Genomic DNA, 105,173 nt, shown 5'->3' on the forward strand with positions numbered 1-105,173 from the left:
ACCAGACATGAGGAATCCCCTCCCCTGGGGAGGGCTGTAGGCATTCCCGTGCCAGCCTGAATGTCTATGACCCAACTTTGTGTTTCATGGGTTCCCACTCCCAGTGAATCCAGACTGTGGCCATTACTCTGACTGTGGACATCAAAATTGCAATGATTGGATTCATTGGATCCACTATCTAGTCTTGCCCTTTCCTTCTCTTTCTTTCTTCTCTTCATATATTTTCCTCACTATATTTTTAAACTTTTGTGGAAAAGAACAAAAATAGCTGCCTTCCTCCTTTCCTCTGCAATCAAATTGTTTTAAAATAAATTTGCCTAACATATACACCAGTCATTCAGTCTTATTTCACTCCAATTAACCCCAAGGGGACAAAATTGCCTCAGAGGTGGGTCATAACAAGCTCCTGGCCTGACCCAGACCTCGAATTTCTGCACTGGGGCTGAGCCCACCCAAGCAGGGTCAGCCCAGTCCCACAGCCCCACACACCTCCCTCCAGCTTCACCAGATCCCCCGACCACTGGGCTGTCCTTACGGAGAGAGACCCTGCCTGGACAGAGAGCTGAAATGATGACAAAGGAGATTTAATCAAAAAACCAAAGGGGACAGCTGGGCACCCTGCTGGGAGAGGGAAATCCAAGATGTGGAGCAGAGTTTTCTCATCACAGCTTGCAAGTGGCCATCAGGAGCACAGGGCTGCAGGTCCCAGGCAGGACAGGATGGGCTTCAGCCTTTGGCTTCACACTCCACAAGGGAAAGGAAGGACATAGCCCACCCCTGCCCAGCCCTGCTCAGCCCTGCTTACTGACAGTGCTTACAGAACCACAGGATCACAGACTGGTTTGGGTGGAGAGGGACCTTGAAGATCACTTAGTGCAAGCCCCTGCCATGGGCAGGGACACCTTCCACCAGCCCAGGTTGCTCCAGCCCCGTCCAACCTGGCCTTGGACACTTCCAGGGATCCAGGGGCAGCCACAGCTGCTCTAGGCAACCTGTGCCAGGGCCTCACCATCCTCACGGAGAAGATTCTTTCCAACATTCCATCTCACCCTGCCCTCTGGCAGTGGGAAACCATTCCCCTTGTCCTGTCCCTCCGTCCCTTGTCCCCAGTCCCTCTCCAGCTCTCTTGGAGCCCCTTTAGGCACTGGAAGGGGTTCTCAGGTCTCTGTGGAACCTCCAGGTGAACCCCCCCAGCTCTCCCAGCCTGGCTCCAGAGCAGAGGGGCTCCAGCCCTTGGGGCATCTCTGTGAGTTCCTCTGGACTCGCTCCAGTAGCTCCAGATCTTTCTTGTGTTGGGATCTCTAGAGCTGGATCCAGCCCTGCAGGTGTGGCCTCACCTGAGCAGAGTAGAGAGGGAGGATCCCTCCCTTCTGCCCAGGCTATTGGGGACACAGCCCAGGATGTGGTTGGTTTTCTGGAATGCTAGACTGGGGTACCAGTGGACACTGCCTGCCAGCAGCCATTTTCCCTTGGGAATACCAGAGCTCTCCTGCCTTAAATCTCATATTCACCACAGGGATGACTCATGCTGCTGTTTCTGATAATTCCAGAATAATTCCAGCCTGGTTTGCCTTGGGGATGGAATCAGTTATTTGATCCAGAGCCACCATGCACGTCCATCCTCTGCATGATCCTTGCAAGTCTGGGGACACTGGGCACACAGGGACTGCCCAGAGTGGCTGTTTGCAACCCACGGACCCATCTCCATTCTGCAGGAACTTGTTGCAGCAAAGCCGTGCTGAGCTGTGTCCCGATGCTGGCAGGAGCCCAGCCTGGCAGAACCAATCTTTGCCAGGGAGGATAATGCCATCTTCACATCAGACCAGACCCGCCACCACCGCAAAAACACGTCTGTAATTGTCTGGAATTAAGTAGCAATTCCATCCCTAAGCAGCTTTTGGCCGGTGGGATACTAAGTGACATTTTTGGCCGATGACTCTCACGAGAGGGGAGCAGGGGCGCAGCCCGGGGCTCCTCCGAGGCTGGGACGGGGAAGGGGCAGCCGGGCTGGGGGATGGCTGGTGCCAGGACACGGGGTGTGACAGCGGTGGGTGCTGCGTGTCCCGGGGGCACCCGCTGACAGCCCAGGGACAGCTCCGCGCTGACAGCCCAGGCACAGCCCCTGCCCCGCGGGCGGATCTGGGGATGCCGCGCGTTCCCAGTCCAGCCCTGAGAGGGCACCAGTGCCAAGGCCAAGGCTACGGGCGGTGCCGGTCGGGGAGCCCCAGCCTGGCAGGCCAGCAGGGGAAGGACTTGCCGTGTTTTTATTTGACTTTATCCGTGACCTTTTAACTGGAGCAAAATCTGGGAGGGCAGCGGGAGGGGCAGCCCAAGGAGCTGTGCCACACTGCGGGCTGCACCACAGCCCATCCTCCTCATCCTGTGCTGACAGAACACCTGGAACAGAGGAGGGAAATGGGGAGACAACACGGGAGGCCATGAGCTGCATCCCTGCTCCAGCGCCCCACAGTATGTGGTGGTGAGGAGCACCCTAATTACTGCCTCTAATTAGGACAGCAAGCAACTCCACGAGGGCTGTGCAGCCCCCTCTGCCTCGGAGCAGGGACCCCCTGGCACGGCCCCAAGCAGGATGAGGTGCCATGGTGGGGGATCACTGCCACTGCCAGGCACCCCTGGACACAGATTCATTTTCACTGAAGTACTTTTAGGATGCTCAGCTTCAAGATTCAAGACTTCCATCTCTGAACCCCAAACTGCAGTGTTACCAGTGTGGGGAGGCAGCAGTGGCCCAAGCAGCCTCTGTGTTGGTAGGAATGAGGTGTTGGAGCAGAGGACACCCTGGAGGGGTTGGTCCAGGCTGAACCCTGGGCACCTGAAGGTCTCCCTGGGGTGCCACAGAGGTGCAGAAATTCACCCCAGGCTTAGCAGAGATCAGCTGGCCACCTGATGCAGGTACCTGTGCTCCCAGCTCTGGTCTCTCTCCACTCCAGGGACACAGACAGGGAACATGGGTGATGAGGGAACCACTGTGCTGATGTGTTCCAAACCAAGGGCTTCCCACAGCCCTGCAGTGGGAGAGCAGAGGTGCTGCCAGTCCAGCCTGGCACAGGGCTCCTTGTGGCAGCTCTGAGGGCAGTGACAGCTGCCAGGGCATGTGGCCACCTCAGCCATGGCCACACAAGGATGGTGGACACAGGGGTGGTGCTGCCAGGGATGGAGCACACAGGGGTGGTGGGGATGGGGCACATGGGGATTGTGGGGATGGGGCACATGGGGATGGTGGGGATGGGGCACATGGGGATATGCTCATGGAGAGAGAGCATACGGGGATGGAGAAGATACAGGGGTGGTGCTGACAAGGGTGGAACATACAGGGATGGAGCACAGGGACATGATGCAGATGGGGATGGTGGACCCACAGGGGTGGTACAGGGGGAGCAGTGGCTGCTGAGATGGCCCAGCAGACTGGCTTTCACAGCTGCATGAGCCCCAGCCTGCAGCCAGGCATTGGCTGCAAAAGCCACCAGTGTTTGGGGGCAGGGGAGCAGCAGCTGATGAGCTAATTTTGGCTCACAGGGTGCCACACACCACTCCTTCCTGCACAGCCACAAGAGCCAGGGCCACCCAGGATCAGGGAGACAGGGAACATGGGACACCTCTGATGAGTGACAGCTGGGGACAATGCAGAGAGTCACCTCCCACATGCTGTTGCACAGTGTCCTCCTGCATGTGCTGCAACCTTGGGCTGAGGTTGTAGACCTCCTTCAGGGTCCCCCAGCCTGAAAGGACACCAGGGGCTTCCCACAGCACATTCACACCCTCCAACCCTCCCTCTCACTCCTCTGGAGCTTGACCTTGCTGGAAGTGGCTGCTTCTTATGCCCCTATTCCTTCCCACCTGCCTGACCGGTCCTGCAGGAAACCCGTACTTTTGCCCCAAAAATATGTGCCTGAAGTATTTCTTGTTTGCTTCTGCTTTACCCTGTCCCTGTTTTCTTCCTTCCCCACAACTTACTTGCTTTGGGTCTGATGAAATCCTGTCCTGCTGCCCTGGCACAGCATCACTGTCCTCTGTGAGAAGCCCCCCAACAGAGACAAATCAGGGTGAGAGGGCCCTTCCTGCACGGCAGCACCAGCCCAGTAATGAACTGACTGACCCCCTGCTGGCTCTGGCTTGTGCTGCTTTCCCATCAGTGTTTCAGGAACAGCAGCCCCAGCCATCGCCGTGGTGGGTGTAAAATTCAGGGAAGGCCCAGCTGCTGCCTGACTCAGTTTCCCCACCAGTAACACTCAGCTGATGGGGGCCACATCACACACCTGCCAGGGCTGCAGGGTGCCAGGGAGCTGGGGGTGCCCAAGGAGTCCTGTGGGGCTGTTCCAGGGCGCTGTATGAGGTGGGACACACGAGGTCCCACACCAGACTGGGCACTGGTGGCCACGGGCACCAAACCAGCCACTCAGCTGTGGTGGGGACAGGCAGGTCCCTGACAGGTTGCTGGAGGCTGGTGAGGGACACACAGAGGGGATCTACAACCCACTCCTCTGCCCACCTAGGGAACTGGAAATATTCAGCACTGTTGATTCCCACTAAATAACTGTGCTGGTTCACCAGAGTTTGTAACAAGACTATAAGGAATCAAATTGCTTTGGTTCCCTAGGAATTGCTGTGAGATTTCCAAAGGGAATAAATTAGCTCATTGCATCAAGGAAAATGAAAATGAATTCTGCTTTCAGAAAGGAAACTTCCCTATCCCAGGGCACTCAGCTCCAGCACAGACCTTAAAAAGTTCCCTTGTTTTCTTCTGTGTTCATCTTCAGTGGAGACCTTGGCTCGGTGGCTGGCAGGGTGACTCATGGGATGCTGGAAGTTTTCAGCCCCAGCCTGAGCTTTGCTTGTCCCTTGTCTGCCCCTTGTCCCTTGTTCCCCCACTGCAGAGCAAAGAACCTGGCTCTGCTCTGCTCCTGCAGCCCTGGGTGCTCCTGGTCCCCTGTGGCCAGGCCTGGAGGTGCTGGCAGGGCCAGGGGCAGCTCCCACACCTGGAATTCAGCCCCATCCCTTGCCCTGGCCTGCTCTAGAAAAGCAGCTCCCAAAAACTGCCCCGCTCACCCTGGCCAGTCCAGGGCTGTCCAGCACCCACATGGGCAGCCCAGCAAGTGTGTCCTCCTGCTGTCACCCTGGGGGCTGGGCTTGGCCACATCCAGCCAAGACCTACGGACCAGCAGGAGGACTCGAGGCTCCTCTCATTGAGCTGATGGCTGTTTAATGAGCTAATTTTCCTTCACACTCTTGATTTCCCTTAGGCTGTGCTGCAAGTTGGTTTGCCTCTGGGAAGCAAGGACGTGGCACCTCTGAGCAGGGCCCTGCCTTAAATCCACGGGACGTGCTGGAGTGGCACGGGCAGGGAGCGTCCTGCTGCTTGAGGCTGCTCCAGGCACCACTGAGCAGGCTTGTTTATCCAAGCTGATGTTGATGACAAAGCACAACACTTTAGGAGAGGGTTCACACCCTTGGGAAGTGTGTCCACATCTTGGATTTACACCAGATACTGAAAATGTCCAATAACTCAAACATGGCTTTTCCTGGCTCTGGTGCTCTGCTGCTGCCCACAGTGAACACACATGCACACAGACACACTATCACTGACGCTGCAGCCAGCACAGAGGGGCCCAGAAGTCTTGTATCTGCCACCAGGCCTTTGTCTTCATGGTTGTGGTGGGAACAGGCCATGCCCAGGCAGTGCCACCCCTGCCCAAAGCTGCCTCCAGCAGTGCTGGGGGCTGCTGCACAGAGTCAGGTACAGTTCAGAGCCTAACTCCCCCTTGTCCTCTTTCCTCTCTGGCCACCCTCACTCCCCTCCTGGCACCAGGGAGGAAGGAGAAGGGGTGCCAGCCCTGCCAGCCCCACGCTGCCATCTCCCCCGGCACACAGAGGGATGTGCAGCCCGTAACTCCCAGGAGGGACCAGGAGGGAGGTGGCATTTCCAGTGCAGCCCTTGGGCATGGAGGAGAACAGGGCTCAGCCCATTGCATGCCCACCCTGCTGGGGCACTCCAGAGGGATAAACAAAAGGAGCTGGAAGTCTAAACGTGCGATCAAGATTATGATTTAATTGGCATAACAAAGGCTTGGTGGGCTCAGGCACATGACTGGAATATTAATGTGGAAAGATGAAGCTTGTTCTGGAAAGACAGGCAGGGGATTAAGGGAAATGCACTGTTTTGTATAGGAAGGCTAGATGCATTTGGTTTGTTACTCAGGGAGAACCTGGCTACCATTCTGCTGAGCTGAGAGGCTTTCCATGAGCAATTGCCAGGCTCACCCAAAACCCAGGACATCAGGGTGATGGAGAACATCCCTACCTGAGCAGCTGGTGTGGCACTAGAACAGTGAGCACAGACTGTCCAGTAAACACTCATAAGGCTTTAAAGGTGATTTTGGGGAAGAGGTAAGCAGAAGAGAAAAGCTCTACCGCCAGGGCATGGATGTGGAATGTGGGGGGAAGTCACTGGGGTGAATGCTACCCAGACAGGAAAGACTTCTTTGCCTTGCAGAGGGAAAGAGCTGGAGCTTGGAGCCAAGAATGGGGAGCAGGGTGCTCAGGGTTTTGTTCAGCTACAGTTCAAATAGCTCCACAAATGTCCAACCCAAAGCTCTGTAAGCCCAGGCCAGGGTCTGGCCACCTTCCTGGGGAAAGTTTTGTCCTTAGAGCAACTTCCCTGAGCCCACTGAGTGCTGCCCTGTCCCTGTGCACCCCAAGCATCTCCTATTCCCTGTTATTGGCCACGTCTGCTGTTCACAGTTTACCAGTCTGGCTGGAAAGAGGCTGTGGAAGACACAAAAACAGCCATGCCAAGGGCAGTGTCAGTAAGGGGAACATCCCATGCTGTCTCCAAACTCCCAGAGCAACCACAAAACAGGCAGGCAGGTTTGAATATAAGTGCATCCACTTGGAATGCAACGTCCAGAAGACCAGAGGGAAAAGAAAAAGGATTTGGTGACAAGGCAGTGAGAGCACGTGGGGAGGAAGGGGACAGGCAAAGCCAGGGCTGATGCTGGATGGATACTGCCGTGCCAGGGGCATTCACTGCCTCTGCCTCAGCCTGGACCAGCCAGGGTGTGCAGTCAGCACTGGTGAGAGACAACAATCCTCCCAGGAACTGGGCTGGGGAGCTTGGAGAGACAGAGCAGTGCAGGCAGGCCAGGTCTGGCAGCCCTTTGTGGATGCAGGCAAAGCAGGCAGAGGGAGAGCCTGGAGCAGGAAGAGTGCAGCCAAAACTGGGGGGCTGGGTCAGCAGAAGGGCAATGCTGTGTGAATCTTCACAAAGGAGAGAAAACCGAGGGCTCATTGCTGCTTTAGACCCCTGGGAAACACCAGGACAAGCAGCAAAGCAGCCCAAGACCCTGCAGGGCGGCACACGGGGGAGCAGTCACCGACACCAGCTTCCTGAGGAATACCGTGACAAACCCAGTCTGGTTCTCTCCTCCAACAAAGGAACAGGAAACACAGTGTCTACAGCTTGATCTTCATAAGGCTTTGACACAGGTCCATAAAAAAATCTCAGCAGCAAGCTGTAGATCATATCCAGCCTAACCTTGGTGTGAAGTGAGTGCTGGTCTCAGCTCAGATAATCACCTCCAGGCTGCCGCTGTCAGCAGGTGAGATCGTGGGACACAGGACTGCAGGCACAGTACGAAGATAGGAAGTGTGCGAATTATATTGGAAGGCAGATTCCTAATCCTGAGCTCCCCCTCCGTGCCACCCTCACTGAGAAATGAGGAAAACAGGCTCGGGGAGCAGGACATCACAGAGCACAGCCCCATGCTGGCAGCATCCCAGCACAACCAGCATGCCTTATAAACAAGGAATTGCATAAACAAAGAAATTACTCGCTTGCAAGAAGCAATTTTCGGGGGAAGGACTTGACATGCTAATAAATAACTGCAGAGCGAGGGGCTAACAGCAAAAAAGAGGAGCAAACACAATGCTAGGGGGTGTAGTCGTGAGAGGGCTTCAGAGGTGCTGGAGGCAGCTCTTGCCATTCCCCACCACAGCAGGGAGTGGGGCTGGAGAAGGCAGCTACGTCTGGACACTGCCCTTTGGGCTGGTTGGAGAGGATCCAGAGAAGGATGTCGGAGACCTGGAAAACATGACCAGCAAGGAAAACCAGCAAATGTGGGACTGCTTATTTGTAGGAGGGAGTGGAAGGGTCTGCGGCAGCATCTGCAGGAATGTAAATGATTCCTGCAACGAGGAATCTGCCCATGCCAAATAACACAAATAGAGGTCAGCTTAGATTATGGCAGGGAAAATCAAGACAGGTTAATAATCTTCCCGCTGATGAGAGGGAGGGACTGGAGTCTCCATTGCTGAGGTTTCTCAGGAAAGGAGGGTTTAGCCTTAAGCTGTGCCAGCGGAGGTTTAGGTTGGATATTAGGGAAAATTTTTTACAGAGAGAGTAATCAGACATTGGAATGGGCTCCCAGGGAGGGGGTGGATTCACTGTCCCTGGAGGTTTTTAAGATGAGGCTGGATGTGGGGAAGGAAGTTCCCAAGTCCTCACTGCATGACCCATCACAAGCTGACACCTGTTCCACGAGCAGGGTCCAGTGCTGGGCAGACCCCAGGTCTACAGCACCGACAAAGCAGAGGGCTCAGGCAGGTGCAGGGTGAGTGATGCCCCTGTGCACAGCACCCCATCTACCCTGACATCAATGATGTGCAGCAGCAAAGCCAAGGAAACCACTTAATAATCCCAAATCATTCCACAGAAAAATTTACAACAGCAATCATATAATTTATCTGATAGAAACTCCTGAGGGCAGAAGAATTTCCTCAAATAACCACATTCAAGGAAACCTCGGTCCCTGACTGCGGAGCTTCCAGTTGAAGCCTGTCTTGCAGGCTTCCTAGACCAAGGCCAAGGAAGGACCAGTCTGTTGGATCCCTGGGGTGTCCTGTGTAGGCCAGAGGTTGACTGCTCCTGCTGCAGCAGGGCAGGGCAGGCAGGATAACCCCGCAGGCAACAAGCAAAGCCAGGGCTGAGAGGCATCTGGGCTGGGGGATCTCCAATCCCACACACAGTTCAGCCACCCCTTCAGCTGCCCACGGAGGAGCCACCAGGTCCTCGCTGTCGGCTCCAGTGAAGGGCACCTGACATTGGAAGTGCACACGGGTAAGCCCACGGTGGCCCCTGGAACTGGGGAGTCCTGCAGTGCCCCAGATGTGTCCAAGCATCTCACCTAGGTACAGAGCTGCTCCTCAGACCTTGCCCCAGGAGTCAGTCTGCCTTAATCTACTGTGCCACACCAGTCTATGAGATGCTGAATTCTGCCTTGATGACACGGTTATTTACTCACGGCTGCTCACAAGCTTTGCAGGGACTTCAAAATCTTCTCCCTCCCCTCTGGCTGCCTGCAGACTCCATGTTTCACAGGGGCATAGGTGTGTTCCAACTGTCAGGAAGTGAAAGACAAGTGCTATGGCATCAGAGGAATTCCCTCTCCTTCCTGCTGAATTGGATCTGGCTGGGACCATGGCCATAGCCAGTGGAAAAGGGGTGCCCTGCCCACAGTCAGCAGCTTGCCAGAGTAGCTCCATCCTCTTTCTGGCTTGTGCCTCACCAGAGGCACTCAGCTGTTGAGCTCTGCCTCTCTCCCATTTTGCGTGGCAGGGGCTGGGCTGGCATCCCTGTCCCCAGCAGGACCTGCTGACTGGACCTGCATGTCACCCTTACTCAGGCAGCTTGGGGGTCACTGCCCACCATCAGGAGCTCCCAAGAAAATGGGACATTTCTCTATCAGCTTAAGGGGTTTGTTCTAGGAGAAAACCAGACATATTAAGTTTTGCTTTAAAAGACATAATTTTATGTGAATATTGGTAATTACTGCTCATCCCCACCTTTGAGCCCCAGGCCATGGGTATCTCCAGCCCCTGAGATGGTTCTGCACAGTGTCTGGTTCCCAGACACAGGACTCCTGTATGTGCACAAACCCCTGGCCAGCACTGAGCCTTTGTCAGCATCTGCACCGTGGAGGCAGCAGAAGAGCAGAGACTGAGCAGCTCAACAGCCCTGTCAGACTCAAACTCCAGTCTGAAGTGACAGATCGGCACTTCCAGGTCGAGCCTGTGCCCTGCATGGGCAGAGGATGCTTGAGCTGACCTGACTGCCAGGTGAAGCACACCCAGGCTGGCTGGGACCCCACACTGTGGCCAGGACGTGGTCTGTTCATGCTGATGACTCCAGCACAATAACCTCAGTTGTTTTGCCCAGGGTTGCATCAGCATGAGGAATCTGTCTTGAAATTTGTGTCTAGAGAAGAAGGGTGCAGTCAACCCAGCACTCCTAGTGGTGTGTATATTTATGTAGCTCGGTCTACAGTCCAGACTTGGAAACTATATTGTGTGTCCACTACAAAATCCACAGGACAGCTTCTGTACAGCTTCTGGACAAATGCACCCCTCTGCCTTGCTTTGCAAATGGATCATCAAGGAGGGATGGAGAATTAAGGCTCCTGGTCCTCAGTTCCTGCCAACCTCCATTCAGGGAGCCAGGATGGAGGTCAGAGAGAGCAAGCTGGCAATGAGAGCCAAGCTTCCCCTCCAGCCTGGGCCTGGTGCTGTGTGGCAACTCCTCGGCATGAGAGGATGCCTGGTAGAAGGGAGCTGAGGGATCCTTCACTCACCTTGTGCTGGGACAAATGGGGCAGCCCAGGGAGACTTTTCAGTGTGTAAAAGCTCCAGAGCCCCAACAAAGCCACTGGCTTGTGAGGACACTGCAGGTAACCACAACAACCTCCCCAGAACCTGGCAAGTCAAGGACCCTCTGAAAAGTGCAAACATACAGAAGGCCACAACAGGGGCTGCTACATCAGCAGCTGAGACTTATTTACTGAGGTGAAAAAAGCCCTGCATCCCTTTCCCCCAAGAAATCTAACGCTAACGTCAACTAATTGCTCCTTTAATTGTCTCTTCAGCATGCTTCCAGAACCTGTGGAATAGCTGCCCTAGGCTGAGGCTGTCCCAGGTAAGGACTGCCACCAGAGAAAAATCTTTGTGTCCCTGGGCTTGTGTGTCGGGGTGAGAGATCAGCCCGAGGGAACCCCACTTGCTCTGCCTGTCCCTGCAGAAACCCAGCACATTTCTTACAGGCAGCTCTGGAGCATCCCTCTCTGTAAGGGGACAAGATTAGGATGGAAACACTTGGCATTTCTTCAGCCTCAAGAGATTCTGTCCTTTCTTCTGCCAGGGCTGTTCCTGTGTCCGCCAGGGCCTGTCCCTGCAGTGGCAGCATGCCCAGCACTGTGCCTGTGGATGCCCGAGGGTTGCCCAGACCTGCCATGTGCCAGCTGGACACATGCACCCGGCTGGACAAAGTGCTGCAGCCCCGAGGTGTGCCTGGGTGATCCGTACTGCCCCTGCATCTTAAGCAGGCACTGGGAGTCTCTGGGGCTCCCAGCCAGGAGATGCAGTGCCACTGGCACTCTCCTGCAGGCATGGCACAGTGCTGCAGTGCCACTCAGCCCAGCGCTCCTGCACAGGGAGGCTGCGCCTTCTGCTGCAAAACCTGGTCTTGGATAAATCAGCGACACTTGTGAGTGGCATGAGATGTTGGAGGTCCCCCGTCCCTGGTGGCAGCTCAGCCCCTGCTGCCCTTCACGCCTGGCACAGAGCTGCACACAAGGGCTGCTAGAGCAGAGTCACTGCCCCAGTCACACAGGGAACAAGCACTCACCTGGGCTCCCAGCCTGGGACCTTGTGCCCCACTCACTACAAACCCTGGGACTCCTCAGGACCTCTCCAAAAGGAGGAGCACATTCTGGGCGCCACTAGGCCCCAAATGGTGCTGCTTCCTCCTGCTTCAGGGACACTGGCCAGGAGAGAGGCACAGGCACCCCAAGAATTGATGTCCCAGCAGGAGAGCAGGCTGAAGGTCTTCCTCTGCCTTTGCCACTGATGGTCTGTGAAAGCCAACAAAGTGTGTTATTGCCTTTAATTTTAACTGCTTTCTTTGCATTTCTTGCTGTTGCCTGGCTGAGTAACCACCTTCATTTGCATTTTGCTTTTCATGATTCCAGGTGACATTGGTTTCAAGGGAAGTACATAATAGTAATGTGTTTCTCTTTCAGGATGAGGGATACCTGTAAATCAAGGCCACAGGGGATGTTTGTGCATGTGCTGGGCAGTAACCTCCACATAGCCCGTTGCAGGGAAGGATGCAGGTAAGGATGCATCCTGGTGCAGAGCTGGCCGTGCCCCCTGGGAGGAGGCAGGTCCCATGTGGGCAGTGGGGTCTGGGGGTGTTCTGAGCCCAGAGGAGTTTTTCTGGGAGGACTACCTATTTATAGATGCCAAACCAACATAATTTTATTATTATTATTATTATTATTGGAGCCCCTGGTGGTCTAGTGGTAAAGGCGCTGCGCTATCACCGCCGAGACCCGGGTTCGATTCCCAGTCAGGGCCACTCCCGGGCAGGTGGGGCTCGTTAGCCCTTAAAGGCAACCCACCTAACGTCCTAAGGACCTCGCTGCCACCGTCCAAGCTCGCTTGGCCACTGCAGATGAACCTTAGGATTAAAGGGTGGGCTCAGTTCCGCGCACACTGTGTCTCACCTAAAAAATCCAATGCGCAGGCTGGAAGGTGTAAAGACCTTCCCCGGATCTTCGCTCGCGAAGACTGGCCATTATTATTATTATTATTAGTAGTAGTAGTAGTAGTAGTAGTATTTAAAATCAGATCAGAAGACAGTGATCACGAAGACTGTGCACAACAATGGTTGCTGGTAGCAAGGCTGTGCTCCACGAGGTGCCTGACCTCTGTTCAGCTCAGCATCCTGCACTCACAGGACGAGTGCCCTGCGCCCAGGGGGATTTGGGAATAGCCAAACTCAGGATTTAATCCTGCTTTCCAGAGAGGCTGAGGGAAGTTCCACTACTGGTATGAAAGGATGTTGAGGTTACTCAAAAGTAGAGCTCATGATGCCCTTGTGAGGGGAGCAGGTGGAAAAGGTCCCAGTCTGGTGCCTGCCTGGGTGTCGCTAGCACAGTGAACTACCAACTCTGGGAGAGTTCTCTAAATCACCTTGTCCAAAACACAGCAATCCCACTCTAAATAATAAGCAGACACGGCCTGGATTAAGACTGAATTGGTAGATGAGTTTCTGTTATAAAATCATGCATTCTTTGTTGTGTCTAGTCTAGGGGCCTAGAAAATTGAGGAGCCCAGAGAGGCATCAGTGTTGGATGACCAAGGTGGGCACAGGGCCCTTGAATACAGGTGGAGGAGCTGGGTTGGTTTCTCCTGGTGAAAAGGTGCCAGGAGCTGATCCAACAGCAGTACTGGAAAGGCAGTTTCAAGGATGATGGACTCAAATCCTTCTTGGCAGCAGGAACCCCAAAATAAGTCCTGAAAGGTTAAGGTGGGATGTTGGAATGGTGCAGCCTAGACAGGTCACCAGAAGGATGTGGGAATGGGTGCTATGGCTCAGGTAGGCAGAGCCATGGCTGATCTCATCTTGTGCTGATCACCGAGGTGGTGTTGGGAAGGGATCTCTGGAAATCCCTTACACAGCCTTGTGGGAACAAGTTGAGCCAGTAGCACCTGCATTCAGTTAATTAGGATCAAAAAGGAGTGTTTTTGCCTTCACTGGTGTTTTTGATAGAGTGCTGTGTTCCCAAATGGGACACTGCTTAATGGTCTGCACGGTCTGCATGGTTTTGTCTCGTGGCTGAACACAGCCACCACGTGATGAGAGGTGAACCTGGGGGATCAAGATTTAGGACAATCCTGGGAATTTCGGTTAACTAAAAGACAAACAGCAGGTGTTGTTTACAAAGGAACCCTAAAAAAAGGGGAACGCCGGAAAGATGGGTGGTCAAATCCCAAATGGAACTCTGTGTGGTGGCAGCCTCATTTCCTTCAGCACCCACGTCCTCCATACAGCCTCCATGGGCCCATCCCGCCAGCACTTCTGACATTCTGTAACAAAGTTGTTACAAGGTCTTCTCAAATGAGATTTGCCAGATGAATCCTCATCTGGTAGGGGATTTGTTTTTGCTTTGTTTTATTGTTCCCTAATCACTGACCAGACCGTTTTACCTGCACAGCAATGACTCACTTCTTTTGAGACCACCTGAGCAAAAGTGGTTAATCTGCAAATAAGGTGCTTTGGGTTCCTGGTCATAAAGTACTAATTAATCCCCTTTTACAGCCATTCTTCACACTGAGGCCAAGGTGCTGCTCGGGAGAAGAAAGAAAGAAAGAAGAAAAAGAATCTGAAGCTGGGGACAGGAGAAAACACACACATGAGATTTCAGCAGTGTCCACAAGTGCCATCCACAGGCAAGGAGCCAGACTGAGGGAAGAGAAGGGCTGATAGGTGGAGATGTGGGTTGGAGCAGGTGAGAAATAATAAAGGGGAATGCTGTGGAGAAGGAAGTTCTGCTTCACTGGGAAGAGCACAGTGGTGATATTGGTCTGTGTGGGAGACGTGGAGGAGGCATGGAATGGAGATGATGGATCTGTGTCCCTTGGTTAATCTACAAGTGTGCAGTGACAGGTACCTGCAGAGACACCAGCACTGCCCAGTGGGGCTGCCCAGCACACCCCCATGACTAGTGGAAGAGCTGTATAGCTCAGGGGAGAGCATCTGGGGAAAGCCAGGAGACATAAAGGGAATTTGCCAGCTGGACAGCAGAGAACATCAGCACCAGCTGCTGCTGGACAGGCCAGGACTTCAGTGGGTGCAGTGCAGGGCTGTGCCAGCTTCCCGTGGGGCCTGGCAGGCGGGATGGCTGCGTGGGGACTGCCCTGCCCTCGCTTAATCAGCCCGAGTCTCAGCAGAGCTAATTAGCTCCAGCAGAGTTTCTTTTGGTGCCAGAGCATCCCTGCATCAGCTGAGAGGATGGAGTGACTCCACACTGCCAACCCTGCTCCTCCTCCCCAGCAGCCTGGGCGCTGCTGGTGTGGCTGCGGGTGCTCAGCTGGAGGAGGGACCGCATCAGCTGAGCGAAGCCCTCAGCGTTGCGTGAGCAGGAACAGGCATTCCAACGGGGTCTGGCTGTGAGGAATTCCAGTGGAAAGCCCACCTCCGCAGGCTTGGCTCACCGTTTGCCGGTGCTGGAGCCGAACCTTGCCGGTTGCTCCCTGCCAAGTGTCTCCCTGGACAGGTGGCTCACCCAGCCCATGTCCTAAACTTCATCCCAGCGCCTCTCCGGGAACACCCCTCCGGGAGCGACATTCCGTGGCGCTGCATTCCCTGCACATCCCACCGGGCAGCGACATTCCTTCCTCCCGGGCCAGCGGCCTCCCGACGCCTCTCCCGCACTTCGCTCCCACGCGGGGCTGCGGCGCGTTCTCAGCTCGACACCCGCACCGGCCCGGGGCGGCAGCGCCTGCGGGGACAGCGGGGCCGGGCCGGGGACAACCCCCCGGCAGGGCCGGGAGGGGCGGGCCGGGCTGTGCGGGGGTGTGCGGTGTCCCTGTGCAGTGTCCCTGTGCAGTGTCCCTGTGCACTGTCCCTGTGCAGTGTCCCTGTGCAGTGTCTCTGTCCCTGTCTCTGTCCGCTGTCCCTGTGCCGTTCCTGTCGCCGTGCGGGCTCCGTGTGTGCCGAGGCCCCGCGCACATCCGGGCCCCTGGCGGACGTGGAGCGCGCGGGCGGGGCGGGGCGGGGCGGCGCGCGCGGGGGCGGCGGCGCAGCCAATGAGCGGCGGCGCCGGCGGCGCAAACAGGAGCACAATGGAGCGGGCGGCGGGCGCGCCGCAGACAAGCTTGGCGCGAGCGCCGCGCGCCTGACGGGCCGGCCCGCCAATGGGCGGCGGCGCGCGGGGCCCGGCAGCCAATGGGCTGGGCGCGGGGGCGGGCCCGGGCGAGGTTAGGGTGTCCTTGCAGGGTGCTGGGCTAAACTTCACCAAATAAAAGCTGTTTGTGTTGGGGCGGCCGCGGAGCCATTTTGGGTAAGTTCTGCTCTCAACTTTGTCCCCTGCCCGGCGAGGCCGGGCCCGGGGCGGCGGCCGGGTAATGCAGGCCGCGCCGGGGCGGCGCTATGAATGAACGCGGCGGCGGCGGCGCGGGCCGCGGGGCGGGCGGGGGCCGGGGCGGCCGCCGGCCCTGTCATGGCTCCGGCCGCGGGGAGGGGCGGCGGCGCCTCCGGGCCCTCCGCGCCGCTCTCCCCGCCCCCGACCTCGCGGGGCGCGGGCACCGCCGGCTCCGGGCCGGCCAAGCGGCGCTCCCGGGGCGTGCGGAGCCGGAGCCGGGGGCGGGGCGGGCTCCCCGCGGCGCTGCGCGGAGGCTCCTCCCGGCCCGCAGGGGGGAGCGAGCCCCCGGCGCGGGGGCGCGGGTGCGGAGCCCGCGGGGCGCAGCTCCCTGCCGGCATCCCGGCCGCGGGGCTCCAGGAAAGCCGTAGCTGAGGCTTTAAACTTGGCGGGCGGGGGCAGCGCGGCCCTGTGCGGGCTGGGGGCGCGGGGGCGGCGCGGGGGTTTGCGGGGGAAGGGCCGCTCCCCCCTCCCGGGTAACGCGGGTCGGTCCCGCTGCGCGGAGCAGCCGCGGGCTGCGGTGTCACCGCAGCCATGTCACAGCACACATCGCAGCCCGTCTCGCCGCAGTCATCGCGCCCGCTGCGCGTCGGTGTCCGCGCCGGGGGCTTCCCCTGTGCCCGCCAGCGGCGTGCGCTGGCGATGGAGGTGGATTTTAGCCCTGAGCACTGAGGTCTGTAGGGTGCACGCTGTGAGAGACACGCACACGAGCAATACGGGAAGAGGAAGCGAAATCCTCAGCGCGGTTGCTGCTGCGGGGGTGCAACACCCGCCTGGGAGCAGCGGCCCCTCTGTTTATCGATTCGCCTCCTGCCAACTGCACTGAACTCGCGATGGAGTCGGGGACCGCGGGGGCCAGCCCGGTGCCCCCGACACACAACAGAGCTGGTGCTGCCTGCTCTGCTGCTGGCCTTGGATGTGGTAGTTTTCCAGTAATTTTGCTATGAAAGGTGCTTGGTTTGTTTCTTCAGTGAGTTGGGATGCTTTTAGCCAAAAGCTCAGGCTTTTTTGTTGTTTACCTCCTGCTTGGGAAATACAGCAAATGCTGTTGGGGCTGGAGAATGAGAGGGGTGGAGATGGTTCGCGGTGGTTGTGCAGTGTCCTGTGGGTCTGGGCAGGAGCCTCCAGCACCCCTCAGGCAGCCCTAGCCTTCCTGGCAGAGGGCTCCCAGGGGGCAGGTGGATGTGTTGCAGTCGTTAGGTGTTTATCCCTGACCCCTTCATTCGCAGGGTATCTCTTTAACTGGTGTGGGGTCAGTTGGATTAGGGTGTCACCGCAGGAGAGGAAAAACGGAGCCCTAAGTATTTTTCTTGCTGTGAAGTGTTGCTGTTGCTTTTGGGCCCCATTCAGATAGCACAGGAATAGGCGCTGTCTTAACTCCACTCGCCCTTTGTTTACCTTGTTCACGCAGTAGCTTTGCTGTGCTGCTTTGCAGAGAAATTGTTGTTTTGGTCCAGCTGTTGAAGTATGAAGCAATAACAGCATATTTTGCTCTGGGAGTAAATTCTTCCTGGAGTAAATAGATTGTTTCTCTCAAGGTTTTTGGCCTCCAGCTGAGTTGGTTTTGGTTTAGGGCTGTCCCTGGGTTCCCTTCCCGAAAATGGATTCATCCTCCACTACAAAGTGTAACATTGTCGGTTTGCCTTTGGGAACGCTAATTCAGCCCGTGTTTCTGAATTGGTACAGCTGTCTGAACTTGCAGGTCCTTCAGGAGCACTGGACACACTGCTGCGTGGGCTTTGCTGCAGAGATTGGCAGCACTGGCAGCAGTGGGGTGAAGCTGGTTGAATGTTGCCCCTCAAGTGCTTCAGGCTGTAAAATGTGATAACCAGGAGAGCTGGATCCTATCAGAACGTCTGCATGTGCCTCGTGCACAGAACTGAAAGTACGTGTTGTTATTCTTCAAACAAAAAACGAAGTCAAGGAGAGGACTTGGAGGATGACCATTCGTTTACACTTCCATGAAAGCCCATCCTGCAGCCATGGGTGTTTATTCCTGCCTATTCCTGCCCCATTGCTCCCAGCAGAAACATCACCTGCCCTGTCCCTGAGAAGGCAGTTGCAGCCCCTTGCTGTGGGCTGCTGGGGGTCCCTTGTGTGAACGTGTGAGACTGAGGCAGCTTTGTACAGTTTCTCATGCTTGCAGCTGTGAGTAACGGGCATCTCTTGTGCAAGGTGCTATCACAAGGACCCTCATTATCTTGTTCTGAGCACTGCTGTCTGGTTTGTTAGTGTATGCCTGTTTAATGGCTTCAGTTTACCTCTCCCTCCATTGCCTTGCATGGTGGCCTTGGGGGACAGTGGCTCTGTCTATGCTGCTGGTCTTTAAGCAGCTGGCCCTGGGTGTGTCAGTGCTAGATCCACAGTTCAGCGCTGTGGGTCTTTTTGGGGTCTGTTGATCTCTAGAGATTTAATGGAGAAGACTCTCAGAGGAGTATCTCATTTTCCTGACTGCTTTTTACTGTACTTCTTCAACAGGAAACAAATCTTCCTCCTCCCCCCCAAATGTGATCTTAATAATTTTTAAGATTTAGTCTTCTTGAGTGATCTCTAATATTTTCTCACCAGTTTCTCCAAAGGCAAACTTTTACAGGTGGCTAATATGAAGGATTTCATTGTAATGGATTGTGTTGTTTCAAGAGGGCTTTGCAAAAATGCGTGAACTTGTTTTTGTGAGATGGCTCGGCTGCCAGAGCGGGGCTTTGTGTTTTGCTGTGGTGTCCTGGCCTGTCTGGGCTGTGCAGAGATAAGAGCTGGTGTGGTGCTCATCAGCGTGCAGGACAAGATTCCCCTCGCAGAGAGGGGAGAGCTGATCAGCCTTGTGCTGAGAGCCAGCCCTTGGTGCAGGAACGTGGACTCCTGTGCTGCATCTGGAGAGCAGGCATGTGTGGGGAGGCTGCTCTGAGATTGTCTTAAAGAGACATTGGCAACCTCAGTGGTTGGACGTCTCCCTGGGTAAGACTTTGGAGGAGCTGAGAGGGCTTGTTTCATTGCTCCTGCGAGCAGCACTGAGCGCATCTTCCTCTTTCATCCCCAATTTCCTGCTTGGGACAGTGGAATCAACCTCTGGTGTTGGTGATTCCAGCCAAGCAGAGGCAGAGTGATTGTTGGGGGCCAACAAGTGCTGTCAAAGGTTAAGATAATCAGGGTGAGTGGTCTATATGCAATCAAGCAGCAGTGTTTGCTGTGGGCAAGGTGTTGGTGCCAGTGCGGGCAGGGTTTGTGTGGTGGGTTCTCAGCACCTTAAAACCCCGTGAAAGCAGAGTTACCCTTCACTGTGGGATTTGTGTCAGTGCCTGCAATGCCTGGTGTGGTGGTGGTGGGACCAAAATCCTGTAGGGAAGTGCAGGGCCCTGCAGGGCAGCGAGCTGCGAGTGCTGTTCTGGGCAGCACCTGTCCCAGCCAGCCTCCAGCCATCATCGGGCACAGCCTGCTGGAATAACAGAGCTGGGAAAGCTGACCAAACCCCCAGCAAAAGGGGAAAACCGTGGTGCTGTGAGTGTCAGCTGGTGACACGAGGAGACTCTGATTTTGCTTTCTAATATCTCAGGCTGGTGCAATATGTTTTCCGTGTGATAGGACAATGCCTTCAACTTTCCCTTATATGGGAAAATCTGGGATGCAGCCTAGCAATCCGCCAATATGTGGCTAATAATTTTTAGCATTGTTATGTTGGATGTGTCAAGTCATCCTGAGAATTAGGTTATACCTGGGACACTGTGGCTGGGCTTTAATGTTTGAGGCAGGTCCCTGGCAGATAACCGGAGAAGGGTTGTGGCTGTGCTCTAGGGAATGCCTGAGCACAGGCGGCTCTTCGGGAAGTCAGCTAAAAGCTGGGAGAGTTTGTGCCTGGGTGTAGGGCTCCTGCCCTGCGCTGCACTGGGGCCCAGTACTCAGAGAGGTGCTGGGGGGTGAGTCAGGGCAGCTCTTGACCCAAGCTTTGTACGAGAACCTCCTCCCTGCAGAGGAAGTGCTGCCTTGAGGTTAAGGGGTGCAGGCTGCTTCTGTGCTTGTCTCCAAGACATTCCCAGCCTGTAGAGAGTATAAATCCTGCTCTAACAGGAGCAAAACAGTTCAGAAAAGAAAATGAGAAGCGTGGGAACTGAGTCCCAGTCCCTCTTTGTTTTTCATGTGGGCGCTGGAAATGTGCTTGCAGAGGTGCATTGGGCATGGTTCAAGGAGTGTGGGTGTTACTGTGATGGTGAGATTTTGGCTTGGCCATGGGTGCCCATCACATTTTCCATCTCTGGTTTCCCTATGAGGAATGCTACTCCATGATATTATGTCTGTCCTCAGAGGTACATCATGCCTTCTGCAGGCCTGCCTTTTACCCTCGCTTTATGTGGCACTTCTGTTGCACTGGGATAGGTATTGTTATCTGGTTGGTTGTTTTGGGGTGATTGGTTTTACTGTGGTGTTTTGGAGTTCTTTTGTGTTTTTCCTGATGAGATTAAGTTTAGATCTCTTCTGGTGAAGGTTTCTGATGCTTGTCTGTCTCTCTCTGCCATTTATTTGGCTCAGTTGTTACGGGAAGTCTGGGTTGAAATGCAGGTAACTCGTTGCTTCCTTTTGGGGTGACTGTGCCGAAAGCAGGGAAAAGTTATGATCATCAATGTCAATTTGCAGGGTATTTGTTTTCTAGTGTTTCCATGAAAGCCTGGGACCTGTGGAACCCTGCTTTGCAGTAGAATAGAAGGAGGCAGTGTGGGAGTCAGGCTGGTGATGCCCCAGTCCCGTGAGCTGGCTGCATGTCCCTGCTAACGTGCCCGTTATTGCAAGGGAGGGACAGGTGGGCAAGGTTGTCTCATTCGCTGTCTGATGTGGTCCTAAAGCATGTGTTGGAATTACATCGTGGGAGCTCTGGCACAGGAACATGGGTGGAAGGGCATGAGCATGTGTGGGACCCCAGGCCAGAAGCCTATGGGAAGGCCTTGAGAGGGAAGAGCAGCCTGTGGCTTTCTCTCTTTTGGGAGAGAAAGCACTCACTGCCCGTAGTGCTAAAGCCCCCAGGGAGGGGGCCCCACCCCGGGAAGTGTCTCATTTGCACTGCCTTGAACGCAGAAGCAGGACTTAAACTAACTCAGGGACTTCAACTACCAGGCCCTCCTTGTCAGCAGCCACTAACTATAAGGGTTGTGCTTCCTCTGTATTGCACTGGAAATAGGTATTTGTTTTATGGACATAGTTTCATTTTGCACTTCAGCTTTACGCTCTGTGGCTGCCTTGGAAGGTGAATTCCAGTGTTAGCAATTAGCTACATGCAGGAACGAGGGTGCTGCAAAGTTATGGGGGACTTCTGCTTCTTTGACATATAGGTAGGTGAAGTATTGGTTCTTTAAGAAACATTAATGTCTTGTTATATATGTGCATCGAGGCAGAATTAAAGTTAGTCCTAGATCCAAGAATAAACATTAGTCTTTGCTATATACATGCTGTGAAAGCTGCTATTTTTGTGTGAGCTACTGCCTTGAGTCTCTAGGTCTTGTGCACGGAGCACTTTTAACCCTCTATCTTTCATCTGCTTTGGTTGAACTTAAAATATACTTTAGATAAAATGAAGTTTAAGTGTTCGGTGTCTGTTAATTGAGGATCAGAGAAGAACCGTTCTCTCTTGAGGACTTCCCTAAGTGCCTGGTGCATCCTTGCTGTACCCTGTGCTTGCTTAGCCCGGGAAGGAGCATGGTGGGGTGTGGGAATGCACAGCCCATTGCTCTTATTTGTATGCTTCTCTGCTTGTTGCTTTAGGGCAAGCAAAGCCCTGTTTCTCAGTGATCTTTCTCAGTCCCCGTAGGGTGCCCCTCACCAGAGTATCTGAGCCTTTCCCGGCATGCACTTTGGTGCATACATAAAAGCAGGTTTCTCTCCTCCACTGCTGACAACAGAGACTGTGCTCGATTTGTTTGCTGCGTGGTGATGTTGTGGGGAGGCTGGCTGAAGCGAGGCTTGTGCTTTACTGTGAAGGTACTGAGGTTTGTGGTTACCCTGATTTCTTCAGAGAGGTGGTTGCAGATTTGTGGGCCAGTCACAGTGGCTGCTCCACCTCCTTGTTCTGGAGGGTGAGTTTCTGTCTGAGAATAATGTCACTGGTTTGGAGTTGAGCCAGTCCCACACTGTGCTTTGAGTGTGAGGACCAGGGTCCTGAATCCAGAAGGCAAAGGAGGGAGTTGGGTCACTGTGGGCACAGGCTCTTTGAAGCTTCAGTAGTTGTAATTTCAAGGAGAGTGCCCTCTCCAGGGGCCCTGTAAGTGAGGTGCGACTGCAGCTTGCAGGCCCTGTGTGTTTGAGCAGGTACAGCTGTGGCTGCATCTGACAGGGCACAGTGTTGCTGGGTGTGGAGACGTGGTTATCTGCAGATGCTGCTCTCTGGTTTCTAGGCAGGCTCTCCACTGGCTGCTCTGAGTGGAGCATGACATTAGAGCTGAGGACAGTGCTCTTAAACCCTTTCCTGGATCCAGTTCTACCTCCTGTGCTTTCTGTTCCCCTGAACTGGAAGAGGGAGATGTCTGACAGAGCAGAAGTGGATTTCTGGACCTTGTTGCATGATTGCTACTCCAGAGATGCCTGCTGAAGGAAGGGTTCAGAAAACAAGTGGCTTGTCCAGGTACAGAGGGAGAGGAGATGTGGAAGCTGTGTTGGCATGGACTTCTGATATGTATGTGCAGTGAGATGGGCTAGGACATGGATCTGTGGGAGCTGTGGTTTCCTGCTGTGTCCAGAGTTTGCTCACCTGGCCTCCACGTTCCTGCATGTCAAAGGAGACTGATGTTTATAGACCTGCCAGGCAAGCAGGGACAAGAGTCTCTCAGTGGCGTGGCTCAGCTGGTGCTGTGTGCTTGCCTGCTGGCTGGGTGACCCCATGGCACTGGTGCTGGTTGGCCAGGAGCGTCCTGGACATCGTCTCTCTGTGCCCTGAAGGAATGCAGCTCAAGTCCAGGAGAGACCCGCAGGAGCTCTGCCTGTGTGCTGTTAGAAGAGGCTTGGTGTGCTCTGAGGTTCCAGCTCTGTTTGGAAAAAGGGACCCTGCAAAGATGGGGCTCTGCAACCTACATTAGTGACGGTGGCTTGGTGTGCTCTGGCATTAGGGCTGTGCTCCCTGCCCCTGTGGCTCTCCAGTCTGACAAGGCTGATGCTCTCTCCACTGCTCCCTGAGCTTGCCTCTGACCACAGGGCATTATGAGCTGGGGCAAGAAGGGGCTACCTCTCCATATGTGCTTTCCATTGCATCTTACTTACAGCCTGTCTGGGCAGGCCCTTGGGTGCTTGCTGTTTAAAAAGGCTACCCAAGTGTATGAAAGCATTGCCTATAGCTGAGGAGCTGGCATCGCTGGACCCCAAGCATTTGCATATGAGGAATCAAGGAATTTCTCTTTGGTGCCCTCTCTGCCTCCCATACTTCAGTCTTTCTGGGACTGTGTAAAAGATACAAATGCAAGGAAGCATTGAGATGATAGAGAGGAAGGTCTTGTTACAGATGGCATCTGAACTCTGGAGACCGTTCTCCAAAGGAACTTCAGCTGGGATTGTGTAGAACTTGTATCCCAGAGGGTTAAATTCGAAACAAACTGCAAGGCCTTGGAGGTGAATGTCAGGGATTTACAGTCCTTGCTGGGCAGTGGAAGTGAAGGTGTGTGCAAGGATGTGAACCTGGGGACTGTGGGGTAGTGATGCTGCTTGTGAGGAGTGCTGCATCAGGGAAGTTCACTAAAATTTCCTTTCTTTCCCTATTTTTTAGATCCTTGGGAAACAGGTCTGATGCTTCAGTTTGCAAGTTCTCAGGCCTGGAGAACAGCAGACTTTGTTGCTATTTTGGAGCGAGGTTTTCTAGGTTCTGCTAGGATGTACAAGCAGAACAGATGCCACGAGCCATGGGACCTCCCCACAGCATACAGTGAACTCTCAGATTGTGGTTATCTGGGATGTTGTCTTCCTGGGTGATGAGGAACAGCTTGTCTACCCCAGTACCTGGCCCTGCTGCAGGCCAACCAATCTTTCTGCCCTGTCCTGGCGAGGGTGACCGGGGTTTGTGGCACTGGCAGGGCAGGTGCAGCCCATGCACGTACAGGAGCTCCTCTCCAGCAGGGCAGCATCCGTCAAGTGGTGTGAGCTGGTGGTGAAGCTGTTCTGGGCTTGGACAGTGAGCAGAGTAGCAAAGTGTCCTCTTGCTCCTGGAGGTCCCTTCTATGCCCGCTCCCCCTTCACTGTGTGTGAGAGCACAGACCAAGCTGAGCTTCCTTTATCACCTGGTTTCTGAGACCTGTAGGACCAGGATGCAGGGCTGCCTGGCCCAGAGAAGAGCTGCTCACTCCTCACGAGCTCAGACTACCTTGAGATCAGCCTTCAGTGCCTGTGCTCACAAGCTGTGGTGTGAGATGTGGGCAGAGCACTAGCAAGGCTGGCCCTGAGCTCATTTCATGCACCGTACACCCCTCCCCTCCTTGCCACCCGTGCACGGACGAGGCGTTTGGCAAAGCAGTGGGGTCCCATCCTGATTGCAAGGCCCTGGAAATGTTTAAAATGCTCACTCTGTTCCTGTGGCCCAGCTGCTGGTGACTTGGCCATGTTTCATTCAGCTCCTGGCTTGGATGTGTTTCTTCGGGCACATTCCAGTGGGCTATTCGCTACACGAAGCAGGAGGTTGGCAGGAGGACACCAACTTTTTCTTTCACCCTTTTCCTTTACTGTGGTTTTAGGAGGACAATGGAGAATAACTTACGGTCAGCAGGTAACAGGAGCAATTGGGGGACATGAGGTGGATGACTGACAGGGATAAGAGTGATCCACCATGAAGGTCTGTCAGGAGGCAGGGAGTTTCAACTGGAGAAGACTGACAAAAATGCCTGAAGGAATGATTTTTCAGCAGGACTGGACTCTGCAGTGGGGTGTCCATTACCATATGGAGCTGTGGCCAGAATTGCTGTGCCTTCTCAGCAGGAAATCTGTTCTTCATGTGTGTCTACAGCCAAGCCTTGAGGTGCACTGCAAGCATTTGTTCACCTTCTCAGTAGCCCTGCTATGAAGATTGATTTTTTTTTTTCTTTTTTTTTTCTTTTTGTCCCTATTCTACCATTGGAAAGCAGAGGCACAAAGGGCTCGATTACCTTTGAGGAGCTGTTGCAGCTTGAGTTTGCTCAAGGATATTAGTTTGCAGTAAGAGGGGAAGATCTGTGCTTTCAGGAATGCCATTTGATTTTTTGGCCATCTGCCTTGGGGTAGCATGAGTTTGGTGTCAAGCAGTAACCTTATAGAAGGGCCTTTGAGTTGTCCAGCTGTCAAGGTCTGCTGGTTGAGCTGGCTTTTGTACACTTTTTGTGTTAATAAAGGTGTTGTGGGCTAAATTATGTGCCTGGTGGCATCTTTACAGGAACAGTGACCTTGAGGATGGACTTGGACAGCTAAGTGAAGCTCCGAGTGCTTGTGCTTGAGGAATAAAAGGCAGCAGGAAAATGTGCAGAGTACGCAGGGTGCCGGTTTCTGCTGAAACCTCAATATCTCTCCTGGTAGCTGGAGAGCAGCTGGATGGTTTTCTCTGAAGCAGCTGACAATAACCCCTGTGCTCCTGTGAGCCCAGTAATTCATCAGAGGCTTTTCTTACTCTGCTGGGAAGTCTGGTTCCTCATGACCACAGGTCCAGGAAGCCAGCAGGAGCTGAGCCTGCCATCTTCTCTTTGCCCAGGCGTAACAGGCAGGCATTTCAGGGAAGAAAGCCTGCTTCCAGCACCAAGAGTGTGTCCTCAGAGCTTTTGCCCATTTCCATCTAAAATGTAGCTGGGGTTGTGTTGTCACTCTGACCTGAGGCTTTCCACAACCTCCTTGGCACTTGAGGCTCCGTGCCTTGTGGAGGAGCAGACGGCGTGCACTGTCCTGGGCTGGGCAACACGAGTTGCCCACCAGGCATCTTTCTGGTTGCCAGCAAGCTGGTCCTGCTGCTGTGTTGAGCTGCCATTAGGAGTGTGCTCCTGGCTCCCCCATCCAAGGCTGCCTCTGGCCACAGCAGGTACCAGAGGGGCTGGAGAGCTGTCAGGACACAGCGGAGGGGGCAGTTGGCTGTAGGCTCTACTGGCTTGCACAGCTTGGGACTCTGCTGGAGCATGTGGATACAGATACTGTATTTTCCCTTATTTTAAAGTAGGAAATAAAGTGCTGGGAGTGTGATGGGAGAAGTGGGAAGGCTTTATGGCCGCTGGCACAGTCTGTTCCCTGGACACTCCATTCATGCCCTTCTTGTTGGCTTGCTGACCAACATGCTGGGGTTAGTGAATAAAATGGAAGGAAGATTTGGCACTGGTGGTGGAGAAATGGCTTTTTAAGATTTGGCAGATGGGGCAGTTAATTTGGCCTGGGTGGTGGCCTGGGTTGAGTGCCACACCAGAGGGTGTTTGTGTTTAATGGGGAGCAGAGGTCTGGAAAGTGCCATGTCAGTGATGTGCAACGGGCCTTACTGATGTGACAGGAGCTTGAGCTGGGGTTACTCTTGACAGAGCATGCAAATTGTGCTGGTGGGATGCTGCCCTGCAGGGAGGTGCTGCAGACCCCTTGCATGTACAGAAGTGCTGTACCTGTTTGTGCACACCAATGCACCCATGAAATCGTGGCCCTCAGCACTGCTGAGGGTGGTCATGTGCCTGCCCCTGTGGGAGCCCAGCCTGCTGGGTGCCAGCTATGAGCCTGGGCAGGCATGGCTTGCCTCCATTCTCTCTTCCTTGGCTGCATAAGTACTGAATTGTAGAGGTTTGGTTTGTTTTTCTTCTGTTTTTCGCCTTGCTGATGTTGAGGATTAAAATCTACTGCTTGGGGCTCATGAGCAACTGTTTGGAGTGAGGCTCTTGGCCTGCAGATCAGAAGGCAACAGATGTAGTAGGCTTGAGAAACCTCTCGCTTCTGGAAGCTCCTGCACACCAGGGTAGCAGGGGGATGATGTGGGACGGGGCATACAGCTGATGCTAGGTGCATCTCCATAGCAGGGAAAGGGGTGCAGTGACACTAGGTGCATCCCCACTCTGCAGACAGCCACCTCTCAATTCCCAGTGCCACCTGGGAGTGGTGTGTCCCCTTGTTTTGGGCTGTCCATGAAGGTGATGAGGGAAATACATTTTAGGGTGAGCTCAGACCTGGTTTTCTTCTCTTCAGCAGCAAGCTGGAGTGCATTTCTTTGTGCACGCTGACTGGCCAGGCATGGCTTTGCATTCATGACGTGCCTTTGTTGAACAAAACCAAAGGGGTTTCAGCCATTCTGCTGCTTTTTCTTCCCTTGTGCTGTTGGTCCTTGCTTGTTGCTGCGCTTGCTGGAGTCTGAGCAAGGCCTTGGTTCTCAGCCCCCTGGCACCGTGCAGCTTTGAAATAGCTGCTGAAGGTCATTGTGGTTACGGTCTTGGGTTAGGAGCTGCATTTGAAAACCCTTCAGAAAGGAGCTATTGCTGGTTTTGCCACGTGAGCTTGTCATGAGAGTCATGAAGCGCAGCTGACTGAAGCTGCATTACCGGGGGCTGTATCCAGCCTGCGTGTGCTCTCTTGCTTGTTGGGTGCCAACAGAGCATCCTCTGTGCACAGGCAGTGGCACAGGCCCAAGTGTCTCCCCAGGGTCTCTGACGTGGCTGTCGCTGCAGGGCTGAGAGCTTGGGATCAGTGTTGGTGCTGAGCAGGCTTTTTGGAGGGCAACGCTGTGCAGCATCAGTGTATTCCTTATCCCAGGGAGCAAGCAACGAGGAGGTTGTGGTGAATTATTGTCTGCCCGTCAAAGTCTTGTTGCCTGTTCTCCTGTGAGGTGGTGGAGTTGGGTGTCCTGGGAAGGTGGTGCAGGATTGCTGTGTGCATTGGGTGGCTTTATCAGTAGATCTCTTGGCTTCCCTGGCCCCAAAGAGAACACAGTTCATTCTCCTCCTCCTTTTTTTTTTTTTTTTTAAAAGATAAAGAACAGAAAATTGTTTGGAGCATGGCTGTGGCTTTCTTGGGGCTGGCTGTTGGTGTGATGCTCTGCCTGTCCTGGACACGTGCACCTGCCTGAGGCATGTTTGCTCCCTTACTTTGGGTTATTTGGACCTCTGTTCCTCCCTCCCCTTGCTTCCCTTCTCCTGCCGTGTGTCCTGCTGTCCCATCGGCACCAGGGAGCAGTGAGGGAGTGTCAGGGCAGCTCTCAATGAAGACCACTTGGCTGCTCAGCGAAGCCTCTGCTGATGGGATGCTGAGGGAATCTCGCTTTCGGTAGCGGTGTGAACAGAGCTGGGAAGCTGCTTCTCCCTAGCCTCTGCTCGGGAAGGAAAATGTACACAGTGCTGTCTTGCAGCGAGCTCGCAGGCTCCCCAGCCCCCCGCGTCGCTGCTGCTGCTGCTTCTTCTCTTACTAAACTACCGGGTTATTTTTAACTTGGAAAAATTACAACCCGAGATTGGCATTCTCTACCCCCAGCGGAGGGCTGGAGGCAGGATGTGGGGGAGGCACTGCGGAGGGCTGGGAATGCGGCTCGCCGCTCGGGCAGGCCCGGCTCCGGGCCGTGCCCCCGGCCCTGCCGCACAGCCGGCCCGGGAGGCCGGAGCTGCAGCCTGGATTCCCATGGCGAAGGCACGGAGCAGCTGCAGACACATAAACAAATCCTGCTGCAGCAGGCTGTGGGGAGAGAGCCGGGCTCTGCCTGCCAGGCTTGCTTGCGTGACAGCCTGCAGACGGGTAGCTGCTGACGGGGGCTGGGTACCCCCTTCAAAGACTATCCCGCAGAGATGCTCCCGGGTGAGGGAGTGTGCTGTGGAGGAGCAGCCAGCCAGGTTGCTGTTTTGCCCAGCAGAGGAGGCTTTGCTGGACCACGCAGCCCTAATTCAGCTTGCAGAGAGCTGGTGGGGAGGAGTCAGGGAGAGGTGTCACTCTTGTGCCGTGTTTTTCTTTCCCCCTCCCCTCGCTCTGCCTCTACAGTGTTTTGCAGGCAGTTGTGTTGCCAGCGGATCTCCTCGAGTGAGCAGGAGCACCTTTCTAAATCCAGTGAGTGGCAGGGAGATGTTTCTGCCGAGTCCCTTCTCCACGCAGCCCACAGGAGTGTAGTTCCCTCAGTCCCTCTGGATTGCACCAGGCACTCCAGCTTCCAGCTCTGGCAGCTCTGCTGCTGAGACGTGTCTGTGCAGCCCTGCCTGGGAACAGGGATTGATAAGGTAGCAAGACTCAAATACCACCAGAGGACTGCAGATATGTTTCTCTCTCTGCTGTTTGTCTCACAGAAATGGTGTAGGTTGAGCCAAGCAGATATAGAAGAGTACAGGCTCCAAGTTCTTGTCTTGGTCTGTCCCAGCCACACCTGTGGGTCCTTTGCTGCTGCTCACCTGCAGTATGGATGCATCAGGTAGGGAGGGTGGCTGATGCCTGGACCATGCTTATTTGTCCTGGGGTTTGCTGTCTTCCTTGCCAGCAGCAAAGCTATTGATGGTGGAGAGTGTTCTGGAGGCTCCTCTGATGGGCAGGTGCTGCCAGGGCCTGGGGCCCTGTGCTCCAGGTTGTCTGTGCTTCCAGAGCCCATCAGTGCTGACCTGTGATCTGCTACTCTGTAGCTCTCCTAGTGATGGGGGCAGGAGTAGCAGTGTAACGCAGCAAACCTCTTGACAAGCAAGGGCCAATACTTATTTTCCTCAGGTGTCTTCAGGCAGATGCAGGCACCCTTGCTCCTTTGGGAGTAATTTGTGTTTGCCTGTCAAGCTGGTCCCTTATCCCCAGCACACTGATCCCATTTGGCCTCATTTTGGGCAGTGAACTGGTGTGAGGCTCTCCAGGCTGTGGGATGGGACACACCATGAGATACTGATGCTGTTCCTCTGCCTCTGACGTCAAGCCAGGGCTCCATGAGTTCCTGCGGGAGCAGCAGTACTGATGCCTCAGCTCTGCGAAGACCTGACGTGATACCTGACCCTGTTACAGAAATTACATGGCTGGGTGTCATCCCTGTGTGGTAGGAAATGGCTTCTGGCTACTCTCTTCTCTCCTCAAGAGTTGTAAGATTTGTTGTCAGGCATGAGACACTGTTCTGTGGTTGAGCCAAGGGCTGCTGCCACGATGATGGCAGTGGAGGGCAGAGCAGCTCTTGTACAACCAAGGCTGGACCAGCACCTCTTCCCCCCAGTGAGCTACTCTGCAGCTTATGTGAGGCAGTGGGGTGTCCCCACCACCCCAGAGTGGTGTGTACACACAAGGACAGCTGCTGACACTGGATTGGGGTTGGTGTGTGGGGTGAAAGACCAGGACCCTTTGCTTGTGAGACAGGCTTCTGAAAGCTCTTGGTTGCCCCATTGCCTGGTGCTCTTTGTTGCTGCCATGTGTCTGGCAGGGCTGAGCAGGGCCCTTGTGCTCTGGCTGTGGGAGCTGCCTGCAGTTATTTCTGAGACTGCTCATCAGTCTGTACTGTGACCCTGCCAGTGTTTCTCAGGGCAGCTTATCACATCCTCAGGTACCAGAGCAGCAAGGCTGTGCTGAGCCACCCGACTCCGCCTGGGCCAGCTGCTGTCCCTGAGCCTGGCTTGCTGCTGGCCTGCAGGCCTGAGGAGTGCTTTGGATTTGGCACTCCTGACTGATCTCTTTTCCTTCAAGCTGTACCTGAGCACTGGGGAGATGCAGCACTCCCTGAGGTGCTTCAGCAGAACAGACCTGCTTGGCTGAAAATCACTGATTTCGTGGCATGGCTGTGCAATTCTCATCTCTTCTTTATCTCCCTGCCTTCCTTCTTGGCCTTTGGGGCTGCATGCAAAGTGCTGTGCCTGTTTGGGATCTGTATTTTCAAGGGATCCTTCTTGTAATCAAAACCACAGGGGGGAGGAGAGAAAGGCCACGTGATGTTGAGGAGGTAAACAGGGAAGGAAGCATCACCAGAAGTCTGCTGACATACAGAGGTTGGGTATTTTTTGCTGCTTGCTGTGAGACCTTGTCCTTGGCACCTCCCCGGACCCTGAACCTGCTATGCTGCTCCTGCATCTGGGAAGGGGACCCTCAGGCTGCAGGGAGCTGGAAGATGGGTCAGCCAGGTATACTGTACTAGAGCACTTCTCTGGTCTGTAATAAGCCTGAAGTGTGGGGCTCCTGTTCCCCTTGAATGTCTTTGATGAGCCACCGGAAGAGTTCATCTTCCAGTCTGCCTGGTAGGAAAAGCAGCTGATCTCTAAATCCAAGAATCATAGAATGGAATGGGTTGGAAGGGACCAACAGTTGCTGTGCTTCAGCAGGTCAGGGGCTCTCACTTCTGGCCTGGGACTTGTGTATCCAAGAGACCTGCTGAGAAGCAAATATGTTCCCTTTGCTGGATTTTTATCCCTTCGCTGGGATGTGGCATGGATGTGCAGGGTGCAGAGTGGCTTGGTTGTGTAAGTGAATGTTTGCCGTGCGTGTGGGCTGGAAATCAGAATTGAAATGTATTGTGTGCAGTCTCCTCCGGAGATATTCCAAACCTGCCTGGACATGATCCTGTACAACCTGCTTGGGGTAAACCTGCTTTAGCAGGGGGCTTGGTGAGATGATCTCAAGAGGTCCCTTCAGATTCCAGCCATCCTGGGACTGTGTGGTAGCACAGGTCAGCTTACAAGTTTACAATGCCCAAGGCTGCTTCAAGCTTCTGCTCTTTGCTGCAGCAGTTTTGGAGGGACTTTGGTGCAGAATTCCTATTTAGAAAGGGAAAAGGAAGAGTGCAGATTTTCCAGGTGGGTTGTCACCAGTGTTTCTGACACGTAAGTGGATGTGCCCACAAGGACCTGTGCGTACCCCTTGTCCTTCAGGAGGTGGCTTGTGAGCATTGCTTGCTCCTTGAATCCCATCTCCTCTTGGGCTTGGAGAAAGCCACATGCCCCTTTTATTTATCCTTCTGAAGAGCATCACTAAGGACCTGGTGGGGGGGTGTTGATTTTTGTTTTAACTGCAGTCATTGTTTCCTGGCTGCAGTTTATTTCTACAGATAAAATCTGAGCTTTTTCTCCTTTGAAGAAGGCAGCCACCTGCTTCAGACAGGCAGCTGAACATGGCACTGTGCTGCAGGGATGTGCTCTAATAAAGTAAATGTGCTGCTGCACTGGATAAGGAGTGTTCTTGGGCAAATGCCATTAGTTTCTGCAGATACTGAGGCCTCTGCTTTGTCTGGGTTTGTGACCCTTTTGACTGTTGTGACAAACCTATGGACATGACCTGGGGCAGCAGGCAGGGCTGTGCTCATGCCTGCCCTGGGGCAGCTCTGGGGCTGAGTTGGCCTTGGGGGAGGTTCTGAGCTGCAGCTGAGGCAGGTACAGAGGGGTTAGGGGGCCTGGGGACATCTGAGCTGTCAGAGAAGAGAGAGGAGGACAGGGCTTGAAGATAATACAGAGCCTGGAATACAGGACTGTATTCAGAGCTGCTGACTCCCACCTTCCTCACCGTGCTGCAGATGAGATTTCCTGTCAGGAAATGAAAGTTACTCTTTGGATAAAGGCTATGAATAAAACTTTCTTTCTGAAGTGCCTTGTTGTGTCCGTGACTGAGGAGCTGTTGAAGCATCTGTTCCTGTTGGGACACAGAATGCTTGAAGGGATATTGGTGGAAGTCTTTAATGGGACAATGCCAAATATTGTGCTCAGAGACTGAACTTCCTGTGTCTGAAGTCATCTGTGGGCCTGGTCCTTGGTGGTGGTTTTGGGGGTATCTTAGGAGCACGTGCAGGTGTTAAGGAGAGGGAAGGGCTGAGACAAGTCTGGATGTGTCCCCGTGGGAAAGATGGGGTAGCCTGACTGCCATCTGCCTTACTGGATTTGGAGGCTGTTTCCCAGGTTATTGTGAACCACAGAATCATAGTAGTTTGGAAAAGGTCTTTAAGATCATTAAGCCCAATTATAAACATAACACTGCCAAAGTCACCGCTCAACCATGTCCCTAAGTGGTACACCCACACATCTTTTAAATTCCTCCAGGGATAGTGACTCCACCGCTGCCCTGGGCAGCCTGTGCCAGGGCTGGACAACTCTTTTGGCAGAGAAATTTTCCCTGATGTCCAATGTAAACCTCCCCTGGTGCAGCTTGAGGCCCTTTCTTATTATGAGGTAGAAGAACCTACCTGGCTCCACCCTTCTGTCAGGGAGTTGTACAGAGTGAAAAGGTCCTCCCTGAGCCTCCTTTTCTCCAGGCTGGGCCCCTCCAGCATCCTCAGCTGCTTCTCACCAGACTTGTGCTCCAGACCCTTCCCCAGCTCCGTTCCCCTCTCTGGATATGCTCCAGTCCTTCAATCTCATGAGGGTCCCAGCACTAAACCAAAGCTCCATCCCCCTGCATCATTTCCCCCAGAGTGCTTGTTCTGTTGGGACCCTGAGAACTGGTCCTGTTTGACCTGTGTATGTGTTATGTTAAAGGGAGGACATCTTCTTGTTGGGTGTTTTGGTGATCAATGAATTTACATTAACCCAGCCTGTTTTGGGGATGCAAAGAACCAATGGGAGTTTGAGATGTGAGAGCCCACCAGCTGAGTCTCCTGAAAGACGAGTGGGACATCAGCTGAGAGCAACTTGGATGGTGCAGATGCATCCCATTGCTTGCTCTTGGAATACATAACCTGTGGGTATAGTCCTTTTCTGCTTGTTAACACGTGCTTTGCTTTCAGCTCTCTGGCTGTAGAGACCGTGGGTTTTGTGGGCCAGTCTAATTACAGCTCATTCCTGCAAGATATGTTTTAATGTAATTCAATCTTAGGTGGTGTTGGTGCTCTCTGTGATGAAGCTTCTCTGTGCAGCTGGAATAATCCTTGTCTAGCTCTCACTGTTTTGCAGTGCAAATCTGTGCAGTGCCTCAGGCTGGCTCTTTTTAAGGTTTCAACAAGAACGGGTGTTGTTTTTAAGGAAGAGGTTACAGAAAAAGGCAAAATTTGATCTTTTACCTGTCCTTGTAAAAATGCAGTGAGCCTCAGCATCAGCCTTTGAAAACAAACATTTGATTTTTAAAAGTTCTGTTTGTTGCTGTGCTCTATTCCCTTTGCCCCTCAATGAAGGAGCACAGGAGCCTGACCCCATCACAGGCTTTGTAGTGCCTTAAATGGAGAAGTGTCTTTCTCTGAAATCTCGTCCTCATTCTCCTCCTGAGCCTGAGACATGGTACTGCACAGGTAAAAATTTCTCCCATCCCAAGTGTCTTGGCCACCTTCCAGCCCCACTCCCCTGGCAGCTCTCATCTTCAGTCCTGTCCCTAGCCTGCTGTTTCTTGGGAAGGGGTGGACATGGCCCTGAACCACGTGGCAGACCTGAGGCTTTTGGTGTGGGTGTCCAAATGTTTCCTTCTGGCAGCCTCTTTGCCACCCTGCTCTGCCTGCAGCTCCAGGATGTTTCTCAACCCTAGCTCTCTTTTTTGGGGAAGCTCTAGGACAGGCTGCTGAGCCATTTTCCAGACCAAAGGTTTCTCTGAGCCCCAGTGTCTATGGAGGCCCCCACTTGGCCTTGGCAGCCCCTTGCCATCCATGTTCCAGTTACATCTCAAGACTTCCTCTGTCCATGGATGTTACCCTGACCCTAATTTTATAGCTGAACCTCTTGACAGTCCAAGTGCAGCTCTAGGCTTTGTCCCTCTCTCAACCCTAACCCTGGCTCTAGCTCTCATATTCCACAGAACAATTGGAAAGGCTCCACAGCCGTTGCCTGGATGAAAACTGACGCAGCCCAGCTGTCCTGCCAGCCCCTGTTTGGATGCTGAAGTCCCAGCTCAGCTGTAAGCTGTCTTTCCCTCAACCCTTTTATTTTTTGTGAAGAACTAGAGAGAAGACCCTTAAACTGTGGCTCACACCAAAGCTTTTGCTCAGCCCGGGCCTCTGAGCTGTTCTCACTCACCTTTGGCAGCCCTTTCCCAGTTTTGCTCCAGCAGATGGGTCAGGCATTCTGCTTTGGAACCTGACCCATCGTTTGCCTGTGGGCTGTAAGGGAGAGCCCCCCACCATTTCTTGGCAAAAGGTGTCTCCCACATGGGTCTCTTGGCAGCTCCTCTCCCCAGGTGTGGTGTAACCTTTCCTTTCAGTCCAGACCCTAGCCTTGGGAGCTGTTTTCCAGCTGAGCTCTAGGAGAAGCCTCTGAGCCGTTTCCCAGCCCACCCACCCCCTTTACCTTTTGGCAGTCCCTTTCTAGCTCCATGTGAGCTCTAGGCTTTCTCTGACCTTGACCCTGGTTTTCCAGCTGAGCCTTAGCCAAGTCCCCCAGCCTCTTTCCTGATGAAATTCTCCCAGGTGAGGCCTTGTGCAGCCCTTGCTTTGCTTGGGTGAGCCCTGCCTTGCCGTGCTTCCTCTGCACCTCTGGGTTTTCTTTTTCTTAGCCATAGCCCTGATTTTCCTGAGAAACCATAGAGGAGTCTCCTACCAGTTACCAGGACCAGTGTTTTCCCCCAGCCCAGCACTCTTGGAAGCTGCCAGGTACTTTGCAGCCCCACTCCAGCTGCTGCTCTGGACTTTGTCTCAGCATTATCCCAACCCTAATCTCATGGCCAAGGTCATTCTTGAGGAAGGTGTCTGCAAGCCCAGGTCTTTTAGCAGCCCCCCCGTTCTTCTTGTGAGCCCTTTCTGGCCCTTCTCAAGCTATGGGTTTTGGCTTTCCTTCAGCCCTAATCTTAATTTCGCATCTGGAGCCCAGCCATGAGGCTTCTCCCAAGCCAGGTGTTGTGGCAGTTCCCACTGTGTTCCAGCCCCACTCTCCTGGCTGGCCTGTACCTGGGGAGGACCCGTTCCGCAGGCTTGCCTGTGATGCAGAACAGAGCTGTGGTTGGCTGTGGTTCCTTTACATGTTATGTGCAAATTTCTGGTTTCTTTTTATTTTATTTTTTAAAGTCAGAAACCTGCTATTTCACAGTCAAACAGTGAGACAGGGATTGTGCAGTATGAACTCGTCTCCCTTTTCCCCTTCCTTCTTGTCTGCTCCCCGGGGATACCTAGCTGATGAAGGATGTGGATGCTAGCACACACAGGCTGCTCCTCTCCCAGTTTTGCATCCAGGCTTTGGATTTGGAGTCTGGTGTTGCTGCTAGCATGCAGCATTGGTGGGCAGTATTTTTCTTGTGGAACAGCTGCCCACAGAAGTTCAGTTAATAGTGCTTGTGCAACCTTCACTGAAGGTTTTTGAGTGTTTCCTTTAAATATCCTCTTGAGCTGTGGGGTGGTGAGGTTGAAATGCAGCCAAGGCCATGAACACCCCAGACCTCGGGCTCCTGGGGAGGGGGAGAGGTGCTGCTCCGAGAGGTGGGCAGCAGATGCTCCTGCTGCTGCCCGGGGGTGGAGGCACTACTGCCCTGGAGCTGCTGCAAAGGACTTCTTTATGGGCACAATCAGTTTTTCGGCCTGTAAAACAGTTTGGGGGCTCTTGTGTGGCTCTTAAAGGTAACCTGCAAAGATTTGAAGGAAAAGGAGCCAACGGCAAGTTTCCAAGTGCCTGTGAGGAGGGGTGTGAGTTCTGCTCCAGGCTGCCCCTGGGAGTGGTGGGCAGCAGAGCCGTGTGCCCCTTGCACCGGGGCTGGTCTGCGCCCTGCTGCTCTGTGAGGAGGGGTGGGAGATGTCAGGATTGGGCCTCTGGTGGAAAATATGTATCTTTTGTATTTTCCTGGTGTGAAACTGCAGCCTCTGAATCTGGAAGATTGTTTCAAAAAAGCAAGTCTGAGGTTTAAACCCCCTTGGAAACCTTTTCTTTTTTTTTGGGATAAGCAACATCTTGAAAGAGAGTAACAAATTGTGAGCTCTTCCTCCCACTGGGTGGGGTTGCCAGCACCCTGCCTCTCCTGACCCAACAGCGCTCCCAGAAAACTGAAAATAGTCGGTACTTCCCATCCATAGGGCAATTATTTGATCCTCTGCAGCTGATCTGAGCTATTCTCAGAGCTAACAGCTGGCCCGGGCAGGGTTCTGTTGGGGGCTGTGCATCCCCGGGACCCAGGCTGGGTTCTGTAGCCCTCTCTGGTGAGCAGGGTCGTGGTCCTGTCAGGAGTTCCAAGTGCAGGGCTGCCCGTGGGGGTCCATCCCTGCAGCCCATGTCCCCACCTGTGCAGGATCACCCGTGCTGCAGTTCCCAACTGGACTGCATCTGTGAGCGAACTGCACGCAGAGCTGGCCCTCGTTGTCACACGAGGTGGGGAGATGAGGATTTGAAATTATTTATTCTACTGCAGTAGTTTTACACTGACAGTTTTGAGTGCAGTGTTAGTGTCTCTCTGGGAGCTTTCTGCAGCCGGAGTGGATCCATCAGGATTTCCTTCTGGAAGCTCTTAGCCTGCAGGTGAGGAGGTGTGTGTTGCAGCAAGCATCTGCCCAGTCAGACCGAAGCAGCAAAACAATGGATGCTGCTTGCTGTGGTTACAGACCGCTAGCTATGCCCCGTGTTAATTAAATTAACATTAGAGAATATTGTTTGAAACTTTATTGTCTTCAAAGTTTCAAAACCTGGCCAAAAAAATACATATCTCATTAAATCAGGGGCTTTGAGAGTGCTGAGGGATATGTCTGAGGTTATCTGAGATCTGTTTGGTGGGCCAAGGGGGACCTCGAAGAGCTGCTGTTTTCACACCGTGCACAAGCTGCAGGCACACCAGCAGTGTAACTACTTCTGCAAACCACATAGTAAGAATTCTTTGGTGTGCTGTGGCAGGTTGTCTTTGAGATTACACTCAGTGCTTCCAGCACTGTGACTTACAGTGCTTGGGAGAGCCTTGTGCTCCCAGCGGGGTTGTGGGGTCTTTCTGTGGGCCTCACTGCAAAGGCTGTGTGGGAGACACTGCGGGTGGGTGCCCATGGGGACGCGGGGTGTGCTCGGAGGGTGCTGCACACGTGCCTGTCACCCAGCCTGCCATGGCCTGAGGGCTTCTCAAACCTGGTGGTAACAGTGATATTTCAGATATGTTCAGCTCTTCAGCCGAGTGTGGGCCTGAGAACAAAGTCTGCTGGGTCAGCATGATGCTGGGTAGTCAGACTCCCAGAGGGGCTGTGGAATGTTTCCCAGGCTGACCCTTGCTCTGAGAAGGCAGTGTGGCCAGGGATGTGCTTTCAGAGGCTTGGTAAAAAGCCGGGGATACTTTCTCCCTTGGGGGACAGCTCAGCATGAGGGAGAAAAAAGGCTGGAAGTTGTTCTTGATAGGACTGGGGACCTCCTCTGGGCAGTGTACTCCAAAGTGAGGTATGGTGGATCCCAGTTGGACAAACAGATCTGGAGAGGAGCTTTTCCTTAGGGACTGGCACAGACTCCTCTGAACCTTCCCCAGCCTCCTGACTTTGCCCCATTTGCTCAGTCATGCCAGCCCCTGCAAGCATTGGGTTTACTGAACTGCTGATCACTCCAAGCAGAGTTTTGTCTTGGATTTTCCTGGGGATTGAGTGCAGAAAGAGAGAGTACCGTGTTATCTCCAGCTTCAGTCCTCTCTGACTTCAGGCTGGCGTTCCCTGAAGTGCAGCCACTGGCATGCGGAGCAGCACTGGAGCTGGGGTGCAGCACGTGAGGCATTCCTGCTGCTTTTGCACTGTGGGGCTGCCTGTCTGCTCTTTTAATCCCCTATATGGTATATAAATATAGATATAATTTGAAATAATAGGAAGACAGAAGCAAGGTAGGTGCAGAAAAACAGGCTTCCTGTTCCAGCACTGGCCCTCACGGGAGCTTGGGGCAGAGCTGCGAGAGGAGGGTCTCCAAAGCACAGAGGAGCAGGGACGTGCTGTGTGACATATGGACAGCCCCAACAGGAGCTTCGGTGTTGAATGGTGCCATAGCTTGGCTGTTGAAAGATATCTGGGCAGAGGGAATGTGCACTCAGGCTGGAATGTCAGCCGGGCAGTGAATTTCAAGGGAAAATGGTGGTTTAGAGCAATGGAGGAAAGTGCAAGGAGAATATGCAGTCCATTTGGACTTGCCTCTCTGAGATGGCTTAATCCTGTCAGGATATTGTCTGAGCACCTACTGCTTCATTTCCGTGCTTCAGAGCTTTTTATGAGTCAGGAAGGATATGTTGCTTGTGTAGCTGTAAAATCCTTGCCTGGCATGTGTGAGACTGCGTTCGGGAGACTCGCTGTTTTGTTTGCAGAAGTGCACTCAGCTGTGGGGTGCTGAAAGGATCTGTGGGGCACCCAGTGATTGGAAGGTGCTGCAGGGCAGACTGGGACCCTGAGCTGGTGGGGCTACCTCTCTTGAGCAAGCAAGTCCTACGAGCCATGAGTCCTGCAGGAATTGTGCCCTTGGGGTGTGTTGTTGTGCTTGGAGTTGAATCTAACTAGCTACCTGGTACTTGGGTGCTGGATGCTTGGTACCTGCTCCTGCAATGTGCAGAAGGGTATGCCAGCTGCTCCAGAATATCCCCTAGCTCAGCTTCACATTCTCCTGGGTGGCTCTCTGCAGGCCAGGTGCTGGAGGCCGATGGTGGTGTAGCAGCTGCATATACAAATGGAGTCTTTGGTGCTCTGTTTATGTTGCCCAGCACACGCATCAGTCTCATGGGTTGGACTAGAGGGTGAGTGCACAAGTGTGCATTTTGTTTGCTCAGAGCTAGATTTCAGCAGATGGTGTTGAGCAAGCAAGAAATTGGATGCTTTGGGGTGGAGACATGTTGTTTGGTGGAAGGTCTGGAAAGGCGCTTTGGCTTTTTTGCCAGCATCCACCTCTCCTTCTGACATGCAGCGGGACGTAGGCAATGGCAGTCTGTCTTTCCATCAGGTATCATCTTGAAAAGTGGGGCCTATCTGTGATGTCTTTGTCCCTGGGGCTGCTCATGGCTGTCCTGAAAGGCAGTGCTACCTCCGAGTGCCGTGGGCTCAAAATGTTGTGTTCCTGTGTCTCTGCTCACATGGATGAGTTAATGTGGTATGTGGGTGCTGGGTGGCACACTCCATCCAAGACTCTGCACTCCTGAGACTCCAGCTCAGATGCCACTGTGGCTAGGCCAGGCCAAGAGGACTGGCTCACACATGCTTTGGGTATATCCCTGTTACCATTCTAGGACTCTATTCCTTTTCCTTCATGTTGACCTCCTCCCACAAACTAGGCACGTGTGTTTCTGCAATGCCTGTTAAAAGTTCTTCTCAAACCCTGAAGATCTTTCTCTTTACAGGCTGATTAGTCAGAGCCACTGTGGCTTCTCCGTGCCCTTGCTCTCAGCTCATTTTCAGCACCCCTTTTTCTCCTCCACCTGAAGATCATGTTGAGAAGATCTCCCATTTCTGAGGGAAAACAGAGGTGAACCACTCTGCAGGACGTGTGCTGATGGAGCTGCATGTACAGATGAGATCAGAGCTCCCTCCTCCCAGTGAGCTGTGGCTGCTGTCACAGAGTGCTCAAGGACTGGTGGTGGGGCTGCGTGGCTGGAGCGCCGTGTGTGTCCGCAGGATACTGGGAGCACATGACCCACATGTTAGCAAGCCTCAGCCTCTGAACTGGGAAAATCAGAAGAGCCACTCTTGTGGGAATGCTGGTAGAAGAGGGAGAACACATGATGGTTGCTTGTTCTTGGGCTGGTGTTGGCTCAGTTGTGGAATTTCTGGTAATGTTTTTGGCTTCTGCACAGATGCTGCAACTCCTGGAGGAGCCCAGGCTGGAGTGACAGGAAATACTGGCATGATCTGGACTTGGTCTGGTGTAGCGATGGCTTGTGCTTTCAGAACAAAAGAAATTAATCCAAGGGAGCAGGATAGTAACCTGACGTGCCTCAAACTGTGTAAGGGCAGGCGTCACTGCTAGCAGCAGATGCTGGGCAGAGGCTGTGCCATAGCAAGTTGGGCTGATCACAGAGAGGGACAAAACACAGCGTTCAGCACTGCTCTGCTGCTCTCTTGAGATGCAACAGTGCAGTTCCCAGTGCATGGTCAGCCTGCCAGCACGTGCCATGGTGGTGTGCTCGTCATGTGTGCAGTGCCCAGCACTGGGGGCTTGCCAAGGAGGCCGTACCACCACCTCATGAAGGAGGGCTTGCCCTGGGCTGCTGACAGTGCTGGTACCTGCCTGCTGCAGGGGTGTTGCAGGCTGGTAGCGCAGGGGTGGGATATGCGTCAATTAAAAGGCATAAAAAGGCGTAAAAACTTGAGCGTGGAGAATGAAAACTCCCCACTTGTAACAGTGGCAATAAAGCTGAATCGAGCAGCCTGGAGCGCTTGCGTGATGTGCTAGTGAGAACATGTTGATCTCCATATGAAAACCATAAGCTTATTTAGAAAATTGGGCTGTCTCATTTGAGATTAGAGTTTCTCTTATAATCTGCAAATATTTAATTAGCATGGAAATGGCTAGTTAAGTGGGGTTCTCAGTGCACATAAAGCCACATTCCAGTGTGGTGGTGCTCCCTAGCAGGTGGTGTGCTTCCCTTCAGGATGCTGGACAAGTTCCTGGCTCTCAGACCAGGCACAATGCTCTGGACGCAGCAGGCAAAAGCAGACCACAGCACTGGGCAGACATGAATGTGTCCCTTTCCTCCTGTCCAGCTTGTCCCCTAAGAGATGATGGCAAGAGATGTTTGCTCCACAGGATTATGACCAGTACAGTGTGTTAAATGCCCCCAGTTCCCTGGTGTCTGGAGTCACAGCTGGCCACAGTGACTCTGGCCCCTGCCAGCACAGAGCTTACTGGAGCCTTCCACAGGCCAGAATGGGAGCTGGAGCAGGGCCCTGCCAGGCCCTGGGTGCTGCCATCCTCTCAGGGGCCCTCTCTGCAGCCAGCTCTGAGTGCAGCATCACCCCTGAGACAGGGGCTCTCTCCTGACACCTACGGGGATTTTGCAGGGCCTCTCCTTGGACTTCAATGACTTTGCACGTGGTTGGAGTGGGTATCTCAGTTAGAATCATCGAATCACTAAGATTGGAAGAGACCTTTAACATCAACTGTCCACCCAGCACTGCCACTGTAACCACTAAACCACATCACCCAGCGCCAGATCCAGACGGTTCTTAAGCACCTCGAGGGATGGTGACTCCACCACCTCCCTGGGCAACCTCTTCCAATGCCTGACCACCTGTACAGTGAAAAATCTTTTTCTAATACCTAATCTGAATCTCCCCCGTCTCAGCCTATGGCCATTCCCTCTGATCCTCTCCCTGCAGCACCAGAGAAGAGAGCGGCCCCCACCTCATACAACCTCTTATCTGAGAGGGGCAGAGAGCACTGAGGTCTCTCTGAGCTTCCTCTTCTCAAGACTAAATAAACCCAACTCCCTCAGCCGTTCCTCAAAAGACATGTTCTCTAGATCCTTCATGATCCTTCATGCCCTGGCCCTTTGCTGGACATGCTCCAGCACCTCAATGTCCTTTTTAAAGTGAGGGGGCCACAACTGAACACAGTACTCAAGGTGCAGGGGGATGATCACTTCCCTGGTCCTGCTGGGTACACTGTTACTGATGCAGGCCAAGATGCCACTGACCTTCTTGGCCACCTGGGCACGCTGCTGGCTCATATTGAGCTGGCTGTCATCCAGCATCCCCAAGTCCCTTTCTGCCCAACTGTTCTCGAGCCACTCCTCCCCCAGCCTGTAGCGCTGCATGGAGTTGCTGTGACCTGGCGCTTTGCCTTGCTGAACCCCGTGCAGTTGTCCTTAGCCCACCGATCGAGTGGGCTCTCTGTAGACCTTTCCAGGTCACTCTGTAGAGCCTTCCTACCCTCAAGCAGATCTTGAGGTTAAATTGTCTTCTCTGCATCTAACTGGTATCCCAGCCTTGTTTTATCGAAACATGCATATGCTGGCTTCAGTGCTATGGAAAGACACGGGTGTAGGGTGGGTGGGATACTGTTGTGTGCCTATAATGAGAGGATGGAGCATGCAGAAGACCTGTCTGCTGCTTTGGGCCTGCTGCTGAGCATGGGACTGCTCTGCATGGGGCTGGCCTGGCCCTGTCCTGGCTTGTTGTGCCAAGCAGCTGAGCTCTGACAGCGATGAGATATGACTGCCTGTAGTGCCTGGGTAGAGCATGGTATGTTCAGGGTGGAGTATGTGGAGACAGGCAGAAGAAGGAAGATAGAGATGTTTCCTCTTGGCTCTGAGAGAGAGGAGAATCTGCCTGCTCTGTTTCTGTCTATAATGCCGACTGTGGCCTGAGCCAAGTGCTTTTGGGGCAGAGTCTGTCCTGGGCTGTGGCCAGTGGTGAGGACTGCTTGACACTTCACTTCCAAGGGCCAGAGTGGCTCTTTTTGAAGCTCTGGGCAACCCTTGCTGCTGAGAGGAGGAGGCATGTGGCCTGGTAGCTGCCTCCTGCTGGTGTTGGAGGGGGCACTGTGCAGGGCACCCTCTGGGTTCACTTGTGTCTCCCACAGCTCATTCCTGGGTGTGAATCTGAGTAGTAACAAAGGTGTGTGCTGAGAAGTGACCACTCCGCTTTGGTCATGGAGAAACCTCCTCCTGTGCTCTGTTCTCCCATGTCCTTTCTTGAACCCGTGCCCTTGTCCCCTCTGGTCCGGATGTTCATTCAGAGTGTGCCAGAGGGCTGGCCAAGAGCTCCTTCTCCTTTGCCTGTGCCAGTGCTACCAGCTGTGCTTGGCTCACCCAGTGCCTGGGCTTCTGCCCTGCCTCTTCTAAACCCCTAAAGCTGGGGGAGATTGCTGCACTCAGGGAACTGCCAAAGGCCTTCCCTGATTCTGACTTTAACCTGGGAAAAGTTGTTCGAGGGTCATGTTGCACTCTGGGGGAAAACAGATACTAGGAATGGGCAGGTAGGTTACCCTGCCCCAGCCTGGCCCAGAGCTGCCCTGGGAAGGAGAACAGCAGGATGCAGGCAGAGGGCAGCTTTGGCAGTGGGGTCCTGGATCTCCTTCCTGGGCTGCAGAGCCCAGGAACATCCCTGCCCCTCACAGCCATTCCTGGGAGTGCTGGACCTGCAGCATCACCCAGTGCCTGCTCGCTGTCCCGCTGAAGAACCTGTGCCTGGCCTCCTGCTGCTGGCCATGAGGCTCATGAAGCAAGGCTAAAGCTCAGCCCTTGAGCAGCTGGCTCACAGTGCTGACTGCCCGTCCTGCCTGCAGCCACTGTCCTGCTGGCCCAGTGTCCCTGCTCCAGGTCCTGCCCTAGCCTGAGTCCTGGGGCCCTGGGAACGGGTGGGGTGGTGCTGGAACAGCGGCTGATGGGAGCAGAGGCCAGGGCTGTGGGACAGCCACCAGGGCTGATGGCAGCAGGACCCTGCAGCTCTTTCTGGGCTCTGGAGGTAGCAGAGTTGGGTTTCTTGCTCACTGCAGCACCAAGTGTCTTGGCATCCTCCAGCCCTCTTTCAGCAGCTGCAGCTGCCTGTGCTAACACCACACAGAAGGTGGTGAGCACGCTGGGACCTGGGCCACTGAATGTGTGTGATCCACAATATATGAGTTTTTATTTGACTTTTTTTTTTTTTTTTTTAATAAAAGCTCTGAAACCCCAGAGCAGAGAGATAGGCCACAATGAGAGACTTCCAGCCTGGGCTAGCCCCATGCTGAGGAACTTGTAGCAAGATATTTATCTTGCCTTTTGCTTGCTGGAAGTTTTGCTGCCATACAGACAATGTATGAGCCTTTCTCCTTCCCTGCTGTTTCATGGGTCTCGGTGAAACCTCCTGTGTGGTCCATGTGGAGCCCTCACTCTGCTGGGATGGGAGCAGAGGGGCTACAGGTGCCCCCTCTGGGCTCACTTTGGCCTTGCCCCGGGCACTGGAGGTGGCCAGAGCTGCACTGGTGAGATGCAGCAGTTCCTGGAGGGGTGTGGTTGGATGTACCAATGTCCTGCTCTACTGCCTTGGGAGAATCCTGTGCTGCTGGATCCTGTCCTGGTGCTATCCCCACAGCTGTGTCAGCTGGAGACATGCACAGGCATCATAGTGCCAGGTGCCAGGGCTCAGCCTGCAGCCTGGAAGTTGATTGGATGGTGTGAGCTCTGTTCTGGGGCTGGCCTTTAAAAACCCTCAGTGTCTGCCAAGGGATGATCCAGGCACTTAGTTAAGTGTCAGGGAGCAAATCTTTGGAGCAAGAAAGCAGTGGGGAGAGCTCCATGAGCACAGAAGGGACACCAGGCCTTTCCAGGGCTCTAAGGGACCTCACAGCCTTTTGATGATGGAAAGAACAGAAGAAAATTGATTAAGCTCTGGAACAGACTTCCCAAGGAAATGGTCACGGTACCAAGTTTATCTGAGTTCAAGAAGTGTTTGGACAACGCTCTCAGGCACATGGTGTGGTTCTCGGGGTGTCCTGCACAGGACCAGGAGTTGGACTCGATGATCCTGATGGGTCCCTTCCAACTCAGCATATTCTGTGATTCTGAAATCCGTGAGTGAAGGGCTGGGAAGCAGAGCCAGGGCAAGAGCAACTCCTGCCCTGTGAGGCAGGAGGGACTGGGTGGGCTCTGGCAGGGCCTACTGGGTGCCAGCTGGGGCTGCCAGGGTAAGAGCAGTGCACTCGAGTGCTGCTGGCAAGGAGGAGTAAGCTGAGCACCTTGGAGCCTCCTGCAACACTGAGCCACTGTGAAAGATGAACCAAACCCAGGTCTTCAATATTTCTGGGTGCAGGCACACCCTTGGGATGGGACTGCTCTCTGCTGGAGCCCAGCAGGATTGTTGTGAGCTGCTGTGGCCACTGGGTCTGAAATCTCTGCCGGGTCCTTTCTGGAGGGCACCTCTGCTGCAGCTGTGTGTCTTCCAGCCCTGTGTCCTCTGGGCCCTCCTGGGGCACATTTGGAGCAGCACAGGAGATGCTTAGTTAAGAGAAAGAAGTCCTGTTCATCCTGTCCAGAGATACCATCCAACTCCTCCCTGCTCAGGTGGTGGCACTGGGTACCTTGCCTTGCTCCCACCAAGCCTGGCTTAGATATGGGCCATGCTGGCCTGGCCCATACCACATAGCCAGGATCAGAGTTAGAACCCTTTGCCTCCTCTCCTTGGTGTGGTGGGCGTGTGCCATGGGCCAGCATCTGCACACAGAATCAGTCCCCTCACGCTGGCCTGAGCACTGCCCAGCTGTAGGGCCTGTTGGGTTTAGGTAAGGTTTGGGTCTAGCAGGGTGCTCCTGCTGGGGAGGGGAGACATGATGGGGATCTCTCGGGCTGGCCTGCGGGTGGGTGGTGATGGGAGCTGTGCCCTTGTGCCCAGTGAGTCCGACAGCTCGTGGCTTGTGGAGTGGTGTTTGCATGGTACAGGAGGGAAAGGAGAGGCAGGTGTTTGTGGGATTTGTGTCTAAAACACTTGTCAAATACTTCTGAGCTCATTGGCACCCGTTGCTGGCACTGTGGGGCAGACAACTGCTGAGGGCCGGGTCCCAAAAAGCATCTACTACTGACAGCTCCATTGTGTGTGCTGTGACCTCAGCCTGCCCCCTCGACTGTCACAGCGTGTTCATCCTGGGGAACTGTAGCCCCATCCACCCAGGATTGGTGCTGTTTCCAATGCTGGCCCTGCATGTGGTGGGGCTGCTCCTGGCCTCCCTACTGCCACGGCACAGTCAGGAGGAAGGCAGAGAGCCCGGCTTTCTTGTGACTCTGGCAGTGTCCAACCTGTGTCCAATCCCCAGAGGACTCAGACCCCAGGCAGGTGCGTGTCCTCTCACCAGCCAACCTGGTCCTGAGAGTGCGTGACGGCCCGTGGGTGCTGTGTCTCTGCGCACTGTCTCTTTGGGCACTGCTGCTCCAGCCATGCCTGCAGGGAGCTGTAGCCATCTTGGACAGATGAGCTAAAAGGTGCTACTGGCCAAGCCAGACCACAGCCACCAGCTGCAGGAGGCCTGAGGGAACAGTCTGTTTGTCCCAGAGAGCTGTCGGTGTGCTGCATTGCCACAGACCCCTCGTTGGTCCCCTCCTCCAGAGGGGGACTGTGGGGACCTGGTCATACATGCTGAGAACTGGACTTGAAACTGCATCCCCTCTGGCCAGGCCTGTTATGGGGGAGTTGTTTGGGAATCACCCCTGCCTGCAGCCCGTCTGCTGCTGTGAGGTGGGTGCTCTCACAGCACCCTTCTGCGCTGCAGGGGCACAGGCCTGAGGACACAGCCAGCCCCAGTGCTGCACCAGGGCTGCTGCAGCTTGTGGGGAGATGCTGTCTACCAACATTGCTCTTCCCCTCCTTGCTTGCACCGTCCTTATCCCTGTGGCAGCTCTTCCCTCCTCATGGTCACAGGGCTCACAGCCTGCCTCAAGCTGCTGCATCCTCTCCGCATCTCCTTCTGCTGTTACTGCTGCTTGGCAGAGGGCTTTGTTTATTTGCTGTGTCCCTCTGCTGCTGCAGAATTTTTGACATCCGACAAGTCTCTTAGTGGGGCCTGGGGTATATCTGGGGCTCTGAGGAGCAGGAATGTGTTCTCTGCTAGCCCCAGGTGTGCCACTTCTTGCTGAGACTGTGACTGCCAGATTGGTCTTGCCCAGTGGGTTTCAGGTAGCACCGAGCTGTGGGGAGATCTGTGCTTGAGCTCCTTGCCGTGGCTCAGCAGAGCAGATGTCCCCAGAGTTGTCCCTGAGGGTGTTTCACTCTGGCAGCTTTGTTGCTCTGGGCAGCACCGGGGTTGGCTCGGCCTCCTGGAGGGGTGAGTGGAAGGATGGAGTGCCTCAGGTTCACCAGTCTCGTCATTGTGAATTTTTTTTGTGTTGTGTCTTGCAGAAATAACATTCATCCCAGATTTGATGATAATGAAAATACAGAAAAAAGAAAAGAAGGTTTGTGACCCTCTCTCCTTCTCCCAGCTTAGCTGGCAAGGCTGGGGACCATGTCCTGTGTGCCATGTGGGGATTGTTACAGTGGATGGGTGGTGGGAAGGAGGCCAGGGTGGGGGAAATTCTTGCATTTCCAGGCAAGGTTGCAACTCAGCACCTTGAAATTTCATCTGAGCTGCATCCTAGGGCGGGCCATTGATCAAGGTGAGGTTTGTCTTCAGTAGTGGAAGTGCTCTTGATTTGGTGCTGTCCCCAGTGAAGGAACAGCCCTCAAAGCCCATAGTATTGGTTCTTGCTGGTATCTTATTACAAAATGACACGTTTGCTGTGATTACCGTTACTAACATGATACCGAAGGACTAACACCAGCTGGGAGGTTGGGGAAGATCATGACTGGGAGCTGTGTGAGCTTGGCCAGGGAATCTTCTTCCTTTACTCAGAAAAAATTCCATCCCACCAAGCTGCCATGTCTGGATTGCCTCATGGGATCTTAACAACCTGCTGCTCCCTGAGGAGATTTATGAGGCAGTGGTCTCTGTATTAACCATGTGCAGGGGAAGAGCCCTGGCCATCGGCACTCTGCTGAGGGAAAAGGACCTGTTACATGCCTGGAGCCTCGCTCTGCCTGCAGGGCTGAAATATGGCTGGAGGTATAAAACAAACTGGTCTGCCCAGAGCTAATTTGTGTTTGTGCTGCTTTTAATGGGAAACCATTAAACTGAACACTGAACTAAGGGATAAATCTCTTTGAGAGCGTGAGCTGGTACCATTTCTAACCAGCTCTGAAAGCAGTGTGTGCTGCTCGGGGCACTCCGGATCACACCACCATGGCAGGGTGATGGGAGGAGGGAAGGGTTTGGAAGAGGTGAGTGTGCTGTTTTGGGCTTGCAGCAAAGCAGATGCTGTGGATATTGGAAGGTGTGTGTGTACAGACCACCAGTACTGTGGGGAGTAGTGAGTTTATCAGTGTGTCCTAAAGGTGCTGTGAAGAAGCAGAGCTAGCTTCAAGGTGAGGAGAAGGGGAATGTGGCAGGCCTTGCATAGCAGCACAGCTGGATTGCTCCTGACGGGGCAGAGCAAGGCCTGGAGGAGAGTGGGGTGCTTTGAGGGGTGGGTCTGTGATCTCCCTCCTCTGGTAGTGAAGCCCAGGTGAGAAATCCGTACCACTGATTGGTTTAGCAGGTTTGACTGCTCTGGAAATGTGATTGCTGAGATGATGTGGGTTTTAAGCACAGCAGAACTACCTTCCACTGGCATTTGGAGATTTTAGAGGGCTCAACTGCTGCATTGGTTTGTGTAACTGCCCCTGAAGATAAAATCTGTGAGGGAGATAAAGACATGCCAGTGTGAGCAGGGAGGGGTAGAGGTCCAGCTGCTCATGTCTTGAGCTCTCCAAGACAGCAGCAGTGTAGGACAATCCTTGCAGCATGTCACAGGGTGGGCTACAGTGTTTCCAAGTTCAGTGTTTGGAAGAAAGCAGGGCTCCTGTGGGCACTCTGAGTTCCTGGTTGCAGTGGTGAAGGGCTCCCTGTCATGCTCAGCAGAGTGGCATTGAGGGCAGAACTAGCAAGAGGTGCCATTCCACATCACTCTGGACACCTGAGTCCAAGAGCTCCCACACCTTGTAAACAGACTTCTCATGGCACCAAGGAGGCTGTTGCCTTCCATTGAGCAGTCTGTGGAGATGAGATGCTTGTGTGGTTCCCAGGGCTCTCAAGAGTCATGTGTTTCCATACGTGTCCCCCTGCCAGCCTCTCACCTGCAGAAGCACCATGTTGGTTGTCATGTAGGTGTAGATTCAAGCCCGTGGGTGAGAAGGCTGGCAAAATGCTGGCACCCATCAGGATGCTGAGGGATGGCAGGAGAGCTGTCAGCTGCCTTTGGGAACAAGTAATGCATGTACTCTCTTGCTTTCCCAAGCCCTTGGCTGCCCTAGGCCAGTGCCTTGTCGTGCCCATGTCCACTGCCAGTGGATTGGGAAACCTGGGCTGGAGAGCTGGGCTGTCTGGGAAGGAGCCCCTCTCTGTGCCCCCGTGGTGTCCCCCACAGCAGTGCCACTCTGCCTGCACAGAGTTCCTGGGCACTGCCAACTGGTGCAGTGTCTGAGGGGCTGTTGTTAGCACAAGGGGGTCTGTGTTTGCATGACTCTTCTTCCTTGGAAAGGCATGAAAATCTGGTGGATTTGTCACCAAGCTGTGACTAACTTGTGAAACCTGTCACTTGCCTCATGCATTAGGAGTTTTCATGGCAGGGTGCCTTGTGTGCTGGCAGAGGTGGGACAGGGGTGCCTGGTTACCCCTGAGAGCAGTGACAAGCGATGGATTCCTCGGAGGGCTCAGCAACACCATCGTTCCCTGGGCTACCTCTACCGTCTGTGTCCTGCTTGTCCCTGGGCACTGAAAGGTCTTGTATTCCTTATTTCTGTCAAGTTCTGACTTGCTGAATAACCTGAGAAATATTGAACTGAAATAAATGCAGTTATCCCAATGCCTGTAAATCTCCCTATTCTACAGTAATGGAAATGCTCCCATCCTGCATGGACTGTGAGAGCAGAACAGCATTGCTTACCTCTTGGAGAGATTGAAAGCCCTGTGACCCCTTAGCTCCTGCCTTCTTCTGGAGGTTTCTTCTGGCTCTTCAGCCTGGGCTTGGAGGTGATGGGAATGCTCTGTGGTCTGCAGCCGGCGGTGTGGGAATGCAGTGGGGATCAGCCCAGAGCTGCAGGCACTGTGTGGCTGCTGGGCAGCCCTTGCAGCAGGGAGGCCTGTAGGAGGATCTGTGGGAGCTCTGCTTGCCTTTCCTAAATTTCATGGGTCTGTTTAAGCAAAAGGTGAGCTTTGCTCGCTGCAGATTCTGCTGACGGTTGTTATCGGAGCTCCTTGGGGCAGGAGCAGGTTCCTGAGCAGTGGGAGCCAGTGCAAGGAGGCAGGAGCCATCAGAGCCTAACGGCACTTGTGAGTCTGTCCCAGGGGTGTCCGTGGGCTGCTGGTCCATCTTGGGCTTCTTTCGGTCACGATGAGACTATCAGGTACGATGACCATTGGAGCTGGGTGCGTGGAGAAGTTTTGGGCACCTGCTCTGTAAGGATAAAGGGCAGGGGGAGCAATGTACCCTGTACCCATGGCCAGGAGCATGGTCCTGGTCCTCCCCCATGGTCCAAGGGCTGCACAGGCTCTCTTCCCATGCTCCTTCTTTGCCTTCCCTCCCACTCTGACAGGGAGGACTGAGCAGGGAGGGCAGCCTGGACAGCCCAGGGCAGCAGTGTTGCCCTCTGCCTCACCTGTGCCCTGTTCCAGCACAATGGGAACGCATGTCCCGCTACCAGGGCTGTCCTGGTCACGAGACGGAGCTTCCCGGCCGTAGTTGTTGCAGGCTGCGTCATGGTGGAGTGTGTCAGGAACAGAGCCAGGCCCCACCTCCGTCATGCACATCCCATGGTGACTGCAGAGCCTGCTCAGAGACATGATGGAAGGTGGCACTTGTGTATTTTTAGCTTCTGCTGCATTGCTTTAAGAGCTGGAAACGAGGGGTGCGGACATCCAGCAACCAGAACGCAACAGCCCACGCTGTGCGTGCCGCTGGTGGGGATGGCAGTGGCTGCAGAGGTCGGCTCTGCCAAAAGCCTCTGTGAAAGAAGCTGCCTGTTGTGCTCCCGTCGGGCTCTGCAGCCAACTGTGCAGATAAAGTGGGCTGGGGGCAGGCAGCGTGACCATCTCAGGGAGGCAGAGCTGTGCCACGGTGCCCATCCTGGGCTGCTGGTGCAATGGCAGCCTGGCCGGTGGCTTTGGTCGGTGCTGTGGGGGGAAACCAAGCAGCAGGGGTGCTGGGCCACACCTGGGCATCAGTCTCTGCTTAAAGAGCGTGGAAACCTTTGATGGCCTCTGCAGTCAAAGGACAGTCCACATACAGAACAAATCTCTTTGGGGTTTAAGCCATGCCCTAGACCCAAATGCAGGGCTTCTGTGGGGCTCTCCTGACGGGTTGTAGGAAAGCCTGACCAAGCCTGCAGCAAATGGGGTTTGAATGGTCCTGGCACTTGGATGCAAGGTGGGATGTGGCATGGTCACTGCTGCTGGCTGTGGTCACCCTGCCCAGCAAAACTGTTATGTGGATGTTGTCTTGAGCCTGGTAGCCAGGGCAGCTGGATCTGCTCTTGACTATAACCATGAGAAGTTCTCACCTGTGACCTCCTTGCTGGATGGAGCTGCCATTCAGGTCCCGAGGCTGTGGCAGAGCTTTGCTCTGCTGGGAACACTGTGCTCTTGGAGGGGAGAGTTTGCAGGGTGGGCAGTGGGGTGGACACGAATCTGTTGGTCCTTCTCCCTTCCTGCACCCAAACTCATGCAGTACTGCAAGGTTTGGGTATGGATCAGGAGTGGTGCTGGCTGGTGAAGAGACTCCAACATCCAGCAGTGCTGATGCAACATCTGCTTCATCCTCATCATACGTCCTGGCTCTGCTGGCCTGTGACTTCTGCCACGTGGGTCCAGGGGAGCCTCCCTCTGCTCCTACCTCTCCCAGATATCCCATGGCAAGTGCACAACCTATGTAATCAGTGCCACCTTTATGGGGCAGCAGATGTTGCTAGGCTGACTGGCCATGGGGTGGGAACCCAGGAGCTTTGGAGTCAGGGTCTCACAGGCCATGGAGGTAACAGGGCTCTAGATGTGTGATGATTCCCTCCTGGCTGGGCAAAAGGTGCAGAATCTTTTACCCCATCCAGCCAAGCCTGACCTCTTCTGCTGTACCTCTCCCAGGTGCTTGGGCCCAGTTTTCTCTTGGCTTCACCCAGAGCTGCCTGCTGCTCTCCATTCTCACTTGCTTCTTAGGATTCTCATCACATAACATCCTAGTGTCATCCTGGCCCCCTGTCCCTAACTGCACTGTCCTGCCCCCAGTTCCCTCCTTCTTCCTCACCCCCCTCTTCTCTTTGAAGTTTCCTCTCCTCTGCTCTTCCCTTTGCAGGTACCTGGCACAGGCAGGTGAGGGAGAGGGTGAGGGTTTCACACCCGGCTCAGACCACAGGCAGTCCCACTGGCCTGAGCTGGTCCTTACCCTGAGCAGGTATGGGGTAACACTGCTGAACTTCACTGCCCCTGAGCTCCTGCACATGTGCCAAGCAGAGTTTGTGAACTGTCCCTTTACATCCCTGTGAGCTTTGCTGGAGGGCTTGGAGAGGCTCAGGGTGCTGTGTGACCCTCATGGGCTGGGGGGGCTGGTGCATCTCGCAGGCTCAGCAGTTTGGGAGAGAGGAGGGAGCCCTTTGAGGACCAGGGGTAGGAACAGCTTTGCCTCCCATCTCCTGGTGGTGTTTTCCCCCACCCCTGAAGAAAAACTCAGGAGTCAAATTGAGACTGTAAATGAAACAAATTTCCAGTTAAGGAAACACAGCATTAAGGCTCACCCTGACCCTGGCTTTGCCCTAGAATGGGTTGTGCAATTAGAAGTGCTGTCTGTTAGTCTCCACGGCTCTCTGGGGAAGTTTCAAACATTTTTGCCCTGATCTTCTCTTTGACACTAGTTAGACACATGGGACAAGACTTGGTACTGCAGCAGATCCCGAGGGACTATATGAAATGTAATTTATAGAAGGTTCCTCTGTGAATAAAAAAAATTACAAACATTACATTAAAGTGTGTTATGGAAACATGAAATCATTACAATCATCACTAAAAAAGTGCCAGTTGAGAAACAGTGCAAAGACAAGGTTCTAAGGGTAAAAAGTGTTCTGGGGAAGCAGAGGCTGCTTGTGTTGGGTACCAGAGGTTCAGAGATGGGCGTCACCTGCTGAAACCTGGAAGTCATGACCTTTACTTCTCCCCCACTCCAAAATACCCAGAAGCAACGAAGCTGCATGCTTAGGTAGGCATGTGCAAAGACATGTAGAAGGGGCAGTTGAATGGAAAATGATGTTTCTCTTTAGTTAAATTGTAGTAAGAAAAAGGAGACATACTCTGTGAATTTAAAAGTAAACTTGTAGCAAGGCAGGACTGTGTATATTTTTAGGAACCACTAAGGACACAGGGTCTAATAACAAGTCTTTTTCCAACCATCTCAGGACTAAAAAGCCTTTAGGAGGAGTCACAGGGTAAATAAGGTGTTGAATGAGGGCTTGTGGAAACGGAGCACTGGCAGAACAGCTCGATCAGGAAGGCTCCCTACCCAAAACCATCCCTGATGCCAGAGATGCCCTTAAATTAAAGGGTTTGATAAAGACATTTTTGAGCAAAGTAATGCAAGCCACCTGCTTTGATGGTGTTTACTCTGGATTTGTAAGCCTGATGATATTTGGGAATTGCTAATAATGTTGGGGACATCGCCGATCAGGGCCATGTTATGGAAGGGAAGGGGGGAGTAAATGTGAAACTAGAGGCCAATAGGTTCACTTGGGTATTGAATTAAATAGTAAGGAATTATAATAAACACTTTATGTCTGAAAATACTACACTGGTAAGTAGTCAGCTTGGCTTTTGCAAAGCAGAGTTCGTCCTTGCAATCTGCCAGGGGTTTTAAAGATAACTGGATCACAGAGCTGAAGTTGGGCTGGGCTGGTGCAGGGCTCATGGGCTTCCAACCAGCTGTTGAGGACATATCTCACCGAATGTTCTTAAAGAAGTGAAGTGTTGTCCTGATAAAAGCTCTTGTTGTAAATTAGTGACTGGTTAAAGGCAAGGAAGCAAAGTACAGGGAAGATGTTGCTGCTTTTACAGTGTGGATCGGGGAAGAAAGGTGCTGGCTGATTCCTGCAGCCATCTGAGACCCTGAAACGGAAATGGAGACTGAAGAGCTGAGAAAAGTCTCAGGGTGTGCCCAGTAAAGCCATGGGGAACCAGCCATGCACATGTTGTCACTGGGGCTGTCCCTATTCCTGGAGGAGACTGTAAAATGCTGGCAGAGAGTTTGGCATCTGCCTACAGGTTGTTCCAGAGGTGCGTTCAGTGGGAGAAGAGAGAAGGAACAGAGCAGAAACCCTTCCACTGTGCTGTGGTACCTCTGATGCTGCGTGCTTCCTACTGCCACCCCATAGGCTGTGGGGTTGGAAGAGGTGCAGAACAGGATAGGGCAGGTGGTCTGAGAGCTGGCCCAGTCCACCTGCGAGGAGAGGGTGACGTGTCACCCGTACCTTGGCTGGGCCAAGAGAGCTCTGCAGGGAGAGGACGGAAAAACTGAATTGTACAGAGTGGGTGACAAGGAGACCCCCTCCTACCCTGAGAAGTAGAAGCCACTTAGGAGGGCAGCAGGATTTAAACAGAATTGTTGGGTTTTCCCCATCCCGTACGAGTTTGTAGTACTGAGTGCCCCTGGGTGCCTTGACGCCCAGGTTACAGGTGGGTTTGTCGTAGTCTGGGTGCAGCCTGTCACTGGAGATCCTGAGCTGGGCCAGCCTGGGCAGACGGGGCACAGAGTGCTGCCTGCCCTGCCCCACTCCTGCCCCCTCAGGGTGAGAGCGCAGGCCTAGAGCATCCCCCAGCTGGTGCAGAGCAGGGCAGAGCAGCCCTGCCCACCGGCTGTGGGTGCACCCCAGGGCTACGGTTTGCTGGGTTTACGCTCCTGCAGCTGCCCCTGCTCCTGCCCCGTGAAGGGGCTCTGAGCGTGGCAGTGTCACTGCTGGCCCCCTAGCCCATTCACAGCCAGGAACAGCCCGGTGGCTCATGGAGATGTGTGTCTCAGGCCACTCAGCCCGAGGTTGCTGCTGCAGCAGAGCCTCCCTGCTGTCCCCATCAGCGTGACACCAGGCCTTCAGCCTCTCATCCTTTGGAAGTAGGGGTGGTGTTCCCTGGGGCAGCAACACGGGCACAGTGAGCTCCTGCCTGGCACAAAGAACCCGCCAGGCTGCTGCAGGCAAGTGGTGAGGGTGCTCTGGAGCCATGCAGGAGCACAGATAAGGCTGGCACTGCTTTCTTAGTCTTTTCCTGTTGACAAGAAGCCAGGATAAACTGAACCTCCTCAAGGGGAAGTAGAAAAAGCCCATTCCCTGGCTAGTGGCAGTGAGCCAGGCTCTCACAGCAGACTGTACTTGGCAGCACAGTCCTATGTGGATGGCCAGAGCTTGCTGTGGACTTCAGAAGTGTGACACAGAATATTTTCCCCTCAAGACAAACCAGGAAGCCTTGGGAGCAGTAGGGTTTCTGGGCTGGCAGCACCTTGCCTGCACTTGGTGGGAAGCAACCTGGTGTCCCTGCCCTCTGTGTGTCTGCAGCCTGTGCGAGCCCTGGCCGTGAGCCTGATCCCACAGGCTGGCATTTGATGGCCTGTTCATGGCAGAGCCTGTGCCAGAGGCTTCTGGCTGCTCCAGCTGGAGGCAAATGCTGCTGACTGGGACCAGCACTGCTGCTGGGACACAGCGGGCCTGATGCCCACAGGGATCCCAGGGCAAGGCACTGACACTGAACATTAGGAAAGCAGGCTGCCAGCTCTTCGGGGAGATTGTCAGTGGGATCCCCTGGGAGACTGCCCTCTGGGACAAGGGAGTGGAACAGAGCTGGCAGATCTTTCAGGAAGCCTGGGTCGGGGCAACCCCCAGTATCAATCCAGGCTGGGAGATGAACAGATCAAAAGCAGCCCTGCTGAGAAGGATTTGGGGGTGCTGGTGCATCAGAGGCTGGACATTTCCCATCTGTGTGCACTAGCAGCCCAGAAACCAGCCGTGTCCTGGGCTCCATTGAAAGCAGTGTGAGGGAGGTGATTCTGCCCTTCTGCTGTGCTCTGGTGAGACCCCACCTGCAGTGCTGCCTCCAGACCTGGGGTCCTCAGCACAAGAAAGACATGAACCTGTTGGAGCAAATTCAGAGGAGGCCACCAAGTTGATTAGAGGGATGGAGCACCTCTCTTATTAGGAAAGGCTGAGAGAATTCGGTTTGTTCAGCCTGAAAAAGAGAAGGCTTCGGGTTGACGTAATTGCAGCTTTCCAGTACCTAAACAGGGCTTACAAGAAAGATGGAGAGGGACTTTTTACAAGAGCATGTAGTGACAGGACAACAAGGAGGAGTGGATTCAGCCTAAGAGAGATCAGATATTAGGAGGATGTTCTTTGCTATGAGAGTGGTGAGACACTGGAACAGGTTGCCCAGAGAAGTTGTGGCTGCCCCACCCCTGGGGGTATTCAAGTTCAGGTTGGATTGGGCTCCGAGCAACCTGGTCTAGTGAAAGATGTTCCTGTACATGGCAGGGGCTTGGAACTAGATGATCTGTAAGGTCCCTTCCAACCCAGGCCATTCTGTGATTCTGTGATTCTAAATTGTTCGTCTGACCCTCAGCTGTGAGATCTGAGGAATGCAAGGCTGAGACTGATCTTGTTGCACAGCCAGTGGACTCAGAGGCAGCATCTACAGTGCTGATTTTCTCCTGGCCCTGAATGTATTCCAGTTGCTTGGGTGCCCTTTGATGGCTGGTCCATGTGGTGGGATGGTTGCTGTCCCCCATCCCAAGACAGCAGCAAGGGCCAGGGCAGAGCAGTGCAGGGGGCTGCAGGCAAGGCAGGGGTGCTCACCAGTGCCAACCAAGCCTGCAGCCCCACTCACAGGTGGATGCAGGGGCATTGGCCCCTCGCAGTCTGTTTCATTTAATGCTTTTATCTAATCCAAATCAGAAATCCAAGTGTACAAAGCACCCTGTGTCTAGATGGCCCTGGGTGGGCTCCAGCCCTCAGCCTGTAAGATGTAAAGATTTACATTCTCTCCCACAGCTCTGGGGTACCTGAGGAACTGAATGGTGCTGGGGTTCTGCAGGGCCAGGGCATTGCTGCCAGAGGCACTGGCACCTCAGCACCAGGGAGGTGGCTTGTGAAGGAACCAGCACCCCTGGCCTGGGGCAGCCGTGGGTGTGGGGTGCCAGGGCGAGCATTGGCCCTGAACCCACAGGTGCAGTGCTGCCTGGCACCTCCTGGGCCACTCACCAGCTGCCCCACAGCCTCCCTACGAGGAAGTACCACCTCCAGGCTGGCAGGATGGGCCCATGTCTAACCCTCTTTTGCCCCAAGATCTGCTCCATATGGAGCAGGTACCCCCTTCTCGTTGTTGCAGGCTGCAAGGCATCCTTAATTCCCTGTCCTTGCCCTACCAGGACAATCCCTGTCTCTGGGCAACAGGCAGGAGGTGGCCTGGGCACATGGGTGTCTCTGGGTTCGGCAGAGCGAGGTCTGGGGTGTCCGATCGAAGGCAGGACCGTGTCTGGGGCACTCACTGGGGCCAGCTTGGGACCTGCATGGGCTGGTGGGGAGGCTGAACGGCCCCTGTCTGTCACCTCTGTTGGGCAGGGAAGGGACGTCCTCCCTGTTGAGCTGTGTCTGCCCGTGGTGGCCACGAGCCACAGTCCCTGAGGGACACTGCTGTGCTGCACTGGGGGATTGGAGCCTCATGGGGCTGCGGTTCCACCCGCAGCACCTGCTGTTTCCAGCTGTGCCATTCGCTTCACTCACCGCCTTTCTGTTCTCTCTGCAGCCGCCGACCTTAAAAGCGCTGAGCCTCTCCCCAATGTCGTCTGCCTGGGAGTGCAAGGCACAGGACACCTTTGCCAGCAGCGAGGAGCAGGACGAGGCGCCACACCAGGTGACAGTGACGGCCACGAACACGGGCAGCCAGTGCCAGTGCCCGAAGGAGGAGCCCAGCGGGGCTCCCCAGAAGCGGACGAGCACCCAGAATGGGATGCAGGACAGTGGGGGCGGGGGCACAGGGGTGAAGAAGAAACGGAAGAAAAAGGATCTGGGAGAGCAGGAAGGGGGAGATAAAGCAGCTGTGGAGGTGAAACCAAAGAGGAGGAGAGAGCCTAAAGAACCAAAAGAGCCTAAAAAGGCGAAGGAGTCCAAGAAGCCGAAGGAGCCCAAACAGAGGGAAGTGGCCAAGAAGCCCCGCAAACCTCGGGAACCCAAAGCCCCGAAGGAGCCGAAAGACAAGAAGAGCGGCACTGAGCCTGCCCCCAGAGCAAGACCCAAGAAGAGCAGGTGAGTGGTGGTGTGGCCATGTCTCTGTGCCTGGTGTGGACAGGGCTGTGGGCTTGCAGGAGCTGCAGCCCAGAGAGTGGCAGTGGATGTGCTTGTGCTTGTGCTGCAGGCTGGATGTGCCAGCTGGGAGGGCAGGGTGAGCTCTGTGCCCATGCACAGACAGGACAGGCAGGTGCCTTTTTGGGGATGAGGCCCTGCAAGACTCCAGATCCATAAGAGGACCGAAGAATCTTGGCCTCTCCTTGACGTGGCCCTTATGTCGAGTGTCCTGGGGCAAAAGGGACCTTGGGGTGGTGTCCCACCCGGACAGCAAAGTGCTGTGTGGCAGAGGGCCTGTCCTGCCTGTTTTGGGGCTGGGGCAGAGTGAGTGAGAAAAACACGACCCTGAACTCTGTGCAGCTGAGGCTCCCCGCACACCCCGGGGCTGGCAGTCTGCCTTCCCTCAGCTCAGGTTGGGGAGCAGGGGGGAGCACATCCCATCCCGTGTCCCTCTCCTGGGTGGCAGGGCCTGTCCCTCCTTGCAGCTGTGGAGCTGTGCTGGCAGCCAAGGCCAGCAGTGGGGGGAGGCCTGAGGATCCCTGGGACTGCACAGCCCAGCGCCGCCGCCTCCGGTAATTCCTCGTCCTTTTAATTAACAGGCTGATTGGACAGAAGCTCTGATTTCTTTTTAATTGGGGATGTGTGCACATAGCAGAGCAGGTCTCAACAGCACCATTGTCATTTGGTTTACTGTTGTGGACTGGTGAGAATAAGTGGTTTTGGAGAGTCCTGTACAAAGCAGGCGCATCAGTTGGAGCTGAGCCCTCCTCATGTACTGTAAATAATCCATGAGCTGAAAATATTTGCACTGTAAATGCAATTAGTACAGGAGCCAGCTGGGAATTTTTCAGCAAAATCTTTCTTTGTTAAAAGACATCAGTTTGGTAGGTCTTGAGGGCACTTCCCTGGAAATGGTCTCCCGAGTGGACTTTACAGGTCTGTGGGATCTGCCCACCTTCCTCCCACCATGGCTGCCCAGGGCATGTGTGCAGGGTGAGGAGTGAGCCCTGGGTCTTTCACAGCCCTGCTTCTTCAGAGCTCATTGACAGCCAGATCCTGGAGAGGCCAGGCCTGCAGAGCCAGCACCAGGGTGGCCTTCAGTGCCATTGGTGTTGGCTGGTGGTGAACAGGAGGAGGTGTGGGGAGCTCAGCAGGATGAGGGCCAGGTGCCACGTCCCCAGAGGGTCCCTGAGCCATGCAGTGCTGTCACTTCTGGTCTTCCTCGAGCCTGGGGCTCTGCATGTGTTCGTTGTCCTGGGCTGGTGAGCCAGAGCAGATGGGGGATGGATGGATCAAATGGACAGTGCCAGGAGGGCGAGGAAAGGGCTCCTCCAGGCCCCAAGGAGGGCTACAGCAGGGAGATGGAGGTGGAGAGGGGCAAGAAAGGGAAGGATGAAGCCCATGTAAATGCAGCATTGGTTCCCAAGGAGGGTCCTGGGATCAGGGGTGCAGCTAGCAGCTTTTTCTAATAACACCTCTGCTCCACCAGTAAGAACCTGCCATACAGGCCATTCACAGAGGTGTGCCCGTGCAGTGGGAACTGTGGGACCCAACCAAAGCAGGGGGAAACCTGGGAAAGAGGAGACCATGGAGGCCTGTGCTCCTGAAGGCATTCATGGCTCTCGTAGGAGCTTGGTGCCACCCTGGCAGGTCCTTTGGCTGCCAGCAGTACCTTCCCAGGGCAGCCCATGACCGTGTGACCTGCCATGGACAGGACACCCTGCTGGAGGTGGGGCTCGTGGCAGGGTAGCCCCAGCTGCAGAGCTGGAAACCCTGGCCCTCCTACCTGGGCACAGCAGGGCCTGCGTGTACCTGGATGGGTTGAAGGTGATCCATTTGCTGTGCAGGACACCAGCAGAGCCCTGGTGAAGAGGCCACTTTGTGCAAAACAGACCATTTGATATAACTCTGTAACCCACCATGCAGCCAGAAGAAACTGTGTGTGGCAGTCTGGGAGTTCCACAGGGCTCTGCACATTCCTAGTGCTCTGTCCCAGTAGAGCCTGAGCCTGTTTTGCTTCCTCCCGCTCACCTGCACCTTCCCAGGAGGACCTGGTACCAGTCCTGCTGTTTGGAAAGCCCAGCTCATGGGTCCTCCTTGCAGCTTCTCTGCCTCCACAGCCCCTCTTCGAGCCTCTTCTCAGACTTGCTTCAGGCTCTGGGTCAGCCACCAGCACACCCGCCTGTGGGAGCGTCAGGGGCGAGCTGTGCAGGGAGCAGAGCTGTGTCCCCCTGTGCCTCCTGCCCGGGACGGAGCTGGGGAGGTGTCTGGGGGCCCCTGTCAGCACAGGGAGGGGAGGGGAGAGCAAGGAGGCAGGGTCAGGACTCTCTGCAGATGGAATGATTGCTGGGAGTCCTCTAAGTGGCAGATAATGGTAGCATAATTTCATCTAAATTATTTCTAATCATAGTCAACGACTGGTTCATGAATGAAGCGGTTGTTAATTGTGACTTACAAATCAATATCCTGGGAGTTATTGCTCAGTGGAAGCAGTGCTCACAGAGCATTTTCAGGGCCTCTAATTCAAGCCTGGATGCATGGCCGGGATGTTTTTGGCCTGAAGAGCAGATTTTTACCCTTACTTTTTGACAGTCCCAGGCAAGCAATGATTTCTCTCATTAAATGGACCTAAAACCTTGACATGGCTTTGAAATTGGCCATTCCTCTGACACTGTGCAGGTCTGGGATGTGGAGGGAATGGATGGCGGGGCTGGGAGTGAGGAAGGGGTGTTGCTCAGCCCCGGGACAGGCACCAACACTTTGGAGTCTTTCCCTTAACTGTGTTCCTTGCAGAGGATAGGGATGGACAGGCATGTTGGGAGCTGTTGTTTCTTGTGTCCTGGTCCCGTTCCTCGCACAGGCAGGTTGTGCTGGGTGCCAGGGGGTGCAGGTGACCCTTACCCTGAGAGTGTGCCATGGGGCTGGGCTCGTCTTCACATGTTTCTCAGGGAGGTGGTGGGATTCACAGGAGCAGAGCCCAGATCCCCTCTATGACCATCTGCTGTTGATGGGCCATTGCACCTTTGGGAGTGAGACTTGAATCCATCTGTGTTCATGGCCATCAGGGCTTAACTTCCTCTGGCTGGAGGCACCGTGCAGTGTCTGCTCCGCTGTGCTCTCGGGAGGGGACTCAGTGCTATGGCTCGGGAAGACAAACCGTGATCTGGGGCAGCCTGTGCCTCAGCACAGGTGTAAAGGTTTACTGGGGTAAACTGGTTTACTGGCAGGGCTCTCTGACACACCCAGGAGTTGGCTGGCAGTGTGGCCAGTGTGGGGAGTGCTGTGATCGGAGCAGGCAGCTTGCTGCCCTGGTCTGCTGGGGTCTGTGGTGGGGACATCCTTTTTGTGCCTGCACTGGACCCCATGAGCTGAACCCCAACTCCTACAGCCCCTGAGGGGCTGTTCCCCTGGCTGGTGGGAGCCCCCAGGCAGGGCAGGTGGATCCTTTCATCCCAGTACTGGAACTGGATGGAGAAACACTTGGTGGTGATCAATGAGCATTCTGAACTGGGGGTCCCCAGTGCTGGGGGAGGCCCCAGGAGCCTTGAGGTGCCTCTGGGTGATCCAATGGGAGCAGAGCCCTGTGCCTGCTGGCTCTCCCCTGAGATTCCTAGGTCAGGATCTAACTGTTGGTTTGCCTTGGCAGCAAGGACACCCCTGTGGAGAAGAAGAAGAAAGGGAAGAGGAAAAATGAGATACCAGCAAACAGTTTGGATTTGGATCAGGATCTGCTGAGCCCATCCATGCAGAGCCCAGAGGAGTCTGCGGAGTCAGCTGACAGCCAGGTATGTCCAAGCCCTCAGCTGCCAGTGGGGGAAATCCCAGCTGCCTCTGAGTGGGAAAAGAATTGGGCTTCTGGGCACAGTGTTCAGGGAGCACGTTCAGCAGTGAACATGGAGAGCTGGCTCCAAGGCCAGCTTCTGTCAGCCTGAAGTCAGCTGATGGCCCAGGGTTGGGTGCACATCCCTCAGCCTTGAGTGTCCCTCTCCACCTGACTCCGGGCAGCTCCCCTTTCCTGGCACAGCACAAGGAGGCAGGTTGGCCCTGCAGCCTGGGGAGCTGTGAGCTCTGCATCTCTGCAGGGCTCCTCTGCTGCACACCCTGGGGGCTGGTGGGGCTGTGTGGGTCAGGATGTTGACCTGAGCACCACGGGGGGGAGTTATCTACAAGGAGAGCCAGTTCTCCTCACCACCTCCATCCCGCTAGGGCAGCAGCAGCCTTGGGGCTTTCCCTCTACCTCTCAAGCAAGGAGAGACACCTGGTCTGCCTGTGTCCCCTGGCACTGCCTTTTTCATCCTGTGTACAGAAACGACGCTCGGGACGGCAGGTGAAGAGGAGGAAGTACAATGAGGACCTGGATTTCAAGGTTGTGGATGATGACGGCGAGACAATCGCTGTGCTGGGAGCTGGGCGAACCTCCGCGCTCTCTGCCTCTACTCTGGCGTGGCAGGCAGAGGTAGTGCTGGGTGTGGGATGGAGGGGTGGGATCCGCCTCATGCAGTGTGTCCCGGGGTGTCAGTGCTGATGTTCAAGCAAGTAGGGGGTCCCAGCTCAAGGATGGGGTGAGAGTGTGTCTGTCTGGATGGGTGCAGGCTGGCTTTGCAGGAACTGTGTGATGGGCAAGAGAGGTGTGCATGTCCGACTGTTGCCCTCTGGCTGGGAGAATAGGACCTTTGGAACATGTCACATAGCTGGACACATCCCTGAAGAAGTGACCCAACCACTGCCCATGCTCACCTTTGGCTCTGGTCTCTGTAGCTTCTGTCTATGATTAGTCTTCTGTTTTGTCTCTGCTAGCTGAGGGCTTTGTAGGTGCCAGATCATCATTTTCTGCCCTGGCTGCTCTCCACCAGTGCCTTGGAGAAAGCGATGCCAGCCTGACACTTGCCAGCTGAGCTGATCTGCCGGGCAGTGTGGCAGGGACCAGCGGGTGCCACTGTGGTTTGGGCCTTGCTGTCCTGCTGCCTATGCCCACTAGTTCAGTGCTGGCTCCTGGTGGGTGCTGGCAGCATTTTCCTGCCTGTCTGTGACTGTGTGTTGGATTCTGCAGCTCCTTCCATTTCTGGTCGTTAACAAAGCTGCCAGATATCAGTAACAGTCACTAGTTGTTTTCACAGTGTTCTTGTAACCCTCTCTAGTCCCCTCTTCCCAAAGCTTTGGTGGGTATTAGTCAGCTCTGTTATTCAGCCATCAGATAAGCCCTGGCTGATGATCCATGCCTGGCCTGGGGCTGCTGTGCACCCACAGGATGTGCTGCAGGTGCTGCTTCAGCTCTGCCTGGGGCCGTGTCCCAGCTGGGCTTCTGGCAGTCATCTTTCCAAGTGACATTTTCAAAGCAGCAGATAGGTATGAGCTACCACCCCGTTCTCCTCTCAGTTCTGAACTTCCACCTCGGTTTGTGCTGCTCCAGGTGAGTTGCCACTTGTCCAGTAGCAGCCAGGCTGGGTGGCTGCTGTGGGGCCTGGCCAGCCTGCACAGCTGGGCCTGCCCGTGGCTGCTCCCACGGTCAGAACTGACCTGCCAGGGCAGGATGTGAGTGTTGTGACTGTGGGGCTGCTCTGTCCATGGCCTGGACTTGCAGCTTTCCCCCTGGATCCTGGCCACTGCCCCCAGCAGCTCTGTGGGGCACTGCAGGGCTCCTCCGGCAGCCTTCAGGTAGCCAGCAATGAGCCATGGACCATTGTAAGGGCTGTGGGGCAGTGTGGGAGCTCCAGGGCACTCACAGTGGCTGTGGTGTGCCCCTGGCCAAGTTCACACAAACCCTTTGTGCCAGGCAGGGTCAAGCAGAGCCCAGCAGTGCCAGGGTGGGTGCCTGGGCACGGGGAGCAGGCACTGCGCAGTGTCTGCAACGGGAGCACCTCTGCATGCTCCCCTCAGCCGTGTTACCCTGGCATGGGGCTGAGCTCCTCAGATAGGGCAGAAATCCCACTCTGGGCCTCAGATGGCTGCTAAGGGCCCAGGCAGACCTGCTGTTCCCCTGCTCAGTTGTGGTGCTGGGCCCAGCATCCTGCCCCACACACAAGGATAGTGCCGAGGCAGCAGTCGACTGAGGGCTGAGGATGGAAGGGTTGCTGCGGCCCCGGGCGTGGCCTTGGCTTTCCCAGGCACTTTCAGGTGAGTAGGTGTGGGATGCCCCACGTGTCTGTCCTCCCCCCTGCATGCCCTGAGCCATTCTTTGAGAATCTTTCTAGTCTGCAAAGCTACACCTCAGGGCTCCTTTGCCTTGGACCAGACTCTGCCTCCATCTGAAGGGGATGAACAAAACCCTTCTCTTTTCTGCTCTGCACTTTGCTCCTCCTCCTGCTGTACCATATCCCAAACAGGGCAGAACTGATATTTCTAATGCCCAAGCAAGCTCCATGTTTTTGGTGTCTGTCCTCTCCCCTGAATCTTCCCGTGCCTCTCCTCTGCAGCACAGACAGGCACAAGCCCAACTCTCTTGTCCCTTGGCATTCGGTGGGGCTGGTCCTGGCACAGACGCAGCCAGGAGAGCCTCCCCCTCCCCGCTCTCAGGGCTGGCAGCAGGACAGTGCGAGGGCACCTCCAGCAAAGCCCGTGTGCTCAGAGGGGCTGTGCTGGGAGCAGAGGGGATCTGCAGCCTCAAGGGGGGATTCCCTCAGGGGAGAGTTGAAGCCTGCAGAGGGAAGGAGGCAGCACTTGGAGCCTGCCAGGAAGAGCTGCATGGACAGTGTAGGGTGAGATGCCGTTTCCTGCGTCCTGAGGCCATAGCCAGGTGGCAGCAACAGAGGGTGCATGTGGCAGGGCCCAACAGCCCTGCTTTCCTGAGGTCCTTGGGGCCATACAGCACTACAGAGCTGTATAAATGCCAGGGCATGTCCAAGATCTGGAAAGGAGAGTGCCTGGGAGCAGAAATGCACGGGGTTTTCCTTACTTGAGTCTCAGGGCAGAAGTGCCCAAGTTCCCTCTTATTTTCTGGGAGAGTTACCACCCTCTCCAGCTGTCCTGGTGTAGCTGGAAAGACCCACACAGCAAACCCAACAGTGCTGTGGCCTGAATTCCCCAGGGAGGACAGGCAGAGGGCGAGTGTAGCTGGGCAGGCAGCACTTACACCCTCGCACCCAGCAAGGGCTCCCCAAGCACAGCTGTCCCAGCTCCCAGTGCCAGCTCTGTCTGCCCAGCTGGTGGACTGGGAGAGGGGCAAGTAGCTGGTCTGTGCTGGGAGGTGCCAGGGCATGTGATGAGCTGGAAAAACAGCTCTCCTCTCCTGTCCCCAGGAGCCTCCCGAGGATGATGCCAATATCATTGAGAAGATCCTTGCCTCCAGGATGGTGCAGAAGGAGGTGAGTGGCAAAGATGTCAGTGGGGCTGGAGGTCCGTGGACAGAGGAGAGACGGGACCTGGCTGCCCTATGCAGCAGGGACATGAGATGTAGCAGCAGTTGGTGCTGCCATGCTGTTCCTTGCTCTCCTGGTGGAGTGCTGGGGTGTGCCCACCTTTCTGGGCTGTGGATCAATGTGATGCCTCTCCTGTCCTGGGTACCAGAAAGCCTCTGGAGAGGAGTCAGTCCTGGGCTGATGCCCAGGAGGTGTTTGAGTCCCCCATGGTCAAGGATGGTCTCACACCATGTTCCCAAGGCCTATTACACCTCTGGGGCAGCAGCACAAGTGCCTGGCTGTCCTCACTGTCCTGGGGCTCAGTGCCTGGAGCCTGTGGCCAGGGAGGGGATGGCTGCCTGCACCTGGGTCACAAAGCATGCCTCCCCAGTTTCTGCACAGGCTCTGACTGCTGCTGCCTCTCTTTGGTTTCAGGCTCATCCTGGAGGCCTGGCATTTGAGACGGAGGAGTTCTACGTCAAGTACAGGAACTTGTACGTGTGGTGTTGTGGTGCTTTGTGCCGTGGGCTCTGTGCATGCAGGAGCAAGGACTGTGTGCTCCCACCTCCATCCCATCCCCGATTCAGGCCCAGCATCCCTGTTTTCCAGTCTCTGTCCTCCTTAGCCAGTCAAGGTGGTGGGAAGCAGGGAAGCTGCAGCGTCTTCAGTGCTTGGTCTTGCCCTGGTCCTGGGCTGCAGCTTTCCCCAGTTTAGGGTGTCATAGGCATGGGCTGGGCATTCTTTGGATCACCAGCACATCCCTGCTGCTCTGTGTCGTGGATGGGATTGGGACCAAGGGCCTTCTGGTCACATTTGGTGACTTTTTTCCTCCCCTGCAGCTCCTATCTCCACTGTAAGTGGGCAACTCTGGAGGAGCTGGAGAAGGACCCCAGGATCTCCCAGAAGATAAAGCGCTTCCGGAACAAGCAGGCTCAGATGAAACATATTTTTACAGAGGTGAGAGCAGAGCACGGGGAGCAGCAGTGCCTGACCCTGAGCCCGGGGCAGGGGCTGAGCGCTGCCCCTGACACCTCCCTGCCAAGGCCAGACCAGCTCCTGGGCCAAAGGCACCAGGGCTGAGGCTGAGGGTCTGTGACACTGCCTGGACACCTGTGGTGTCACCGCTGGAATTATGAGCAGGGTGACAAGTGTGACTTACCAGGCACTGCCAACTACGGAAGTGTTGCTCAGTGGGAGGGAGGGCACCGTGTGGGGCTGGGGGTGCTTCTGTGGTGGAGCGGAGATGCTATGGGAGAGAGGGAGCTATAAATATCTGGGCTTAGAGCAGCTCCTGCCTGCTCTGCTCTATAAGCAGATTAATCTTGCTTAGTATGAAAGGTGTTCTATAATTTATCTTGCTGCTCCAGAGATAGTTGTTGGATCTCCTCAAACTGCCCCTTGCAAGTGTAAATCAGGCCAGTAGGCTATGAAAATTTCTCCATTGTAGCTGGAAAACTGGGGGCGTGTGTCAGATTTCTCACTCACAAGTCTGTTTGTGGTCTTTCTCAGGATGCAAAGAGAAAGCATGTGTTGGAATGCACTGTACCACTGACAATTCATCAAGGAGCACATGCTCTTTTCCTGTGACTAGCTGGGCTTGGGGAGCTGTGAGCATAGAAGCCTGTTTTGTCTCCTTCCCAAGTGCTAGGCCATGTGTCTCTCCGAGGAGTACTGCTAGGTGGGGCAAGAGGGAGGCAGAGTCAGAAACCAAGGGGTCACCCTTTGCAGGAGTGGGGTTCTGTGTGTGGCTCTGTGCTGTGGCAGTCACAGCTCTGGTTGCTGCATGTCAGCTGGAGCAGGCAGCTCAGGGCTTATACCTTGGGGCCAGATAGGCTGGAGAGGACATTCCTGCCTAACAGCAAGGGCAGCACAGAGCCTGTGACTGCTCTAGAGGAAGAGCTTTGCCTTCTGTGGGGCTCCTGTGTCCTCCCTGCCCAGAGACAGATGTCTGTACCTGCATCCAGGGCACTTGGTGTGCTGCACACAGCTAGCAGCATCCTGGGGACAGATGCCCTGCAGCTGTTTACTCGTGCCCGCCATCTGTTTCACCCTGGAATCACCTTGAACTTACCCTCCCTTTTTACTGTTTGCTGTCACAGCCTGATGAGGATTTGTTCAACCCGGACTACGTGGAGGTAGATCGGATTCTGGAGGTGGCTCATACAAAGGACCCAGACACCGGGGAGGTGGGTGGCTGTGTCACTTGCTTGCCCCTCGGAGGGAGGGAGGGAGACTTGGCAGGAGGCCCAGCCCCACAGTGTGCATTGTGGGCCATCTCAAAGCATGCTGAGCCCTCCCAGCCTTTCCTTGTGCAGCTCGAGTTCCTGAGGACCCTTTGGCACAGGGTAGATGGAGGGGTTTCTGACCCTGCCTGTCTCTGAGCCTGACTCTCTGTGCTACAGGAGGTGACTCACTACCTGGTGAAGTGGTGCTCGCTGCCCTATGAGGAGAGTACCTGGGAGCTGGAGGAGGATGTTGACCCAGGGAAGATTAAAGAGTTCGAAGCCCTCCAGATCCCTCCCGAAATCAAGCACATGGTAACGTACCCAGAGGTAACGTACCCAGCTGGCAGCTCTCTGCCCTGGGCACAGGGACTGGCTGTGTCTTGCCATGGTCCAGCAGTGCTGACCTTGTCCCTGGTGCTGCAGTGCAAGCCCTGTGCTCTCCCCTCCGGGTGGGTTAGTTGACAGGGTCTGAGGCTGGGCTCTGGAGGCCAAGACCTTGCTGTGACTCAGCTGTCAGGGACTGCTCTGAAGCATTGTCCTGATGCACGGCCCCAGCAGCAGGATCTGGCCTCGCTGAGCATTGGCCTCTCTCATGGATCTTGTTCCTGCTCTCCCCTCTCAGGAGCGCCCGGCGTCCGAGTCCTGGCAGAAACTGGAGAAGTCCCGGGAGTACAAGAACAGCAACCAGCTGCGGGAGTATCAACTGGAGGGAATGAACTGGCTGCTCTTTAACTGGTATAACAGGTGAGGAGGGGCTGGAGGCCTGTGTTCCCAGGAGCAGTCCTGCTAGCAGCAGGCTCTGGTGTGTGCTGTCATGGGAGCAGCAGGGCTGGGGAGCAGAGCAGCCACCAAGTCCTTCAAGTGCTGGAGCTGGCAGGCAGCTGCCAGAAAAATTGGGTTTGCTTGAGCTTTGCAACTGAGTCTTTAAGAATGTTTCTCCCTAGGAAATGCTGATGAGTCTTGAAGGTAGTAGGGCTTAGCTATGGGTCTAAGATACACCTGATTTTGGATGTTGGCCAGGTACTGGTGACCCATTGTGTATCAGGAGCGCAGGAATGTGCGTGTTCTCGGCTGTAGCAGGCCATCAGATGCATCTTTCCCTGGCTCTTGGGTACCTGAAGAACAGCATCTTCTGTGCTGACTTTGAATCCATGATCTTGCAAGAAGTTGGATGGTCAGGCTTACCCAGACAGGTTTGGGCCACTATAGCAGTGTCCCCCCACCCTCTGCGCTGCAGGGTCAGAGAGGTGTGGGTAGAAGTGACGTGCCTGACATCCCATCAAGGAGCTGGTGACAGGGTGGTTCCTGCTCTCGAGAGCCACGTTCACCTGACGCTGTCCATCTCTGCAGGAAGAACTGCATCCTGGCTGATGAGATGGGGCTGGGGAAGACAATCCAGTCAATCACCTTCCTCTCAGAGATATTCCTGATGGGCATCCATGGCCCCTTCCTCATCATTGCTCCTCTGTCCACCATCACGAACTGGGAGCGGGAGTTCCGCACGTGGACGGAGATGAACGCCATCGTGTACCACGGCAGCCAGATCAGCCGGCAGATGATCCAGCAGTACGAGATGGTGTACAGGGACTCACAGGTGAGTGGCGCACACAGCGTTCCCAGGAGGCCTCCCCGGCCCTGCCTTCCTTTACTTGGGAAGCACTGAGCTGCCTGAGGAACCTGTTGTTCCTCTGGAGAGGGAAAGGTGATCCTTTAAGAACTCTTTGCTGGCGTGGGCTCAGGGTGCACTGTGTGAGTGAACAGCCCCAGCTCATGCAGAAGGGGAAAGGTGTGGCAGAGCCCTAGCCACTGTACTTTTCCAGGCCTGTGTGTCTGCCCTGGAGCAGTGTCTGGTTTGGAGGCACACAGTCTGTGGCCAGCAAGGAGGCTTGCAGGAACCTGCCCAGTGCTTGAGAGAAATTATTCTGGGGAAATCCCAGCTCAGAGCTGTCAAACAGGAGGTCTGACAGTGTCCTGCCGCCCTGCAGGAGTCAAGCTCTGGTTTTTGTCTCCCTAGGGTAACCCTCTCCCTGGGATCTTCAAGTTCCAGGTGGTTATCACCACCTTTGAGATGATCCTTGCCGACTGCCCAGAGCTGAAGAAGATCCAGTGGCGCTGTGTGGTCATTGACGAGGCACATCGCCTGAAGAACAGGAACTGCAAACTCCTGGAGGGGTTGAAGCTCATGGCCCTGGTGAGCATGTCCTGCCCAGCGTTCTCCTGGGAGCAGGGTGGGCTGGAGATGGCCATGCCGAGCATTCAGATGCCACTGTCACTGGCTCAGACCCCACGCCAGGCATGGGGAAAACCATCCAGGTCGCTAAAGCAGTGCCAATGACAGGGGGGCCCTTTGATGGGCAGGGCACTGGTGCCCTGCAGCCATCACAAACTCCTTGTTACTGAACTGGAATATTAACCCACAGCAGACCTGGGAGGGAGAGGATTCTCCTTGAGGGATCATCCAGTCCTGACATCCCCAGGTCTTGGGGTTTTCACGACCTCATCTCCTTTCATTGCACATGTACCTACATGATTAACCTCCAATAAAAGCTCCCCCTCGTTCTAGTGCACAGTCATACCTGCCCCTGCTCAGGCTGGCCCTGGCAGCAGGTCCCTCCTACCCCTCAGTATGGCATGGCTCTGGGCCATGTTCCCTCTTGTTCTGCCTGAGCCCTGAAGAGGGACATCCTGCCCGCAGGGAGCTCGGGCTCTGTCGGTGTCCCCATCTGGCACCAGCACAGCCTGAAGGTCTTGTGCCAGTACTGACGCCTGGGGGCAGTGTGAGATTGAGGTTTTGCCTGTTGTTACTGCACAGAGCTGGACTGGAACATGTCCAGTGAAGCATCCTGGGAGCCACAAGACAGTGTTGTGTGGCAGTGGCTTGATCAGGGCTGTCACCATGGCCAGGGGAGCCTTTCAGCCTGTATGTGCTCCCAGGCCACCCAGAGTGCTTCTGAGGCTGGTAGACAAAGAGCATTGCACTCTTAATACACCTTGGACCCAGCCAATGGGCCTGAGCCCTCAACCTGTTTTCTGTGTGTCCCCAGGAGCACAAGGTTCTGCTGACAGGAACTCCCCTGCAGAACTCGGTGGAGGAGCTCTTCAGCCTCCTAAATTTCCTGGAGCCACAGCAGTTTCCCTCAGAGACAGCCTTCCTGGAGGAGTTTGGAGACCTGAAGACGGAAGAGCAGGTACCTAGAAGAGTTGTGCTGGTGAATGTTGGTGCAGGCCCCTGGGACACCTGATGACCAAACCAGGCATGCTCTCAGACATGTGCTTCATGGAAGTGGATAGGACTCGTAATGATGGGAGAAGCAAAGCTGTGACAGAGCTCCCAGTGCTGCTTTGGAGAGAGGACACCAGCCTGTGCCAGGGCAGTAGTCTGCTCCCACCTGGCTCTCTGCTGCCTTGGCATCCCTGGGCAGCACACAGCTTACCTGCCTCTCCTACCTGGTCTGTCCCTGCAACCAAGAGGAGTGTAGGGGGAATGGGGAGGTCGGTAGGTCCATGTATCGGTTGCCCTTGTCAGGTTCCCATGGAGAACCTTCCTCCAAAGTTCCTCTTGAGTGTGGGTCATGGGATACTGCTCAGTCCCTTGGGCTGTCCCTGCTGCCTTTTGGATGTTGGAATTTCACAGACTGTCATTCTAGGGGAGCAGGCACAGGCATATGAAGCAACCACCATCTGCTATCCAAACTCTGAGCTCTCCTCCTGCATCAGGCACCCAAGGCTGCCAGCAGCAGAAGCAAGTGCAGGTCATAGCACAGGACTGGTCACTCACATGCCTGCCCCAAGGATGCCAGACCTTGAAGTTGTCCTGGCTGGCTGCTGAGCAGCTGCTCCAGGGTCACTTGTAGTGGGTTTGCAGCCTGGAGGGTCTCTAGCATCGCAGGCCCCCTACGTGTTTGCCATGTAGGGAGGGCAGTGAGTCTCTGCTTGCTCTGCAGGTGAAGAAACTGCAGTCCATCCTGAAGCCCATGATGCTGCGACGGCTGAAGGATGATGTAGAGAAGAATCTGGCACCCAAACAGGAGACCATCATTGAGGTGGAGCTGACCAATATCCAGAAGAAATACTACCGGGCCATCCTGGAGAAGAACTTCTCCTTCCTCTCCAAGGGTGCCAACCAGCACAATATGCCCAACCTCATCAACACCATGATGGAGCTGCGCAAGTGCTGCAATCACCCCTACCTCATCAATGGTGAGGGCTGTGCACAGGAGGTGTGGGGGGACACACAGGTATCACTGCAGCATTTACTGCTCGTTACCTGCAGAACTTGCCCATCTTGGGAGCCAGCTCAGGCCCTTGTGCCATCTGCTGATGGTGTGGCTGCGAACCCAGCACAGGGTGCAGTGATCTGCCCTGTTTCCCTCCCAAGCAGCCCAGCTCCTTGCCAGAGCTGCTTGCTGATGGGCATCTCAGGGTCTTGTGAGGCTCACTGTGTTTGGGGTGTTGTGACACAGGACCCTCTTCAGCGCTCCAGCCTGACTTGTTCTACCAAGAGCTGATGCAAGCCCTGAAGTTTAGTCACAGGAGTGGAGGGTCTGCTGGAGGTTTCTGGCCAACCTCTCTAGCTCTGACTGCATGGGTTCTGTTCCTTGGGTGCCCCTTTGCTGCTGCCCTGGGCGGGAGGCTGGGGGAGCTGCACTGCCAGCCTCTCCAAGAGCTCACATCCCTTTCCACCTGGCAGGGGCAGAGGAGAAGATCCTGGAAGACTTCCGTAAAACACACAGCCCAGAGGCGCCAGACTTCCAGCTGCAGGCGATGATCCAGGCAGCTGGGAAGCTGGTGCTCATTGATAAGCTGCTTCCCAAGCTGATCGCTGGTGGGCACAAGGTGCTCATCTTCTCACAGATGGTGCGCTGCCTTGACATCCTGGAAGACTATCTCATCCAGAGGCGGTTAGTACAGGCTCCAGCATTCACCACAGCTCCTCCACGTCCCCTACATGCACTGTACATCGAGTGGCAACAATGCAGGGTGGGGATTTGGCCATTCCATGCCCATGTACCAATGGATTGGAGTTACTGGCTGCTGCTGGTGGGTGCAGAGACCCCACTGAGCACTCAGACCTGTCTGTTCTGCGTAGCCCAGGGCCAGTCCTCAGAGTGACCAGGTGGAAGTAGTAGAACCCTTGGTCCTGGTTCCCATGGGCCCCATATCCATACACCACGCATGGGGTTGTGATGATTTTGCCATCATAAGAGGCACAACTTTCGGGAACAGCCACAATGCACACAGGCTGATGGGGCCTGAGCCTCCACCTGGGCACAGGTTCTGCCAGTTAGTCTGAGCTGCCTGTGTGCCCACACTCAGGCCAGAGGAAGGAGCGGGAAGGGATTTAGAAGCCGCAGCCGGTTCAGTCCCTGCCGTGACGCTGCTCCCCCTCTCGAGCAGGTACACCTACGAGCGCATCGACGGGCGGGTGCGCGGGAACCTGCGCCAGGCTGCCATCGACCGCTTCTGCAAGCCCGACTCGGACCGCTTCGTCTTTCTGCTGTGCACGCGGGCGGGGGGGCTGGGCATCAACCTGACGGCTGCTGACACGTGCATCATCTTCGACTCGGACTGGAACCCACAGAACGACCTGCAGGTGATGGGCCGGGCTGAGCCAGGCTGCGGGGCAGTCCTGGGCACAGCTCCTGTCGCTCGTGCCAGGAGGGCAGGACAGGGCAGCGGCTGTGCTGGGCACGGGGTACCGTGCTAGGAGAGCCAGCAGGAGAGCAGGCAGAGGGGACAGGACACAGGGGAGGTCATGGTGTGGCTCTGAAAGCACAGATGAACCACAGAGCTGGCAACACTGTGTCCATAGCTGGTGTTGGGGTGGGTGCAGTGTTGTGTGCCCACATCTGCAGAAAGCCAAGGTTCCAGCCTGAGGCCTGTGTCCTTGCCCTGGGATCACCCATTCCTGCTCCACAGCCACTCAGGCTGTGCCAGAAGCAGAGTCCTGCCAGGTCAGCCACAGGCATGGAATGAGGATGCTGTGGTGGGTGGGAGCTGTCTGTAGCTTGGGTGGGCGAGTGTAGGTGCTGGTGCAGGTGCCACACGGTCCCCATCCTGCTGGGCTCCCTGTGCTGACGCTGTGCCCTCTGCACTCCCAGGCTCAAGCTCGCTGCCACCGGATCGGGCAGAGCAAGGCGGTGAAGGTCTATCGCCTCATCACCAGGAACTCCTACGAGCGGGAGATGTTTGACAAGGCCAGCCTGAAGCTGGGCCTGGATAAGGCTGTGCTGCAGGACATCAACCGCAAGGGCAGCACCAACGGGGTAGGTTGGCTGCCTGAGCGGGGCCAGGCGGGAGCTGCTGCAGGAGAGCTCTCCTCCTCCAACTGCAAGTCACTGCCAGGTTGGAGCAGAGACTGGGCAGGTGTTGGGGAGAGAGAGCCCAGTCCACACTCTGCTGCTGATAGCCTGACAGGCTGGGGGACACATACTGTGTCTGGGGTGGCATGGACTGAAATTCCTGACAGTCCCTCAGGCAGTGTTTTGAAGTGACCTCTTTCTGTAGCAGCAGCAGGTCTGGGTTTGCTTGAGGCATCTCTGTCCTCCTCCTGTAGCAGAGGGAAGAGCCTTCTCCTGCTGTGCAGTGGTCAAGGTTGCTGGCCAGGTTGGTGATGCCCCCGTGTTTTGGGCAGGTTCAGCAGCTCTCCAAGATGGAGGTGGAGGACCTGCTGCGAAAGGGGGCCTATGGCGCACTCATGGATGAGGAGGACGAAGGGTCGAAGTTCTGCGAGGAAGACATTGATCAGATCCTGCAGCGCAGGACACAGACCATCACCATCCAGTCTGAGGGGAAGGGCTCCACCTTTGCCAAGGTGTGCTGTGCTCTGTCGGGAGGGAAGGGGGATTCCCCTCGGGGGTGTGGGGGAGGAGGACATGCTGGGAGCAGGCAGGGCAGTAGTGGTGGGCTGATCTCCTCCCTGTGTGCAGAGACATGTCTGCGTGGAGGCCGAGCTCTCCTGTCCCGCTGTGCCCAGGAGTGAGACCTTGCTGGGACACCACAGCAGGTGTGGTCTCCTGTCTCTCTGGTGGCCAGCACAGCGTTGAGGAGGGGCCACCAGCCTGGGTGGATGATGGGAGGCTGTGAAGGAGGGTTCAGCACTCCCTTTGAAGCTGGCTCGGGCTAGTGAGAAGGCAGAGCAGGGCCTGTGCTCCAGGTGCTGGGCAGTGTCCAGGTGTGCTCTGTCCCCCGGCTCCCTGAGGAGCCAGCTCTATGCCGTGCTCCTGGCTGGTGTCTCCTGGGGGCACTAAGGGCCATCTCCCTCCTCATTTTGCATAGCTCAGGCTCTGTTCAGGCAGGACTGCAGATCAGAGCGGTTCAGCTCCCTTAGGCAAACAAAGAACCCTCTAGCACATATCAGCTTGGGATGTGACACCCCACAGCATTGGGACTGTGTGCTCAGACAGACGTGGGGGAGATCTCTTTGTGAGAGAAGGCACATCTGGATGGGGAGTTGCACCCTGTTCATTCCTCTTTCTCTCCCAGGCCAGCTTCGTAGCATCAGGAAACAGGACTGACATTTCCTTAGATGACCCCAACTTCTGGCAGAAGTGGGCCAAGATAGCAGAGCTCGATACAGACGCCAAGAACGAAAAGGTAGGATCCAGTTTGCGGTCTGTGTACAACTGATCTGACACCACGTGGGGTGGTCTCCAGGCAGGAGCTTCTTCTGGGCTCCTGAAGAGATTTATGTTGGGCATCAAGAATTACTGCAAGGGAAGACTGACCCATGAGTACTGGTTAAAGGCCCAGTTTATTTAGCCACATGTTGGTCTGTGTCTCCCTGATATTCAGGCTGCTCAGTCTGTGCTCCCAGCTACTGCCAAGCCTGGTTAAGGGGTAGCAGCTGGGGCAGCATGAGAGGGAAGGAGAGGATGAAGGAATCAGTGCCCACCTGTGAGCCCAGCAGGCTGATGTGACTGCCTGTCATGAGCTGGGGCTGTGCAGAGTTCCCCACAGCACAGGCAGCCATGAGTGCTGCCCACTGCCAGCCTCGTGAGTGCAGGCAGCCCAGGCAGCTAGGGTGGGGCTCCAGCTGGGAACAGTCCCAGGACAGTCCCACGCTGCCCTCCAGGTGCCAGCTCTGATCTCCCAGTTCTCTGGCTGTCTCTACAAGGCCAGAGACCTTCGTTAGTGCAAAGGGGTTCCAAGTGGCAGCTCTTGCTGTGGGTGGGGATTGGTGGGGTGAGTGAGGCTCTTTCCACTCTTGGGGGATGCTGTGTAACTATTCCCCAGTCCACATGAGCCCTCGTACCCTGGGCAGACGATAGCATTTGGCCTCTCAGCTCTGGAGGAGGCCTGGAGAGCTGACCTGAGTTAGTGTTCTCCAGCCCTGGAGCTCACAATGCTGGGCACATCGTTCCACTGCAGCTCCCAGGCTCCCACCACCCACATCTCGATGGCTTGAGAGCATTGTCCAAACACTTCTTGAGCTCTGGACAGCTTAGGGCCAAGACGACTGCCTTGGGGAGCCAGTTCTAGTGCCCAACCACCCTCTGGGGGCAGAACAATTTCCTAACATTCAACCTAAACCTCTCCTGACACAGCTCCATGCCATTTGCTACTGTGTCACCAGAGAGCAAAGATCGGTGCCTTCCCCTTTGCCTCCCCTCATGAGGAAATAAGGGTGGGCTGGTGCTGCTGCCTGTTGGGAGGCAGGAGGGGACAGATGGGATTCCACCTCTCTGCTGGCCCTGCTGAGCTGGTGTGCTAAGCTGCAGCTCAGGCCTCTGCAGCTGGCTCCAGTGCAGCCCCGGGGCCCTGCCATGATTCCAGCCAAGGCAGCAATGCCACAGAGGTGGTGTTGGACAGCAGGAGGGAGGCCCTGCAGCTCTGCAGAGCTCACTGCTCAAGCAGAGGCAATGGAGGAGGAGACGAGTGTGTGTAGTGGGATGTGTGTGTGTAGTGGGGTGTGGGTGGGTGTGGGTGTACGTGTGTCCCATGTGCCTGAAATCCAGGCAGATTTAGGTGGCATGGATTCCTTCGACAGGGCGGGGGTAAGGAGACAGGTACATGCTATTTAATTTCATAGTGCTCCCTCCTGCACCTTTTTGCAATCTACCTTTCCCCTTCCAGCCCACCTGTCCCCGACACAGAGATTACACCTCCTTCAGCACAGCACTTGGCACAGGCGGTGCTGGGAGGGTCTGGAGTGACTCGGAGCTGAGTCAGCTGCTGGTTGTCAGCAGTTTGGACCCAGAGGGGCTGATTTTCAGCCTGTCATCATTCAGGCTGAATTTTGCACTGGCCTGAAGTTGTCTCATGTATGCAGGCAGAGCTGCAATTGGGTAATTTGGAGCAGGTATTCCACTGGCATGGTTAGCTGTGGGACTGGCGAGCCAGGAGCCAGAGGTGTGAGCAGAACCAGGTGGCAGTGGGGAGAAGAGCACATACAAGTTTTTCTGCCTGTACCTGAGCACGTTCTCTGCTCTGTCCCTCACAGGAGAGCCTGGTCATCGACAGGCCCCGTGTGCGGAAGCAAACCAAACACTACAACTCCTTCGAAGAGGATGAGCTGATGGAGTTCTCTGAGCTGGACAGTGACTCGGACGAGCGGCCCACGCGCTCGCGGCGCTTTAACGAGAAGACGCGGCGGTACCTGCGGGCCGAGTGCTTCCGTGTGGAGAAGAACCTGCTCATATTTGGGTGAGTCTCACCCCGCCCAGAGGGCACGGCCACAGCCTCCAGCTGCCCCAGTATCTGTGGGCCATTGGCTACCTCAGCCACTTACTGTCCATCCTGCTTGTGGAGCCCCTTCCTTCGAGCAGTGACCTCCCGGGTGGGACCTGGGCTCTGAGCAAATGTTTGGGATGGAAGGAGAATTAGAGGGACAAAGCATGAGCTGACAGTTGGCACTTCCAGAGCCTGCACCTGCCTCTGCCCTGTTCAGTCTGGCAAACCTCTCTCCCTCTTTGCTCCTGTAATATGTGGGAAAACCACCCCTGTCCGGGGGCTAGCAGGGCCATGCCCCTCGGAGAGCTCCTGGAGAGAGGTGCCAGCGAGGTCTCTCATTGCACAGGAGTGTTTACTCTGTGTTCCTGCTGTTTCAGCTGGGGACGCTGGAAAGATATCCTGACCCATGGGCGGTTCAAGTGGCACCTGAATGAGAAGGACATGGAGATGATTTGTCGGGCCTTGCTGGTGTATTGCGTCAAACACTACAAGGGCGATGAGAAGATTAAGAGTTTTATCTGGGATCTCATCACGCCAACCAAGGATGGCCAGAACCAGGCTCTGCAGAATCACTCAGGTATTGCGTGTTCTCTCTGCCATTGCATCTGTACTCGTCACCCTGTGCCAACCTGTGGGACCGAGGCTGCAAAATTCAGAGCTGATGGAAGCAGCCTGGAAGTGGTTGTGCTTGAGCACTGTGATTCTCTCAGCACAGAGAAAGGGACTTCCATGGAACTGACCTCCACACTGACCCTCAGAGCCAGCAGCAGGGGCTGGCTGAGTGGGAGAAGCTGTTTCCTGGCTCCCAGTGCCATGGCTGGTGCAGAGAGAGCCTTGTGGTGGGAGCAGAGGTGCTTCTAAGTTTTCCTAGCCTGTGAATACTGTCAGGGTTCCCCTGTTCAGGGAGACACTGGGCAGTGAGCTCATGGGGCGCTGGTGACCCTGTGAACGCACTGGCTGTGATAGGTATGAGGGTGTGTATTCCACTCAGCTCTGACATGCCCGGCTGTTCCTCAGAGCCACACAGGACACAGCATGGACGTTGTTCATGCTTGTGCCTCTGGGCAGCTCTGGCAGCTGTGCCAAGGAAAGCTGGGTGTGCAGCTGAGCATCCATCTCACTCCATCTCTAGCTTATGTTTCCCCTTGCCATGGTGCTTGTCCCACACATACTCATCTTCAGTGCCTGCCCTGATAGGTGGAAGTGCAGTGCTGGTTTGTCCTGAGACCCCTGCAGAGTCTTCCCCGGAGTCTGCCTTGTCTCACTGTGTCTATCAGGACCCTTGTCCCACGTCTGGCTGTGCCCTCTTTGCTCAGAGGTCTCAATCATTTATTTTCCAGTGTGTGAGGTCCATGTGTCACACCACAGATGCCAGATCTGTAATTGCATCTTTGTTCTGTAGGGTGGAGGTTCCCAGTTATCCTCAGCTTCAGACAGGTCCCCCAGAGCCTTCCCAGCCCTGCTTTCCCGCTGGCTCTGGCTCTGTTTGGTGGTGAACATTGGAGATTGATCCTCGTGCCTGCAGCTCAGTGGCTGCTCTTTGTGGGCTCCCCTAGAGCCCCACCCTGCAAACAGGGCCTTTATCTTTCATGCTGTGCCCACGGAGTGAGTGCTGGCTCCCTGGATCAGCTGGGGGGGTTGTGGTCTGGGACACGTGGTCAGGGCCTGCTGTGTGTCCGAGGGCTCTGGCTGCACCGTGCCCGCATCCTGTGGCTCTCGGGACAGGTGAGTGGGGCTGGGGGAGGCTGCGGCATCCCTGGGGAGTCAGAGCCAAAAAGCCATGTGCTGCCTGTTCTGCCCTTCTGATCTGTGACACGAGGTGAGTAGTGAGGGGGCTGGGGCTCTCCAGACTGCTTTTGGCATCAGGGAGCCAGCTGAAACCTGGAACTCGGGCAGTGGAGCACAGAGAAGGCTGTTTTGTAGTGGTGCTGCTGATGAGCCCCAGTTGCGTGGTACTTGGTGCTTAAAACCCAACATCACCATTTCCTTCTACCTGGAAATGTCTGGCTGGGACTGCTTGAGAGCCCTGTGGGGAGCAGAGCAAGAGTCAAAGCCAAACCAGCTGGTATGAGTGGGCTTGATTTAGATAATGCCACTTAAACAAGCCATGGTTTCAGTGGAGGGTCAGGATTGCTGTAGTGCAAGAGCAGCACTAACATTGGATATTGAGCAGAGAGGAGACCAGGAACTTCTCCATCAACTCTTCAGAATGGCTTTTCACACCTGTGAGACCTCCACGTGGTCTTGGCTAGAGGAACAACCATCCAGCCTGACATCAGGAGCTGGAAGAGAGCAGAACCCTGCAGTGCAGAGGAGCCACAGAGTGCACTCCCTGGGGAGCCTCAGGTACCACTCATGCCTGCGGAGAGATGACCAGGCAAGACATGCCCTGGGCCTCCCTGATGTGCAGAAAGCAACAGCAACCTCCACCCCTTGCTAGGGCATCCTGGAGCTGTTCCTTCTCAATCCCTTGTCCATGTGAGCACGGGAGCTGAGCACAGCACCCAGGCAGCCCAGCTCAGAGCTCTGCTGATCCAGCACCATCCTGCCTTCCATCCTGGAAGAGGCCAAGCTGCTGAGGAAGCAGCGTTTGCCCGAAGGCCAGTTTGGTGGTGGAGATGGGAACCCTGGTGCCCACTGCAGGCCTCCAGCAGCCACCTGGGCTACAACCCTTGTTCTGTCATGGAGCTGCAAACCTTATGCAGGAGTTGAGGTCATGGTGATGCTGTCTCTTCTTCACTGGACCAGACAGATGGGACAGGACGGCTCAGGCACTCTTTCCCTTTCACACGTGCAGAAGAGGATGTCTGCAGGACCTCCCTCAATTAGCAGCTGCTGAGGGAGGCAGCTTATCCCTCTTCGAAGATTCCAAATAATAATGACCCCACCAGGAATTCTTTCCACATTCTGCTGTGAACTCACATCTGCTGTGAACTCACATCAAGGCTGAAATGTGTTTAATTTTCAGCTCCAGGCAGTGGATCTCATTTTATCATGGTCAGCCAGATGGGACCGCATTCCCTTTCCCTTTGGTACCTTAGCCCCCTGCACTGATCTGATTCCCCCACAGCCCTACTCCTGATGCACAGCATAACAAACAACCCTTACAGATGAGATCAGATCAGCAGGTCTGCTGGTACTGATCATTTCGGAGCTTCTTGTTTGAACTCTTGCCCCTGTAGGGTGACCTTCAGAGCTGGCTGCAGTGTCTAGAGAAGGCTCCAAGAGCTGTGCCCAGGACCAAGGTCCCTTCCATGCTTCTGTGGGATATTTTTATATATCAAGGGGCCATGTTTGCCCCGTGCACTTCCCCCTCCTTGGCTTTCCAGGCTGCAGCTGGGAGCTCTGCATGACCTCCTCCAGCTCCTGGCTCTGCTGCTGTGCCTGGCACCCAGTGCCTGGTGGCAGGGTCCAGCCGTGCCCGTGGTGCCCATGGTGCTTACTGGCTGCCACTCGCTGTTACAGGTTTGTCAGCACCAGTGCCCAGGGGCAGGAAGGGGAAGAAGACGAAGAACCAGATGCTGCTTCCTGAGATAAAGAACGCGGACTGGCTCGCCACCTGCAACCCCGAGGTGGTCCTGCATGACGACAGCTACAAGAAGCACCTCAAACAGCACTGCAACAAGTGAGTCATAGAATCATGGAGTGGTTTGGGTTGGAAGATGTTAAAAAACATCTTGTTGCACCCACCCCTGGCCATGGGCAGGGACACCTTCCGCTAGCCCAGGTTGCTCCAAGCCCTGTCCAGCCTGGCCTTGGACACTTCCAGGGATGGGGCAGCCACAGCTTCTCTGGGCAACCTGTGCCAGGGCCTCCCCACCCTCACAGGGAAGAATTTCTTCCTAACATCTAGTCCAAATCTCTCCTCTTTTAGTTTATAACCATTCCCCCTTGCGGGAGCCCACACCAGCTCATTGAGATGGTGTGCTGAGGGCCTTTAGTGTTGGGAGGGTGGGAGGGAGCTGCGAAGGGCTCACAGCCCACACAGGATCACCGTGTTCCCACTGCTGGGCCTCAGCCATGTCCTGAGCAGTGACCCTCTGGCCAATGGGCCCCACCAGGCCACAGGGCTGGGCACTGCTGAGTGACCCTGCACGGCTGGTGCCCATCCTGCTTTAAGGAGATGGGTCCTTCCACGTGGGGAAACATGGTGTCGAGCGGGTTTCCCTGGCCTCACTGACCTCTCTGCCACCCGGGACAGGGTTCTGCTGCGGGTGCGAATGCTCTACTACCTGAAGGCTGAAGTGCTGGGGGAGGCTGCGGATAAAGCCTTTGAGGGGACCCCTGCCAGGTAGGGACCTCGTGGTGAACCCCTGCGAGGCTTCTCGGGCTCGAGCACCGCCACAGCCATCCAGCCCAGCCACATCTGGGCTCGCTGCAGCTCCAGGCGAGTTAGACCTGGGGGTCAGATCCCCAACTAGGTCTTGCGCAGGCAAAGCTTCACCTTCGGGCAGCCACTCTACCTGCTCAGGGACTGCGGCCGTGGCAGCCTTGCTGAGGCAGCTCTGAGACTGCAACACCAGCCCGAGAGTGGTGGGGACTTTCAGGGACACCCTGCAGGAAAATGGCTCTATGTGCTGCTTGACAAATGGACCCTTAATCCAAAGTGGGAGTCCACAGAGACTGCTCCCAGTCTCAGGGCCAGGCCTCAGAGCAGAGTATGCCCCATCATTGTGAGTGCAGTCTCTTCCCAGCACTGGGGACAGTGGGACCCACAGGCTCTGTAATGCCTGCAGGCTGCCAGCTCCTGACCTTTCTGCAAAGACTCAGCTCTCTGTGTTTCACAGTGAAGTGTGATACGCTGAGCTTATAGCTTAATTTTCCCATGCGGGGGCTGCTGCCTTCCCCAGCACAGCTCCATCAGCACAAGTCTGTGCAGTGAGACACTGTTCTTTTGGGGCTGGTAGGTGTGAAGAAGTTTCCCCCCAGACCTGCTGTTCAGGTCAGATGGGATCTCCAGCCCCCTGCTGTTGCTTGGGTGGGATGGGAGAGGGGCTGGGCAGCCTTCCCATCACTGGAGAGAGAGGAGCAAGAGGGTGGTGGGTTGTGGCTGCAGCTCTCTGACCCCAGGGACATGTGTGCCCATGTCATGGTGGGACCCCAGACCAATATTTGTTAGCTGTCCCCAAGCCAGTGAGCGATGGCTCCTGCCTCCCCCTGTCCCTTCTGAGTGGTGCCCAGTGCCCCTCAGTGTCTGGTGAGACAGGGAGAGGGGTGTTCATACCTTGTCTGCCACAGGGAGCTGGACGTGCTGCTGCCAGACATTGACTACGTGGAGATCCCAGTGGACTGGTGGAATGCCGAAGCTGATAAATCCCTGCTCATCGGCGTCTTCAAACACGGTGTGTAGCCAGCTGGGTGGGGGTTGGTGTTTGAGGGAACGAGTACCTCTGTACCTGGAGGGGACATCACGTCAGTGTGAGGGGGCAGAGCTGTGTGCCAAAGCCATGCAGGGCCCAGACAGCTCTCCCCAGGTGCCAGCAGCATGTCTGGGGGGGGAGATGGACAGGCACCCCACGCTGCCCAGAGTGGCCATGCTGGGCCTCATGGCAGACTCTGGATTGCCATGAACAGTGTGCAGTTGCCACCTGAGGGTGAGGAGGAAGGCACAGAGCTTTTCCTGATCTTATCATGGAGTCCCCCGGCACTTTGAGGAGCCACAGGGCTGTTTGCCCCAGCTGCACCCCGCACAGGTGCTGTGCACAGCTCTGTGGGTGCTGTGCTGCTGTAGGGGGGCGATGGGAAGGCTGACCTTTCCATTTTCCTGCTGCCCAGGGGAGAGCCATTAGCAGCTTTTGGGGGCGGTGTTCAGAATTTCTGGGGTGAGAATTGCTCTCACAGCAGCACAGAGGGAGTTAAAGGCAGGTGGGGAGCTGTGTCCCTGGAGGAGGAGGTGTTCCCAGGCCAGGCTCAGGCCTTGCTGTGTGTCTGTGTGTGTTGTGACTCTGAGTGCGGGTCGCAGGGTACGAGCGGTACAACGCCATGCGGGCGGACCCGGCCCTGTGCTTCCTGGAGAAGGTGGGCATGCCGGACGAGAAGCTGCTCTCTGCCGAGCAGGGCATCAGCGACGGGGCACAGGACGCTGCTGAAAGGTGGGCAGGGGATGGAGCCCAGCCCTGGTGACTGGCTCCTGGGGGTGGTGCGACAGGGTGAGCTGTGCACAGGGAGGAGGGAAGGAGCAGGCTGTGCCTCTGAGCACAGAGGGAGGCCAATGGGGAGCTGGTCCCCAGTACCAGGTGGAGGGATGGCATGAGCACCAGTTCACTGCTTCCTGCTGTGAGGACTGGCACAGCCACAGGGGCTGCACTGCCGCTACCACGGACTGATTCACTCTCTCACCCAGGGGCAGCGTGGAAAAGGAAGAGAGCAATGGAGAAAAGCTGGAGGGGCTGCCAAAACAGGAGGTGAGTGGGATTCCCAGTGTTGAAAACACATCTGCTCCCAGGCCTGTCCTGCTGTGCTGCAGGCTTGGCTCCATCAGCTCTGCTGCGGGGCACCAGGAGGCCAGCATGGCAGGTGCCCATCCCATCTGCATTGCCCCTGCTGCCTGTGTGTTACCTGTGGACCTGAGCAGCATCCACCTCGTGGGGAGCTGAGGGGGATTGAGGGCTGGGGATGCCCAGGGGTGCTGGCTCTCTCACTCAGCTTCAGCAACCATGTGGGGCCCTGTCAGAGGAGGTGGGGGCATCCCAAAATAGCCCTGGGTAGAGGAAGAGCAGGGAACGAGGCAGCACAAGAGAGTGCAGGGTTTGTTAGAGCACCTAAGGCTATCACACTGCTACTGTCCTGGGCAGTGGCACTACATACAACCTGTGTCACTGTGGTGGACCTCCCCACCAGGCCCAAAATGGGCAGCACTGCCCCTCTGAGCTGTCACTTCCCCTCTCCCTGCTGCTCTGATCCCGTGCACTGAACATAGCCAGCACAGGGCACATGACCCTGCCTGTTCTACCACCTGTACCCTGCTAAGGATGGTTGGGCTGTGGGTTCTGTGTGGGACTGAGCCCTCTCTGATGGTTTCCTTCTGCAGGACATCGTGTCTGCTGGGGTGGGTGAAGGCAGTGAGAAGCGGGACGAGCCGGCGGCAGGTGAGGCCATGTCTCTGCAGGGCGGCACGCGGCGTCCCAGGGTTTGGCGTGGCAGAGCTGGAGCACTGTGCCAGGCACTGGTTGGTGGGCAGGACACACTGCTGGGGTGGGGGGACACACTGCTCTGTGTTAGTGAGTGAGGGAGCTCAGCCTGGAGCTACCTCTTGTGCAGAGTCCCAGGTGACCCAGGGGTGGGCCCTGTGGCAGAGCAGCCAGGGTGCTGAGTGTTTCCAGCCAAAGCTGCCCAAGGTGACTAGAAGCCATTAGCCTGCCCTTGTCCATGCAGTTGCCTGCATGAGATGAGTGTGCAAGGTCTCTGCAGTAGGCAGTGCTGGCACGTGCCGTGGGCTGGCTGGCCCCACTGCTGAGCAGGGAGCTGCAGTCCCCTCCCATGCATGGCCTGGCCCAGAGCCATCATTCCTACCCTGGTCTCTGCCTCTGGGCTCTCTCTGAAGGAAGCTAAGACGTGGTGAGGCTGTGAGCCAACAGGCCTGGGGACAGTCACCATGGTCCCTCACTCCTGACTGTGATCCCTGATGCTCCCCATGGGAGGGTGAAGGTGGGAGGAAACCCTTGGAGCTTATCACAGGGACGTGGGAACCTGTGGCTTTGCACGTGCATTAAATGCTGATGTCCTTGCTGATGTTTGAAGCCCAGGATGGCTCCGACTCAGACAGATCCTGCTGGCCTGTCTCCTCTGCCCTCACGGCCAGACTGCGGCGACTCGTCACCGTCTACCAGCGCTGCAACCGCAAGGAGCTGCCTCCCCGCGCCGAGATGCTGATGCCTGGTAACCATGGCTACTGGCTGCAGGACGAGATGTTCCGGAGAGCCTCCGAGATGGACTCGGTGAACAAAGAAATGCAGAAAAGGTAGTGCAGCAGAGGGGCCTTTCCGGAGCTGATTTATCCCACTTGAATTCCTTGCCCCCCTGAACTGACCCAGGTAAATGTTGTCACAGCTGGCTGCCCAGTGATGGAGTCACGTGGGTCCTTGCTGGGCAGGGAATGCTGCTTCCAGCTGCAGGAGCCTTGCCGCTCCAGCGGCCAGCCCAGCCCTGGAGCAGCCTCCAGTGCAAACTAGAGTTTGCAGGTAGCAGATGGTGACACTGAAAGGAAGTGAGGGGACAGCTCTTCAGGTTCAAATCCAGTGTCTGCTGGGACAGGGTCAGCCCCAGCAGAGCGAGTGCTGCTGAACAGAGTTGTGCCCTTGGGACACACCATGGGTGAGGGTGACAGGTGAGCACTGTCACAGCCTCTGAGCGATGCCTTCCTGACCCTTGTGGCTCTCATGGCACTGCCTTTGCCTCCTGCTCACAGCCTCAGGAGCCCAGTGGTGACATGTCCTGGTTGCACTGTGCTCCCACTTCATTTGTGTCCCAGTAAGTGGAAGGGTGGTGGGACTGTGGTGGCACCGAATGGATCTGCAAAAGCTGAAGGGTGTGCACAGGGTGGTGCTGCCATCGCTGCCAGTCTTCAGTGCAGCCCTGGGCCTGGGGCTCTCTGTGCTCACCAGCCCTCGATAGCTTTGTCTGCTGGGAACCTGTCCCCACAGCAGGACCCCCCATGGTATCTGTGTTGTTCATGGCCTCCTTGTATGGAGCTGTTCCCATTCCTCTTTCTTTGGACTTCTTCCAGTTGTACCATCCCCATTTCGAGGTAGGAGCATCAGTGGTTGTGCTGTGGACACCACAGCAGCCTGGTATCTCCTGCTCTTTACTTCTCTGGGCTTCATGTAAAGACCTCTCTGTAAGAAGAGAGGTCTTCTTCCAGGAATTTCCCACCAGTTTTTAATTTGAGGTCTTTTGACAAACTCACCATTGGGCTCCTTGCTTTGAATCATTATTATATTTAACTTCCTTCATGTTATTCTCATTTTTGAAATGAAACATGACTGCAGAGGGCTCACAACCCCTGGGAACAGGGGTGGAAATGCTGGTCCAGGTGTATTTTGGGCAGCTGTGAGTGCTGTCACCCTCTCTGCTCTCCCTTGACATGTCCTTACCTGCTTGCTGGTGCTGGCTCAGAGCTGCAATTCAGAGGAGCTGAAACTGGACTTGAAGCTTTCTCCAGCCCTCAGTGCTCCCTTTTCTCTGCCCTTGCCCTGCCATGTGCACCCAGGTCTGTTTTCTGTGGCTCCTTCTCTGTGCTGTTTACCCAGTGTTTGTTTGGTGTTTGTTACTGGAACTCTTAACAGCAGCAAACCCCAGTCCCAGTTTGCCTCTGGAGGAGGCTGGATGAGAGCTGTGTCCGCAGATCCTTTCTAATGGCTGCTACAGAGAATTGGCCTTTCCATGGAGGTGATGAAACAGCTTGATGTGGCAGGAAGTGAGTGGATGGGATAGGTTTGTGCCTCCACTGAAGCTGCTGGACCCTGTGCCCTCTTGGCAGCACAGCCCAGAGCTGCACTCAGGTTTATTGAAACAGCCAAGAGTATTTTTTCATCTGTGAATCAAGAGCCAGAGGGCCCACAGCCTCTGCTCCTCTTCCCTGTGCACCCACAGGGCAGAGGATCTCAGGCTGTGGTGTGTGCTCCTCCTGACAGCTCCCCCCAAAACTGGTAGTCAGTAATTACATAGTGCCTTCGAGCCTCTGCCTGGTGCCTTTCCTGTGCTGGGCCCAGAACGTGTCTCAGTGGTGTTCCTGTCTCCTCTCTGCCCCACAGGTGGACCAGGAGGGAGCAGGCAGATTTCTACCGCACTGTCTCCTCCTTTGGGGTTATCTATGACCAGGAGAAAAAGGTCTTTGACTGGTCCCAGTTCCGAGCCATCTCTCGACTGGAGAAGAAGACAGATGAGAGCCTGGAGAAGTACTTCTACAGCTTCGTGGCCATGTGCAAGAATGTCTGTGGTCTCCCTCTGTGGAAAGAGGATGGTGAGTGGAAATTGCACGGCCTGTGGAGTGGTAATGGTAGGTCCATGTAGAACTAATCCCACTGCTCTTGTGGAGCAGTAGAGCAAGAGAGGAGTTTCAGGGACAGTTGGAAGCACTGAGATGCCAGGCAGGCCATGGGCTTGCAGCAGTTGTGCATTTCTGGCTGCCTTGTCCCCACCAGATACTGCGTCCCCAGCACAATGAGAGGGTAGGACAGCCCTGTGGGCTCCAGCCCCTGCTCGCACGGATCTCTTGGAACTCTTGCATGAAATCACAACCAGTTCTATCCAAGAGAGCAATCTCTGCATGTGAGAGACAAGCAGAGAAGCAGCACACACAGCAGCACATCTCCATGCTGGAGCTGGGGGTTATTCGGGTGAGCTGCATTGCTGCTTTCTCTCTGAGCATCTCTCCACTGGCACTGGACAAAGTCCACTCCCTGCCCATGCTGCCTGTGGAGCTCTGCTGCAGGGTAAAGGGAGCATGAACCCACTGCAGCCTGGCCAACACACATCCATTTTCTTCAAGTGCTCTGCAGAGACCGTGCACTGGCACTGAGCAGGACATGGCAGATGAAAAGCTGCTTCGGGCTATTTAAATATGAAGTGATTTGCTTCCAGCAGCAGCAGAAAACATTTTGCCTCAGACCTGTCAAGGGGTCTGGTCTCAGGTGCAGTTGCTTGCCTATGTCTGTTAGTGCCTTAGGTAGAGCTGCACGAGCTGCCCTTCCCTGAGAACAGGCTAAAGGGCTACCAGAGGCTCAGACCCCCAGGTGCTGCTCCACCAGCAGGTCCAGGCAGCTCCAGCACTGCTGATGCTGACGGAGCAGAGCTCAGACAAGACTGAAATCTCTGCAGCTGGTGTCACTCTTGATCCAGCTGCTGAAGTCACGGGGTTTTACTCCTGTGTGTCCATTTGGTGGGATATGACTGGAAGGTGGTGAGACAAGCACTGGCTACAAGCACTGGCCGCACCTCACCTGCAGTCTGAGCAAGGGTTAAAACTCACCTTGCTCAGCACTGCCTCCGAGGAGCTCTCACCAAACCGGTGTAATGTGGCCTTGGCTTTGGTGTCCCTGCTGTAGGTCCTCCCGACCCTGACATCTACGTGGAGCCCATCACGGAGGAGCGTGCTGCCCGGACCCTGTACCGCATCGAGCTGCTGCGAAAGGTGCGCGAGCAGGTGCTCAAGTGCCCCCAGCTCCACGAGCGGCTCAAGCTGTGCCGGCCGAGCCTCTACCTGCCAGTGTGGTGGGAGTGTGGCAAACACGACCGGGACCTGCTGATTGGCACCGCCAAGCACGGCCTGAACCGCACCGACTACTACATCATGAATGACCCCCAGCTGTCTTTTTTAGATGCATACAGGAACTATGCCCAGCATAAAAGAACAGGGCTCCCAGGCCCAGAAACCCTGTGCTGCCTTTACCAGACTAATTCCAAACTCTACAGTTCCCCTCTGTACAGCCAGGTGGACCGGACCTGCGAAACCCTGGAGAATGAAGCTGAGAGTCAGATCAAGCTGGAAGCTGTGGACAGCACCATGTCCCAGGCCGGAGGCAGCACACCGGATGCAAACTGTGAAACGTTCATGTCTGAGGTCCGGGACATCATTTCCAGTAACTACGACGAGAGCTCGCTGCCAGAGTCGTTGGTGTGCATGATGTACGACGAGAAGGCGTGTCCCAGCGAGCAGAGCTCCCTCACCAGAGACAGCCCAAGCTGCACAGAGGTCGGAAGCGGCGTTGCCAAACTCTCCGAGGGCAAGCTGGAGGGGGATGAGGATCCATCCAGCTGCGACGCAGACACCATGAGAGAGGCTCCCTTCCTCAAGGGTTTGCAGGTGGGCTCTGACCGAATGGACAGTCAGAACGAGGAAGCTGAGCCTTCACCTTCCACCCCTGAGAGCAACCTTTCGCAGAGCGTTCCAGCCGAGCTCGGCAAAGCCTTGGAGCAGAAGGGAGCCCTCACCAGCCCGGCGACAGGGCTGCCCGAGCATGGCACCGTAGAAAGGGTCCTGAGCATGGGGCTCTACAGTTCCAGTCTCCATAACTATGAACTAAAGGTTCCTCCTGAGCAGAGGTTCATCAGTCTGCTGCAGGAAAAAGGAATGGAGACAAAGTCGGGGCCAAGTCAGAGCCACAGTGAGGAAGATGAGGAGGAAGAAGAGGATGATGACAACTCTGAGGCAGCAGCAGATGCTGTGGAAGGCTTGAATGGTCCCAGGACCAGGGCCAATTGTGACCCCGAGGCTAATGAACTGGGGGGTGAGGAGCAGAGCTCTGGCCTCCCCACACCCGAGGACACTTGCCCAGAAGACGTGAATGGCGAGAAGGAGCCCCCGGGACTGGGGGAGCCCGGGCCAGAAGGCAGGGAGGACCATGGCTTGGATGAGGAGAGAACTGGGCAGCACTCAGCAGGCCAGGCTCAGAGCCAGCCCTTCAGCCTGCCCACGCCTCTGCTGGGGGCCTCGGGTACAGAGCCCCCGCATGCCGGGGGGGACACCTGGGGCCTCGGGGCTGAGGGGCAGGCAGGCTGCACAGAGGCCCCACACCCCGAGCCCCAGGGTGTGAAGCAAGAAGAGTGTGAGAACAGAGATGACAGGGAGAAAGCCAGCAGCAGCCAGAGCCGAGGTAGGGTCCTGAGAACTCCCTCAGGTTGATAGTCACCTCTGGCTGGGGTGGGAGGGACCTGCTCTCCCCCTTGCAGAGCCAAACCTTGGGGCTGCCCAGCCCCTGGAGTGGCCTCCCATCTGCAGGAGCTGGGCTCCCTGTCGCTGCTGTAACTGGAGCGGGAAAAAGGGTTGGGGGCTGCATTTGCCAGCAGGGCTGAGCAGAACTCTCCACTCTGAGCCCCAGCAGCCCTTCTGCCATGAGCATGCTATGGAATGCAGGACTCCTTTCCCTTCCTGGCCCAGGGTGAGCAGCTCCTTTTGGAAAGGAGCTCGTCAGGGGTGGGGGCTACCGCAGTACAAGCCCACCAGACTCAGCCCAGAAGAGTGATGTCCTTCCCTGAGCAGCTTGGGCCACCTGCCCTGACCCTGCTGCTTCTCTTGGTGACTGTTTGGGGAGTGAGACCTTAATGGAGTCATCTGGGCATTGGGGTGGGAAGGTGTGAGGAGATGCTCCCACCTCGAGAGGGAGAGAAAGGCAGGGTGGTGATGGGCTCTGTTCTCCTTTTCTTTCTTAGATGGTCCAGAGAAGTACTTAGAGGAAGAGAACAAGAGTTCTGCTTCTGTCCTGCCCGGGGAGATGGATGACCTTCAGGATGCCCGGGCACCAACCATTGCCCAGCTGCTGCAGGAGAAGACACTTTACTCCTTCTCTGAGTGGCCTAAGGTGAGGTTAAAATGAACACTGTTTGTATCCAAGTGTCCTGTGTAATCCTGACCAGTGGCTCACACAACCAGCTCTGCCTCCTGCTCCTCCACACATGGCTCACACAACCCAGCTTTGCCTCCTGCTCCTCCACACATGGCTCCCCACGGGTGCTCTGACTGAGATATTCATCCCAAGCGCGGGTGCCATGGAGGTGCTTGCCCCCAGAGCAGTTTCCTGCTGAGCTGGGATCACCTGGGCTGGGCTTGCCTTTAATCCTGAGCTGACATACATGGGTCAGTCATTCCAATCTCAGCTTGCCACTGTCCAATTCTGTTTTCAGGACCGTGTGATCATCAACCGCATTGACAACATCTGCCACGCCATCCTGAAGGGCAAGTGGCCTTCCTCCAGCCAGCAGTTTGAGGCACAGAGCCTGCTGACAGCCCCAGCCGTGGCCAGCAATGCCGGCAGCAGGAGCAGCTTTGCTGAGTCAGAAGCCCCTGATCCCACCTTCAGTAATGGGGTGTTACTCTCACAGGTACAAAAGGTGAGGGGGGTCCTTGGGCAGGGACAGGCTCAGGACTCTGGTGTGAGACATTGCCCAGAACTACTCGGGAGTTTCGCAAGTGGGGCCTCTTGGTGCCACTTGTGGTGTATAACACGTGGCTTAAGCCACTTGGTCCCCTCTCCTGAAGGCTCCTGGTGAGCTCCCTGTGCTCTCAGCCCCCCTGCTCCTCTCCTGGGAAGGTAGCTGTTCTCAGCAGTTCTACAACCTCTGTGGCTGTAGAGCTTCCAGAGCCAATGCTGGAGCACCCTACACAGTCAGAGGGAAAAGGGGACACTGCCCTGGTATCCCAAAGGAAAGGGTGCAGGAGAAGGCACTGCCCCATCAAGTCCCCAGCTCGCAAGTCCCGGTGTCCCAGTCCCCAGTGGTCACATTGGAAGCTCTGTCTGGGCCACCAGCCTGGCCACCTCACAGCCGGCAGAGCAGCTGGGGTTGTAGCACCTTGGGAGATCAGAGTGTGGCCAGGGTGCTCCTGCACCATCTCCACACAGGGAAAGAGGTGTCTTGTGCCCGTGGAGAGGCAGAAGAGCCTGACCATTAGCTCAGTGCTGATGTGAAGAGCTGTGGTCCCTGGGCAGGGCGGGAGCAGCCGTAACCCTCTCTGTGGCTTTGGTACACACAGGAAGGTTTCCTGAACCCTGCCTTCACAAAAGATGAGCGGAAACACAGGAGACCGTATGAATTTGAGATGGAGAGAGATGCCAAACAGAGGAACCTGGAGCAGCTGGCAGCAGCCCATGTCCATTCACCCATCGTGCTGAACGGCTGGCGTGAGGCAGCGGTGGACTTGTCCAGAGCCTCTGATGGGGCCCCGGGGAACTCTTCTCCTTTCCCCCTGAACACAAACATGCCCAAATTGGGGACCGTGAATGCCCTCCAGGGCTCCCTGGGCATGGATTTGTCTGGCATCCTACAGGCAGGGTTAATCCATCCTGTCACGGGACAGATTGTAAACGGCAGCCTCCGAAGAGATGATGCTGCCATGAGGAGGAGACGGGGCAGGAGGAAAAATGTTGAAGGGATGGACCTCATCTTCTTGAAGGAGAGGCCTCTTCCAAACAGGCTGCAGGTGGGTTGATGCTCCCTCCTTTCACATGGACCTAGTGGGGTCAGCACAGTTTGTCTCATGGCCCAGCTCTCCCCTCCATGCTCTGCTGCCCGTGACACTGCAGGACGTCCTCCAGGACAGCTTGGTTTGTGCAGGTGCAGATACTGCTTCAGGGAGGAAGGGAAGTTTTCCCTCTGGTTTGCAGCACTCTGGAGTGTTTGAGTCCTACTAAGCATTATCAAAAGCTGCTGTCTGAGCTCAAGGGGTGTTTAGGGTTAGAGAACGTGAGGAAAGAGCCTTGACTTTGTTAGAGCTGTGGCCAAGAGCCTGCTGCGCCTATTCTTCTTCTACCCTGGGATCCACTCAAAGGAAAATGGAGCTTTGGAAGCAAGGTTAGTCCCTCTAGACCAGTTTTAGGAGTGATCTGGGGGGAAGTTGGTTTTCCTGGTGATTAGGATGTTTTCAGGTGAATTCAGAAGCATCTCCCAGCTCTCTCTGCCCTCCCTGACACCGCTGCTGGGGATGGACTAGAAATGTAATGTGGTTGTGGGTGGTATTTTAAGGAACAGGCACTCGGAACATGTGGATTAATCTGTGTGATGGGAGCAGATGACCTGATTTGGGAGCTGTGCTTCTTGGGGTGTGCATGCATCACCACATGCTGCTGACGGCTCTCCCTGCTCCTCCCTCCACGGCAGGATGTTCAGGAAGACCAGCCACAACCCCCTCAGAACAGTCCTCTCCCTGATGGGCCGGTTGCTGCTACCTCGACTCCACAGGCAGTCCCAGCTGCAGGCAGCCAAGAGAAGGCTGTCCCCAACAAGAGTCTGCTCGACTGGCTCCGGCAGCAGTCTGACTACACACTCGATGTTCCTGGCTTTGGCACAGTAAGGGTGGTCTCCAGTGGCACATGTGTGTGTGTGTCTGCCCTGTGTGTTGCCCTTTGTGTTCGGGCTTTTCCTGTAACGTGGCTTGTGGTGTTCATCAGAGCTGTTTGGGAGGTTCATCACACATTTGGGAGGTGGGCACAGTTCCCTCTACTGCAGCAAAAGGCACTTGCTGCTGGGGAACTCCTCTCCTTTCCCCCTGGACACAAATGTACCCAAGCTGGGGGCTGTGAATGCCCTCCAGGCCTCCCTGGGAATGGACTTGTCTGGCATCCTCCAGGACCTGCATCCCAGTACCCAAGGTCAGTTGGTTCTCCAGCTGTGGTGTCCAATGCACGGTGTCTTCCAGAAGTGCCAGAAATAAGGAAAGGGATTTGGGGTGCTCAAGGCTTGTCTGTGTTGCTCTTTTTTACCAGGGGTCATTGTAGGCAGTGCTACTGTATTAAATAAGGTTCCCAAGCAAGAGAAAACCTCCTGGTCTTAAAAGCCAGACCTAAGTGGCTGTGTTGGAGGCTGAAAGGCTGCGGCTCTGTGGCCATGGGTGCTGTCAGAAAGCAGAGTGGCACAGAGTGGGGTATACAGTCTCTATCATTCTTCCTGCTCTCTCATAAACCTCCACCTCTTGGTTGGTTTGCTCCAGGTTTCAGCTTATTTAGCCTGTTAGACCATGTGACAGGCAGAGCACAGGCTGTGAAACAGAGTAGAAAGAAATGTGGTGGTAATACAGAAAAGACTCTTCATCTTGGTCCTGGAGTACCGTGTGCCTGAGGCGAGGATTCCCTGGAGCTTGGACTACAGGCAAGCCGTTAGCATTTTGGAGAGTTAGAGATGAGAGGTGAGGAGCCCAGCGTTTCCTTGGCAGGATGGCCCTTGCTTTTCAAAGTCCAGAGACACATCCTGTGTGCCCAGGGCCAGACCCTCAGGAGCAGTCAGATGGTGGAGCAAGCATGGAGGTGCCTTCCCACTCCTTCCCAACACCCTTGCCTTCCAGGAGGGTACTGGAACTTGTCCAGTCTGACCATGCTGCTGGTGAAGCTGCTGCTCCCAGCAAGCCCCCAGTGCCCCAGGCCAGCTGTGCAGAATCTCCCTGTCGGGGTGGGTGTCCTCTCTCCAGGTAGGATGGACTGAAAAAGGCTTTGGGGTACTGCAGCAGCTCAGCTTGAAGGACAAACCACACTCAGGGTCTTTCCTCTGACTCTCAGGAATCTGAGCCAGCAGTAGTTCTTTGTAATGCTCCATCCCTGCAGGCACATGGACAGCAGGGCTCAGTGTGTGCAGTGGGTGTCCAGTGACTCGGCTGTAACTCAGTAGGTTGCAGTTCCAAAGGGCTCTGGTCCCAAAGAAACACAGTGCAGCATCTCTGTGGTGGGAACAGCTGAAACAGGAGTGAAACACAGCACAGCTGAGCTGGCAAAAGCAGGTGGCTGTATCAGTGACACAAATGGCACAAACAGACCTGTCTCTCTTTCCTGGCTGTAGGCAATGTCCCATTTCAGAAGCACACAGAGGAGCCTGCAACAGGCTGCAGCTTCAGGAGTGGAGGGGAGTTAGAAAGGGCTGGAGCAGTCTAAATGGGGTACACTGGAGGCCCCTTTATACCTACAAAAGTCAGTTGTGCTCATTTGAGAGCTGGTGCTGTGGCAGGGACCAGTTTGTGCTGCTGGCGCTGCTGTTGCCCCCGTCTGCAGGGCCCCTCTGTCCCTCAGGAGTTCATCCATGCCTCCCTCCTGCAGGGCTTGGAACCAGCCAGGCTCTTTAAGCCATCTAGTCTCATTAACGTTGTCTTGTTTGCACTCCAGAATTTTTCAGACAAGCCCAAGCAGAGGAGGCAGCGCTGCAAGGACCCCAGCAAATTGGACATTAGCTCACTGACGGGAGAGGAGCGGGTGCCGGTGGTACATAAGGGTACCGGACGGCGGGTAAGCCAAGGCCTGTTCTGTGCTCTGCCCTCAGTGTCCACAAATGCTTGGCAGACCCTGAGCTCACCCAGGGGCATGGTGGAGATTTAATCTAGAGAAGGTCTGGAATATGCCTCTGAACTACACTATCCTGTGACACCTGTGCCCAAGGGGATGCAGACCCTGACGGGGTGAAGTAAGGAATGTGGGAGTGCTGACCCTTGCCAGGGGGCACAGACCTCTCAATGGCAAAGGAATACAGCCTTTGGCTTTAAAGCCACCCCTAACACAGCCCTGGCTGGTGCTTCCCATCCTGGATTTGATTGTTCCCCTTGAGTTCACTACAATATGCCACAAGCTGTAATACTGCCATGCAATATCTTTGGTTTGTTCCTCCTTACGAGGTGCAGGCTGGAGCACACCAATACCCATCCCACTGCTGCACATGTGGGAAGTGGAGGGTTGGAAGGGCTTTTTCTTGTTTCGTGAGCAAGGAGCTTGGATTTATTTGTCCACAGTTTAATCTCCAGGGCAATGATGGTCACTTCTCTGAATGAGAAGGGATGTTCAGGAGTACTTTCCCCCCAAATTCAGTTCTTAAACACACACAGGACTGCAACAGGTCAGAAGGTGACTTGGCATTAATCACATCTAAACCCAAAACTTAAGAGTGAGGCAGAAAGAGGCTGTTTCAGCCACATCTGTGTTCCCCTCTGGGCCCCCACACTGGCCACTGGAGACCTGAGCAAGCTGGGGGGTTTGTCAGTTCTGAGCATGGCTTTTACAGCTCTGTCCCCATCAGAGGGCAACGGGCCAGGCCACAGAGGCTGGACCTGCCTGTTCTCCCTGGGCTGTGTGTCTGGAGGCAGCAGGCACACACCAAGTCCTACAAAGATGTGTAGCAACAGAATAGTCTCTGCCCCAGCTGAATCACAGCCCAAAGCAAGGAGCTAGGGGAAGTGTAATCGTATTTTTTGTATTATTTTACATAACTCTCTCTGCAATAGAGGTCATCCTTCTGCTGTGTTTTATAGTTAGGGGGAGCCACGGCACCAGCATTGAAGGAATTGCCAAGGTGGCTTGATGCAAACTTGGAGTATGCTGTTGCAGCTGACTGGGCTGACATTGTTAAGCTTTCAGTAAGTTAGAGCTTTTGGAGAAATCTGTATCATGTCATCTTTTCTCTCCCCTCCCCATCCCCACAACCTCTCTCCAGTGAGGATCCGGGAGCTGCGAGGCAGGCCCTCGGCTGCGCGTGCGGGAGGGGATAGCGGCAGGGCCGGCAGGGCCGGGGCACCGGGCACAGAGGGAGGTTGGGTGTGCGGCCAGGGCAAGGAGAGAGGGGGGCCAGCGTCCTGGGAGAGGGGCTCAGCAGCTCGGGGTGTCTGCCTGGAAAGCCTTGGGATGCTTAGGGATAGCAGGGGCAAGAGGAACGCCCTAGGAGCGGTAAATCCACCACAGGTGCTGGACGCAGGGTGTGGACAAAACACATTCTCATGGGTCAAATTTTCAAAAATACCTTTAGATGACACTTTTTGTCAGCTCCTGCAAACTCTGCCTGCGCAGCCGTGGGCCTGCCAAAGGCCCTGCAGGTCACCAGGCCTGGAGGGTCAGGCACAGGCAGGGAGAGGGGCAGGACGGAGCCTCGCCGTGCCACGTTCATCCTCCCTGTTCATCACACCAGTCCCTGCCCCGGAGCGTGGCAGAGCCTGTGCAGAAGTGCTCTCCCCTCTGGCACACGAGCCCTGTCAGATAACCTTGCCATGCCCTGCGGGCTGGCCTGATCCAGACTTCTCCCTACAGTCCCTCTTGTGCTGCCTGTTTTTGGGGCTGCAGCGGTTTGTGTGACACCCTTGCAGGGGGCTGGAGTGAGATTCAGTTATTGGCTTAGAGGTTTTTACTGCTCTCAAATTGGTTTTTAATTAGCGTTGGAGATTTGGCTTGGTGTGTCCCACTGCCCAGGAAATGGCTCCACATCCAGGCTGGCATCGGGGCCCCATCCGGGCAGCCAGCCCTGGGTGAGCTTACAGCTCTTCCTTCCCTTGGTTTGAGGGGACAGTCTCTTTGCTGCGGGAGCCGCCGTGGTCCTGGCACTGCCCAGGCACCTCTCACGTGCCCTGCTCCGGCAGCTGCATCCCAAGAGCATTCCCACCCCGAGCCCCATCCGCATGGAGCTTTTGGCGAGTGCATCTCTGTGCTGGTGTGGGCAGGGACGGCGGCCGCTCCAGGCGCTCAGGCCAGCGGGAGCTGCCCTGCAGAGCCCAGGGCAGGCATGGCCCCATGCGGGTTCTCCCAAATGGCAGTGGGAGATAATCCCAGAAGGTTCTCCCTCCTTGGGCAGGAGCTGTGCTGAGCAGATTGCCAGGGGCATCTGATTCATGTTTCTGCACTGCAGGTGTCACCAGGAAATATTTTTCCTGCCTAAATCTGTTACTGGAAACGGTTCAAAGAGTGGTGATATCGAAACTCAAGGGAGCCATGAAGGGAAATGTTTAAATGTCAGTGTTGAGGATGCTGAAGAAGGGAGTTCTGAGCTGGGCTGTGGATCCCCCCACACTGCTCTGTGTAACCAGGCGCTCTTATGCAGTTCTGGCTGCTGGGTTTTGGTCCCTTGTCTGAAAGCTCAGATCTTTCTGAATGCTCCCTGGCATCTCGATAAAGCTCTGACCAGGAGCTCTTCAGACAGCGTGTCCACTCCCTGTGTGTCATCCCATGAGCTCTGCTGTCCTGTAGAGCATTGAAAATTTGGCCCTTCACCTCTCAAAGATGTGACTTTTTCACCTGTTGCTGAAGGCACAATTAGAGCTGGGCAGGGAGCTGAGTAGGCAGCTGACACCACTCTACCCTGGTGCTTCTCGCCCTGTGAAGAGCTGGTGCTGAGGGCTGGGGTGAAATAAGGGGTAGAAACACGCTTCCTCCTCCCCTCCCTGAACATTTTGACACTGCAGGATCCTGCTAGGGCAGAGCGAGGGTGTTTTGCATTTGGCAGCATCCGTTGGGGAAAAGTCGTGTGTACCTCTCAAATTCCATACCATGTAGGCAAATATTTCTGTGCCGACACCATCTGGGACACAGATGCGAGCACAGACAAGGCAGATCCCCTTTGCTGCAGTAGTAACTGTCGGGTGTTCTCTGTTATGTGTCTTTCGTTTTCAGGGCTACTTACCCGAAAACAAATTCAACCGCGTCCTCACCGAGCCCGTGCTCCGGGACACGGGGCCGCGCCGCAGAGGGAGGAGGCCCCGAAGCGAACTCCTTAAAGGCCCCGGTGTTGTAGCAGATTCTTCTTCTGGAATGGGACCATTGTTCATGAACGGACTCATTGCTGGGATGGATCTAGTGGGACTTCAGAACATGAGAAACATGCAAGGGATCCCTCTGACCGGGCTGGTCGGGTTTCCTGCTGGCTTTGCGGCGGTGCCCGCAGGGGAGGATGTGAAGAGCACCCTGAGTATGTTGCCCATGATGCTGCCAGGCATGGCTACTGTACCCCAGATGTTTGGCGTTGGAGGACTTCTCAATTCCCCCATGACAACGACCTGTACTGCGACCGCTCCGACTTCGTTAACAAGCACAACGAAAGGTGGCACAGCCAGCGCCGAGAAAGCCAGCGAGGAGAAACAGGCCAGCCAGGATGGGAAAAAAGAACCTCTCGCCGAAGACAAGCCCGGTCCTAGTTCATTTTCTAATCAGACAGAATCTGCAATAACTACCAGTAGTCCTGTAGCTTTTAACCCATTTCTTATCCCAGGGATGTCTCCTGGACTGATCTATCCCTCCATGTTCCTCTCCCCCGGCATTGGCATGGCACTGCCTGGCATCCAGCAAACCAGGCACTCGGAGGTGGCGAACCTGGAGAGCCAGAAGCGGAAGAGGAAGAAAGCAAAAGGGGAATTGGCAAATCCAGAGCCAGAAACTGTCTCACTGCCAGAAAAAGAAGCTGCAAACAGTCAAAACTGTGCGGAGCAGAGCCCGCCAGCGGCGGCAGAGAAGGAGCAGGATGGACCAGCAGAGGAGGAGCGCCAGGTGGCTCACGATACCGATTAGAACTTTTGTTTCATTGAAAAAAAAAAACACAAAAAGATTGTGGCTTGTGAGTTTCTTATCCCATAAACTCTTTGTTACTTCCCCTCCCACCCTGCTCCACCTTCATAAACCTGTGTTTCCATGAGTAATATTATCTACCTAATTTCCTGTCAGAAAAAACTCTGGTGACATACTACATGTTAATAGTTGCAGGGTCTTGCCACTTTATTAGATAAACAGTGTTGTCTAGCTAGTATGGGAGGCACCGAATTCTTGTTCTGTTTTTCCAGTCGTTCATCCCAGCCGACGATAGCAAATCCAGTACTCGGTCACCCCCCCCAAGTTGCTCACTCCTTTGAGAAGAAAAAGCAGCAAAAAACAAGAGCAAAAGAAAAGTCTTTACCTCTTGGTCTACATGCAGACAAGGGTATTTCTGTCTACAGCGACACTGAATGAAAAAGCCTGTACTGGGGCTAAAAGCACAGCTATAGTAAGTGCTAATGTGTATTTTTGATTTAAAGTATTTCCCTATTTTATCATGGTTACTAGAATAGTAGTATAGACAGAAGTATATAACTAATGATTGAAAATGCATATATTCATTTCTTTGAAAGGAAAAGCATAAGTGGTAGTGGTATAATTTCTTGATCACCCCCACCTCAAAGGTTTGGAGACAAACTGCAGAGAGTGAAAAGACGATGTAGACATTCTTTTTGTATTTTTTAAAACCAAAGTTTGGTTTTATGTTACGTGGAGTTTAGTTGCCCTTTCTTTGTTAGTTACAAGAACTTTTCAGCTTGAGCTGGAAAGGTTTTGCACACTTGCATGACTTCTCTGGGGTTACTGTACCTGTAGCTACCAGTTCCTTTGTCATTCTGCTAGTCTTCAGTTCTCTCTGGCGTTAGTTCTCAGCTATGGCATTACAGGTGCTCTAAAGGTATTTTTTCCAGCCGTGAACAGGCCACGCCAATTTTAATGCTCTTTACATGAACACCGAGGCTTCTTGGGTTTTTGTATTCCTCACTCCTTACCCCCGAAGTGATGTCCTTTCAGCAAACACGGAGAAGGCTGTAGGCCAGCTGCTCTCCTTGGGGAGTCCTCTGAGAAGGAGCCTTGAGACTTTCAGAGCTTGAGTTTCTTCCTTTCTAGCGTTGGACTGTGAAGAGATGACTTGGCTTCTTCCCATTCCGTTTGCTGTTGAGCAGTATTTCCAATGCCCCAAAGGATTTCAGTGTCTGCATTTCAAACAGACGGGTTTTAATGCCGCCAGCGCCCCCCTCCCCCAGCTCTGGGTACTGAGACTCCTCCACAGGCAACTCTTCTCCTTCCCCTCACTCCTCCTTTAATTCTTCTTTTCACTTGGGGTTGTTTTTATTTGCAGCTCATGGCCTGAGACTTGAATAAAGCTGCGGTGGTGCAGCGGTGAGCGAAGGGCAGGCTGGGAGGGAGTTGGAGCGTGTGCTACTCATCGGTTTCACACTTGGTTGTCACAATTTACTGTATTTTTTACTTTTTTTTTCTGTTGCAGTTTTGCTAATTTATCAGATGGTCCAAATGTTTTGACATAACTATTTCAGTTTGCATTATTTATTTATGATGCTTTTTGTCATTGTCTTTTATACATTTGCGATTATAAATTATGTACATGTTAAAATTAGCATCTCAAAGAAGTCTGTTACCCATGGTCGAAAAAAGCAGTTGGTTTATATTTTCACGGAATTTATTCCCAGTTTATTGGATTGGATGATTTTATTTTTTTTTAAAGTATGTAACCAATCATAATGCAATGCCCCTGGATAATTAAATGTGTTCTATTTAATAACATTCTTGTAGCATAGATACTGTATCACTATTGACAGATTTCTTAGAAATGCTGCTATCTCTATTTAACTAACATTTTGTTCAGTTTTTGCCTCCAGTGGAAGCAGAAAGGGTTTTTTCAGCTGTTAAATCCAAAATCAATATAATTTATTTATGTAAAAAAAAAGTCACGATTGATATATTTTTGAACCTTTTAAGTACTAACTTTGTTTTTATTCAGTGGAAGAACATGTACTTGCCCTAAATCCTTAAAATACAAATGCTATAAAACTTCATATATCTTCAAAGCCTTACTGTGAATGGATATAGAAATCTCTTCCGAGTTCATTTCTTGTCAAGGGATGGTTTTTCCAGGGTTACACACGTATGGAACAGGGTTTAAAGTGAAATTTATTTAATTAGCCAGCATGCTCTATACCTTGTTCTTTCTTAGCAGACATGTATGCTATGTCTCTGGGTGTTTAGGCTTCTCTTTGCTACTTTGTGACCCTTTTGCAACCCGGTATACTCTGTGGATTATTTAGACTGTAAGGCGTAAGTGGCTGCTTCTTCTTTTCCATCATATCCCAAACAAATGCCAAATTTTCACCGGTTTTCATGGCTACTCACACACATACATCCTTCACCAAATGTGCTAACAAAATAAACTGTCTGTGCTCTTGAACATGGATAAAAAGAAAAAGATTTAAAAGTCAGATTTTTATTTTTTTAATTTAGTGACTAGATGATGCTTATCTTTCAGACTTGGCAGAGCCTTGCTACAGATGTATATAATTTTTTTCAGCAAATATATGTGAATGTTTAATTCACCTGACTCAGTGATAAACGTGACTTGCCTTTTTCTCAGCATGAACCCGTTGAGAAGCTGTCAAACCCCGTGGCCTGCTCCCTGCTTTGGAGTTGCTCTTCGTGCCCTGTGCGTTGCTCGGGGAAGGGCCGCTCGCAGTGGGCGCGTCAGCTTTTCCTGCCACAGAAGGAGATTCCTGGGCTGCAGCCCGGCTCTCACACAGTGCCCTGGGGGTTAACTCGCTGTGCTGGGGGAGTTAACTCCCTGTCCTGTAAGATCCCAGGAGCAGATGGAGCTCCAGGGCCAGTTTAAACACAGAGGATATACAGGGGCCGACCTGCTTTGTGCAGAGGGCGAGTGGAAGCCCAGAGACCTCCACAGTCACCACACACACACACACACCCCCCGCCCCAAGCAGTCCCTGCCTGGTTTTTATCTGATGGGACACAGAGAAGTCTCGTGACACATTTAGACAGGATCTCCAATTCCCTTTACGGTCACAAAAAATGGGGAAGGATTTCCCTCAGCACTGACCTCTGGATGGGGGAGCTTTACCTGCCCCAAGTGCAGATGCCCCCACTCTGGGCTCTTTACAGTTACAAGAAAGGATTTGGGATTGGAAATCTTAGCTAGCAGTGAGCAGAAGGCAATTTCTCTAATGACATTTGGTTTGCATTGAAGAAAACTTGAGCTTTTCAGTGCATTTTTGTTTTCCGCCTCTTCGGAAGCCACTTTGGTCCCAGGGCTGTGGAGCAGGGGCTGAGTCACAAGACCATGAATTCTCCTCAATTTTTGCAACCTCAAAGAAATATTGGGCACTATACCACAGGTAAAGGCTCTGTTCGTGGTCCCAAAGTGCCTCACACCCTGTGTGTCAGTGCAGAGCTGCCCACGGTGCTGGTGCTTGGCCATGGGCACTGGACAGATGGGCAGCACTGCCAGGGAAGGAGCCCAGCCACCTGCAGAGCAGCAGCTCTGGAGAACTGGAGGAAGAGAAATCCAGCTTCTCTCTCATTCCCCTTCCCATCTGTTGGCACATCGTGCCCTGTACACTTTCACACCGGGCCTGGGAACATCCTCCTCACCCTCCCGTGTGGCTTTTTGGGGTGCTAGTGGTTTCATGGTGCACCCAGGGGTGGCTGGAGGTGCAGTGCCACGGTGGAACTAATTCCTGTAGAAGGCAGATTTCACTTCAAAAGGTTTAAACAATGCAAGATCTCCAGCCCAGCAGAAAATCAGTCACACTCCCTGTGTTGCCTTGTTCACTCTCCAGTGGGATTTTAATTCGTGAAAAAACTTCATACAGCACCACTAACTGGCTCCACTTGCCCGTGTTCCAGATGGGATGGGACGTTACTGGTTTAGCCTGGAAATCAGTCTCAGTCCCAGCCTGGCTGAATGCATCAGTTCAGGCAAGCTCAGCACATGCCCTTGGAGGGTTTCGAGGAATTTCAGTGACCTGGACTTGTTGCAGGAGCAGCTGAGGGGAGTGGGAGCTGTGTCAGATATTCCAGCCTGTCTCTGGACTCCTGCCAAGTGTTGGCTGTCAGGTTTTTCAGCTGACTGTGCTGTATTGCCAGCCCAGTTGTACAGGGAGACATTGTACAGGAATTGCCTGTATCATTTGGAAAGACAAAGTTTTAAAGGAAAACCTCACAGTGACTTTTTTTTTTCCCAGAAAAGGGCAAAAATTTCTGATAGAGGAACAGATGCACAAAAAGCAAAGCTCGGTTCACCCCAAGGAAGGCAAATCTCTGGTCCTGAAGGTATAAATAAGTCTGTGGGACTCATAGCCTCATTATCCCAAATTAAACACATTTCCTGGCTGTTCTCGGCAGGCAGTTTTCTTTGCTCTTACAGGAAATCTTTTCCTAAACAGATTTAGGTGTTGGATTAAGGAAAGTAATATTTCCTGGAAAGTAACATTTTGGAAAGCGCTGAGCTGGTTGTCGGTGATTGACGGCCCCCACTGGCCAGTGGATCCCACGAGCTGATGATCCCTGTGCTTTGCAAAGGGACATTTTCAAGGAAACCAGCCCGGGACGTGTATGTGGGGCAGGGGCTCGGCAGGGATTAGGGTTAGGGAGGGATTGAGGGCACTGGGGCCAATTCCCTCCGGCGCTCCCCGACGGGCCCCTGAGCAGCAGGTCCGGGGGAGGGTGCGGGTCCAGCCCCGCGCTCGGCACCGCGCCCGCTCCGCGTGTTCTCTGCCCCTCGCCCTCCCAGCAGCAGCAGCAGCAGCTGGCTCGGGGGCACCGCGGGCTGCTGGTTCAGGTGTCCTCCGAGGCTACGCGGGTTCAGAGCGGCGTTCCCTGTGCCCGAACCAGCGCTGCGGCACCCGAGCCCCTCAGGGCTGCGGGAGCTGCTCCGCTGCCCACGGGGGCCGGCGGCGGCCCCGCGGTGCTCTCAGGGGGGTCATCGGCGCCGGTCAGTGGCACGGCCGGGATGGCAGCGAGCGACAGCGAGGGCCGCCCACACGCGTGTCCGTGTGCGCTCTGTGTGCTCTGTGTGCTCTGTGCCCGCGTTCGCTCTGCCGTGTGTGCTCTCCGTGTGCTGTTACTGTGCGCGATCCGTGTGTCTGTGTCTGTCCATCCGTGTCCGTGTCTGCCTGTCTGTCCTGTCTGTGTGTGTCTGTCCGTGTCTCTATGTGTCTGTGTCCATCCGTGTCCATGTCCATGTTTGTGTGTTCGTGTCTCTCCGTGTCTGTGTCCGTGTCTGTGTCCGTGTCTCTCCGTGTCTGTGTGTCCGTGTCTCTGTGTGTCCGTGTCTCTCCGTGTCTGTGTGTCCGTGTCTCTCTGTGTCTCTCCGTGTCCGTGTCTCTCCGTGTCTGTGTGTCCGTGTCTCTGTGTGTCCGTGTCTCTCCGTGTCCGTGTGTCCGTGTCTCTCTGTGTCTCTCCGTGTCCGTGTCTCTCCGTGTCTGTGTGTCCGTGTCTCTGTGTGTCCGTGTCTCTCCGTGTCCGTGTGTCCGTGTCTCTCCGTGTCCGTGTCTCTCCGTGTCTCTGTGTCCGTGTCTGTGTGCCCGTGTCTCTCCGTGTCCGTGTCTGTGTCCGTGTCTCTCCGTGTCCGTGTCTCTCCGTGTCCGTGTGTCCGTGTCTCTCCGTGTCCGTGTGTCCGTGTGTGTCCG

The 105,173-nt window shown here is 55.0% G+C and overlaps 1 protein-coding gene across 10 annotated transcripts; it reads left to right on the plus strand.

Moving 5' to 3' along the window:
• The first annotated feature begins 15,770 nt into the window (after positions 1–15,770).
• Positions 15,771–102,088, plus strand: CHD6 (chromodomain helicase DNA binding protein 6). Of its 10 annotated transcripts, none has more exons than XM_050313716.1 (38): positions 15,836–15,914; positions 47,476–47,531; positions 57,968–58,467; positions 62,153–62,291; positions 62,813–62,962; positions 65,742–65,807; positions 66,276–66,334; positions 66,680–66,797; positions 67,940–68,026; positions 68,243–68,392; positions 68,688–68,809; positions 69,416–69,659; positions 70,080–70,256; positions 71,110–71,253; positions 72,010–72,265; positions 72,756–72,966; positions 73,463–73,658; positions 74,167–74,331; positions 74,700–74,879; positions 75,551–75,661; positions 77,508–77,710; positions 78,115–78,314; positions 81,203–81,362; positions 81,939–82,028; positions 82,976–83,079; positions 83,700–83,829; positions 84,081–84,141; positions 84,768–84,825; positions 85,478–85,697; positions 87,490–87,698; positions 88,783–90,330; positions 90,887–91,035; positions 91,358–91,564; positions 92,205–92,651; positions 93,329–93,517; positions 95,317–95,436; positions 96,450–96,554; positions 98,572–102,088. In XM_050313716.1, the coding sequence occupies exons 2-38, from the start codon at positions 47,499–47,501 to the stop codon at positions 99,460–99,462; spliced, it is 8,199 nt and encodes a 2,732-aa protein (XP_050169673.1). In that variant the 5' UTR covers positions 15,836–15,914; positions 47,476–47,498; the 3' UTR covers positions 99,463–102,088. The 10 variants fall into 10 exon arrangements, with proteins under 10 accessions (XP_050169676.1, XP_050169673.1, XP_050169672.1 ...); XM_050313715.1 differs by lacking the exon at positions 15,836–15,914 and adding an exon at positions 16,591–16,942; XM_050313710.1 differs by lacking the exon at positions 15,836–15,914 and adding an exon at positions 43,830–46,416.
• The last annotated feature ends 3,085 nt before the right edge of the window (positions 102,089–105,173 follow it).

Source organism: Myiozetetes cayanensis, unplaced genomic scaffold (assembly GCF_022539395.1).
Source record: "Myiozetetes cayanensis isolate MyiCay16 unplaced genomic scaffold, myiCay2020 scf19, whole genome shotgun sequence".
NCBI classification, from domain to species: Eukaryota; Metazoa; Chordata; class Aves; order Passeriformes; family Tyrannidae; genus Myiozetetes; species Myiozetetes cayanensis.

Excerpts from the sequence above, each read along its gene's own strand:
- CHD6 (XM_050313710.1), top strand. The coding sequence starts at position 46,272 with ATGCTGGCCCTGCATGTGGTGGGGCTGCTCCTGGCCTCCCTACTGCCA. Across the intron at positions 65,808-66,275 it reads CCAGGATGGTGCAGAAGGAG|GCTCATCCTGGAGGCCTGGC; the intron begins GTGAGTGGCAAA and ends CTTTGGTTTCAG. Across the intron at positions 72,967-73,462 it reads GACTATCTCATCCAGAGGCG|GTACACCTACGAGCGCATCG; the intron begins GTTAGTACAGGC and ends CCTCTCGAGCAG.